This window comes from Citrus sinensis, chromosome 3 (assembly GCF_022201045.2).
Source record: "Citrus sinensis cultivar Valencia sweet orange chromosome 3, DVS_A1.0, whole genome shotgun sequence".
NCBI classification, from domain to species: domain Eukaryota; kingdom Viridiplantae; phylum Streptophyta; class Magnoliopsida; order Sapindales; family Rutaceae; genus Citrus; species Citrus sinensis.
The window spans coordinates 8,264,218-8,404,882 of NC_068558.1; the positions used below are offsets into that span (position 1 = coordinate 8,264,218).

The 140,665-nt window shown below is 33.4% G+C and overlaps 15 protein-coding genes, 1 non-coding gene and 1 pseudogene across 39 annotated transcripts; 6 read left to right on the top strand and 11 right to left on the bottom strand.

Moving 5' to 3' along the window:
- The first annotated feature begins 2,789 nt into the window (after positions 1 to 2,789).
- On the top strand, positions 2,790 to 4,802 carry LOC102628733 (transcription factor TCP17). 3 transcript variants are annotated; one of them, XM_006477621.4, is made up of 2 exons: positions 2,790 to 3,083; positions 3,554 to 4,802. In XM_006477621.4, exons 1-2 carry the CDS (start codon positions 3,064 to 3,066, stop codon positions 4,695 to 4,697), a joined length of 1,164 nt encoding a protein of 387 aa, XP_006477684.2. In that variant the 5' UTR covers positions 2,790 to 3,063; the 3' UTR covers positions 4,698 to 4,802. The 3 variants fall into 3 exon arrangements, with proteins under 3 accessions (XP_006477684.2, XP_052292344.1, XP_006477685.2); XM_052436384.1 differs by having other exon boundaries at positions 2,790 to 2,988; XM_006477622.4 differs by having other exon boundaries at positions 2,791 to 3,010.
- Positions 4,803 to 11,809: 7,007 nt separating this feature from the next.
- Positions 11,810 to 11,881, bottom strand: TRNAT-CGU (transfer RNA threonine (anticodon CGU)). Its single transcript has one exon. It is a non-coding gene; the product is annotated as a tRNA-Thr (tRNA).
- Positions 11,882 to 13,485: 1,604 nt separating this feature from the next.
- On the bottom strand, positions 13,486 to 20,118 carry LOC102629389 (protein LONGIFOLIA 1). Of its 2 annotated transcripts, XM_025098942.2 has the most exons (6): positions 19,507 to 20,118; positions 18,657 to 19,103; positions 17,934 to 18,004; positions 15,384 to 17,525; positions 15,153 to 15,303; positions 13,486 to 14,505 (listed from the first exon to the last, which is right to left on the bottom strand). In XM_025098942.2, exons 2-6 carry the CDS (start codon positions 18,799 to 18,801, stop codon positions 13,670 to 13,672), a joined length of 3,345 nt encoding a protein of 1,114 aa, XP_024954710.2. In that variant the 5' UTR covers positions 18,802 to 19,103; positions 19,507 to 20,118; the 3' UTR covers positions 13,486 to 13,669. The 2 variants fall into 2 exon arrangements, with proteins under 2 accessions (XP_024954710.2, XP_006477687.2); XM_006477624.4 differs by having other exon boundaries at positions 18,657 to 20,118.
- A 5,622-nt stretch (positions 20,119 to 25,740) lies between these two features.
- On the bottom strand, positions 25,741 to 30,367 carry LOC102629674 (uncharacterized). Its single transcript, XM_052438599.1, has 7 exons — positions 30,160 to 30,367; positions 27,581 to 29,548; positions 27,413 to 27,494; positions 27,225 to 27,291; positions 26,867 to 27,052; positions 26,689 to 26,749; positions 25,741 to 26,303 (listed from the first exon to the last, which is right to left on the bottom strand). Exons 2-7 carry the CDS (start codon positions 29,301 to 29,303, stop codon positions 26,047 to 26,049), a joined length of 2,376 nt encoding a protein of 791 aa, XP_052294559.1. The 5' UTR covers positions 29,304 to 29,548; positions 30,160 to 30,367; the 3' UTR covers positions 25,741 to 26,046.
- Positions 30,368 to 31,024: 657 nt separating this feature from the next.
- Positions 31,025 to 38,370, bottom strand: LOC102630541 (zinc finger CCCH domain-containing protein 55). 8 transcript variants are annotated; one of them, XM_025098278.2, is made up of 8 exons: positions 38,119 to 38,370; positions 36,868 to 37,714; positions 36,426 to 36,780; positions 35,566 to 35,733; positions 34,446 to 35,241; positions 33,087 to 34,258; positions 32,020 to 32,999; positions 31,025 to 31,384 (listed from the first exon to the last, which is right to left on the bottom strand). In XM_025098278.2, the coding sequence occupies exons 2-8, from the start codon at positions 37,603 to 37,605 to the stop codon at positions 31,325 to 31,327; spliced, it is 4,269 nt and encodes a 1,422-aa protein (XP_024954046.2). In that variant the 5' UTR covers positions 37,606 to 37,714; positions 38,119 to 38,370; the 3' UTR covers positions 31,025 to 31,324. The 8 variants fall into 8 exon arrangements, with proteins under 8 accessions (XP_024954046.2, XP_015385461.2, XP_052294556.1 ...); XM_015529975.3 differs by adding an exon at positions 31,518 to 31,553 and having other exon boundaries at positions 32,020 to 34,258; XM_052438596.1 differs by having other exon boundaries at positions 32,020 to 34,258; positions 36,868 to 37,616.
- A 9,762-nt stretch (positions 38,371 to 48,132) lies between these two features.
- Positions 48,133 to 50,029, top strand: LOC102631244 (protein SPIRAL1-like 3). Of its 2 annotated transcripts, none has more exons than XM_006477632.4 (3): positions 48,133 to 48,293; positions 49,117 to 49,446; positions 49,691 to 50,029. In XM_006477632.4, the coding sequence occupies exons 2-3, from the start codon at positions 49,156 to 49,158 to the stop codon at positions 49,769 to 49,771; spliced, it is 372 nt and encodes a 123-aa protein (XP_006477695.1). In that variant the 5' UTR covers positions 48,133 to 48,293; positions 49,117 to 49,155; the 3' UTR covers positions 49,772 to 50,029. The 2 variants fall into 2 exon arrangements, with proteins under 2 accessions (XP_006477695.1, XP_006477696.1); XM_006477633.4 differs by having other exon boundaries at positions 48,143 to 48,293; positions 49,112 to 49,446.
- Positions 50,030 to 51,371: 1,342 nt separating this feature from the next.
- On the bottom strand, positions 51,372 to 58,388 carry LOC102606868 (uncharacterized). 3 transcript variants are annotated; one of them, XM_006477634.4, is made up of 11 exons: positions 57,887 to 58,384; positions 57,101 to 57,250; positions 56,683 to 56,850; positions 56,210 to 56,362; positions 55,908 to 56,060; positions 55,529 to 55,693; positions 55,175 to 55,339; positions 53,311 to 53,482; positions 52,969 to 53,179; positions 52,325 to 52,469; positions 51,372 to 52,053 (listed from the first exon to the last, which is right to left on the bottom strand). In XM_006477634.4, the coding sequence occupies exons 1-11, from the start codon at positions 58,086 to 58,088 to the stop codon at positions 52,001 to 52,003; spliced, it is 1,737 nt and encodes a 578-aa protein (XP_006477697.2). In that variant the 5' UTR covers positions 58,089 to 58,384; the 3' UTR covers positions 51,372 to 52,000. The 3 variants fall into 3 exon arrangements, with proteins under 3 accessions (XP_006477697.2, XP_015385475.2, XP_052294282.1); XM_015529989.3 differs by having other exon boundaries at positions 57,101 to 57,261; positions 57,887 to 58,035; XM_052438322.1 differs by lacking the exon at positions 55,175 to 55,339 and having other exon boundaries at positions 57,887 to 58,388.
- A 1,838-nt stretch (positions 58,389 to 60,226) lies between these two features.
- Positions 60,227 to 65,690, bottom strand: LOC102607149 (RHOMBOID-like protein 12, mitochondrial). Of its 4 annotated transcripts, none has more exons than XM_025098693.2 (8): positions 65,204 to 65,689; positions 63,775 to 63,895; positions 63,357 to 63,476; positions 62,074 to 62,184; positions 61,732 to 61,776; positions 60,922 to 61,026; positions 60,795 to 60,836; positions 60,227 to 60,486 (listed from the first exon to the last, which is right to left on the bottom strand). In XM_025098693.2, the coding sequence occupies exons 1-8, from the start codon at positions 65,533 to 65,535 to the stop codon at positions 60,397 to 60,399; spliced, it is 966 nt and encodes a 321-aa protein (XP_024954461.2). In that variant the 5' UTR covers positions 65,536 to 65,689; the 3' UTR covers positions 60,227 to 60,396. The 4 variants fall into 4 exon arrangements, with proteins under 4 accessions (XP_024954461.2, XP_006477698.2, XP_024954462.2 ...); XM_006477635.4 differs by having other exon boundaries at positions 65,195 to 65,688; XM_025098694.2 differs by lacking the exon at positions 60,922 to 61,026 and having other exon boundaries at positions 65,195 to 65,690.
- Positions 65,691 to 67,446: 1,756 nt separating this feature from the next.
- On the top strand, positions 67,447 to 69,660 carry LOC102607736 (transcription termination factor MTERF15, mitochondrial). Its single transcript, XM_006477637.4, has one exon. It carries the CDS (start codon positions 67,455 to 67,457, stop codon positions 68,934 to 68,936), a length of 1,482 nt encoding a protein of 493 aa, XP_006477700.3. The 5' UTR covers positions 67,447 to 67,454; the 3' UTR covers positions 68,937 to 69,660.
- Positions 69,661 to 73,388: 3,728 nt separating this feature from the next.
- On the bottom strand, positions 73,389 to 79,529 carry LOC102608041 (ABC transporter B family member 25). 2 transcript variants are annotated; one of them, XM_006477638.3, is made up of 17 exons: positions 79,271 to 79,529; positions 78,973 to 79,044; positions 78,848 to 78,883; positions 78,697 to 78,771; positions 78,446 to 78,570; positions 77,703 to 77,802; positions 77,437 to 77,608; positions 77,202 to 77,320; positions 76,584 to 76,694; positions 76,367 to 76,511; positions 76,024 to 76,156; positions 75,270 to 75,345; positions 75,105 to 75,170; positions 74,854 to 74,961; positions 74,585 to 74,692; positions 74,304 to 74,501; positions 73,389 to 74,179 (listed from the first exon to the last, which is right to left on the bottom strand). In XM_006477638.3, the coding sequence occupies exons 1-17, from the start codon at positions 79,352 to 79,354 to the stop codon at positions 73,976 to 73,978; spliced, it is 1,932 nt and encodes a 643-aa protein (XP_006477701.2). In that variant the 5' UTR covers positions 79,355 to 79,529; the 3' UTR covers positions 73,389 to 73,975. The 2 variants fall into 2 exon arrangements, with proteins under 2 accessions (XP_006477701.2, XP_015385473.2); XM_015529987.3 differs by lacking the exons at positions 78,973 to 79,044; positions 79,271 to 79,529 and having other exon boundaries at positions 78,446 to 78,623; positions 78,848 to 78,889.
- A 7,613-nt stretch (positions 79,530 to 87,142) lies between these two features.
- Positions 87,143 to 89,449, top strand: LOC102618243 (cytochrome P450 78A5). The gene is made up of 2 exons (XM_006477669.3): positions 87,143 to 88,220; positions 88,548 to 89,449. The coding sequence occupies exons 1-2, from the start codon at positions 87,246 to 87,248 to the stop codon at positions 89,157 to 89,159; spliced, it is 1,587 nt and encodes a 528-aa protein (XP_006477732.3). The 5' UTR covers positions 87,143 to 87,245; the 3' UTR covers positions 89,160 to 89,449.
- Positions 89,450 to 99,195: 9,746 nt separating this feature from the next.
- On the top strand, positions 99,196 to 100,923 carry LOC102608328 (pentatricopeptide repeat-containing protein PNM1, mitochondrial). Its single transcript, XM_006477639.4, has one exon. The coding sequence runs from the start codon at positions 99,235 to 99,237 to the stop codon at positions 100,744 to 100,746; it is 1,512 nt and encodes a 503-aa protein (XP_006477702.2). The 5' UTR covers positions 99,196 to 99,234; the 3' UTR covers positions 100,747 to 100,923.
- Positions 100,924 to 103,570: 2,647 nt separating this feature from the next.
- On the bottom strand, positions 103,571 to 108,031 carry LOC102618357 (cleavage stimulation factor subunit 50). Its single transcript, XM_006485458.4, has 14 exons — positions 107,648 to 108,031; positions 107,478 to 107,561; positions 107,247 to 107,389; positions 106,977 to 107,049; positions 106,808 to 106,891; positions 106,638 to 106,724; positions 106,264 to 106,334; positions 105,971 to 106,022; positions 105,794 to 105,851; positions 105,144 to 105,244; positions 104,887 to 105,041; positions 104,317 to 104,425; positions 104,102 to 104,158; positions 103,571 to 104,024 (listed from the first exon to the last, which is right to left on the bottom strand). The coding sequence occupies exons 1-14, from the start codon at positions 107,765 to 107,767 to the stop codon at positions 103,869 to 103,871; spliced, it is 1,350 nt and encodes a 449-aa protein (XP_006485521.2). The 5' UTR covers positions 107,768 to 108,031; the 3' UTR covers positions 103,571 to 103,868.
- Positions 108,032 to 116,903: 8,872 nt separating this feature from the next.
- Positions 116,904 to 130,458, top strand: LOC102609762 (protein COBRA-like). 7 transcript variants are annotated; one of them, XM_052438747.1, is made up of 7 exons: positions 116,905 to 117,186; positions 117,930 to 118,009; positions 118,279 to 118,735; positions 119,003 to 119,054; positions 129,181 to 129,282; positions 129,432 to 129,706; positions 129,810 to 130,458. In XM_052438747.1, exons 1-7 carry the CDS (start codon positions 117,081 to 117,083, stop codon positions 130,100 to 130,102), a joined length of 1,365 nt encoding a protein of 454 aa, XP_052294707.1. In that variant the 5' UTR covers positions 116,905 to 117,080; the 3' UTR covers positions 130,103 to 130,458. The 7 variants fall into 7 exon arrangements, with proteins under 7 accessions (XP_052294701.1, XP_052294702.1, XP_052294707.1 ...); XM_052438741.1 differs by lacking the exons at positions 118,279 to 118,735; positions 119,003 to 119,054 and adding an exon at positions 128,399 to 128,855 and having other exon boundaries at positions 116,904 to 117,186; positions 129,123 to 129,282; XM_052438742.1 differs by lacking the exons at positions 117,930 to 118,009; positions 118,279 to 118,735; positions 119,003 to 119,054 and adding exons at positions 128,050 to 128,129; positions 128,399 to 128,855 and having other exon boundaries at positions 116,904 to 117,186; positions 129,123 to 129,282.
- A 63-nt stretch (positions 130,459 to 130,521) lies between these two features.
- Positions 130,522 to 133,103, bottom strand: LOC102610075 (COBRA-like protein 4). Its single transcript, XM_006477644.4, has 6 exons — positions 132,829 to 133,103; positions 132,626 to 132,705; positions 131,819 to 132,275; positions 131,566 to 131,713; positions 131,203 to 131,480; positions 130,522 to 131,109 (listed from the first exon to the last, which is right to left on the bottom strand). Exons 1-6 carry the CDS (start codon positions 132,929 to 132,931, stop codon positions 130,826 to 130,828), a joined length of 1,350 nt encoding a protein of 449 aa, XP_006477707.2. The 5' UTR covers positions 132,932 to 133,103; the 3' UTR covers positions 130,522 to 130,825.
- A 1,682-nt stretch (positions 133,104 to 134,785) lies between these two features.
- On the bottom strand, positions 134,786 to 137,486 carry LOC102618802 (COBRA-like protein 4). Its single transcript, XM_015529972.3, has 6 exons — positions 137,126 to 137,486; positions 136,952 to 137,031; positions 136,289 to 136,745; positions 135,833 to 135,980; positions 135,407 to 135,684; positions 134,786 to 135,302 (listed from the first exon to the last, which is right to left on the bottom strand). Exons 1-6 carry the CDS (start codon positions 137,193 to 137,195, stop codon positions 135,019 to 135,021), a joined length of 1,317 nt encoding a protein of 438 aa, XP_015385458.3. The 5' UTR covers positions 137,196 to 137,486; the 3' UTR covers positions 134,786 to 135,018.
- Positions 137,487 to 138,756: 1,270 nt separating this feature from the next.
- Positions 138,757 to 140,665, bottom strand: part of LOC102610391 (COBRA-like protein 4) — a 2,706-nt pseudogene continuing 797 nt past the window's right edge.

The following is a 140,665-nucleotide window of genomic DNA, read 5'->3' on the forward strand; positions in this document are numbered from 1 at the left end:
GTACTTCCTTTCAATTAAAATAATTTAGATGAAGTATCGTGGTTGCTTGTTCAACATAATATAAAAGGATAGAGATATTGTTGGAATTCAAAATATTCTAGTTGTCAAAAACAGTATAGAATTTGGTGTATATATTCGACTCTAAATGGGTAAGTGATTGGATGTGTAAAAATATTGTTCTCTGTTCAACCAATCAACAACCATAATGGGTGAGATTAAAGGTTCGATTGTAACTTTTGTACAAAACAAAATTCTGGCCAGCTAATTAACACTTTCTGACACAATTAAAGGTCAATGTCAGAGGCAAAGGTAATTAGTTGACTAACATTATGTTTCCAATATTAGCAAAACACGGAAACCTAAAATTATTCCTCATATCGTCTATATTTGTACTGCGTATCCTAATTTCAGATGCAACGTTAATTTGATTTTTGTGTCAAACTTTTAAAAATGTGTTGATGCTGATTAAAACTCAACGGTGGTACTCACACTTGACAGAATATTATTAAAAAATAAATACAAAAAAAGATCCATATAAATAATTCTCTGGTTTCAAGCAGATCAAAATCCCTCCAAAAAAAAAAAAAAAGATAAAGAACGATATTCTATGTTTTCCCTTTAATATAGGAGAATACGAGAGTTTAACTCATAGTGAAAAGATTAATGGCTCTCTGAACAAGAAGCAGTACTGAATACTGATACTGCCATACTGCGGCTTGTCTTGGATCTGGGGACCCTTTATTTTTATATCTCCCATTTATGATGATGGTTCCTTAAAAGAAAAAGATAGAGTGCAGCAATGATTTATGCCCACAAAAAATTTTCTGTCTCCCCGCAGTGAGAAAGAGATAACTCAGAGATTGACTAAACAACTATAAAAGAAAAACCCGTTACCGGATCAACAGTACACCGTTTTATCCAAACACTACTCTAATCTCTTTCCAAGTAGAAATTGATTGTTAAAAAAAAAAAAAAGGATTGATTTCCTTATGATTTAAAATAAAATAGAAGTTGTCGTGAGCTTTGATCTACTTGTCTAAAATCATGTTTTTTCATTTCATTTTTGACCTCATTTTGTACAAAAATATGTTTGTAAAATTCTATCTTGCACTTTCATACAAGTCTTCCTTTTATACTCTTTTATGAATACAAGTCTCTGTCTTATTTTAATGTATATAAATATTTTTTTTTTATATTATCTTGTATTATATGACACATTGATGCGAAAATATAATTATTCGTGATGTGATGTGTGTGGGTGTGTGAAAACTTACGACAACACGCCTATAATAGTGTCATTAATCAAATATACTATAAATTTGGACTAATGGTTTTATTATTGTTATTTTTTCTCCCCTTCCCTTAAAATTTAATTAGTTGCCTCTCCTTATTGGTCCACTTTGATAAGTTACTTAACTATAGAAGGCTATTTTTGTTTGAACTAAGTGGGAAAAATCAACTTTACTATTTAGTTCTTATTGCTGGTGGGTAGTTGATTAATTCTCTTCAAACGCTGAGAGTAGCATTAGCAATATTACCAGCTGGAATTAGCTAGCTAGGGTTTCTAGGGTTCATTAAACTTTGTAGGGTTTCCTTTTTCTCGATCTGATAGAGAAATAAAGTAAGCCTCAGCTTTTGACTGAAGCAACTGTCTAAACTGTTTATTAACCCTTCAATTATTTTGGTGAAAGATTCCATTTTCTAGATTGTTAAGGTACCTCAAAACTTAAAAAAAAAATAAAATTGCACTCTCTCAGTTTCAAAATATTATTTTTTTTCGCACTTAACTCTTATACAATTAGTTCCTTTAAAAAAAAAAAAAAACTCTTATACAATTAGTTAATATTTCTTTGGATTTCAGAAGTGATTACTTATAAGCAAAAATAGATAAATAAATAAATAAAGAATTGTTATATATAGCCATACATATGAATTCGTGATTCTTGCGTTCTTCAAATGGGAAGCACAATAGCAGATTTCCTTTAAGGCGACTACTAAACAATAAAGCTTATTTAGGGTTTTCTTGTCACTTGCAGGTACATGAACATTGAACACCAACTGGGGATAATTGAGCTGACAAAAAAATATCAAAAGTTGGCCGAATTTTGAACATTTCACTGTATGCGAACTGCAGTTCACTCTGCCATGTATACCATAATGTAGTTCATTTCAAATTACTGGAAGGTTTTAAACTTCATCATCACTGATGAAATTAATCATCCCTTAGCCTGATCTGCTGCGAAAAATCTCACTGCTGCTGCCATATACAACCATAAGGTGGTCCCTTTCTTTCTTTCTTTCTTTCTTTCTTTCTACAGTGTGCAGATGCTTTAAAGAAGCAATATGTGTACGTTGGTCCCTCCTCTATAACCTAATATTGTAGCTAGCTCTTGTTATTATCTGTCATATAGTCTTCCTGATTGAAACCCTTGTTGCATACACCACAACTTTGAAAGGCACAGATGACTGAGACTACTCTTATCTTATTCATTCATTCATTAATTTTAATCCCTAGCTCTCCTAGCGAGTATTTGACTGATCACAAGTTCTAATTAATCGAGTACTCTTACTGCCAGCCCTTTATCCATTTAAACCTGGCTTAGCTATGAATTGGGAACAAAATTAAGTACGTGCACAAATAATTTATTGTGCAATAAGAACAGATTAATGAGGAACTTACTAGGGCATAATCTAATTGGATGTGTCAACATAAACAATTGCCACATGGATATAGGTACGCCACTCCTTTTTCTTTTTCCCATTATTAGGCAACATGCCACGGTGAAATTCCAGCATCTTTCCCTTTCCCAGAATTGTGCTTTAAAATTTCCAAGAGCAAATTTACTTAAGGGCTTTATAAATTTCATGGTGTACGACTTCCAATTTACTTCTCTAGATAGCTAGCTCCTCTTCTTCCATATCCACCTTAGACGCCGCACAGCTGGCCAATCAAAGAATAAAGAATTACTCATCAGCTGCAAATTGCCGGTAGCTAGCTTTTCTGACTTATGTAAGTTCATATCCTATATATACAAGATCCAAATTCTTGGTTTACTTAGGGCAATGGGGAGTCATATGCGCACGTATGTTAACCATTTCTCACTAGTCTTCGGTTTTATGCAATATGATTTTCTCTGAGTTTAATTATTTCCTAAATTAAGTCAAAATTAAATTGATATATATATATATTTTTTGGCATAAGAATTTCGGGAAAGATTTCACTTCTTTTAGTACTTCTTTGAATCTTTTGTGAAAGCTTTTGAGAATTTAATTTCCTGCATGTATTTGGTGTTTTTTTCGCTTTTTTTTTTATGAGCCTCGGCTTTCTTAGTGAGGGAATTTTACTGAAATTAAATCTCTACTCCATACACGCACACCAAAATTCAACAACGGAGAAATACTTTTAATGAGCTTTTGATTTGTTTACTAGATAATTTTTTGTTAAAAAGAATTATTAATTTCCTTCTTTAATTAGAAGTACCTATTTTTAATAAAATAATGCTTGAGTTAGTACGATTTTGTAAAATCTATTAAAATTTTCTTGTTGTTTCAGAGATATAGAGCTCCTGGATGATGAGAGGAGTAATAATAAGATGATATCAACTTCAAGAGAAAGAGGTTTTCAAGCAAAGCAAGAGGATGACACAAGTGAAAGCAGCAAATTGATCTCCAGGCCACCACCATCAAGTTCAAGGCAATGGTCAGGATTCAGGAACCCAAGAATTGTACGCGTGTCGCGATCATTCGGTGGCAAAGACAGGCACAGCAAAGTGTGCACCATTAGAGGGCTAAGAGACAGACGGATAAGGCTTTCGGTGCCAACAGCAATCCAATTGTATGATCTTCAAGACCGGCTGGGGCTAAGCCAACCAAGCAAGGTTATAGACTGGTTGCTTGATGTCACTAAAAATGATATTGATAAGCTCCCCCCACTTCAGATTCCTCAAGGATTGTTCGGTCATCAATTTCATCCTTCACAAATGATGCTACAATCAAACGCTCCTACTACCTCTCATCATTCTTTGATGACCAACAGTACTAGTGTTGATGATCATGGGGATCAAGATCAATCAAGGTACTCATGGGATTTAGAGGCTGTATCACTGATGAGGGCTAATAAGGGCAAGGAAGTTGAAAGAGATCATGAAGATAAAATTCATCAAGAAGCTTCTTCATTATCAGCCCATCATCATCAGAAATTTTATCCTGGCTTGTTTAATAATACTAGTAACAATAATGCGATGCCATTAAACCCTTACTACCATTGGGAGCCTTCAAATTTATCATTATCTCAGTTTGGATCGGGCCATGATTTTTTGTCTCATCAGCAAGCTGCTGATCAGAATTATGCATTCTACAGCAATGCTGCTGCTGCTGCAGCTTCTTTGTCTCATCATCATCACTTATTTTTCTGCCCACCTGCTGCTTCTGCAACAATGCCATCACTTTTTCCAACATATAATAATGCACCATACGTTTCAAATGCTCAAGAGGGTACCAGCCATGATCAGTCACCTAGACAAATGAACCATTTCCAATTGTTGAGCTCATCATCAAGTTCTTCATCACAGTCTGCACTACATAATAATTTGCTTCTGCCTATTAGTTCTCTTGCAATTACCAGCAACTCATCACAAGTGAAACCCTTTTCATTATTGAATGATGAAAGCAATCCTCATGAAAAGGAAGACTCCTAGATTTAGTACAAAGTTTTGTTTGATCACCGGGCTGTTTCCTCCACAAGCCATATATAGGCGGTCCCCTAAATGCAAGTAAGAAACTGAAACTCTTTTCTTGAACTTTATATACACTTATATTTCTGCAGACGATGTGTTAATATAGGTGAAAGTTTGTAATATGCTAGTATACGTTAACTTTATCGAATTCTTGGGTTTTGAGATTTTATAATTATTGAGCAATGGAATGCTAATTTTGATTAAGATTGATTAAAATTGATTGTTATTAAAAGCTCGGCCAACCCTAAATATGAGCTAACTTTTTGAGTATGAATTAAGCTTTTAAATTTTATATGGTATATTATTAAATTAAACTCATGTACAAATTAGTCTTTACTGCCTTTCTACATTTGACAAGATATATTATTATCACACAGATCTAAGTCATGCACGATTGGAGACTAGGTAAAAAAATCAGCCAACATGTGACAGAGGAACTAAAGACATAATTCCACATCGCCTGAGAATAATTCCTAGGCTAAGCATGTAAACTCAGAGCAAAGTTAACTATGAGCTAGATTTTAAATATGAGTTAGCCCAATAACCTTACGTATCATATGCATATTCAATTGAGGTGAATAAGCTCTTACAATTAACTTTTGCAATGAAATTCCTCTTACAATTACTCTTTCCAATGAAATTATGGTTAGTCTAAACCAATTAGATCCCTTCATATAGGCTTTTAGTTTCACTGACATCATGCTATCACTACAAATTGCTTGAGTGCCATGACATACGTTTAGCTAGAACTTCTCTTAAATTAATCGACTAAGTTTTAAGTAATGACATTAAAAACCTATTTTATGAAATATTTAGTTTCTGGAAAGAAGGATCAACAAAGAGATCTTTAGTTAAAAACTCAAGACAAGTAGAGGAAACAAATCAATAAATGTTGTGGAGAGTAATAAGCATATTAAATAAATGAATTAGTGAAATTAATAATTAAGATTGAAGTTAAGGTCTAGTTTCAATAATAAGAAGCGGCCTTCTTAGTCTCAGATCCTGGGTTTGAACTTCAATGAATACATAAGTCAATTTAAAAAAAAAAGCATTTTTTATATTTGAATTTAACCTTTAAAAAATTTTTAAGTGTACATGTTAATTATACATGTGGTCAAGATTTATTCTTTTATTTATTCATTCACCATAAGTCACAAGCATGTATGTATTTAGGTCGAAACATATATGAAATCAGATAAATGTATTGTCTTATTTTGACTGACTGATAATTAGACAGAGTTATTTAGTCAGTTTATAAATTTATAGGCTCATTCTTTAAGTTTAAGGGGGGTTAAAAAATTGTTTCTGAATCGAAAATAGGTTTTAAAATACAATTTTCAACATTAGCATATATGATTGTTACCATAATGCATGTGAAAACAGTTAATTTCATGATAATAGTCCAAGGGACAACCCAGTTGCTGATTTGTGTATTGCAGTAGAACAAAATAAGTCAAGGTCAGTTCAAATTCTCTCACACAAGTCTCGTAACTTAGGGTGAAGGAAAAAATAATTAGTTTCGTGATTAAAAAAAAAAAACTAACCATTTGACTGACGCCACAATTGAGAGAAACTATCTCTTTAAAAAGGAAAAAAAATAGAGTAAATATTTGAAGTGTAATATCTGCTTTTGGAGTTTCTTTTCTTTTTTCTTTTTAGTTATTTAAAAACATATTGAAATCGATGATTAATAAATTTTTAATTTGACCCTCTATATCTGATAAAGGAAATGGGAAAAAAAATACTAATGCATTATAATTCAGAAGTTCTATTTTTTGGAAAGTTAACTAAGATGTGTTTTTGTATGTAATATTGATAATTTTACGATAAAAAATTTAGTAATATATACACATATTGATAATATTTATGGACATATCTATCCTCTACCCACACTTGTGACCTTTCCTTTAGCGTTTTTTTTTTTTTTTTTTTTTGGGGCATCATTTCGAAGAAGGTAAAACAAATGATAATAATGAAGAATCAATTCTTCATCTCAAGTGTTAAGTGGAATAGTCAACCACTCCTTAGCCTCCTTTGTCGAGTGATCGGCACTTTATCTCTTCAATTTCTTAGATTGAGGGTTTGAGCATTTCCATTGTACAAATGCTACATCAAGGCATGTCCTCACAAATTTCTTGTAAAATAATTATCACTATCAAGGCCTTGTACATGTAATATATATTTAAAAAAAAAACAATGTTAAGGGGAATAAGCATTTACACGCACACACACACACACACACACACCCACCATGGAAGGACAGAACTAACCTTGTTGCAGTACATATGCTCAGGGTTTAAAGAAGCCTGCGTGCTTGCTGGAAAATCATATGGACGAATTGATCTAATGCATACTTTCTGTTTTTCATACCCACTAATGTTAACATTGTTTCATGCGAGGTTTCTCTGAAAATGTTAGAAGTGTTCAATATTACTATTTTCTCGGAAGTTTTAATTTTGCATGAGCTTGGTACATGGCTAGCTCAAGCTCTTTGAGTAATTAATTTTAGTGAAAATTAGCTAGGCTTAACCCTTATTTGCCCTACTTTCTGAGGAACCAAATTGTGTCTTTGACCTAATCAACCTGTAGCCTCCTGTTTGAATCTTAGGATCCATAATTACTTAATAATAACTAGAATAATTCGTCGACCAATTATATAAGCTTAAAGTAACTCTTAACTCACGAGCTATTTTTTTTAAAAAATAATAATAAAAAAACTCAGTTAATTAATTAGCTAATATTTTCTTTTCATTCAGCTTTGTATAAGAATTCAGAATTGTCTGCGCTTGTGCTTGCTGGTATGTGTACATTTGTACGTTTTGGAAGAGAGGCTCCGACAACTGACTCTACAAAAACAACTAGTTTGCTCTCTCTCTATATATTATTGTTGCCGCAGCTCGTACAGTCGACTAGCTAGCTAAGCTCTCATGCACATGCAGAGCCGACCTATACATACATATGGTTGAAGAATGCACGTTTTAGTAACATTATACGAATTAAATCTAACTAGCTAGATTCTATGCCAACGCTAGCTAGCTCTCCATGAAGCATATGTACATATGACAGCACGTTAACAATTAACAATCAAATTTAATAAACACAAGCTTTAAATGATCATCATTCAAAATCTTCAAAAGCAAGAACTTGTACTCCATTTGATCGAATTAGGTGACTAGTATTCTCTTTCAATCTTCATTGTTGCAAAATAATACCCATATTAATTTTTCTTGTAGAGAAGATGTAAATGGTGGAGTAGAAATGAAGAAATGTAAGAATATAATGGGAAATGAAATGTTTATGGTGGGTACTATGAGATGTGAAAAGGAAAGAAGATAATAAACAGGACGACTGACTCTGACAAAGACTGAAATTGAGCTCTGATCGATCATGCATCCATCAACATGTCACTAGATCCAAGGAAAATAAAAAAGAAAAAGCCATTAATTAAAGGACGATATATGATGACTATTGGACATATTGCATAATTGCAAGTTGGGGTTTAAAGGATCCTTTAAAGTGGCTGCTGCATAAAAGCTACCCCATCTTCTATTCGTGGTCCTCTCTTGTCCTCTACAGGATTAATTGCAACTGGGATTTTGAGAATTTATTTTTTTCTTACAAAAAATAAATAAATTAGATCTCTCGCTGTCACATTATTAGAAATTATATCAACCCAACAATGTAATAAATTTCGATTTTAATTATTTCAGAGAAACTTCATTCACCTGCTCGTAAGTTTTACTTAGTATATATAACAAATGAACCTCAATAATCTTATAAAATAAACAATAAGCTTGTCTATTTCTGATTAATTAATTGTTTGAGATTTGATCTGTAATCTCTTCCTTTTTTAACAAAAGAAAAAAAAAAGGCATGGCATGAGTGAAAATATAATCCTCTCCCCCCACTTATATTAGTAGAGTTTGATCCGACATCGTGTAATATACTAAAAATTTTACTAGTCGATTAAAATGATAATTAATTAATTAATTTCTTAAACACATATTTATGATTAAAATAATAATTCATATATACATATAATCCAGTCGTTATTAATATGCTGTTATGCTTCTATTTATTAATTTCGAATTAATTTGGGGGGCGTGGGAGAGGGAATTATATAAAAGAAATTTATTTGTAACCCGTGGGGGTCCCAAGCGCTCGACAGCGCGTGAAAGACAAACAAGCTCCTCCGCATGGGTTACAGTCGGTGCGAACTCTGCTGTAGGCGTGCCGAAAGGTACGAGTGAGGGCTATAAAATTTGGTTGTGGTCCTTCATAGCATGCCAAATATTACAAAGGACCACATTTTATTCATTTGTAATTATCAATAGGGCCCTTCGCTATTTAGTTTTGGTTAAGTTCGCCATTGGATTTTCAAATTAACTCGACAACTGCTCTAATAATAAACAAAAATGGAAACCCTATAGGAGCTATAAAGTCAAATGTCTTAATTTCAAATTCAATGCAGTATGATAGCGGAAGCGAAATAAGTGAGTAGCGGAAACAAAATAACAACACATTTGTCTAAAGAATATTTAATTCTTTCAAATAAAAACGCATTGTGTTCAAACGTATTATATATTTTAAAAGACGTTGAGTCGAATTAACAAGTAAATAAATCATCTTGTTGGAAGACTATATAATGCTCTAGTTCAAACGTTAAGAACAACAAGATTTAACCAAAAATAAAGAGGAAATTATATTCAAAGCATATGAAAAGAATAATACTATGCCTACGTAGTATACTTTTCATTTTTAAATACAACATGACTGGTAACTAAAATCTCTATTTATTCATGTGAGTGAAATTCGAACTCTAAACTTCTTTTACCATCATCCTAAAAACCTTTATTAAATAAACTAATTGGCACCTAAAAAGTGTTTATAACTCATATAGATATATAATTTCTTTAAAAAAGAAAACCCATTTAATTTAAACATTCTATGCTCTTAACTCGTGAAAGTCGTTCTCTACGTAAGCAACAAAAGAACTCTTTGAAGCCTTTGTACTAAAATGAGCCTAAAAACGAGCTAATTATAGTCATAACTCTTGAATGAAAGAATTGAACAGAAGTAAAAGTTCTTTATGAAGCCCAATACTAAAATGAACTGATTGTAGTTATAGATCTTCGATGAATGATTTGAACAGTAACCAAAATGATTTTATGAAATCTAATACTAAAATAAACTTGAGAACAGATTGATTATAATCATTACTCTTCAATGATAAATTTTATCAAACACAAGGAGTTTATTTTAGGTATTATTAATGCTTACTCAATTCCATAGCCTAATAAATATAGGTCGTCGTATGCCGCTACCTCACTTGGGGTTACGACAGTTGTGATTCCACTTGAAATTTGTAACATTCTGCTAACTTATTTATCATATTCTAAAACATGCCTATATAATTTAGTTGTATTTGGACTCCTAATAGGTTTATTATTTTGAGTTCGTTGGCTAATACTTGAACATTTACATCATCTCCCCTAGAGATGGCAGAAAAGCCCGCCCGGACCGGATCCGGACCGGACCCGGCACATCCGGCCCGGGTAAAACCCGGACCAGATACATGAAAAATACGAATTCGGGCATTGATTTTCAATGCCCGGGTGTTTACGGGCACGGGTCCGGTCACAGCACCAAGAACCCGGAACCCGGACCCGTGCCCGCTTTTTTATTAAGTAAAAAAAAAGGGGGAAATATAAAAAGAAAAATTCCATTTGCCTTTGCCCAATTTCCCCCAAACCCAACTAGCCAACCCTAAATCGCGAAATCGGCACCTCCTCCCTCCGTCTCTACACCAACAGCCAGTCAGCCTCAGCCACCACCCATCCTTCACTGATGGCGATGCAGTATTGACAGTTGACCGCGCCTCTCCCTCCACGACCCGCAAAGCACAGTCGTCACTCGTCAGTCTGTCAAACGGTCAAAGAGCTCTTCATTGTTTGGTCAGCTTCTCAGCGGCAGCCACCGCGCGACGGCGTCCGCCACCATAGCTGGTCTCACACTCTCACTCCATTGTTTTTTCAGTTGTCACCATATCAGCTGCAAGCCTGCAACCCACAGCCATGACCCACGAAGTAAATTTTTTTTGGCTGTTTTTTCAAAAAAAAAAATGATGAAATTGCTTTCAATATATGCTTAATTATTTTCTTGGATGCTGGAAGTGTTTACATTGTTAATGCCTGCACAAAACATAATAAGAAAGAGCATTACTGTTAGTCTTTTCCCTTCCTTGTATAAACAGAGCATTACTGTTAGTCTGAAATATTTCAATCTAGTTGTTTCTGTTGAAATATTTTTTCTACTTCATCGTACAAACGCATTGCGGAAAATTCAAATGGTGTTGATTTTTTTTCTTTTTTTCTTTTTTCAATCTTTACCTTTTATATCTTCAGAGGAATATGGCAAACCTTTGTTTAAAACTCCCTACTTAAGCATGACCTGCTGTGAGGTTGCAACGAATGCCGCAATCCAACAAATTTAAATTGAACCTTTTTTTGTCTAAGTAACAGCTCTAGTAGTCAATGTAAAGGAAAATTGTAGAACCTGCATTTGGGTCGCTTCTTTGGATATGGTGTATTCTGCATCTGGAAACTTGGAAGATGAATTTCTGTAAAAGAGGAAGTTAAATAGTTAATTTCGAAGCCATACATATATTATGAGAGTTTGATTTTGACCTCATTTGAATTCATCATCACTCAAATCCGGGTAGAGAAAACCCAGGAAAAAACCCGTGCCCGGCCCGTATAGAAAAATTCCGGGCACGGTGCGGGTCTGGGTAGCTAAGTTTGACATCCGGGTCGGTCCCGGGCAGCCCCAAACCCGGGCCCGACCCGGACTTTTGCCATCTCTAATCTCCCCTCCACTGCTGACTCGTGCCCTCTCCAATGCAGTCATGCAGATATGCTGCGTGGCTCCGGTCTCTCATTGAGGGCCAATAGAAATGATTTGGCCGAATGGGCAAAATGGGAAAAGAACTCAACATTACTATGCAAATTAAAATAGGAAAAAGACGTCACCCAGCGTCCGAGAGTCGCCTGTCAGTCACATCAAAAAGCCGATGAAGCCCCCGGCGAGGATCGAACTCGCGACCTTTCGCTTACGAAGCGAACGCACTACCACTATGCTACGGAGGCGCCAGCTCATTAGTCAAATCCTGGTAAAGATAAAAAGCGTTTTACGAGATTTAAATCACTGCAAAACTTGACCCATTGGTCCTGGTGTTTATAAGGAAAATCATTTCAATCCCTTGGGAATGGGCCAAGACTAGGAAATTGGAAATGGGCCGGTCCAAGGACAGGGGCAAAGAATTTTGTGCCTAAATATTGGATCAGGCCCGTACTTATACAATTTCTAGTTTGCGGCCTTTTGGGGTTTTTATTTTTTATTTTTTATTTTTTGGGGCCGGGCCGCGCCGCGCCGGGGGGTTGGGTTGTGGTTGCTGCCTGATTTTGGATTGCCAAAGGTAATCGACATGCCACAGTCAAGTCAAGTCAGTGTCTAATGCCTAGCCTTTTGAGTTCTTCAGTCACGAGTGTTGTATATGAAATAGATTGAAGAGGGAGAGAAAAAAAAAAAAAAAAAACTTGTGTAAATAAAATTAATAGAAGAGAGAGAGAAAAGTAAAAGTAGGATTAACAATATTTGTATTTGTTCTTAAATGTAATTATAATACAATTAAATTTTTTGAGATTAATAAAACGGTGCCAATAGTCAACTCTTTTCTTTTCTTTTTTGTTTTTTAAGGATAGGGGCTAGGCAAATTGGCCTAAGAGATACTTTAGCCCTACCTCCCTCATAATTAGGGATGATTATGGGGTTCCCATAATCCATGATCTAAATTTATTGATGAGTGGGTTTAAAACGAACTTGGAGTAGATTTGAATCTAAATGAATAGATCCAAAATGTAGAGACATATCCAACTTAGAATTCATATCAAATATCCAATTAAAAGTCTTTTAATATAACCTTTTTTAAAGTATTAAATAATTATCAATGACAATCAAATTAAACTTATACCTACCTTACCAAAATCAAGGTCGCACTTATAAAATACAACATTTATTAATTTTATATGAAATTTAAAGTTTTCTTCTTAATTTTAATTGAGATGCATTATGTATTTCAGTTGATAGCAATGCATTTTTTTTCCTCAAATATTTTCTCTTTTATTTTTTCTTGATAGACTTTAGAGCTTAACCAAAATAAACTATGTTAATATTCTCTTACAATCTATAACAATTTTAAAACAAGCTTTACTAAAAAATTAAAATTGATAAATTCATGACATATTTGGATATGTATTTATTTATTTGTTTTCTGGGATATGGATATGAAGCAAAAATACAGACCCAGAATGGATTTAGAGCAAATACTGTATCTCAGTCTTTTTCACGGATCTAAATAGGGGACAGGATAGATCCAACCCATAATTCCCGCCGCTGCCATCCATACCAATGATTCATTTGCTTGAAAATCAGTCGGGTTTGCTTTGACTCCATCACTTGGAAGAATGTCGGATGTGATGGAAATGCTTCTAAAAGATTATTAGTTTTGTCGAAACTCTAGTGGGTCTCGCTAGCTTTGGTGTTATGTTACATCTTCTGAAAATGTTTTTGCTTTCTTTCATTGACAGTTATTACAGGTATTATTATGTAGAGCAAGACTGTTATTATGCTACACCCATTATCCCTCTTAATCGGAATAACAGAATACTTGATGTGAAATGAACTCAAAAGCAAACTATAAAGTATTGTGTTATAATATCAGAAGGTAATTTCTTTACAATCTAGCACAGAATTGTGATTCTTAAACATGAACTATTATTATGCTTTCAAGGAAGTAAAAATATTAATCAAGAAAGGGAAAACCAAAGGTTAAAGGAGAATTGAGAAAAGAACCAAAGATTCTATTTTGCTTACAGCTACTTTGCAAACAACTGCTTCCTCCTGCCTGGCCTGGCTCTCAGATTACTAGCTTCTCCAATCACAATCTCGTCAACTAAATCCTTAAACAGCAAACGCTCGACATCCAATACTACCACAGATATCTCATTGTTGAAGTCTGTCCAACCACCTGATCGATGTGTCACATCTTCCCACAATATACTCTTCAGATTATCATCCTCATCATCTAGGCTGCATTCTGATTTCTTGGCTTGAAGCTGTTCTACTTCGGAGCATAATTCTTTCAGAAGCTTTTGTGCACTCAGGGTCTTTGAAGCTAGTTTATTGGTCTTTAACCATGGCTCTTGAGAGGCCCCTAACGAAGCTAACTTTCCAACTAGGATCTCATTGACAGCGTCGAATATGAGTTTCCGGTGAATTTTCACGGGGTTTGTCTTTGGATGGGATACTTTTACAGGGGTGCTTTCTTCTCTTGAATGCAATGCATTTGCATTGGTCTGTTCCAAAACAAAGAATAGTTCGGGGTTGATCGGATGGCCTGATGGGTGGAGCTGAAATGTTGTCAAACTGGAGCCAAGGTCTCTGAGGAGGAGCCCAGAAGCTAACAATATCTCAGAGACGTATCTGTGGTCAGGGTTGGTGTTCTCGCAAAGAGATGCAATGTAGTCTGTGCTAGCTTCATCATGACTAGAATTTAGTCGTCTAAGCTTTTGAACTAAATGATCAATGTTTTGTAATTTCTTGCGATTGATCTCCGAGGTAAGACCAGAACACATGCTGTTAGATAAGAATTTGTCCGCTGGATTCCACTGGTCTTCACTGAAACTGTCATTGGAATTTTGAGCAATATCACCTGCAGAAGGTAAAATCAAGTGAGAGTTTGAAGAATGTGGACATCTTTGTGTATTTAAGAAGTAAGAATAATTAATTCTTAATTCTTCATATTTGTTATGCTATACTTAGGTGAGCAAGGGACCAGTTTGACTCAACCTTTAACCATGAGTAAATATGATATAAATGATCCACAGAGCGTCAGTCTTATTGTAAAAGGATTATATAACCAAATCTAGGCAGATAACATGTCCATAGACAAATTTTTGGTGGAAAGAAATTACTGCTGGTATACAAGTGTTTTCTTTGTCTGAAAAACTTTCTGCATGTGTCAAACAAATACATACAAATTGTTGAGATAAACAGCACAACCTTTGTTTCCCAAACTAAGAAAATTGGAAGCTAAATATGAACTTGAATTAAAAATTCAGCCTAAGAAAGCACAGGTTACATATTTCCCCTCAAGGATTCTGTCCTCTATAAAAAAAAATGGGTAGAGAAATATCTTGTAAACCCTGGCAGGTTGACCGTCTGAAAGAAAATAAAAAATGTATCCAGCAATTTTATAAGACCACAGTCTTGTGGTCATTAATCATCAGCCAATCTATCTATAGCAGTTCAGAATGAGCCATATCCAGTTGAAATACATAAAAATAACAGACATTTTACCTTTCAGGGAATCAGATATCTGCTTTACAGGAGATGGATCATCATCTCTTAATACTGAGGCATCAAAAACAGAGACAGGACTAGGATGCTCTGGGGTAATTGTAGCAAGTTCTGTCAACCCTTCATCTTCACTTAATCGTGGAGTTGATTTCTAAAATCAAGAAAAAGAAAATAAAAATTCAGGTAAATGATCAGAATAGTTGAATGTAAAGTAAGAAATAAAACACCTACTTTCTGCAGTGAACCAGAAACCAAGTATTTGGCCACCTTCAAGGATGGACTCTGACTGCCATTGATCTCAATGGACCGTTCACTGCTGGTGGATCCCATATCTAACCTTGAGTCTAGAACAAGATTGCTGTCTGAGTGAACAGATGCATCATCCCCATGCAGACTTGAAGTTCTTGATTCATTACTTATCTGACTCAATTGATCATCACTTGGCTGAGAGTTGTAATATTTGAGTTTAAGTTTACCACTTGGTGAACCTGAATCTGTCAGATGCCTGTTCGATTGCCTTCCGGGTTTATTCAAATCAGATGCAGGTCTGGGTTTATTCAAATCAGATGGAGGGGTAGGTGGACGAGATCTCTTGTCCAGCTCAAGTTTCCTCTGCTGCAATCTAGGACTTACGGAACCGGAGCTCTTTGATGAATTTGTTTTGTTCTCTTTTGGCAAGTGTAGAGACTTTGTGGAAGACTGTCTGGATCTAATATACCTAGCACTGGTTTTCTTATCAGAGGTGCTAACAGCAGAGTCAGTGCGACTGCTTCTGGGAGACAGATCTTTAGCTGCCCGGCTACTTACTGAATCTGAACCCTTTTTACTGTCTTCAAATCCCTTGCCCTGGGGCTTATTGAGACCAGAAATGCTGTCCGTTGGAATTACTGATGAAGCAGGAATATTAGATTTCTGAACGAGTTTAGCTGGTTTCATGATCACTATTGGGGATTCAAATGTCCTTAATGAATCAGAACCACTGGTTGTGGAAGCAATGACATGATTGGTCTGCAGATTTCGGTGGCTTCCAGATTTCAAATTAGGACTGGAAGATTTAGGTTCAGAGACATTCCGAGTTCCAAATTTAGAAGCTTTTTCCTCTTTACTGCTCTCTATGAGCCCCTTCGTTTGCATAGCTTCCAGTATCTGTTTAAGAGCTCTAAGATCCTTTCCAGATCGTTTAAACTCAAGATCATTCAACCGCTTCTCAATCTCAGAATAAACAGAAGGAAAGGAATTTTGTGCCCTTGCTGGAACCTTTATGGGCCCGAAAGCTGTTTTCTGAGAGCCACGACTTGCATCCACCTGCTTCCATGGTGCTGGTTCAATTGGAAACTTTGAACTTGGAATTGGTTTCATGATCAAATCAGGATTTTTCCATCGTGGTGAGGCCGGATCTTTCAGTGAGCTTCTTGGTGATTTGGAAACTTGAATTTGTTTGTTTAGATCATTTAATTTTAAGGATCTTGAGAAGGGATCTTTCTCTTCAACTGGACTAGTCTTAATCAAACCCAACTGGCTATCACCAGCTGAGGAAGATTCCGGCAGAGCATCCAAGCCCATCAACTTTGCCACAACACCTGGGGGCCGTTTCTGAGTTCCCAAAGATTGCGGCAGATTAAGGACTTTGTTTGAGCTTCCATTGTCCTGAGAATTTCTTAAAAGGTAATTTGGTTTTGAATCAGAGTTGGAACCCCGCATTGAAAATTCTCTACTGTCCAGTGAAAGTCTTGGCATCTCTTTTGGCTTTGGTGTGGATTTGATGGTGTCTCGTGATTCGAAAGATAATCGATTTCTCTCTTTCTCATCATAAGAAAACCGAGGAGCGTCCCTTGAAATAGAATGCCAAGATCCATCTTTTGCTTCATTCTGCAGTATTGAATATTCTCTAGCTTCATTATAAAACCAAGGTGGTTCTGGAAGTTTAGCAAGTACTCTAAGGGACTCCTTAATGTCAGCAGGCACATTTTGCTTACCTCTGATCCCAACACCATAAGGTCCATCCACTGATTTTGATAGTTGTACTGGCCGTGGAGAGTCTTTGTGCTTCAAAGATCGGACTGCTGGTTCATCATTGGTTGTAGTTTTGACTGACATCCCTCTAGCTTCTCTATACATAGAGTCCTTAACTACATCACGCAGATCAAGGGAGTGCCGCCCCATATGTGGCGAGGTATTTCCTTGACTCATAACTGGGTCCCTTGAGGGAGTTCCAGGAAAAATTATTCGGTCACATGAAGAGGCTTCTTGATGGGCTGTTTTGCCAAAGTCCATGGAGGATAAGGAAGATGAACAAGAGGACGAGAAAGAGGCTCTTGATGACTCTGTGGAAAGTCTTTGTTTCTCATTTACACTTCGGTTCAAATTTATTCCCTGCAATAAAATGATTTTAAGCTTAGAGTTACCAATAAAATACGTATGTATATTGAACCTATGTACTCATTGAGAAAAGTAAAAGCTCAATAATGATCTTGGGGAAAAAAACTCCTAGGAAATGGAATTGGAAAAATTCTATCTTGAGTACATGTAGACTGTCAAAGGCCAGGTATCAGGATAGAGTCTTGAAAAATAATTTTGACAACAATTTACAGAGAAAAATTAGTGACAATGGTTAAGTCAATGTAACTGCTCCATGCAAGGCAATTCAGAATAAAATGTTTCAAGTGGCAAGGAAAAAGAGTTGACTAATCCCCAATTACACTTAAATTAAAAAAGGTTCCAAAGTTCTTTTGGGTAAAAGGGTAAAGAAATAGACAAAATCATAGAGAAGAAATGACCTACATTTGCTGTCTGTCGATGATTTACATTATTGAACTCCCTTTCCAAACCGCCATTCTGGAAATGGGAAGTACCTAAAAAAGCACAATAGAATTACATGTTGAATTATTCAGCAGTGTCAATGAATTTCCAATGTCTGAGAACTCATTACAACATTCAAAAACATTGAAGATGCTTAGGCTCTTATCAACTCTATAATATCTCGAATAGAATGCAGCTGAAAGATCTGATACAAGGGATAGAAGAGAAACATGCACAAAACACTAAACCAGGCTTGCAATCATAAACAATTACTTCAAACTGATCGGTTAATACATAAAAGCTTCAAACTGATCTGTTAATACATAAAAGTAAAAGAACTTAAATTCTGATCATCACCAAGAGATAAAACATTGTTGGAATTCCAAAACTTTCTTTGAAACTAGATTTGAGAGAATTCTATCTGCACGATAATTTAGGACAAGCAAACGATGCTACCAAGAATGTTAGCACATCATGCGCGTATCACACAGGCATAAATACACCAAATATAAGATTAGCAGAATTCGTGAAAATAATATCCTGCAAAGGCAGAAAGAGATGAGGCCAATGTTCGCCATGAATTTAAACAGAAGAAAGAAAACACTTTATTGATTTCAACACAAGTTGCATATGAATTTATCACAGCCAAGCATTATCAGAGTCAATAGATTCATCTGATTAACTTATACATAAATATTAGATTACCAGGAGGAAGCCTTTTGTGGGTCAGGCGCCTTCCAGTCAAGACATGATGACGATCAAAGAGTTGGAAAATTCCGTTCATGCATCCTATTTGCTTCTGCAAATCTTGATTATCATCTGCCAAAGAATGTAGAAGCTTTGCTGCCATCTCCCCTAACTATTATCAACTAAACACCCACTTCCTAATTCCTATAGCTATATCATCCTTCCTCCAAAGAATAAAATTACAACATTCCAGCTTTAGTCTCCATTAATTTGAATCAATTACTCTTCAACAATGTCTTAACCAGTTTTTGGTAAAGCATAACCGATGAGATGTCTCAGCAATTCTTCACTCACCCAATTGAGGAATCCAAATTTCAGATACTTGGAATCCTTATTTCACTCTAAAACCAAAATCCAAACTCAGGAACAAGAACTTCTGAACCCCTTTAGACCTTCACCTCGTGTCTTTAATAATGAGAAAAAACCAAGGCACAAAATAAGCTTTTAACAAGCAATGAAATGTAGGAGAAAACTGCACTTTCCACATTCATATAATTCCACACTATGCATTTCCATAAAAGGAAAAAATTTTCGTTTTGCAAATTTACAAGTCACCAAAATTCTCTCCTAAATCCAGCTAATCACAGCTCAAAAAGTACAGAATTTTAGGCTCCTATCACTACCCAACAGATAAAAAACTGCCCCCTTTCAATCAAAACCACTATCCTAAAAATTTGCTACCAAAGTTTTCCGTAAATTCTGCTAAATCTCAAACTTCTGCAGCAATCAAAGACAAATTATCCCCAGAAACCCCAAAAGACACTTTAACCAACGTATATATGATTAAAAAAGAAGAAGAAAAAAATACCTTAATGAGTTTTAGAGGACAAAGCAGACAATGCCTTGTGTAAGAACCTTAATAGAGCCAAAAGAACAGGAGGAGGGCCCAATACCCAATACCCATTTTTCAAAAATGCTTGCAGAATAGTCATTGTTATGAGTTTATTATTATCAACAACATCACCTCACTCAAAAAAACCGTTGCCTATAACTTTGAAAAAAGAATTAAAAAAAAAAAAAGAATGCATTAGACAGTAGAAGAAATCTGTGTTTGCAGATCCAAGAAAGAGGTAGATATGTCTGAAACTGAAAGCCTATAGGAACATATGGTAAGAGAGCCAAATGAGATGGGAAGGTTTGTTATATTATACCACCAATTTGTCTTTAAAAAAACAATCTTATGAAAGTTCTTTAAAAAAAAAAATACTGTCAAAAGAGTTGGCACCAAGAAAAGGAAAATGAAAAAACACAATTTCTTTATTTTTTAAAAAATTTATGCTTGTAAGTTTCTGGGGGTCAGGTGTGATGTAGGCTTCAATTTGACACACATCCATGTGGGATGCGTATGTGGGTGGGTCTATGTTTGTCTGGAAGGACATGTGAATTTGTCAGTGTGTTGATGGATTTATTATGTATTGGAAAGTTATAACACTATTTTTATTGTTTTTGTTTATACTACTACCTGCAAAATCCAAGTCCCCTTCTTATGTCACCCGCAATTTTCATTCCCCAAATCGCCCTCACCTTTATCCTTAAATCTAAAATTAAACATCATGTATTCTTCGATTCAGGCTTTTGAAACATAATACTACAGTAGTAATGTTAGGTATTATAATATCTAAGTATTAATTTGAGTTCCGACTAATATGGTATTTATTTATTAAATAGTGATTAAATAATTTTACTTGCTATAAAATTCATCTTCTATTAGACGAATCACAGTCATATATATTATTGAAACTCAAAATATCGAGATCCGTAACATAATTGATAGTACATATACTCCATATCTGCGTCTCTTATTTCTCTTTCTTGCTAAAAACTCTAAATTTTACAACAACAACAAAAAAAAGAAAGAAAATTATGAGTCAATGATGAAAATATGATGATTGTAATAAGAAATTTTTAAATTGACACAAAGAGTAGAGGGGAGACATGTACCCAACGACCACTATCTTTTACAATTTATCCTTCTAAATTTCACATCAAATACAAGAGTTGTTAATTTGTTACATATTCATTCGATATCACGATATTATTCTCATTGTTCATATCTATGTTTTTGTATAATTCCAAAATATGATGTATTAATATCATAAGAAATTTGCTAAGGGTTCCCACTAGTCAAGGGAAGTTGTGGTCGCTAAAATATATTGCATATTGAATATCAAGTTGCACAAGTGGGAGCCAATTGAACTATGGAGTAATAAAAAGGTTGCATATATAATTGGGAAACATCACATATGCTCCCTTTGTAGTATGCTTTGACTACTTCTTTCATTTGATATTCTTTTGTGTGTACGATCATTCTGCATATGCCAGGCAAGAGCTAATCCTTGAATTAGAGTACCCCCAAAAAAAAAAAAAAACTACTGGCCAGAGTAGTCATTAGAGGCCCCAATTAGTGATAATTAAGTAATCATTCCAGAATATACTAATTGTATTCGAAATGCATTTATTTTTAAAAAAGAAAAAGAAAGAAAAACTCAAATACATTGATTGGGAAATTATTGTGAATCCTAATTTGGTGACAACAAGTGGCTGTCATAAAATAATGTGAAATGATTTATTTGCTTTAGTTTTTTGTTCTATATAATTTATTACTTTGTATGAAGTAGTTGAAGGACAATTACATGAATGACAATAAAAACACAACACCAAACGTGGAGGGCATTACGCACGAAATCGACTGGTACTGAGCCATTTTCATATATTATGATTGACAATTCAAGAATCGTTGATTCAAAGAGTGATGAAAAAGATTTTAATGATTTTTCAGATAAGGGTGTTGTGGTAAAGTAAGAAGAAACTCATCGTATTAAGTTCCCCATATTTCCCAAACAAAGTGGCTGCTGTACTTGCAATATGTGCGTTGTATTTTCGAGGGTACCAATGAAAAAAAATAGTAAAAATAGAAAGCAATCACAATTCGGCAACTGGGAATTCTGTGTCAGATTCCTTAACCAAAGGGCTGCCCACTGCCCACTGCCCACCACTCTGCTGCCTTGTCCAACTCCGACTATAAATGCACTGTGCTAATTTAGTGCATCATATTGTTCATCATATGGTGAATCTAAAAAATCCACAGCTTTGGCGATTATTAGTTTACAATAACTTATGATTATGTTTCATGTCCAATTACTCGTTGTATGGTAGAGTAAAGCCGCTCACTTGACCACTTCTGTACATGTATATGTATGTGTATATAGATTACTAACAAGTATAGATTGTTATAAATAATCTTATAATACTCTTTAAGTATTTTGAATTGATAATACTTCGGCGAGATATTACATTTTGGGTCCGGTTATGTTGGAAATATTTTAAGGTAGAGTGCGCCTTCATAATCATCCGATCAAAGTTATAATATATTTTTTTTATTATCAATCAATTTGCGTGTAACTGCCATGTATGATTGTGATTTGTGCTCAACCTTGGAGCAACTCCAAGGTAGATATTGTCTTTTTATGTGTGTGAATAAGTGAAATGGATGTCATTTTAACATGATTGAGGAGTAAATTTTGTAAAATTTTTATTTTACATGAAAATGATTACATATGCGGTCTTATGCACTTGATATGACTGAACAAACATACTTTAGTGAGCTTATTAGGTATATAAATTTGATAACCCTCTGGCTTTTGTAGTCGTAGATTTTGTTATTGTATATAAAAAGGAAATTATCAAACATAATTTCATTATAAATAATGAGAGATAATTTTTATAGATCAAATGGTCAGAAGGTCAACGAAATTTGGCAATCTGAAGGAACCTGAGTGTGCAGTTTATAAAATATGATATTTATGAGGTACCATATTCACAATCATATAATTTATATATTTTCTTAAAGTAATGCATACAAAAAAAATTATTGATTTATATGCAAAGTTGTTTTTATATTTCACATATCAAACTCAGATTGGCCTTATTTATCGGATTGAATGCCTATATGTATGTCTCGCATGAAAAGAAAGACTGAAGCAATAATTTTTTTAAATTGTTCAGAAAAATTGCTTATCAAAGGATGCCGAAACCTTTGTAGTTTCTCAAAAAGCTCTATTTGTAGTTTGTCAGACAATCTTTTTGAGGATAAAATTTGGGTAATTTTTAAAAATTTCTCCTGAGGTTTGGGCTTGTTGTAAGTAGATGGCGATAATTTGTTTATTTGTAAAAAACTCCCTACCGTCAGTTAACTTTAACATTGACCGTTAGTTGACTATGCAAAGACAATATTACCTTTAATAACAGTTTGTAGACAGAAATAATTAAAAAAAAATTAAAATTGTTGGCTATTTTACCCTCTTTAAATTATTGATATTTTCTTAAAGTTCATACAAGAAAGATAAAATTAAAAATTTGAAAAATTCTCTTTAAATTATTGATATTTTCTTAAAGTTCCTACAAAAAAGATAAAATTAAAAACTTGAAAATGAAATAGTTATAATCTTTACCTATGATAGTGTAAATCTTTGGAATTGATAAGGATAAAATTGTCAAAAAAATAGGGTTTGTGCTTTTCGCGCCAACAATTTTATTTTATTTTTTAGTTATTTTTGTCTACAAACTGTTATTAAGGGTAATATTGTCTTTGCACAGTCAACTAACGGTCAATGTTAAAGTTAACTGACGGTAGGAGATTTTTTATAAATAAATAAATTCTCGCCATCTACTTACAATAAATTCAAACTTCAATAAATTCAAACTTCAAGGGAGATTTTTAAAAATTAACCAATAAAATTTTAACCAAAACTTTTTCCCTCAATTAATTTTTGGACTAATTTCTAGGAAGCCATTAGACCAATGTACATCATTCTTTTGCGTGCACATCAATCAAATCACGAACATGCATGAGATGGAAAAGTGATGATGACATATAGAAAAGACATGAGAAAAGGAGAATGATCAATGCTACCCCCCACCCCACAAGCATAAAAGTGAAGAGATAACATGTGGTTTGCTTCAATTCCATTGGACAAGACTAACTAACCCATCCCAACCATCATACCCCATGTTCCAAGAAATCCAGCATTACTCATCCATCTTTGATTATTGGCACATTATACCCTCACTTTTCCTGACCCCATCAAAATCATTATATGTTCCTTGACGCATCAATAACGAGTATGACAGAACTAGCTATAATCGACATGGTGGGATCAAACCCTAGAAAGTTTTTCCAATCAATAATGCATGCTAACTCATGATTAAGATGGAGAGATATAGAGAGACATTTTAGGTTCCCAAAAGTATGTTAAGTTGAGTGAACATGAAACAAAATGAATCTTATTTCTTGCATGTTGAAGCCAAAAGTTTGTGCCTAAATTTTCCTTTCCCAATGAAAGGATCATGTGATTCAGATCAAAGCTTGGGATATAAGAAAAGTGATTGCTGAATTGAAAAGTTAGCTTACTTTTGATAAAAGTTACCAATTTCATGCAATGTAAATGTCAATACTCCATACTTGAACTTTCTTGTTTTTAACATGAATTGGCTTCAGTTTCCTTGATGTCTAGAAGTTATTATCTAATAATGGTATAAATTTGACCTAATGGTGGTCCTAGCTCCTAGCCAACCCATATGATACCAACCAAAATACCTTTAATGGAGATTCCATTAATGGTTCATATTATATGTAACTCATATTATAGCATCTTAGTAATTGTAAATCAAAGCCATATCAGTCATGCTCAAGATACGAGTATTCCAAGAAAAAAATAAATTGTACTAAAGAAATCTACATAAACCGATTTAGTATTATTGAGAAATTAGTACAATATTGGCAAGGGGAGTGGGTTAATTAATTATCCTTCATGTTGGTTGTATGTGCACCAAGAGACTAATTGGGCTGGGCCCATTGCTAATTAAAAGTGCAGGGGAGTAATCTAGACGGGATAAGGGTATAAAGCCAAGTAGCCAATTTGCCAGGTCGTCAAATCTAAATGCATCGAAGGGCACATGCCAAGTTGTTGATGATTAGAAAGACAACAACCCAATCCCTTTCATGAAAGAAGAGTACCTAAAACTTAATGATAGTTATCAAATATATATATATATATATATATACACACACACAGCTTAATTTATGTTTCCTTAATTACTAATCTTAATTAAATGGGCTTTTTCCTAAGCTGTCACTAATGGGCCCTATTGCACCAATGTCTTAATTAAAGCTGCGGGCCAAATAGATAAAAAGAAACAAGTCTTGGGGGCCCCCATGTGCTGTAAGTTTTTAATAACTGGAAGTCATTAAATCATTATCATAACTACTCTCTAAAACAGGGTAGCCACGTGGAATCATGCTATTTAAATAAATAAACAAATATATTAAGGGGCAGAAGCACATGAGAATTGAGATCTTTCTCAAAGAAATATTAGGGTCTTTTTTTTAGCTTCTAACGATGGTGGTTGGCTCACAAAAGTTGATCACAATATACGAAGAAGATGATGGTGACAGTGACCAGGATGGCAAAAGAATATATGGATTTTATGGACCAAATGAGCGTTTTGCTACTTTCTCTTCAATTATTGCCAGCTGACATTTGCACTCGGCATTCTGCAAGAAATAAAATATGAAGAAAGGGAAGATTCAGTAACATCCAAGTAACATCAGAAAGATATTTAGAAAGTATGAATATATTTTTTCTTGTTGTAGATTGTTATATTACATAATCATATAACATACATAATTATGTAGCAGATATTAGATAAAAATCTAACAATTATAAAAATATAAAATAATAAAATTATATTATTTTTATAATAGTTGAATGAAAATCTACCGGCTGCTACATAATCATTTATGATTCGTGATTACGTAGCATTACAAAAGCTTTTCTTGTTACGTGATATGATGTTACCTCCAGTTCTAACCAAGCAATCGTTCCATTGGCAGAATTAGACAGGTGTACGATATCTATCCATCGACATATAAAGCAATATGCACTAATCACAACTACAGAATGACAACTTTTCAGGTCACCTGTCACAATAACAGACTTCATCACCTACAATTTCAGACCCGAAAATGTATTTACACAACATGTCAACATCCAAAAATCTCGTTTATTGTAGCAATTAGTGCCAAATCAATCAAATGATCCCTTTGGAGTGGTTTACAAGAGGTGTCAAAACCTAGTAAATGTGTCAAAAATTCAAGAATCAAGGGCCTATTGCAACAAATACAAAATTTGTTCAACAGCGTGAGGCCTGGAAGGTTATCAATACTACAAGCAATTACAATAAATAAAAACTGCATAATGAATCTAACTAACTATAATGAATCTAACTAACTATAATGAATTTATAGGTATTGTCACTTTGGATAGTAAACAATTTGGGAAAGTGTGTCTCATGGCTGTGGGCGAGTGGAAGAAGTATTTCCACCATCATGAGGTTCAAATGAGTTGGCAGAAGTAGCCTTACTACTACTGTTATCATCATAAGGTGGGGGCTGCAATTTGGTGTAGAAAATCTTACTATAGAAACCCCAAGATGGGTTTCTTTCTGTAATAGCTTCTTGACCAAATGGATTTTGCCGAACATACTCTTGAACATTCTCAGCATCAGCTAGCCCTTCCAGATATACCCGAAGATCACCACCATGGCCTGTTTCGAACCATATTAGAAATAACATTATCAATAACACTCTTGATTAAATCACACAACTAAACATTTAACAAAATAGAAGGCCCAAGATAAGAATTCAAGAGAGTGCAATCCAGGGGGGAGGGGGAAGTTTTGTATTTGAATTAGGTGGCAGGCGAATGGAATAGTGGGCCATCAGCTAATACTGAATATGTTAATAATAAATTGTAACAGGACAAGGTAAGCGTCAGTGTTCAACCTACGAACATATAGGCAACTGCAACCACATCTCCCAATATCCTTCATCACTAGTTTATCAATATGGTTTGCATCCATATTATGCTAATTGTGCACCTTACATTTTGAAAAAAAACATAAAAATATACGAGTTTTGAGAATAGCCCACCTAATGAAGAATCTTCAGCATTTCTGTAATCATATGGATAGGGAAAGATTGCAGTGTGTGCCTGAACAGTTGGTGATGATATAGATGAAGTTAGTATTGTAATTAGCATATAATCTAAAGTTATGAACGAGTCATTTAATGCCAGACGAGGGAAAGAAAAATGATGTTTGGAACTTACTGGATTACACAAGGCTTTGTATGGGGAATCATCCAACAACAAGGTGTTCGTTTCATTATACTCCCCCTTTTTCCATGGAAGATTGGGATCAATCTTCTCCCACAATTTTTTTAACTCCTTCAGAACCAGAGGTTTCCTCTTATTCTCAAGGCTGTGGAGCCCTGTTTCACTACACTGGGAAGCATCCTGCATAGAATCGACATAGAATCGATCATCATCGAATTAAACAATAAAATATACCAGAAATGAATCCTATTCCAAACTACTCCAGCATAAAAACTGTCAGTCAAAATATCGTCCATACTTCTAACATTCAACTAATTGCAAAGAACATGGATAGATTTACAAAAAGGATTACCCAACAAAAGAGCAAATTCTGCCTAGAATCACCCAGAAGAAAGTCGATCACATTGTCCAAATTTTTCCTGCAAGAAAAAAAGCAGCATGATAAAGCTCCCTTAATTTTTCTCCATGAAATAATACAGAGAAAAGAAAAAAAAGGGTAAACAACAGAAAAATTGTAATCAGCTGTAGATTGAAGAATACTTGACCCTCGATGACCAAACTCCAACATTGAATCTCTCAAAGCAAAAACTTAGGAACTCATCACAACATGGCCTTTTGAACACTGAAAAGAATCAAGTTAGAGTTAATTAATGACATAAAATAATATTCAAATATGTCAACTAAAAATAAGTGCTTATTTAATTTTACCTGCTTTATTTGATACCATTTTATCTGGCCTATATCGATGATAAGGAGATGCAACAATGTCTACAAGAAGTCCATTCAGATCAAGTACAAGAAGCTTTTTCTTAGAATGGCCGATACATACATTTCCAGGTGGATATTGCAGTGTTTGTGAATGATTTTCCTCTTCACTAGAGTCATGTAAACCAGTACCAGATTCTACGACACCCAAATGTGATGGAGGAAATCCTTCTGTTGTCTTGGTTTCTACCTCTACATGCTGCTTCTTTGGGAGCTTGCAGCTCCTATCATGGCCAGATATATTATATTCCTTGGGATGAGATGGAATTTCATCAGAAACATCATTCCCATGAGAAGCATCATGCACAGTAATCTGGATCTTATCTAGTTTATCACTGAGTTTCTGCTCAATGTGTCCTTCAGTTAACAAGGACACATTCTTCATTAAACTATCTCCATCCTCCTTAATGCAATCCACATCATTTACCAGCAAATTAGAGCACTTTTTCTTCTTTGTCCAAATGTAGGTTTTCACTCTTTTCTTCCTCTTATATGTAATGATAGTCCTTGTTTCAGAAGAAACAGGATGACTCTCAGGGTGCACATCATCATTCTCCATTAAACTTCTGTTTGCACTATTTGAAGAACTACTTTGCTTTTCAGATATTGGAAAATCTTTCCTCATTGTAGTCAAATCTAAGTCTGCAACTTTAGGAGCACACTTTGCTTCCTTCTTTTCCAACTGCTCACCATTAGCCACGTGCAAATCAATAACTCCATTATTTTCAAAGGCATTATGCCCATTAAGCAAACACACATCTCCATTTGATTGTTTCACCACTAGCTCATTCTGTGAGCATATGTCAACTGACGGCTGCAAAGATGAGTGCTTTTCTTGCAGCATATTGTTTTTTAGAGACTTATCTCCTGCAAGAGCACAATCTTTAGCATCACGTTCAATGACATGGAGACTCTCCTTATATAACTTTCTCCTCAATCTCTTTCTCTTCGATCGACTTAAATTCTTTGGGAAATCCAACTTTGCACTTGTCCCCACTGAAACATTCGTTTCTTTGGGAGCAGCTGCCAATACAGGTTTTAAGCTTGTATCCCCCGAAGCCTCCACTTCAAGGGGATCAGTTTCTGAAACTGCCTTGGTGATCATATCAACTAAAGCCATTCCAAAGGGAGCAGTCATTGTTTTAGAAGTAACTTCTTGAAGATCAGCATCTGTATTATCCGTTTTGGGGGCACTAGACTTCCTCTTCCGCCGACGCCTTTTTCTGTTTTTCTTATTTCCCGAACGCATCAAAGGGGAATTATCACATGCCTCTATCAAACCTGGGTTAGAGCTAACATCAACTGTAGATTCTGTACTATCCATTGTTGGTGCATTATCCCTGTTTTGCTTCTGCTGCCCTTTTACCTTTTTCTTATTTTCCAAATATGCCAAACCAGAATTATATTGTGCCTCTATCAAACTTGAGTTATTGTCAACGGTAGATTCTGGTATCAAATCTGAGTTGGAGCTAATATCAATAGTAGATTCTGCACATGAATTTGTTTTTAGGGGGATATCCTGCATTAAGGAAGCTCCCTCTGGACAATCATGACTACGATCATTATTATTACATAACGCATTAGTTTTCCTATTCCGCTTGTTTCTCTTCCTCTTCGCAGCAGATGAACTTACTTCTGCATTATGCGATTTGATTTCCAAATCCATGTTCAAACTATCAACTAAACAAACACTATTACCATTTGCACTCCAAGCAATACTCTTTATCGACCGAATTTAGCATCGCCAGGTGCTTCAGCATACTAATGCGGGGTATATTCCATTCATTCTCTGCCATTAATAGAATACATCTCCTTTTTTGCAACACCTCCCAAAAGGAGAGGCAAAATATTTTCTATTTTAACCTTTAGGCTTTTCCTCACACTATTGTGTCCCTCTTCTTGGAAACAAACCTGCAAAAGCATCCATACAAACCAAAAGTGAGCTCTCATAGATATTAACTGCTGCGGCACCTACACACAATCAAGCAATACACCAAAAAATCCAACGCAGCAAAAAAGGTGTTGAATAGGATGACTGGGATCACCAGTTACAGTTGTATGGAAAGTTGAGTTCATTCCACCCAACATAAAGCCACGTAAACGAATATATGCATAAAAGCAAAATTTAACTTGTGAATAACTAATCTAGAGTGCCTAAACGTATCAAATAATTAGTATCTCATAACTGACACAAATTAGCGACGAGAATAAAAAGTAATCCTATTGCGATGCTTCCTTGTAATTGACTATCTAATAATAATTTCATCTTATTGTCTTCAAAATCTGCAGAGTTTTGAACGTCAAGTAATTTTTCATCAACAGAGCGGAAGATTTAAAAACCTTACTAAAATCAGCAGGCCAGTAAATTAGGCATCAAGTAGTAGAAATATGCAGAATTTGATAAACAGATAAGTAGAACGGATGAATTTATTCATTTTAAGCTGCAATCGAAATAATACTCAACTAAGTAATTCAGAACAGTATTCGAATCTCGATATAGGATAGAGAGCGGAAAACGAAACCTGAAGCAGCAGAAGAGGATGAAATCCGACGGAGGCTTAAAAAATTAGAATGAGGTTTTGGCTTTTGCTTTTTTGGAAGACTTTTCTATGGAGTGTCTTGACTAATGTGATACATTAACACTACTACTGCCTGCCGCTCGCCGCTCCTCAGGAGCAACCGTTAGTGGTAACCAACCGCAAATCAACTTTTACCTAAATACCAATACCGATACGATTGCGTATTGTCTATTTAATGTGTCCAGACACGGAAGGGGCTTTCCCATTTTTCCTTTTTTTTTTAATTGTTTTTAATTTAGTTTCTTTATTAACTAATGTATTTTATATTAGTATATAATAATTAATTAAATATCATTGAATTTTTTTGGTAAATTTAAAATGTCTTTTGTTGGATTTTTAACTTCAATGAGATTTGTAATAATTTTTTTTTTTTTTCATAAAACAACACAAACTTTTAGGACAATTTTACCATCGAAACTCTATCAAAAACTTTAGTGAGTATGTTCATTAAAATATTCCGCTTTTATTTGCACTCGAACTATAGTGATTTGACAAGAGGTTGTTACTGGTTACCACTGTCAATTATAAACTTTAAAAGAGCTGCTTCAAATGCTAAGAGTTAATATCACGACAGTCCTAAACGGATGAGCGCTCATCATCAATATTCCTTTCGCTGGAAATGGTATGCGTTTCTTGTACAAACAAGTACACAATAAAGCAATTGAATAGCTCACAATAAATTCATAGCTGATAAAAGATGCCGTAAAATCAGCGAAATGCCAGCGGCAAAGGTGTCAGAACACATAGGAAATAAGTGTGAGCCTATAAAAATTGAAGCTGAAACCATTTCTTCCTCAGTCTCAAAATCTGAAATGTATGTATATGCATTTCTCAATCGGGCATCAACCTCTACTTGTGACAAATATTAGCTGGTTAGAGGGAAAGAAAGAAACATCTACCAATCAATGATTCCAGGTACTGTAAATTTACAAAAGATCAAATATATTAAACTCAATAGCTATAATTAAGAAAGACGCAACTTTCATAATCGATATGTTACATACATGTTATGAACTTCCTCAGACTTGGCTGAGGAGAGAAATAATCCTGTTGTAAACTCTATCTTGAAATCTCCTTCAGCTAGCAGTAGCACGTATAAAATTTACAACTAATAAACAACTTTCACCAATGAGCAGATAATTATCACCATCAGTCCATCCTCACGGCACTGAAAGAAAAAATTACGAATCATGGTTACAGCTCCATTGGCATAAGAAAACAGTCAATAAGATGGGAAATTAACTTGAAGCTGTAATAAAATATCAAAATTTTCTATAACTCATAGCTGAGAAATCACTTACCGATGGTCACATTTTCACGTACTTATCAACATAGCCCTGCAAAATTTGGTCAAAGTACTTAGAAACACTTGTTTCCTTTCACTGATTTCTTTCAGTTTGAGGGAAATGAAGTGAATAGTGACTAAGGCATTTGACATGGTATTCTAGGTTCCATAAAGTAAATGAGATTCATCTGTTTACATGAAACAAAATGTTGCTAATGGAATTAGTTAGGACTGTCAAAAATCGCAATCCAACTTTTGGGAGACAAAGTTACCGACACTCCAGTGACTGGTGCCAAGAGACAGCGGGTCCATTGTGTCACAAATCATATTGGAAACTAATAGACCAAGAATGTAATGCTAAGCTCGTTTTGGCCTAATGATAAGACAAAATCTAAAGAAAACTACTGGATGAAGGCATGTACTCCTATATACAATTAGATCAACTTAGAAGGGAGATTATCCTAATTTAGGTTCATATTGTCATACAACAATGAAAATTCTGAAAAAAAAGAATTTACCATAACAAGTTTAGTCAGTTTCCGCTGAGATGAGACAATGTACTGATCTATCTTTGCCTGAGACTTGGGTATCTGATGACTCTTCATAGCTCCAGACACCTTATCAACTGTCTTCTTGACAATGGTCTTAAATGCTTCCTTACTCATATTACCCTCCCGCCAAGACGGTTTCAAAACCTCCTTTACAAAATCAGCAAGGGCAACCTTGAAAAGCTTCATTGATCTGGACTCTTTGTTCTTGCTCTTTGATGGTGACTTTATCGGATCTATCTCGATCTCACCTGAATTCAAGTTGCCTGCACCATTAGGATTGTTTGGGCTCTCATTCTCAACAGCACCCACTTCTGCATCTGCAGACTCGCCATATTCCTCATTAAATGCAGTAATAGTAGCAGCTACTCCTACTACTCCCCCAGTTGCTTTCTTCTTCTTGTTCTCTTCCACATCCAATGGCTTGTTTGAACCACTGTGCCCCAACATGATATCAGAGTCGCTGCTGGGTTCCCACTTGTTAACATTATTGGTTTTATAGGAAAGGTTTGATGATGGCTCAAAGCTGTCAAGAAGTGGATCATACTGGTCACCTCCTGACCTAGGAAAATTCTGCCCAACAGCCTTCGGAGAATTTGGTGAGGAAGTTGCCTGCCTTGACCCAACACTGCCAGTATCTCTCACTTCAACTCGAGCATGGCTCATATCAAAAGGACTAGCATACTTGCCACAGTAGGTTGTGACCTCTTGCCGACAAGCATCAGAACTCAATTTGGAGCTCAGTGACTGCTCAAAAGTAGATGCATGAGGGTAGTAAGTTGAATTTCTTGATCCTTCCAAATTAAGAGGATGAGAAGACTGATTCACTTCCTGAAGATCTGGTGGAAATTTGGAAGAGGAACTAACGGACACGGAGTGGTGCACACTGTAGGGAGGCTGTTGTTGATTCAAGTGAAGATGAATATGAGAAGTTGATTTCAAAAGCTCACCTGGATGCAAATTGTCAGCAGGAGAAGGTTGCAATTTACTAGCAGATAATTCCTGCGAAAAAGTTGTAGGTACAAGTTGATTGTCACCTTGAGGAAAGGAACTTGACGTTCGAAGACCCAGTGTTGGAAGATGGCTCGACTGATCTTCTCTCAAAAGACCCTGGACGGTAAATTGTTGACTCTGTAGGTTGTACGGAGGCAAAGGCTTCGAACTAAAATCCTCTGAACATGAGATAGAACGATTTGGCTCTTGCATTGGATGAAATGATCGCTGCTGAAAATCACCAACCTGCGAAGGAGCTGGCAATTCAGCTGCATATGGTCTTATCTGTGAAGAAACAATGGGTGGTGGAGGTGGTAATGGTGTCCAAGAGGGAATTGGTGGTAAGAAGAAATTAGACTGTTGGCTGGGAATCATATTAGAACGAAACCTTTCCCCAGAAGCTGCTTGAGATGCGAAGGATGCACTCTCTGGGACCAAGTTGTAATCCCCTGGAGGCTGGATCATGTTGTGAGCAGTTACACCTTGTGAACACGGTGGGGGAGGGGGCAGCTGGGCAGAATTATGTCTAAATTCAATTGAATTTGGTAAAGCTTCAGCTACAGGAAGCTTATTTACTGAATTCATGGGTGTTTGTTCTGGAGAAGAATCAGATATGGAAGAGTTATCAGTCTGCTGAGGAAGACACTCAGCATTCTGAAGCAATGGATCATGCAGCTTGGCTTGAGCTGGCATAGTCACAGAATTTTCCCTAGGAAGTATATCTGGAGAAGCATCACCATGTGACTTGAATGTATCAGATTTAACTGTATGAGGATCAACTAATCGACTATCTTGGTCAAAACTACCAGGCATTTCTTGACCTAGTTGCTTTTTTGAACTCTTGACTACATGATGCTGTTGATCTGATTCTTTCTGCAAGTTATGCTTGACCTCTCCTTCAAAATTAGAATCCTTGGGAATAGATGGAACTTCCATAAACTGCTGTTTGCTCCTACGACGCTTTGATCCATCGCCCTTCTCGGAATCATGGTGCAGATAGCGACAAGATGCTCCACGGTAGCACCTGCCTCGACGAAAGTCAAAACATCCAGGAATCTGACTCCTGTCCCGTCTCATACGATCACCACAGAACGAACTCACACGCTTAGAAACAGGAGACCTGCTTCTGCTTCTTCGATTTCTTGGAGATCTGCTCCTGCTGCTTCTTCGATTTCTGGGAGACCTGCTCCTGCTTCTCCGTTTTCTGGGAGACCAGCTAAAAGAAGCAAGAAATTTTGCAGTGAATGAGTATTGATTTACTTGACAAATAATAAGCTCTTAACCATGGTTGTATTATGTCATGATTTACAAAGAATAAGAGGTGAATTAGGACCTATTATTTACTAATGATTGGTTAATAAACCAATTGCATAAACCAATAATGTACATCATGTAGTCCATACCTGCGAGATCGGCTTCGTCTCTCCCTTCTCCTCCATACCCTCCCCTTCCTCCGTCTGCCTAGAGGTGATCTGCTCCGGCTTCTGCCTCTTTTTCCTTGCTTCCCAGTATAGCGTGAATCATCAGAATCACTCTCACTTGCACCTTCCCTGACCAATCGCCCAAATTCGTCTACTTTAAGAGAATTTGAAGGAGACTTTGCACCTTTTTCAGCATATTCCTTCTGAAGGTTACCATTTAAACGAATTTCAACACCAGCATCCTCCAAGGCATTCTTTTTCTGGAAATCCTGAGGAGACTCGGCATGACCAACATATGCTTGATTTTTGTGTTTATGGAGAACATTTTCATCAGTTGTTCCACTAGTAATGGATGCCATAACAATTTCCTCAGGCTCTCTACCTGAAACTTCATGGAAATTCACAGATTTGGGCGAAATGTTCAATCCTATATTCCTATGCGGACTTGAAGCTGCAACTGCAACCGATGATGTGTCTTTTAAAGCACTAGCACCGTGAGGCTCCTTGTCATTATCTGAGATGTCATCAGAAGCATAGTCGTGCAGAAGTCTAAAAGGGCTGCCACCTTCTATAAGCTGAGAAGATTTCTTCTCAGAATACACACCTTGAGCAGCTGCTAAAGCCCCAGAAGAAAATTTGTCATCAACTGAGGTAGTAGCAGATTTCTCTAAATTTCTGTTCAAGGGGCACTCATCGGCTGAACTAATCACTGGGCTACAAACTTTGGCAGCTGGCCTCTCTAATGCTACTAGGTCATGTTTGGAAACAACTCTGTCTACTACATTCAAAAGAAATAATAAAATAATAATAACAATACATTTGAACCCAAATTAAAAGATGTAGCATATGAAGAATTCATCCTGGGGTAATCACTATGTATACGGTAAATAAACATAAACTTTCCAAAAGCAGCGCAATGATACAAAAGTTGGGGAACAATTTGACATTCTAGAGTACTGATTTAATGAACACACAAGCTAATCCCAATGGAGGAAAAAACAAAAACATATCAAAACTAACAGAAAGAAAATGAACAAGGAGAAAGTATTTGCTTTATCTAATCACGAGGGTTATAGAAATAATTCTAAAATAAAGTGCTTACCCTGTTCAAGAATAACTGGAGCAGTGGATGCGGCCCTTTTAGATTCTGTCATTTGCTGTTTATGTGACAGCTCTTTGACATCAAGCTCACTGTAAATCAAATCATACCCACTGGTACCTTCAGTTGAGTGATTCACCCCAGGGTCATTGCCAGGTAGGGTGATATCATCTTCAAGCAACCAATAAAAAGCAGAGAAAAAAATGAGTAATAATGTAACCAAGGCAAAAGCCAAACACTTAATACAACTAAAGCATGTGAAATTTGAGACAATCCAAATCTAACTTCACAACTAATGAATTTGACACAATTTGAGAGCACTAAAGCTCAGCTTAAAAGCAATTCAACAAGCTTGCAACCCATGAACACATTTGGCCATGGAGGACTCTGAATGATTGTTAATAAACGATTGCTAAGATGCACTTTCTACAGTTGCTTTTACCATGAAGATGTTTAGGAATTACAGTTCTTTAGGGGAGGGATGGATGCACATTGTGGGTCAAACCCAGGTTCTTTTAACTGTTCTCTGTAGAGATTTGTTACCACTCCCCTGGAAATTTGTTCTCCTTGTGGACACCCAGTTTGCACCTGTATCTTCTTTCCTTTTCTATTTTTAATGCAATTTTCTCGTAGTATAGCTTGCACAAGTGTTGTAAATTCCATAATAACACATGGATGCACCTACTGACGTGGAACAATAAATACAGGGATCTCATTTGAATTATCACTTCACAAATAAATTACAAACTCCCAGTAGTAAACAACAATCGCACACCACATAATACCACATCTGCGTTACTTGAAAAGATCCAGAGAATTATAAACAATAAGAAGCAGAATCGTATTTAGTTACACGAACCTACCTTCCATCTCCATGTCTGAGTCAGGAGGTGAATAAGTTCTTGATGCAACCTCCAAATGATTGGATTGCAGTGAAGAGTCAGTCCCTGATGTCCTTAAAGGTGATTCACTTCTTTTTTCATTTAATTTACAAGCCAACATACATTTCTTCTTTGTCCACAAGAAATACTCATGCGCAATTTCAGCATCACTTCCTGGATCACCAGCAAACAAAAACTCAAATTCTGGATTTCCAGATTCATTTTGACGAACCATATCTTCATAATCAGGACCATTCTTAGCAATAAGCTGACATAAATCTTCAATCTTCTGAACAACTTTTTCTTCTGTTGGCTTAGGCGGAGATGGGGAACCTTCCTGAATTAAAGACCCATCAAACTGGTGCACATTGTGCCTGACCTGATAGGTGATTACATCTTTATCAAAAAAATCTGAAGTACTTACTTTAGAGCAAAATGGTTTACTGGAACTGGTCAAGTTGGAAGCAACTTCATGGTGTGCAGAAGAGGACGAGGGAGAGGTAGATGGAGGTCGAGAGGATGGAATCGGTGGAGGATTAAAAGGTAGAGGCGGCGGCGGCGGCGGCGGCGGCGGCAGGGACACCAAAGAAGGCATACGAGAGTTTCTACCTGTTGACTGTACAACACTTCCAAATGGATCAGAAGTGAAAGAACTAGAAGTAGGAGGAGGAGGAGGTTGATTCAGCATATATGGAAGATCTTGCTCACCGCCAGGCTGCTGTGACTGTAATTGCACTGAAGCTCTATAAACAGTAGCTGAAGGAGGAGGTAATTCTCTAGGGGGATGAGGAGGCATTGATGCTGGCATATGGTGCACATTTTGGGTCCCTAAATGTGAAGACAGCTGCATCTTCTGTTGATCAGTTGAACACATATGTGGCAATGGGGTGCTTCCATGTGCTGCAGGGTTTGGGGGTACATAAGTTTGGCTACTGTTCGCCCCAGCATCGGGTGAAATTTGACGAACTGCAGGATGTGGGACAGGAGGACTGTGTTGATATATAGGAAGGCCTCGTTGAAATATAGGAGGTGGAGCCAGAGAACCTTGTTGAAAATGAGGGGGAAGAGGAGGCGGACCAGGCGGCTGGTGCCGGTATGGTGGTTGCAGGGGTGGGGGAGGACCCCTCCCAAACTGAGAATTATAACTCCCTTGGCCATACATCTCAATACACGCTATAACTCAAAACAATCATCCAATTACTAATTTCAATACCAATTCAAGCACTTCATTTCATGCATACAATCTTATATTCAAGCCTTCCAAAATCTACCTGTAAAATTACAAGAAACATCTTAAACAAGGGATGTGTACATACAATATGTTAACAATTTGAAAATGCAATCCAAACATATATATACATACATATATAATTATGCTCCTTTTTATCACTTACTAATCAAATTCAATTCAATATTTGCTTCCCGGGAAAATGTAGGAAACGAGACCAGAACAGAGCTCAATTAAAAATCCCTAAACTCCATTATTCTCATTATTAGAAAAACTCAATTGTTCTTTTGTCTATTTCTAATGAATAAGTAAATCAACAACACACGTATTGTTGATGTTTTCAATTTTCTAAAGTCTACTCCTTTCTCGGATTTTCTCAGCAAGCAAACAGAAAAAGATAAAAAAATAAAAAAGAGCATAAACTGAACGAACAAATTCGATACTTACGAATCAAAATAACGGAAGGATCAAGAAATTAAGCCCTAGAAATTGAGAAGTCGAAAATTTGAAGAGGATTGTGTCCTTTAAAAAAAAAATTAACAATTAGTTTCCGGTTAAGAAACTTAGTGGGAGTGTGTAAAGAGCTAAACTTTATAAACCCTATTGCTGTAAGATTTTTTTTTGTTTATTTTATTTTTTTCCTTTTTTTTGTGCGTCTCCTGGTACTTTTTGATTCGTTTATTTTTGCTCAGCGTGAGAATAAAGAAAACTTGATAACTTATAATAACAAAATACGAGATAAAGAAACCGACTTTTGTAGCGAGTAAAAAAATAATAATAACAACAATTATTTTTGATTAATTTCAAAAGTAATCCAAAATCTAGATAAATTTACAAATAAAATTCCTTACTAGTTCTAAATTTCGGAACTATTTCAAATATAATATGGGCTCATTTGGTATACCGGATTGAATTGAATTGGATTGGATCAGATTAGATAAGATAGGATTGGATTTGATAATACTGGATTATATATAATACTATGTTGTGTTTAGTATGCCATGAGATTAGCCAGTAACTAATAATATGTCTTATATATTAATTTATTAAAATCATTGTAAATTTACTTTAAAATGACATGTAATATAATCTAACTTAAATCAATAATTATTGGTAAATTTATAAAAAAAATACAAAATCTTCCTTTAATTTTTTTTAATATTTAACATATTATAGTTTTTAATCCCATGAATAGTAGAGGACAAAGTTTTATCTTAGAAAATGTAATCCCAAAGGTCCCCTTGGGATGAAATTTTACCACTATTGGGATTAAGTGGTGGACCCATTATTGTTATCCTATCTTTACTTTTTTTACACCAAACATGATATAAGGATTGTTTTACACTAAAATTATCCAATCCATTAATATATAACTAAAACCAAACGGCCCTATGTGTTGAGTAAATGGTTGGCTTATACTATTATGTGAAGGACAAAAAAAATCCCCACACCCTGTCTCGCACTATATAAATATAGGTTCTTGGTTTGTAAATTAATTAATGAACAATATTTGTTTCATTATAACTCATTATTTATTATTTATCACTTTGTGTGTGTGTCAGAGATTCGTGCTGCATCGTAACTGAATTCCAACATAGCCATAACCTAAACTTAATAATAAGATCTCTTAAGTATTTTGTTTAGTTTAATTTTTTTTTATTTATAACACGTTATCAACACAATAACGGATTTGACGTGGGCACTTTTAATTTTTATTATTTGTGCTTATTTATGCTTTTTTAATATTTTATCATTATTATATTTTTATATTGTTGGTTTATTATGTTGTTGATTTAATTATTTATTGTTTATAATAATTTTTAATGGCTGGTTTTATAATAACGTCTATATTGTTATTACCTTCGTAATATATTATTATTATGTTAATACAACTTGTTTAACTTATTTATTTATATGTCTGGCTTAATCACCTATCAAGTTAATTTTAATTTCAACGAATTAAGATTTGTTTTTGCATATATTTGTCTTTGAATATTATTATTGTAGCCTGAAGTTTATAACACAAATGAGATGGTGAGAATATGAAGTTCTTACCTCATTAAAATTCAAAACCTAAAGTTCTAAATATATGCATGAAGTCTCTACATATTTTTTTTTTGTCTGTATTTACATGTTTTATATATTATTGTGATTTTTTTCCTTTGATTATTAATAATAAGATTTTTTGAAAAATGACAAATCCCACAAATCTACAAATCCATGCTCTTGAAGTTTCTAGGAAAAAAAAAAAAACTACCTTTCTTAGATGTTAAATACAAAAATGACCTGCAAGCTATGGGCCTGAAAGGCACAATAGCAGAAGAAAACAAAGTATTTTTGTAGGAAAAATTAAAGGCTATGATTTTCCTCTAACACCATTTACATGAAAGTCTAAAAGCTAAATATCTAACGGTGGATCCTCCGTTAACTTTGTTAAATAACCTCAAGGATATATTTAACCACCAGAGAGATATTTTTCTTCAAAAAGCCAAACATGAGAGGTTAAACTTGAGGTTACAAGACTATGCAAGAGTTTATAATTAGAATTGTACTTTGTTCTGCGTCACCTCATAACTGAAATTGTGTGGTGAAGAAATTATTGATAGATATATGTTTGAAAAGACACTTATTAATTTTCATAAATTAAATGTTGACCTATAACAATAATATTAGGAGCATCGATATAGCAAATACCCTGAGTTGATAGCATCTCTTTTTATTGTTGAGCATAACAATAAGCTCCTGATGAAAAATCATGATTTACGTCCAATTGACTCTTAGGCATTCCTAGAAGCGAATGCAATACACATACTAATAGTGGAGATAATCAAAGAGGCAAGCAAGGCCGTAGTTACTTCCATCATGGTGGTCACAGGCATACAGAACAACAAAGCAACAAAATTAGACGCCACTAGTAGTGGAACGTCTATAATAAGCATAGTAAAGAAAATTCTGCAGAAAGAAAAATGTTAGGTATGGTGGTGAAAAAATTTGTTATTCTATGTGGAGAAAAATGTCATTGGTCATGTACCTGCAGTACGGGCAAACATTTGGTAGACGTCTATTAAGCACCCGGGAAAGAGAAAAGAAAATTTTGCACTAATTTAGTCGATTACTCAGATCCTGATAATTTGACTCATCTTGGTGTCTTTGATTTCCTTGAAGATACAAAGGGAAAAAACAATCACTTAATTGGTGATTGAAATATCAATATTTTTTAAGCTCTCGTGATTATGCCATAATTATTAAGTTATTAATATGTTAACTTTTATATTTCTATAGTTTCATCAGATATACTCAATGTTTCTATCTAATCATGATATTTAATTTTGTTTAATATAAGATTATGGATTTTAGAAATAAATTATGTTTTATGGAAACGAAAGCTAGGGATGCACGCTTGGCTGACAGTGCAACCAGACACACTATTCTTCAAGATAAAAAATATTTCTTGGAGATAAATTATTAAGGAAAAATGAACATTATATATGTTCCTATAGACTTGATAGAAGGCTCCGGATGAGTTATACTGTTATTGGCAAGTGGAACAAAATTAATAATGCAAATGTGTTATATTTAATAAGATCCAAAGAATTTGCTAAGCTTTAAAGATATTTGTCAAAATGGATGTCACATTGAGACTTTAAATAAAAATAATGTGGAATATCTCTGCATTACTAAAAATGTCTCAAGAAATAAGTACTTATTAGAAAAGCTCTCAGTATTCTCATCAGAATTGTATTACACAATCATAAATGCAGTTGGAAGCTACACAGTGTTGTGGCATGATCACCTTGGATATCTTAGATCTACAATGATGTATATAATTATTAAAAATTCGCATGGACATCTATTAAAGGATTAGAAGTTTCTATTGTCCAATGAGAATGTTTGTACTGCTTGCTCACAAGAAAAATTTGTTGTTAGACCATCCCTTTCTAAGGTTGGTCATGAATATCTATTATTTTTACAAAGAGCTCAAGCAGATATGTGTAGATCAATCCATCCATCTAGTGGACCATTTCCTTACTTTATGGTTTTGATTGATGCATCTGCATAGTGGTCAAATGTTTGTTTGTTGTCTCCTCGCAATGCTACATTTCCAAAATTGTTTGCCCAAATTATAAGATTAAAAGCACAAATTTCAGATTATCCAATCAAAATCATGCGTTTAGATAATGCTGGTGAATTTACATCTAAGACATTTGATAAATCCTATACATCAGTAGGTATTGATGTTGAGCATCTGGTTCCACATGTATTTACACAAAATGGATTGGTAGAATCATTAATTAAATAGTCACAGATAATTGCAAAACCTTTACCAATATCTATATAGGATCATATTATTTTACATGTTGTTGTTGTGTAAATTTTATTGAACCCACAAGTGCACGAATCTATTTAGAGTAGATTAACGGTGACGAGTGTCGATCCCATGAGGAGGTGAGTTTTAATTATGTGTAGAGTTAATTTTCTAAGTGGGTTGTTAGATTTGTGGTGAAAGTGATTTAAACTATCCTAAAATTTAAATTAGAATAATGGGAATAAATTAAAGTGAAAACTATTGAAATGAAGCGCTTGCATCTCTGAATTTGCACTCAACATGCACCATGAGCTTAATATTCCTTATTAGTGCCAATTAAATTATGAATCTCATTCCAATAAATATGGTGCTAAGTGTTTCTCGTGCCAAATAGTAATAACATTACACTAGGGAAACAATTATACCAGTGTAATATATAGATAAGATTATTATTATCTGTCGACGAAATGTCAAAATATCCACAAATTTTAGAGGGGAAGAGAAAGTAAATTTACCAAATTAAATCCATGGAACATGTTGAGACCTCACCTTCAACCAAAGTTTGAAAGAAAATTAGCTACTCATAATTGAACTGAGTAAAATGAAAATTGATTAAAATACGTAGAAAATACAAGATAGAGAAGAAATTACAGAAAATAGAGGTCAAAAATGGAATTAGGGGTGTCAAATTAGGGGGAGCCCCATATTTATAGATATAATGAGTAAATTATGGTCATTGAATTAAAACAATTTGGACGCTCAGGATCGTGACATGTGACAAGTTCTGATTAGATAGAACACATCATTAGGGTTGTCATTCCGTGTATATGCATGTATCGTACGCACTTTTTTTCGGTCCACTAACATACTGCCACGTCACCAGTCAACGCCACATCAGTATTTTAGTTTAACAGGATTGTGATACATCATTAGTCAAGCCACGTCATCAGTCAACGCCACATAAGCAGTCGATGCCACATTATTCATCCAATCGAATGCTGCCACGTCATTGGTCAATGCCACGTCATCATACCGTATATGTGAACAATATCGTGAACAGTACCGTGTTAACATATATGTTTCCATAATATTGATTTTGATGATAACAAACAAGATTAAGAATGATTAATCTTTTAAGCTCAAATTATTTTTTATACTTTTTAAATAAATAATTATTTTTACATTATAAATGTTTTATATTTAATGGAAAAATGATTTTATGAAATTGATTTTTTTATTCTTTTTAAATAAATCATTATTTTCACATTATAAATGTTTCATATTTAATGGAAAAATGATTTTATGAAATTGGTTATTTTTCAAAGTTTATGATTTAATTGAAAGAATTTTGAAAACTTTGAAATAAACAAGTATTGCTTGAATTTTTGATAAAGGACTTATTTGAAAAGTGTCATAGCATTTTTGGCTATATTATAATTTCAAAAAGTTTTGGGATTAACAAAGCATTACTTAGAAATTCTGAAATTGGACCTATTTGTAAAGTTTTATAACGTTTTGGGTCATACTATAGTTTCATAAAGTTTTGGGGTCAAACTAAAAATTTAGGAAAATTTTCACTGTAGCAGGTTACTGTAGCATCCGGCTTACCGGATATAAAAACCAGAAAACCGAATATTGGGCAAAATGTATCCAGAACGAAAACGGCTTATCGGATTTCGTAATCGGCAAGCCGGTTAGTCAAAATTCAAAATTGTGGCTGTAACGATAACATTAAGCGGCTAACCGGATGTCTATAAACGGCAAGCTGGTTATGACCAAAATGTGCATAACGGCTAGTTTTTGAGTTCAAACTATATAAACTCAAAACCAATTTATTTTTGTAAATCCAAGCAAGCAAGAACAAGTGCACACAACATATATTGAGCTTCAACTTCGTGAATCATCATTCATTAAATCATCTTTGTTCTTCAATTTCTATATCCACTCTTAAAGTGAGATTGATTGTTGTATTTTTCATTTCTCATTAAATTGTGAGAGTACAAGTGTGAGAAACACTTGGAGTGAAGAGATTGGAGAGATAATCTCTTGTTGTAAAGGTTTATTGACACCTTGAAGTCAATTGTAAACGTTTGAAGCCTTGGAAAGGCTTGGATAGTGAAATCCTCAAGCCCGGTGTGCTTGGAGGCGTGGACGTAGCCGGGGATTGCCGAACCACGTAAAAATCTTTGAGTTTGCTTTCTCTTCCCTTACTCATTTATTATTGTGCTTTCATTGAATTTATTGTTTTCGAATTTATTAAGGCATTAGATTGGATTTGTGGTGGTTTGCTTAGCTTAATTTTTAAAATCCCAATTCACCCCCCCTCTTGGATTGCCTAGTTAGTATTTCATACCATATATGTGAACAGTGCCGTTTATCCTTTTATGCTCCTCCTAAGGTTTTCGACTGTCCTGAGTTCAAAATTGATGTTCGTTTTGTTATATGATCTCTCGTTCATTGTGAAATGACCATGATATCCCCTAAAATACATAAAATACTTAATTATAATAAAACACACATAATTAAATCATAAGGGACTTAAATACATAAAAATATGGATGTTAGTGAGATTTGGAGTGTAAAATAACGATCAAAGAGGTAGCCTACATCTCGGTTATGAAATTGAATTTAAGTATTGGATTGATTGAGTGTGTAATGAATTACAATTTAAGATAATTTGCAAATTTAGTTTGATTACGTAAATTTGTGAAGATAAATAAAGAAAACAAATTAAATTTTTTAATTAAGAAAAATAGAGTTTTAAGTGTATTTAATTGAATATCGGTTATAAAAAATAGTATTTTAGTTTATACTTTAAATTGCATGTTAAATATCTAAATTACCATTGTGATATCAACAATTAACATTTTTGTGGAGGGTTGATACAAATTACAAATTTAGAGTGAAAATTTAAACAAAGTTAAATTTTTATAATTTTTTTTATATAATAGAGCAAACTTACGGTGAATGGTTGATAATTTCTCTTTTGTTTTAAAATTTAGGGAAATTATCATCTATATACCCTTAAATGACACTAGTATCAAACGGGCTACAACATTTTTTAAGTATATAACTCTCATACCCTAAGTTGACAAAACACTTCTGCCGTCCATCAATCCGTTAACTGCCGTTTGCAAGCACTGACATCATAAGGGTAATCTAGTTTTTTTTAAAAAAGATATGTCATCCCATTTACCTACTAAAAAATGACATGTCATATGATATATATTGATAAAAATGACATGTTATCCCATTTATTGGATAATTGTTAATAATTGCTATAAAAAAAAGCTATTTTACAACCGAATCTACTCCTATAAAATTTAACCTAAATTTTTGAAGATCTACTCCTCCAAGCTCCAACTGAAATTTTTTATGGTATAAAATATATAATTGAAAATAATATGTTGTTAATAAATTTTTATGGTATAATATGAATATTTTTTACGGATAATTGTTAATAATATGTGTTGAGAGCTAGAAAATGTATATTTATAAAGGAGAAAATCGTCATTTTACACTACAAGTTTTACTAACACCTTTACTTTTATGAATTTAACCTTCTTTTGATTTAATTCTGTGTGTTTTATTTTAATTAAGTATTTTATGTATTTTAGGAGCATCGTAGTCATTTCATAATAAACGAGAGATCAGATGGCAAAACGGACATCACTTTTGAACTCAGGACGGTCGAAAACCTTAGGAGGAGCATAAAAGGAAAAATGGTACTATTCACATGTACGGTACTGTATACGTTACTGTTCACGGCACTGTTCACATAGACGGATCGATGACGTGGCATTGACCGATGATGTGGCATTGACTGATGAGGTGTCACGATCCTGTTGGACTAAAATTCTTATGTACTGTTGATGGTGACGTGGCAGCATATCAGTGGACCAAAAATCTCGCGTACGGTACATGCATCACACAGGATTATTTTCAATCAAACCGTGTCACTGTTCACCCGGGTCAAACCGTGTCACTGTTCATCTGCGTGGTCAAACCGCGTACTGTTCACGCATACTGTTGACTGATGACGTGGTGAAATCCTGAGCGTCCAAACTGTTTTTAATCTGATGGCCACAATTTACTCAATGTATCTATAAAAAAAGGGCCTCCCCCCTTAATTTGATATCTATGAATCCATTTTTGGAATCCATTTTCTGTAATTCCTTCTCCATCTTGTATTTTCTTTGTATTTTAATAAATTTTCATTTTGCCCCTAATCTAATTATGAGTGGCTAATTTTCTTTCAAGCTTGGGTTGAAGGTGAAGTCTCAACATGTGTCATGACCTTTATTTGGTAAATTTATTTTCTCTTCCCCTCTAGTTTTTGTGGATGTTTTGACTTCTCGTCGACAAATAATACTAATCTTGTCTAGTACCGCATTGGTTTTACCGGCTCCCTAGTACAAGATTATTATTATTTGGCACGATAAGCCCTTGGCACCATATTGATTAGAATGTGGTTCATGAGGTGTGGATTCCCCCCTCATGATTTAATTGGTATTAATAAGGAATATTTAGCTCATGATGCATGTTGATACGGATCCAGATACCCAAGTACGTCATTTCAATAGATTTCTCTTCAATTTATTCTTGTCATTTCAATTCCAATTTTAGAATTTATTCTCGCCATTTTAATTTAAGTTTTAGCATATTCCAAATCATTTCCACCACAAATCCAATCACCCATTTACAAAATTAATTCTACACACAATTAAAATCCACTTCCTCGTGGGATCGACACTCGTCACAATTAATCTATATTACAATAGATTCGTGCGCTTGCGAGTTCAATAAAATTTGCACAACAATATGTACCATTAATAATTCATATTTTTTTAATAAAAAATGTATTGTTAATAACAAAATAAAAAAAAATTGTTTATTGAAAATTTACGTTAATTTTTAGTGTAAATTTAGCTTTTTACCGCATTTTGAGTTTCAAGGATAAAATAGTCAATTTGCCACAATTCTGTTAAATTTATAATGGAAGTTAATAGATTGGTGGACGGCATAAATGTTTTCTCAACTTAGGGTATACAAGTAATATACTTAAAAAGTGTTGTAGCACATTTAATACTGGTGTCATTTAAGGCTATTTGGCTGATAATTTCTCTAAAATTTAACATGTTAAATTTTAAATTATCCTTGTGATGTTGTAACTTTTCAACCGAAGCTAACAATTTGGTCAGATGATGCATATTAAAAATTTAAGTTAAATGAATAATATAACTTAAAAATATTATAATATTTTAGGGAAATTATCAGTTATATACCCTTAAATGACACCAGTATCAAACGTGCTACAACACTTTTCGCTTATATCACTCGTATACCCTAAGTTGACAAAAGAGTTCTGGCATCCACTTTTCCATTTACTACCGTTAAGAATTTAACAAAATTTGAGCAAAATGACTATTTTACCCTTTAAACTCAAAATGAGGTAAAAAAATAAATTTACCTTGAAAATTAATGTAAATTTTTAATACATAATTTTTTTTATTTTGTTATTAATAATACATTTTTTTATTAAAAAAATATGAATTATTAATTGTACATATTATTAATAATTATCCATAAAAAATATTCATCTTATACCATAAAAAATTATTAACAATATATTATTTACAATTATACATATTATACCATAAAAAATTTAAGTTTGGGCTTGGAGAAGTAGATCTTCAATAATTTAGGTTAAATTTTGAAGGAGTAGATTCAGTTGTAAAGTAACTTTGTTTTTAGCAATTATTAACAATTATCTGATAAATGGGATGACATGTCATTTTTATCAAAATATATCATATGCCATGTCATTTTACTAGGTAAATGGGATGATATGTCTTTTTTTAAAAAAACTAGATTACCCTTATGACGTCAGCGCTCGCAAACGGCAGTTAACGGATTGGTGGACGGCAGAAGTGTTTTGTCAACTTAGGGTATACGAATGATATACTTGAAAAATATTGTAGCACGTTTGATATTGTTGTTATTTAAGGGTATATGGCTGATAATTTTCTAATATTTTATAATAACAGAGTAATTTAAGAATTGACAGCTGATAATTTACTAATAACTAATTTGAAAATGAAATTAAAAATTTGGCAACTGAAATTTCGAAAAAAAAAAAAAATCAAAAGTGGATGGGCCCGCCAGCGATGTCATACACATAAGGAAACGATCACATATACGTGGGGCCCACATGATTTTGAATGCTCACTACGTTAAAATCCCACTCTCTCCTTCCCTCATTTTGCTTCAGATCTGATCCAAGCAGCACACAGCACTCACGCAGGGCAAGAATCGGGTGAGTGAGCGAGCGAGCAAGCGAGCTAATTCTTTTCTTTTAATTTTTCGTTATATTTTCCCGTCCTTTCTCGGCTACCAAACAGAATTTTAGGTTTTCAGATTTGTTTATTTTACATTTTTTTTCCAAGTTTATCTGATTTGATCTGTTCTCTGGCTGTTTTAAAACCACATTTCATCATTAGGCATACTTCTGTGAGGATAAAAACCTTAGATGTCCATATCAAAAAATAGCATGCTTAATTTAATGTTTTGATGTTGATTTTAAGGCTTGGTTTTGCTTAGATTATCTGATAATGACATTTATTATTATTATTATTATTATTATTATTATTATTATTATTATTATTATTATTATTATTATTATTATTATTATTATTATTATTTGCTATAATTTTATGTTGATTTTAGGTTTACGTTGCTCTTTAAGGCTTAGATTACTTCTGTTTTCTTAAATAAAAATTCATTAAATTAATGCCTCATGTAGATTTTTATTTGATACTTTGGTTGTTTGTGGGGAAACCTTACAAATTCTTATTTGATCTGGCTCTTTTGTATCTTCCGATGCGGCAGGAAAATTTTGGATGTCATTTGCTTTTCATAATTTTGTTGTTTTTCTTGATCTTTTTTGGATCTAGTTTTTGTAAAATTTTACATCAGGGCTAATGATTAGAGGAACTATCTTAAGTTTGAGCCAGGCTGGGTTAGTCTTTGAAGACTTGTTTATGCCCTAATTTCATGTTACATCAACTCTGGAATGTTGGTTGAAATTTGTAGTGGCTAACACTTGCGTTGCATTTACTTCTGTTGCAAAATTAGTGCAGGATCTAGGATTTGTTAGATAAAAGTTCAAGAGAGAGATTATGGGTCGTGGAGTCAGCAGCGGTGGAGGACAAAGTTCTTTGGGGTACCTTTTTGGAACCGGAGAGGCTTCTCCGGCAAAACCCACTCCGAAAACTACCGAAGTTCCTCGGAGCCAAGTTGAGCCTGCAAACACTGGAGCTTCTCAAAATGCTACCACAGCTGCACCAGCAGCAGCACCACCTGCAGAACCACCTGCAGAAGTCAATAAGCAGATTCCAGCTGGAGTTCCAGGGAACAATGCCAACAACTATTTTCGCGCTGATGGGCAGAACTGTGGCAATTTCCTCACTGTATGATCTTAGTTATAACCGTCTTCTGTTACTTGATATGTGTTGTGTATCAAATCATTACTAAACTTCATATTTTTAACCCACTTGCATTTCTTCTACTGGTGCAAGCATGTATCATTTGGCTTATTATTTTAAATAAAGATTAATTTTCATGTAAAGATTAATATCACATTTGCATCTTTCTAATGTATGTTTTCAGACACACGAGTTTCATTTGATGTTTGATATCTTTTCTTTTTGACAGGATCGTCCTACAACTAAGGTGCATGCGGCCCCTGGTGGAGGATCTTCCTTGGATTACCTGTTTGGCGGTAATGAAAAATGAGGCCCCAGGTTGAGGTCGGAACCTTTGCTGACGGATGCTTTAGCGACCTTTGAAGTTCAGGCAAAACAATTTCTGAATCTGTTAGATAATGGGAGATAATTTTATTTGCATCGTGTAATATACTTTTATCTTGGAGGATGTGTTGGGTTCTGCTGAACAGCTTAGACTTTGAAACTTAAAATTTGGCATGTGTGAACAGCTTCACCATCCCATTGGCAATGTAACAAAAGATGATTAATCGTGCATTTCATTTCCATAGTTTCTTCTTATATTAGAGGGGAGCCATACAGTATGATTCTCTCGGTTCCCATAAGAGATGCTCAAATGAGAATTTTCATTTCGTCATGTTTATTTTGATTAAGATCCTAATCCGATACTATATTATATACCGAATAGAAAGAAAGCCGTGGAAATCCTATTTTACTATATTGACGAACCATATGGTTCACCATGACTTTTTTCCTTCTTATTTTTTTTAATATTACCAATTGAACCAACACCAACAATGCCGCCAATGGGGTCGTTGTCAATTAATACGCCCAATAATCTTGAGCACATGAGTTTGAGTCCTAATTAAGTTTATTTGGCTCTCCATTTTAGGAACAGAATAAATTTTTCTCTAATATTAAGAGAGTGTTCTTATTCTGCTCTGTCATAATAAAATCATGAAGGAGAATCTTGATTGCTACTGGTTGTAAATATCAATAAAGTTCTAATCGTAATATATCATTATTTAAAAAAAAACACCAACAATATCGATGAAGATTAGTACAAATATGTTTTTATGACATTTCATAATGTGAAATGAAATCCAGCGATGAAAAATATTCATACAAATAATTGGATAGATGGTTATAAATACTTATAATACAGGCACAAAGTATAAAAAAGAAAAAATAATTCATTTGAAAAATTATCTCTGCAACACCTCTGATTTTTCATATGTATATCTAATTACTATAAATTTTATTTTTAAACTTATATTAATTAACCATTTTGACACTAACAAATAACCATTTATCCCAAAATGAACTAAAAGACCATTTTATTTTACAAAATTTTTAAAAATTATAATTACAAGAATGCCCATAAATTTAATAAAACAAATAAATCTCAAAATTTAAGATGTTAATTTTTATAATTATAAGTTCATTTAAAAATTATCATGTTAATATTTAAAAATTATCATGTTAATTTTTTAGAATTATAATTTTATTTAATTTTACAATTAAATTAAGTATATGAAAGTTTCTTAATTTAATTATAGGAAAATTCATAATAATTATAGGAAGTTTTTCTCTTCATGTTAATTTTTGTAAACTTTCCTATACTTATTTTAACTACAAAAAATTAAATGAAATTATAATATTTAAATAAATTTATAATTATAAAAAATTAACATGTAAATTTTAAAATTTATTTATTTTATTAAATTCATAGATATTTTTATAATTATAACATTATTATTTTTTAAAATTTTGTAGAATAAAGTAATTTTTTAATTCATTTCGGAATAAAATGATCAATTGTTGGTGTCAAAGTTGTTGATTGATACAAGTTCCAAAATAAAAATGGTTCTAAGACCATGGCAAAATTTTGCGGTGGTTAGATGTATATATGATAAAATAAAAATAGGTAAGAGATAATTTCCCTAAACATTTTAAAACCAAGAAGAATCATGACTAGCTCTTCTGAGATGGAAGTTACCATACATTAAGATAATTTCCGCCTGAAGTAACAAAATTCTTTTGAGATAACATTCTTAGGGAACAATATTGCATTAGCTCCACCAGAGAGATGTCAACAAAAACACGCAGTGCCCCCGCATCGGATAAATGGTTAATGTATTTTGCTGGAAAGCAACTGAGTCCTTCCCGGCAATGAAGTGATACCATAACAATCACCAAGTCCGGCCATGCAATTCCTTTTCCCCTCAGTGTATGGAGCAATTGGGGTTGAAGCTAAAACTAACCAAGAGAGATCACCATACAACTAGTCAGTCAGGTTTTCAAATAGCTAACAAATCATCAGAGAAGAGAGAACCAGCTGGTAGAATGGAAAGAAGTGCTAGACGGCAGAAGATAACACCAGTTAGCAGGTCTTTTATCACACAGGTCAAATGATGAGTCTATTACCACCTTGAAGCGTTGAATTTACAATGGCTTGTGGTTAGTATTGTAATTTTGTTCAGTAGTCATCTCAAACAGTTAAAAAGGCCATGTTCTCTTATCAAATTGGTTCTGCTGGATCTGTGACACACTCAGCAACTGGTATCTTGACATCTGCAAACACAAACAGGTCACTTGTTCATCAGAAACACCTCTAGCATTTGAAAAAATATATTCTGAATCTTAAAAATGAACTATACGCACATTAAAATTATCTAAACACTGATGAAAATCAGATTTTGTTTCGCTATAATGCATTTAAAAATCAATTTTTTTTATCCGGCACAATTCAAATGTACAAGCTTGTTTCAGTTAACAACTCCTTCAAAGAAATTAGTCCGGGTCATGTCCAAGCAGAACCACGTGTAGCACAAGACATTCATACCTTTGCTCAGCAACAAAGTGGCAGAGTCCTTATCTGTGGAGCATATAGCCTCTTTAGGGACCTCAGTGGTGGAGCTTGGAGCATTAGTTGTCCTATCATCATTTAAATTCAACTGAGCAATTGATGGTTCTGAATCTACGGGATCCTGCACAAAGATACAACAAGAGTTTGACGAAGCTCAAGAAGTTGACAAGACAAGGTAATCTCGTAAGTGTCATAATGAACAAAGAAAACCAAGCAACAAGTACTTATGCATTTAGCATTGAAGACATGGATCTGTTTAGCCACAAAACTACGGTGTGGTACTGCTGGAGTCACAGATAGAGAAGGAAGGATAACTAATTGAAAGATGTGACTTTCAAAAGCTAACCACTTCCACTTGAATGGTGTAATTTTAATGATTGGTAAAACGCATTCTGACAGTCACCCAACAACTGAAGAAACGTTAAATCCAAAAGAATTTACATAAATCACACAAATCCTTACCAGAATATATACAATTACCATAGATAAGTCAAATTAGTTAATTTGCAGATCTTATGGGTGGCAGCTTTTAACCCAAACAATGCTCTTAATTTAGTATTCCTAACCAAATATCTAGTCTTCAATTACCACACGAATCAAAGATAAAAAGAATGTACAACCTTTACAGGCTGAAAAGCATCAGAATGTGCAGGATTCTTCATATCTGGAGCAGCAGCAGCAGCTCCCTCGTGAGATGTGAATTCCTTTACTTGAACTCCATCAACTTGTTCCTGATCCATTCCATCCTGCCTGAGGGCTTTAAAAGCTTTTGAATTGCTGTTGCAATCACCATTCAACATTGCACCACCAATTTCCCCAACGGCCCGTTTCCTGATGAGAACACAATATAGAAACGTTTCCTGATGAGAATACAATATAGAAAGACATAAACAAAACTAAAAAAATATAGTTGGGGAAAAAGGGAAAAAAAAAGAAGATGGAAATTGTGATTATGTTCATACCTACTAGAATTATGATTAGTTGTGCTGGCAGAGGTTGGTTTGTTAGCAAATAATATACCACGGAGAGGCTTTCCATCTATAGTAGTTTCAATAGTATATCCAAGAGGGAAGCTTTCAGTAACCTTAGCTTGAAATGTCTTCTTCCCTTCATTTAATGGAAAGTTATTTCTTCCTGCAATTAAACACTAATAAATACAGTACACAACAAGCATTCCCTAGGAAGTGAAAAAAGTTTAACCCAACAATAAGACTGTGTTCTTAATTAAGTAGAGAGCAAAATGAATGACAACATATCAGCATCGTGACAAGAATGTGACACACCAAAATGATTTATCAAATATGCAGAAAGCATACCCACAAACCACATCACTGCAAAAGTCATCCAAGCATGAGAGTGCATGCACACATTCTGAGGAAAAGATAACCACGTATCATCAGGAAAAAGTCCTAAGTTCCCATTACCAACCTTGGCTCTTAAGAGGTAACCTAATATATCATCTTATATCTCAAACCAGGCATTCAATGGCCATTGCAATCAATAAGTTGCATGTAGAACACCTAAGGTGTAATAAATGCTTCCAGAGAACAGCTCCAGCAAAGTATTAGTCTTCGTCACTAGGCTTACTCATAAAATTGTTTTCTTTTTAATTTAAAAAGAAAAAAAAAAACTCTGGTCTCTAATCAATTTTAGATTTAAAAGAATCGACCAAAGGAACACCTCTTTTCCAAGGATCATATTTTGGAGTCAATTAGTCCCCAAAGCTCCACAAGATAACATAGGTTCAATATAGTTAACTAAATAAAATGACCTTGGATTTCAGAAAGGAGTCCCAAATGAAACACTTCTTGGGCTAAAGCAACACTAAGCTCATACATTTTCAAAGTCAGCTTATCCGAACGGCGAGCAACCTGCCGCTGCTAAAAAGGCAGCTTAATTCTCACATTTGTTTCTCTTCTGATTGCCAAACAGCAACGGTTGCATTTGGTAGCAGAAGATTATTGATTCCTAGATGACATGGTTATCAGAAATAATTGAAAAAGGATGAGAGATTAATTGAAAATTGAATGCATGTTACGAATTACTAAAGACAGATCCTCATTTTCCAAATTAACTAAAAGCAGGTAGCAAATGTCCAACTAGTACGCTTGGAGTTTCCTACTCCAAAATTGAAGTCTTTCTTTGATAAGAAACAGCAACCGAATAACACCCTCATAAGCGATCATCTGATTTCTATACTTTCCAGTGATTTTATTCTTTCAAAGTAAAGCATGAACCAGCATAGAAGTTAACCTTAACAAACTCTGCTGTGCTTGAAGAAAACAGATAATCTAAGCACTACACCATAAATTTTCTTTCAGTAATAATTCTGCAGTATCCCAATTACACTACCATCCTATTCCACACGTTTTGTGGTTAGGCAGATATTTGGAGTGCATTCTATTAAACTAAATAAATACAAACAAAAAGGAAAAGGTTGAATGTATCATTTTTCCTTTCCAATCAAGACAAATAGAACCATAATCAAAATGCTTTTGCAGAAGGAAGGCAAGGGAATAGGTAAGAACAACAATTCCAGTGTACACACGCCTAAAGTGTTTTTTAATCCAAGCCTTCAATCTATCGTTTCAAAATCCTGTATGACGTGTTAAATGCAGTACTTTTGGAAGCATTAACAATTATAATCAATTATGAACAAAAATATTAGCATAATGACCAAATTACTGAAGCGCTCAAGTCATTCTTAGTATTGGCATAAGGTCAACTCTAACAACAACCAATTCAAATAGTTACTCATAAAGCAGTCATTTCAATATTTGTAGTAGAACCTAAAAAAGATCAAAAGTTGGTAAAAATAATTCTTACTTGGTTCACCATAACTCAATAAAGGTGTAGGTTGGTGCACATCAGAGATCGTGTCAATTCTAACGAGAGCTCTATCATGGACTGGAGTAAAATTTTGTTCTTGGCATTTTAGCTTCAATTGCTTCCTTAGGGACAACTTCTCTAACTTCCTCTCATTTACAAGTCCTAGAATCAGATATTAAACTTAATTAGCAACAAATACATCTTTGTATAAGTAATATACAATATCTCAAAGCTAAAATCCTATAATATACAAGACATCTTACTTAAAAACCAGGAGAAATTCCAGAACCAAATCATCACTTGGAACCAGCTAAAATTTAATTCAGAGTAAATAGAAAAGAGTAGCTGAACCTGTGTACAAGTAATACATGTCATCCAGTGCCTCAAGACTCTTATTGCAACCGCCTATGAACACAAGGACGCCACCCTTCAGGGGATCCAAACAATCCCCAGCCACAGAGAATCTAGCAGAAGGCCCTTCACCCGTAGTAATCACCTTTGTCCATAAACCAGAATCTGCATTGGGAAACAGAAGATATGAATGATAAAAGGTAAATGCATAAAAGTATCAACTATAAGCCTCTGGAATAAAATTTAGTTAAAATTAAAATAATGCACCAATGTGTACAGTTCAATCATTCATCATGGTATGGAACATTTTCAAGACAGGAGAAGAAAATAAATAAATTTGATAGTTGTTAATTGTTATCACTAATTACATCAAACTTACCAACATCAATCATATAGAGATCATCATATAGGTTTTGGGAATCTGTAAATCCACCAAACACAAATAAATTCTTGCCAAATGCAACAGTGGAATGACCAGCTCGAGGTGACAACACCATGCCAGAAGTGTTCAACTCCTTCCAAGTAAGTGTGTCTAATAATATAGAGAATAACACCAACATAAATATTAAAAAGCAGCAATACTATGCAAAATTGAGATATTGCAAACCGGATTAAGCAATTAATATAAGAAGTTTTCTAATAAATAGACAACCAGCCACGTATACAGGAAAAATCTAAAACCTGTATCAAGGATATGGACATCAGACAAATAATAATCATGTCCATCTTCACCACCAATCACAATGATCTTATTCTTCCAAGATGAGCACGTATGACTATCACGTGCAGATGGAGGATTGCCAGATGTTGTAGCACGTTTCCACACAAAGGTTTCTGCAAGAGAGGAAAAAGGATGAAATGAAACATTTCCTTTGCTATATGTATCAATGGGACACCAAATGTGGGTAAACATCCAATGAACTGTTCACTCCAAAGCAATACCACATTACAAATAACAAACTGCCTCACCCCCTGAGTACTTCCACATGTTCTCTCAGGTAACATTCACACAAAATAAGAAATTTAACACTATTATATTCGATATTCACTATCTAGATGCACATGAATGCATTATGACTGCAAATTAGAATCTAAGCGATCAAAACCAACATAGGCTAATTGTTTAGTAACCAACAGAAAATAGACAAATTCACCTGTATTCAATATGTAAAGATCACTGTAATATACTTCATCATTTGTATTAGAGGATTTTCCGCAACCACCAAATATGAAGAGTCGTTTACCAACGAGGGCCGCACTATGACCCTCCCGTGCCTCCGGCCCTTCACCTCTTACACTTGGAGATATCCATGTGTGTGAAGCTACAATTATGACAGACACAATATAAAGAGTCATACATATAAAACATACAACAAAACAAGATTAGGAAACATAACTTACAATAAATCCTCAGACTTAAACAGTTTTCTCTCATCAGTCTACTTTCAGAAAATAATTATTACTCTAGCAAATTGCCAATGTATAAATCAACAAACACGCAGGTAAGATATTGCCATTTGAAACAAAAGACAAATTGAAGGTGAAAAAAGTAAGGCGGCAGACAAGACTTACAAGTGTCTAATATATGCAGATCTCTAAGAGGATTCATTCCATCTGTACCACCAAAAACATAGAGATTTTCCCCAACAGTCGTACAACTGTGGCTGTCCCGCGGAGCGGGCGGGCTGCCCTTTATCACCGGCTGGCTCCACGTCTGATTAACTGCAAAGCAGCTATTTAGAATGTAAGAACATGCAACAACAAAAAAGCTGTCAAATACAAGAAGTGCAGCTTTAGAAAGGAAAAATAAGATGAAGTCCCAGCAAGAGAATAGCAGAAAATGCTATGCACTAACATTCATATGTTGGCACGACTCAAAAATTTGCAACAACCCAAATGGAAATGGATTCCAAATGTGGCACTGACGCTAAACTCACAAGCCACAAGAATTAAAAGACATAACAAAAAAGAACAGTATTCATGCTACAATAGAAAACCCTACATACATAGTTAAAAAGAAAACCTAAAAAATCATTTCTATATCAGACCCACAAAAGCACTAATGCCAATAATCTCTGCAAACCAAGAAGCAATCACAACATTAACTCCCAACAACAAAAACTTATAACTATCCATCAAAATAAACCCAGCATAAACCCTAAAATTACCAACTTTTTTAAAACAAGAATCAATCAAACACTACACCCATTTAGAAAAAAAAATGCAATTTTTGCAACTGCACTAAACAAAATATAAACCAAAATGCAAACTTTAAGAACAGGCACTTATTATAAATATTAAAAGAAGGGGGGGGGGGGGGGGGAAAAAAAAGAATCTGGGAAAATAAAAAGAAGGTACCAGTATCAAAAACGTGAACTTGGTTAGTTTGGCAGTTATCTTTGCCATAGCCACCAAAAACATAAAGAAATCTGCCTCCTTTAATGGCGTTGCAAGTGTGGCCCCATCTCTTGCCTGGACCTGAACTTGATATTTCACTTGAGACTAATTGTTGAGCCACTAATGCTTGTGGGCTCTTCGGCTGGACCTTTTCCCACCTCATTTTTTTCAAAATTTATTTTTCTTTCCGAGAAAAATCTCCAGTTTATCAGAAAGTTCAAAAATTTTCTCGAGAAAGTGGCAGAAGGGAGAAATGGGGGTTTTTTTTTTTTTAATTTATGGTGATTAAGTGGATTTTGAGTTCATGCAGAAAATAAATAAATAGATAAATAAATAAATGAGAGACTAAAAAAGTGTAATAGGAAGAAGAGAAAAATGAGCAAAGAGACCTGAAACTGAAAGGGTGAAATTTTTTCTTAATTTATACTTTTAATTTTGGTTTAGTCAAAAACCTAAGGATTAGAAGCAGATAGGGAGAGAGTGTGTGTCTTCTTAATTCTGATGGGTGAGATGGAAATTAAAAACACGCTGACGGGACACGTGTCGCGTAGAGAATGGCTTGATATAGGGTTCTTTTGTGGGATGGGGCCAGAGGAGCTTGGTACATAAAGCTAACGTGGACCTCAAAGAAGGCTAGAGAGACAGGTGTCAAACTCAGAACGCTTTGACGTGTGACCGTCGTACTTGCTTGTAGATTGATAAATGGATAATTTTTAAAAACCTCCCATGAGGTTTGGACTTGTTGCAAATAAATGGCGAGAATTTATTTATTTGTAAAAAATCTTTTACTGTCAGTTAATTTTAATATTGACCGTTAGTTGACTGTGCAAAGATAATATTACCCTTAACAACAGTTTGTAGATAAAAATAACTAAAAAAAAATTAAAATTATTGGTTATTTTATCCTATTTAAATTATTAATATTTTCTTAAAGTTCCTACAAGAAAGATAAAATTTAAAATTTAAAAAATCCTCTTTAAATTATTGATATTTTTTTAAAGTTCATACAAAAAAGATAAAATTAAAAACTTGAAAATGAAATAGTTATAATCTTTACCTATGATATTGTAAATCTTTGAAATTGACAAGGATAAAATTGTCAAAAAAGAAGGTTTGTACTTTTTGCACCAACAATTTTAATTTTTTTTAGTTATTTCCGTTTACAAACTGTTGTTAAGGGTAATATTGTCTTTGCACGGTCAACTAACGGTCAATGTTAAAGTTAACTGACGGTAGGGGATTTTTTATAAATAAACAAATTCTCGCCATCTACTTGCAACAAGCTCAAACCTCAGGGGAGGTTTTTAAAAATTACCCATTGATAAATGGATTTGCCATAGTATTTAGGGGCCAATCTTGTAATATTATCACGAATTGTCACACTCACCCACACCAAAATCTAATTTTAATAAAAACACCCTGCTATTTACTTGTCTCGTGTTGTTAATTGATTCAATAATGTTTGTATTGTGGTGTTCAATTAGTTTTATTTAGTGTATTACTTAAGTTTAAATTTCAAGAAAAGTGAAGAGTTCAAAAATTTTTCATCCCCTCTCAAAAATCATAGGAAGAAGGAACAACAAACAAACGACAAAGAGTGGCCAAAAGGGATCCTGTTCCTGCCTACGCATGCTCTTCCTCTGTGCATAATTAAGATTCATATGGTTGATGATGGTACGTGCAAACTGGCTATTAATTAATTAAACAGCGGCTGACTTATTATATGCATTTTTCCAGACAGAGCCCTTATCTTAGACCCTGTTCCCTAGAGAGTAGACTCAGCAGCGTATCTCGTAAAGGAAAACTGAAAGGAGTTGATGAATTGCTTTAACAAGCTTCACTGTATAAATGCTGCACTTAATGCCTGGGCTTTTGCATAAGTTCATGCCGACAATTTTGTTTAAAGGAGCCGCTGCTCTGCTCTGCTCTGCTTCTGTTTAAAGAGATACCCAAGTTATGGCTGGCTGGTTTCATATTAAAGTTGCATATCTTTTTATCTGCTTTGTGTCAAATTATTAAGCGACGAGCAAGCATTGTATGTATGTTTAACAGCTAAGGCAAAAACAATTGTCTTTTTCTATATATATATATATATATATTATCAATCACTATTCCCAAGATTCAGAAGCAATTTCAATTTTCTCAACCTAGGTTATGACTAATGATTTTTTCTTTCTTTTTCTTTTTTTGAATTTTTGAAGATGAAATGCAGGTGAACCCAGTTGTTATTCACACTTTTAAGCCTAAGAAGCCATATCAATTTTTTAAACGAATCTAGGGACCATAGGAAAGAAATAAACATACTGCAGAGAAGGCTGTATCAATTTTTAATTTTCACTCTGTATGGTAAATTAAATAATTGGCATATCCACCAGTAATTCAAACCTCTTCTTTTAATTCGACCCAGTACTGTAGCTGCTGCTGCAACAGCTCGTTTACAAGAACTAATAAGAGTTAGCAGATCAACCGATTTAAAATCCTCTCCTTCTGATTCGTGCCCAAGCTAAAGCTGCAACAGCAGCACCCCCCAAATGAGCTGACCCAGAGATGTTACTATTCCCCTGTAATGAAACAATTCTATCCATTAAATTCACATCAATCTTTATTCATGGTATGGCCTATGCATTGAAAGACCTTGATTTAGTGAGGTCACTGTCGAAAAATGTTAGTGCAAGTAAATCTGCATATGCGTATTTATGTTTCACAAATCACAGCTTGGGAAGAAAAGGCATCTTGGTTCTAAAAGTGGAAAATTTTGCACTGCTTTGCAACATACCTCATAGTTGACCATTTTAAATAACATTAAGTTTCATTAATTAAGGAAATATGTTTCATGAACCATAGAGCCAGAGAAAGATAACAAACATACCTCTATTATCCTTAGCATATCCTTCCCAATTAGAAACACCCCCTATAAAACAAAGCAATATAAATAGATGTTAAAATCAACCTCAAACAATCATGTCATTGCTGATGTAAGTTACAAGCGAACTTACCAGTAAAAAGGCAGGAACAGGTATAAAAAAATCAAAATAGAGCGTAGCCTTTGGATTCAGGAATATATCAAGCAGCATGATAGCATTTACAGCCCCGCTTGCCCCCTAAACGACACAAGTAGAACACCTAAGTCAAGTGTATTTTAATCTCAAACTAGTGCTCCATTTATATATCTAGAAGGTGCAAAAACAGAATTACCGATAGGAATCGGTGAAATAACTTAAATTTTTAATGCTTTCCTTCGTCTTCTATCAAACAAACATAACCTCGGAAATGCATTCAACATGGTAAGCAAAGAACGAGGGCAAACACTGCTTTTATTTAGGAGCACCACCAAGATGATCACAGAAAGTCTACTCTTCTAATTGTTATATGATAATAATAGACAAACGAAATATATGAAACAAATATCCAAAATTAAGTGGACAATTAGATAAATTTGTAATAAAGACCAAAAAAAGATATTCAGAAATAATAAAGCTCTTTAGAACGACATAATTTTTTAAAATTCCTCAGAAAATAAAAAGGTGGAAATCTATCGCGTGAAAATCAGTTGTCATTTTCCAAATACATGCAAAAAGAGAAGAACTGGTACCCATAAAAAAAAGGGGGCTGAATTCATGATGAATTCTCACTGATTTCAGAAATATGGTCAGAATGGATTGCAGGAATTATCATTATGAGACAAAGAACACCTTCTAAATTTTTTATTGATTTCAAAAGACAGAACAGGACAAGGCATCACATTCATCCAGTTGCCTACTCTGAATAATTAGAGTGCTTTGTAGTTAAGAAGTCCAAAATCTTACCAATGCTGGAGTCCTGGAAGGGTCCACCACCCACATACCTTGCCGCTGCAAATAGCATAAAATGCGAGTAAGCTAAAGGACAGTGGTTCATCAACAGATCTAAGAAAGTAGCCATAAGTACAACTCCTTATGAAAGTCCACATTTGAATTCCAGGGAACCAAATACAAGATCTTTCCTACTACTGATAAATTAAAAAGGCACTGGACAATCAAGGTCAGATTTTATCCATCAGAGATGTAGCACATTTTATCATACATTAGCTTACACAAACGACTAATCCTATGTTTCAGCATCGCATGGTACCTTAGTGGATATTCAAATCATTTTTGAAACCATTGTACCTTTGATGACATAGCCAAAAATGCATGGTACACTAGATAGAATACTGAACCACCAATTGCCCCCGCCATATACAACTTCAGTAAATATTCAGGTCCAAGGGTTCTTCCAATCTGCCCAATGCAGAACACTTGTATCAAGAAGAGAAAACTCAGCGTTTTACAAACTAGCTCAAGAAAGCTAATTCAAGCTGCCCAAACATGCATTGGAGGTGTAATGAATGTTGATTTGCATGCAAAAGGCAGCAAAGAGTAATATTAGCTGGCTAAATCCTTTAACTGCCTTTCAAATTATAGTTTTTATCCTACTACCATGTATCCACTCACAGTCACTGTTACAATGTCTTACAAAGACATAAATGTTCTTACCAACAAGTAAAATGGCTAATCAACTGAAGATTTAAATTCAAGCAGTTTAGGGAAAATGGAAAGGATAATGATAGTCAAACATACCAGAAATAATTCAATATCATTTCAAAATATAACTTAACATGTTCCATAGGAAACAGACAATATTATGTACTAATTGAAGTCTAACCAGATAATAACAACTGTAACTCTAATGATTTGCATGGTTTTCCTTCTTTCTCAAATTCCCAAATGAGTTTCAGCAATTTATTTTCCTAATTTTTAAGAAAATATGTTTTTTCATGCAACCCAAAAAATTTAAATAAAAAAAAAAGTTAAATGAAGGTTTTATGCGAAGGCTCCAGCATAAAACCTATAATTGAAGCCAAAAAGCTTCCCCATTAAAGTGAATCATGTCCATTTTATAACTTATTTCAATTTAAGAATTCTTGTACTAAATGAAGACTCAGAATCAAATGTCCCTGCCTAGATGCATTGACCGTGGGAATTAACAGATATAAGCCATCATTTTAAATGATTAGATGCAAAGATATCTAACTATCCCAATTCATTGTTTCTAGAGAGTATAAAACCTCGATAAATTATAACCTCAATTAAGTAATAGGTTTTGCAAAATAATATTTCAATTAATTAATATTCGCATAATTAATAATTTTTTCTTGCTTGCAATGCTATTAGTTTATCGAGGTTTTAATGATGGTCTCTGTATATCCTAATAAAGGTGTAAAGACAAAAGATAGCTTCTTGAATTAACTCACTCTTGTAAAATTCATTATCTAGGTGACCTTTATCTAACTGTATGATAAGGTTTGAAACATGAAAAAACCAACTAAACTGAAGGAGCTTTGTCAGTGTTAAATAGGAGAAAGAAATATAAAAGTTGAACCAAATAATAGATTAAAAGATATGCTACATACACTCATCCCGAAGAAGTAAAGTCCAATCATGTTGGACACAATGTGTTCCACATCAATATGACTGAATGCTGAAGTTATCAACGTGTGCAAACGTCCACTCAAAAAGTTGTCTAATGAAATCTGCTTAGAGAAACATCAATAAGTTAGGATAAAATAAAATTGAAAATTCGGAATATTATTATATTAAGACACCGCATTTTCTAAAAGTTCCATTCTGATTGGTATGCCTTCTAAATCCTCAGCCCAGCATCATACACAACTAAAATTGCTATAATTACAATGCTAAAAGAAATTGTCTTAGGTTTGCTTCATGGATCCAGCACCTTAAAAGACAGTGCATCTTGACAATACAAGAGGGGTTCTACAAACAAAAGCTATATTTTTTTATTATTGGGTTAAATCTAACTGAAGGACTTACAGTAAAGTTATTCGCCATAAACTTGGGATCTGCAATACGCCATAACATGAATACAGCAGTATTAGCTATAATCAAGCCATAAACAACTTCACTAGAGCCATACTGTCGCAACCATGATCTCCTGTAAACAGGAAATGAAATAAATTTACACATCAGAAGTATGATGGGTATTCTACTGTATTCAAATGAAAAGCAACATAAAAGAGACTGCTTGCCACTCCCTTAGCTCAATTGAAGAGATGACAAGGGAAGAGAAAATGGCAGATACATGATAAAAGGCCACCACACAAACTACCAGAGTATGAGGGGAAGGAACATATTGCATTACTCATTAACTAAATACATTATCCAAAGTTAAGGAGCTCAGAGCATTAAGTGATCAGAAATTTTAATGTTAATTCAAAGTGTTGAAGGACAACTTATCACAATACGAGATTGAGCCTGTCTTTCTTCAGAAGACCAAGTCTACCAATTAAACTTTAGGATTGTCATTGAATAATTTATTTATTTTTTAACTATCTTATAAAGGAAATTAGTTAACAAGGCTTCAGACAATGTTAACATTATAGCATTAAAGAGTAGCAAGCTAGAATCAGGATTACAGTTGAACAATCCTGACTGACGCTTGATACCAAGAAAAAGATCTAAGAAATGCTAAACACAGTGTGATTCTTTACGCTCATATTCATCGTTCCAACAGAAACACAATTTGCAGTGCATGTCACTCATCGACTCCTCAAAAATAAAAAGGAAAAACAAATTAGAAATTTGAATACAGACAAATAAATACACACATATATCAAGTGCATATAGTGTTTACAATCAGTTCTGAAAGAAGCAATCGTTGTGCCATTACATATATTTCTATTACAAAATGTACAGAAGGATTGTTACATTTGATCATGGTACCAGAATTCAGAAACCAAAAAAGATAGCAGCGCAGCAAACACGCAGCAAAAATCCAAATATAAAGCTCAAGTACACCAGTTATTATCTTAACTTGAACTGCCTATTAATATTCCAAATACAAATTTATTTTGAATATCCAATAGAGAAAAAAGAATTCACAGAGGGAAAGATGAAGTTTTGGAAAAGAAAGCAGAAGCTTTTGGTTAGATGAAGTAAAACAACAATGTCAGTTAACACCTGTTTGTACGATTGTCATATTTCCTAATGGCACGTGCTGTCCTCTTCTAACTTTTCACCGCTTTACTCTCAACACTCAAATAATAATTAAAAATAAACTCAAAATGAATACAATTACTGAATTTGTTTGGCAGCCGAGAAAGCTAGAGGAAAGTAAAAGATTAAAGAAAAAGAAATGATCAATTAGTTAAAATATCAACTTTTGATACACTCCCTCAGACTTTCTCAGTAAAAAACACACCCGCGAGAAAACAAAAGGAGAGTGGCACCTTACCAGCGATACCTAAAAGACGCAAAGCTTCGTTCAGGAAATTGAGCTCTAAAGAACAAAACTTTCCCATCAAAGAAGCTTTTCCTCAGCTGGGAACTCAACAAACTCGTGAAGAACCGCCTTGCAAGTAATGGGTTGAAGAGAAACGCGTGAGTTTTGAGTGAAAGACTCTGCTGAGACCTCCATGAAAAAGTAGGGTGAAATGGGTGTTTAGAGAAAGAGCTCAGAGGGCGTTTTTGGACATTTGGGTGGCAAGTGAAAGGTTTAGAGAAAGTGAAATTGGTGGGATTTTTGAGGAAATTTGATTTTGAGGCAAGTTGCTTGAGAGAGAGAAGCCTCTGCATTTTCTTTTTCTTTTTCTGGTAGTGGAGAAAGAAAATGGTGGATTTTTCAGACTCAGAGAAAGGTTTTGTGTTTGTTTTGGATTTGAGGGAGTATTTTTTGCTTTGCTTGTAGAGGAGGGTACTGGAATCAAAACACAGAAGCAGAGTGATGTTTTACTATTCTGATTAAATATGAATTTGTACTAAATTTTCTGTAAATAAGATCAAATGGTTAAGGTAAATAAATGCTAATTTTGAACATAATTATATTTACATCTATTTAATACTTTTATTGAGGCTGTATAAAGATAAACAAAATGAAACTAAAAAATAAAATAAAATAACCCAACTAAAAATAACAATTTGATACAGTTTTTTAAGTAGAGATTTTATTAATATGGTTTTTATAATTAGAATTTTTATCTAAAAAATTTTAGTTGTTTGGTTGTTAATAAGAACGTTTATTAAAAATTTATGAAATTATTTTAATAAGTAAATTTTTTAAAGTTATATTATGAAAAGAATAAAGTATTTATTTGGTATGATATATTTAATGGTCATGAGTGCTTATTTAATCTCATAAGCTCTTATCATAATTTTTGTTATTATTTAATTATTTTTAATAGAATTTTTGAAACTTAAATAAGTTATTTTACCTTTATTTTTAAATGTCAAAATATCTAAAATATTATTTACTTATTTAATAATCTTATTTATTGTTTACATAATATAACTTTAAAAAACTTACCTATTAAAGTAATTTTATAAATTTTTAATAAAATTTTTTATTGACAATCAAATAACTAAATTTTTTTTAGTAAAAGCTCTACTAACAAAAGCTCTATTTAAATAAGTTCTACTTAAAAATTGTACCAAACAGAGGTAAAATAAGATTGTTAAATAAGTAGAGGATATTTTAGATATTTTAACATTTAAAAATAATTTTTCAACCTTTACACTCAAAAGCCCAAAATTTAAGTTTTAACTAGCAAAGACAAAATAATTTATTTAAGCTCTAAAAACTCTATTAAAAAATAAATAATAACAAAAATTATTATAAGAATTTATATAATTAAATAAATACTTATAAGGATTAAATAAATCATACCAAACAGACACGAGGCAAAATAGATTTCTTTTATGGGGAATTGTCACTTTCTCCCCTACAGTAATTAACATATACCATTTATCCCCTTTTTATTTTCATAATAGCCAAAAACCTCATTGACAGCATAAGTTTACAATATTATCCTTATTTTTAACTACTCTTTTATTTATATTTATTATAAATTAAATAAATTACATAAATAGAAACTAAATAAAAAAAATTAAGTATTAAAAACAAGAAATATATGTTTTGATATGAGCAAAAAAATTAATAATAAAACTTTTTCTTGTAATTATTTATTTTGTGAATATTTTCTTATAATAAATATTTTGTAATATTTTAAAATTAAATGTAAAACGTATAGGCAAAATATTTTATTATTTATCTTATAATAAATTTTTATTTGTCGTTCAAGTTTTCTTATAATAATTTTTTTATCATTTTACTAATAATTTTCTTATATATTTATTATAAAAAAATTTTCACAAAATAAATAAGTATAAAAAATTATTATTAATTTTTTTATTCATATCAAAACATATATTTTTTGTTTTTAATGCTTAATTTTTTATTTAGTTTCTATTCATATGATTTATTTAATTTATAATAAATATAAATAAAAGAGTAGTTAAAAATAAGGATAATATTGTAAACTTATACTATTAAAGGAATTTTTGGCCATTATAAAAATAACAGGGGAGAAAATAATATATGTTGATTACAGTAGAAGAGAAATTGACAATCTCTCTTTCTTTTATAGGACACTTCTATTTCTTTTCACAAAAAGAAAATAATTATAGCAATAATAAATAAATAAATAATTTTTTTTTTCATGAATAATCACTTGTTTGTACTTTGTTCAGAACTTTTGAATTACGAGACCTTCACCGGCCAGTATGCAGTAACAATAGAGCCACCTGTCGATACAAAATCAAACACAGCTCGGAAGTTGCTGCCATCTCCAATGGCCTTCACATTGATAAACAGAACGACTCGTCATCGCGTCTTTGCTAAAAACCGTTTTTTCTTTTCTACAAAACCTTATAATTCCCAAATTCTGAAACTTTCATTTTCCAATGAAAAAACCAATTACAGGATGCAAATTTCCCTTGCAAATCTTCTCCAAAGGTACGGTTTTCCTCCCTCTCAGCTCCACAGTTTCATTTCAAAGAATCAGTTTTTATTGAATTCAAACAATTTGAATGACCTTGACAAGTCTTTGAGCATTCTCTTGTCATTTAAGATTACTCAGAAGTCCCTTGTTTCATTGATCAATGACTGTCCCGGGGTTTTAGATGTTCAATTCTTGAAGAAATGGGAAGTGGGTGTTCTAAAATTTGGGGATTTGGGTTTGACTCCATTAGTGGTTAGGAACTTTTTGGAGCTTTCAAGAAGATTTGAGATAGACCCAGATGGGGTTTTTCATACTATGAAGGTTTTGAAGGGTTTGGGGTTTAGTGAGGGTACTTTAAATAGGGTTTTAGAGGAGTTTCCTAGGGTGATTTTGATGAATGAAGGTGAAGTTTGTAGGAAAATTGAATTCTTTGAGGGAATTGGAATTTCTGGGGAAGGGATTGAACGAATTTTTAGTTTTTTTCCTGCGGTTATAGGATTTGATGTTGAAGATAGGTTAAAACCGTTGCTTGACGAGTTTTGTCATTGGGGTTTTGGTGAAGATATGATTAGGAAAGAGATTGTTAGAGAGCCAAGGGTACTAAGCATGGAGTTAGGGGAGTTTTCTCGGTGTCTAGAGCTGTTAAGGTCTTTGAAATGCAGGGAGCCAATAAAGTGGAAAATTTTTGGGGAGGGAGCATTTAGAGCTGGATTTGAAGTGAAATTGAGAGTTGATTGCTTATGCAAACACGGGTTGATTCGTAGAGAAGCTTTTAAGGTTCTATGGAAAGAGCCGAGAGTGATGACATATAGGATAGAAGACATTGAGAAGAAGATTGAGTTCTTAGTGCACAGAATGAAATTCAATGTTCATTGCTTGGTGGAGGTGCCAGAGTTTTTGGGAGTGAATTTTGACAAACATATTGTTCCTCGATACAATGTGATTGGGTATTTGAGAGGAAAAGGTGGGCTTGGTTCTGAGGTCGGGTTGAAGGATCTGATAAAACCCAGTAGACTCAGATTCTATAATCTATATGTAAAGCCTTATCCCGAGTGTGAAAAATTGTATGGGAGATTTTCAGGAGGTGAAGTTAAGAGCCGACATCCGGTGGGACTGTGGAAGCTTTTTAAACCACCAAGTTACCCAGAGTCAAAAGAAGATGTAAGAAACATGAAGGCTTTCATGGAAACACTGGTTTGATGTAGAGGGGCTTACTTCTGATTATCATTCATTCTTCATTGTCCAAGTTGGAAATTCGAATGGTAGTTTTCCTCTGTTGACATGATGGGGCAACATGTCCATGACATGACAACAGTTCTTCAGGTGCCTGTTAAAGAAATGGCCTTGAATGTGGAAAGTACGTTCTGAAGTCAATGGAATTGATTTTGGAAATTACTTTTCACATTGCTTTGAGAATGGACCGTGAATGGCCTTGGAAACTACAAATTAAATGCCTATTTTCTCCAAATCTAATTATATTGGGGTGAAAGAAGATCAGGTGGTGTTTTCATTCTGGTTAAACACAAAGCCATTATGTGGTTGAGCTGTTAAGGCACTATATGAACCAAGCGAGCTGATTGATGGAACCAATTGGTTCTGACTTATAAGTTTCAAGTGCTCTGGTCTCCTTGCATAAACTGACAAGTTGAAGAAACTGGTTCTGGATTCTCACTGACTAATTTTGCATCACCAACAAGATATTGAGGGTTCGAGACACTAATCCAATAACTTAGTAGATCTCAGCAACCTGAAGAGGTTATAATTTTTTTCTGCCGGATTTAATTTATAATTATATATTAACGTTAACTCATAGGATATGACTTTTCGAACCTGTTCTATACTGCTTTCAAGTCTCGCAAAGCGGCTTGAGTTGTAAATTTGATGACCAATATTCTTATGGCTATTCCTACTTGTTATTTGCATACATTTGATGTCTTTGTTTGTTTATTTTACATCTGCAATAATGTAAAACCACTTGACATGGTTATGCTGGGCATCAGTGCATCTACCCCAAAGGAATGAAAACGCTACAAAAAACTTTGGGAGAATATGTGATCATGGGTAGAACCCAAAAAAAAAAAAGATGAAGTCGGAATATGTTGATGTTATCATTATATCATTATGTAGTGATTATATAATGTTAATTTTAAGAGGGCTACATTTTCTAAAACCAGGACATCATGCTAAAGCCATATTGCTTATGCATTCACTGTGCATTTTTTTACGTCATATTTGGTAGCATTGGAATCTTGGTCGCTGAAGCTACCAAAGGCATAAGCATCTACAGCTTCACAGTCAAAGTTTCAAGTTCAAAAGGATCCCGGAAATTGCTTGCAGCAGCGGCTGGTGAAGGCGAGATGGACGTGGGTGATAATTTATTTTTCTTTTTAACAATATTTAAAATATGTAATAGTTTAAAGTAAAACAAATATTAATAAGTTTGAACTTCATTTTAGTATCTTTCAACATTTTTTTGATAAAAAAAGAAAATAAAAAACCCAAACTTTCCATTTTCACAGCCAACACAACAATTTCTGAATCTGTTTGGCAGCTGAGAAACCGAATGAAAAAAAAAAAAACGTAAACGAAAAGACCAGCTACAAAAAATCGCAACTTTTGATACAATCCTTCGGAGTTCGCAGCAACCAAACATTCCCACATACACAAGAAGAAAGATCCATCTTAGTGGCGGCACCTAAAAATCTCGAAGCTTCGTTCAGGAAACTTTGGCACCATAGAAGCTTTGCCTCAACAGGGTGGTCAACAAACTCTTGAAAAACTGCTCTGCAAGCAATGGGTTGAAGAGAAACGCGTCAGTTCTGAATGCAGGACTCTGCTGACGAGACCTCAATGAAAGAGTAGAGTGAAATGGGTGCTTAAGGAAAGAGCTCAAAGGGGTGTTTTGGACGTTTTCGTAAGGTGGTTGAGCATGAGCCGGTTGGCTAGTGAAAGGATTAGAGAAAGTGAAAATGTTTGTGGGTTTTTTGGAAAAAAATTGAGGCAAGGTGCTCGAAAAAGAGAAGCCTGTGCATTTTTGTTTGTGTTTGTGAAAATGAGAATGAAGATGGTGGGGTTTTGAGTTTTGATTGAGAGGTTTTGTAGTAATTGTTTGGAACTAAGGGAGTGTTTTTTGCTTTGCTTGTAGAGGACGGTAGGGTACTGCCTTGAGTCAAACACGCACAGGTGGGTGAATGTTTTACAATCTTGAGTACTATGAATCTGTTGTGATCAAAACCCCTCTGCCATTTTACTTCTTTTCTTTTCTTTTTACTGCACAAAAAACAAGCATTTTATCTCTTGCCATTTCCTAAATATTACCCAATATTTTAAAAATTATTACACTCATGCCACACATGTTCATTTAAATGTAATTTTATTTTACCAAAAACTCATTGGATATACTTACCTTTTATGAACTTGTTCTTAGCCGCTCTCAAGTCTCAAGAGTGTTAGCTTCAGTTTTCAATTTGGTGCCATATATATTTAGGGCTGTCCCCGCTTGTTGATCCCGTATGTGTTTGTCTCAAATATCATTATATGAAGTTGTTATATCCATAATTTTGTGTAACTTGGCGCTGTTTCATACATCTCATACCGTCCACCTGGTATGACTGTCTTGAATTCTCATAATCCTCCTAGTAGCTTTTCACAATATTAATTCAGTTGATGCAAACTTTTTATCAATGGACAGTAATTAATTTGTATTTTGGACTTTTTTTTAAGTCAAGCTTTTGGGTTTATTCTCTTCTCAAGATAAGGGTATCCTTAAATCAAGTGTTTTCTTATGGTTAATTATTCCATTAAAAAAAAATATCAAGGGGGCCCGCGTGTTGGTGACAATTTTTTCAAGGCTCAAGTCAGTTCATTTTGTTTAATTTCTAAAAAAAAAAATCTAGAGTGGTGGACATATTTTTTGTACTCATTATATATATTCTCTTCAAATGTGGGAGGCTTTTGACCTTTATTTAGACAACTTGAAACATAAGGTGGAGAAATTATCATAACATGTGGCATTGTCACTGTGGCATGTATCCACAAAGCCTATGCATGAAGACACCTATAAATATATGTCGAGACTTGTTCATATCAGGTCTTACTTGGACATTTGTCTTGATTTTGGGCCCTTTAAGCTTAATTTTGGCACTTATATTGGTTTCTCACAAAAAATATTGACTTTGCAACATTTTGCAATAAGCAGATTTTATAAAGTTTTTGACCGTAAGCACTTACTATATTTTCTAAGTAAGTGGCCCTAGTAGAGAATAGACCTAAGGCATTTTTAACAAGATTTACTTTCGAATCATTTGTAAAAATTTGTCTGTAGGCACTTTACGTAAAATATGTGCCTTTTGGCATATTCTGTAGAATGTATGGTAGTTTATAAATTTATTTCATAGAATCTGTTTTTGTCTCGTGGAGCATTACATAAAATGTTTATCGGCCCTAAGAGTTCTTTTATAAAACATATATTTACCCATAGGCACATTACTTTCTACATACCTAAATCATTCTTATAGAGTTACACCTTTAGGCATTTTGTCTATTCTTGCCTTTAAACAATTTATTTATAACTTTCTTAGTACCTAGGTCATTGTTGGAAAAGAATGAACCTAGGTCATTTGTGTAAGACATTTTGTCAATATTTTTTCCTTAGGTAATTTACTTAGTATATTTTTTAACTTTTTAAATACCTAGGTACTTAGTATACTTTTTAAGTACTTGGGTAATTCTTGTAAATAATGGGCTTAGGTTGTTTTTGTAGAATCACGTATTTGGACATTTTGTCAATATTCACCTTTTGGGCATTTTACTTAAAAAATACTTCTTAAGTACCTAGGTCATTTTTGTAGAAACTAAACCTAGGCAATTTTTGTGGAATCACACCATCTAATGTTTTGTTGATATTCACACTTTCGATATTTTACTTAGAAAATAAATAATGTTTTAAGTACGTAGGTTATTCTTTGTAAATAATGGACTCAGTACATTTTTGGTGAAAAATTTTTAGGACGGAGTTATTGGAACCTACCAAATTCCCCCTTACACCCATTTAAAAAAATAAATTCATTATTAAAAATTTTAAATTTTAAGTTCTCAAAATTACCCTTCACTAATAACTTTCTCTCTCTACTTTACAATTGCATATTCTCTATCTACTCTCACATTCTGCAAACTAAACACTAAATTTAATTATCTTTTGAATTATTATTTTTATTTGTCTTAGTGTATCATGATCTATATTTCATAATTTCTATATATAAATTTTTTTCTTAACATTAATTAACTTTTATATTTGGTAAAAATTAATTTCTTTATATTCATCAATTTTCATGACTAATGAAAATTTGTTGATGTTCATTTTTAATTGGTGAATTTTGAACCTCTTAGATAGTGATACCAATTATTTACAGTTAAAAGAATATATCTAAATAAATTAATAAAATTTGTAAAATTAAGTAGAGAAAGAAAAAAATGATTAATTAAGTAAATTTTTAAAATTATTTAGTTAATAAAATTTTTAATTAAAAAAAGGGTATAAAAAAAAAATTTGCGAGTTGAAATAATTCCATTCATGAGCTTTTGGACATTTCGTGATTCGGTCTAATAAATTCTATTCACAAATGGCTTCAAATAACATATACGCATTGGAACTCATACAACTGCCATGATTTTGATCAATAGTTCCATAAACTACAAAAGCAAACGCGGTACCTATTTTGTCCACGGCGATTCAAACGAGATAAAAGTTTCAGATGGTGGTGCAGAAGGAAACATTTGAAATGCCTTATGCATCTTAAAATTTTACAAATTCAACTGCTTTCAAATACAACAGAACCATATATCGATTTCTGATCCCATCACGTGCTTAACATTTCACACAACCTGCATTTACTCATGATAAGGAGCCACCACAGGCTAAGAGCAGGTGGAGTCCATTTCCAATCTTCATGTTCTGCCATCTAACCACTAGCATGGCAAAATGATACATTGGCTAAAAGTTGTGACACGAGCGGGCGGCAGAGACATACGACTCTTGAAGAAAGAAAAGCATGAAAAGTATTTTTAAGAGGTCCTAAATGTAAATGGTGGCTATAGATGGTTAAAGGCTAATACTAGGAGAATTTTTGTGCCACACAGAATGGGATGGATATACATTTGTATATCTAAAAGAGGGCAGTGTATTATTGTCGAATTTGCCATTTCTAGAACTTAGTTATACATAGGTGTTGTGTTTAGAACTAGATTTCAGTTTTGGGTTCCTGTAGTTGTCTCTTCACTAGTGCAGTGTATACACCACCTTTGCTAAGGAGCTCTTCATGAGTGCCACTTTCAACAATTTCACCATCAGAAACAACAGCTACGGTGTCTGCACTTTGGACAGTTGATAGTCGATGGGCTATAACGAGAACAGTCCTTCCCTTCATAAGAGAATCCATGGCGTCCTATGTATGGTTCAATGAATGAGAAATTATACAAGTGCAATAAAAATGACTAGTTTCTTCAGAAAAGGTGAAGTTTAGTTGAGTTTTCAAGAACCAGAAAACAAAGGGTAGTGTGTGAAATTACCTGCACCAGGTACTCGCTTTCAGCATCCAGGGCACTTGTGGCTTCATCCAGGAGGAGAATTCTTGGGTTCATCATCAGGGCTCTGGCAATTGCTACCCTCTGCTTTTGTCCTCCAGAAAGCCTAACCCCACGTTCTCCAACAAAAGTTTGATATTTTTCTGGGAAGTTTGAAATGAAATCGTGTGCGTTGGCCATTTTCTGCAATTCCAGTCATAAAAAATAATTATGTCCCATGTTTGAGGTGAGAAGATGTCTGATTGGGTAGAGGTGTTAAATTTTACCGCTGCATATTCGATGTCAGCACTGCTTGCTTTGCCATCACATCCATACGCTATGTTCTCCTCTATGGAACAATTGAATAGAACTGGCTCTTGGCTCACTATACTGATCTGTATATTAAAGGAAGTAATTCACTGTTTTTTGAAGCTATATGGACATTAAATGCAGCCAATCATGAAGGAATAATAACATTTGGCTTGTACAACAAAACCATAAATATGAAATGTGTAAATCTCTAGCCTGCTGTGAATGCAACATAGATCAGGTTTACCTTTCTGTGCAGATGTTCATGAGATATTTCTACCAAAGGAACCCCATTCAACAGGATTTTTCCCTTAATTGGATCATAAAACCTTTCTATCAAGTTCGCTATTGTGCTCTGCAGCAAAGAAACGTATGAGGAATCATAAGTACTTTGACTCACTCTTCTAACTCTGGTTCTACTCAAGTGGTTTCTCATATAAAATGGAAAATATTTGAACCTAGTCAATATAGAAATATCTTCATAAGAAGAAACATTACTTTTCCCCCACCGCTAGGACCAACAAGAGCAATTTTTGAGCCAGACAGCAGTTTCAGTGTTATGCCCTGAAATTAACAGAACGTATCATATATTTTTATTAGAAAATAAGTGATGGGCATTGTGGTTGGCATAACTTTTGAGAATTATTTGAGCATGACCATTACCTTCAGCACCATATGGTTGGGACGGGATGGATATGCAAACCAGACATCATCTAACTCCACTTCCCCATCTTGATCACTAACATTAAAAGAAAACAATTAGCAAAGTTAGATACACCCCAATATTCATGTACTTCCATAATTTCCCTCGCAGAAAATAAAAAGTAATGACTATCCAGAAATGGACACTATCCGCATAAGGAGTACAAGAATTTAAGTATCCATGAGGAATGAGAAAGTTGGAATTATGGGTGGCATTTTCTCTCTCAAGGAGAATGCTTAAGACCTGTTTTTAACTGCTGTGCTTCAACTTAATTTTGAAAGCACAGATGATAAAGTGTTAAACACCCACTTTTAATCGATAGCTAATGTTTATAACCCACTTACTTATACTTGACAGCTGACTGACTAATCCATGATGCAGTAGCTGAGGATTAAAAGTACCACACCCTAATCCCAAACAGGCACTTAGTCACGTAAACTAAACTCCCAACTTTTGATATGACTGCTTTATTGTTTAGCCAGTTAAGTCTTCAAAAAATAAGGGTATAAACAGTTTTGGAAGACAATGGATAGTGGTTGGCGATCAGAAAACGCTAACATAGTCCTTGAACCAGGTAAGTTGAGCACTTCCAAGGTTGGACATCAAGCATCTGTCTCATACTAAATTGTTGATGAGCATTTAAGTTGCTTGCACCCCATAACAACACTAATAGATACAGAATCAGAGGAAGGAAGGAGGGTTCAATAAACTAACCCTAGTGGACACTGATTTCCTGACTTCGGCATGGAAGAGACACGATCTAAAAGCTGAAAAACCCGTCTGCTGGCTCCTGCAGCTTTCATTGCAACTGTGTATAACGATGACAGTCCAGATACAGAGGACCCAACTGCAAGTGAAAATATTCCATTAGGATCCATGGAATTTTTTTATTATTATTAAATTTTTTCGGCTATACTACATTAATGCATTTAAACTTCATGAACTAGAATTTTAAGACACCGGATACTGATGATATCAAAGTTTATGAAAACAATATATCGAACCCATTACACATCAAATTATACCACTATGCTTGCACTAAACTTAGACAAGTTACCTGTAAGACTATAAAGAATGAAGGATGTAAGAGCTCCCGGGGTCATGGAACCTGTGATTGTTAAATTAGCACCATATATCACTACAACGATCACTGATAGGGTCGATGCTGCATTCAAACCTCCAAAGAAAAGTCCAACCACTTTCTGCAGGAAAAAAGAGCTGAGATAAGAAGCTGCAGCAGAGAGAGAGAGAGAGATCAAACAAAAGAAACTCACAGCTTGTTGAAGTCCAAGCTTCAATGTTTCATCAACTTTCTCAGAGTAGCGTGATATCTCATTCTTTTCCTGAGCAAAAGATCTCACAGTGCGTATAGCGCCAAAAGATTCCTAAGAAAAAATACCATACTGTGATTCTTGTTTTTCAAGCAACCTGCCGTAATACTAATACAGTATGATATGTGGAAGTGTTCTCACTTTTAGTTATAGATATTTTAAACATTGAATTTATAAGCAACATGGTATAAGATTTAAAGAAAAAGATTTCCAGGAATTTAAATGTTCAGATACATTATTGCACATTTAATAGCTGTTCTAAGCATTCTTAGATAATCATTTGCAAAAATATCATTAACTCTAAATTCACATAACTACTCTTTTTTGGGCATCTACCACCCAAGCAGCAAATATTCCTTTATGCATTAGAAGGGATCACTAAGTTATCATTTAGCAGTTCGTCTGAACGACTTTTCAACCTTCTTTGAAGAAATTTCAGAATTCAAAATAAGCACATGACAAGACCCTCCTTTGAAAAAACCCTAGTTAAGGATGTTAGAAATTGAGTTCATGGGATTATCCAAATTTAGTTCACAGGATTATCTAAGTGCAAAGACGTACCTCAGCAATTGAAGCAGCTGTTGCAGCTGCAGCTTGAGTCTTGTGAGAAAGTTCACGAAGGAAACGACCAAATTTACGTACAGCAACGGAAATGGCCGGCACAACAACCAGAGCCAGCACTAAGAATAATTGATTAAAGAAAAATACATATCAGAATGATCACCCTGGACTCTTGATGAAATACATAAAGCTGATACACACTAATCCATTATTATTTCAAAATACATTTGCTTACAAGTTAACTTCCATGATGTTGCAAACATGAAGCCAAGGCCAATAAAAGCAGTTGATAGGTTTCTAAGTGCCTCTGAGAGATTGGTGGTTGCAGCATTTTTTATAATCTGTGTATCTTCAGATAGCCTGCTTAGAAGCTCCCCTGTTCGTGTAACATCATAGAAAGCTATTTCCTGCAAAACTCATTAACCAAGTAAACATTAATTATTAATTCATGAAATCCAAAGATTAATTCATAAAATCCAAAGAATAATAAATGACTTTTACCTGGTTAATAAGGTGACTAAACAAATTCTTTCTCAATCGAGCAACAACCCTTTCACTTGCAGAAGAAAATAACCATGCTCGTAGTGCGGTACAAACTGAACTGAAGAGGAAAAAAATCCCAAAAGATAAATAAATGCCCATGAGATGCTCATCAAAGAGAACAGGACCAATGTAATTCATTTATACGTTTTTGTTAGCAACTTTGGAACAAATACATCTGACTGTTCCGAGTCAGTTATATTGTTAAATAGGATATGCCATATTAACTAATTCATTGTTTGCCATGAGCTCTCTAGTACTACACAAGTGTTTCTGTTTCAACAATGACACAGAGAAGAAGACATGACAATTCTCAAAAATCAATAAACAAAAGCATGGTAATGCATGTGTATGTTTCTACACATTTAATCAAATATGAATTTTAAGATCTAATGGCATGCCACTACTCGTAAAAGAACAGCAAAACGTTAACCAATTATCAAGCTTGCAAGTGTGTAAGAGTTGTATAACAAATTTGAATGTCATTCTCAAAAAGTTGTACATAATTTTGAAAAATAAGCATTGTCCGATAATCTTCCATAAATACAAGTGTGGAGCACAATTGACATGAGTGTCGTTTTTTCAAACAAATTTTCAATATGAGAAATGTAGTAAAATCATAGCCAACTAGGAAACAACTAAATGAAATAATCTTTTCTTTGAAAATCAAGCAAAACTTCGAATTTATCTAGAAAGTATCATACCCGACTATAACAATCAGAAAGATACTGAGGATGGTGCTCCTGACTGCAGCTAAAGCTTCAGCCTTCTGTTCAGGCGTTTCAGTATCTCCTGACACAATGTCTATTATTTTCCCACCAAATTTTGGCTGTATGATTGATCCAAAATTTAGTAAACACGAACCAGCACACATTCAAGAACCTGGTAGATCATTCTAATTCAACTTGAGAGAGAGAGAAGAGAGAGAGCATCGGGACAAGGAAAGAATACATACAATCAATATACTTGACACAGATGCAATCAAGAGAGCAACTGTAGCAATTATCAGTTTCCCTGCATCAGGCTTTGCCTGTAAGGAGATACGATGTCAACAACTTGAACAGTTTCAATTACATCAAAGAAACTACCATGATTCACTGACTTACAAGTGCCAGTACTCTACCAAACCCCACGTTCGCAGCCTGAAAATTTCAAAAACTAGCTATCACCTCGAAATAAGTCCACTTATCCCATATCAATATGAACATAATACAACACAACAACATTTTACCGGAACTGCATCCCCATGCTCAAGGTCGGTCACGTTACCATTTTCCGATGCATCATTTCTCTTCCTCCTCCCCTGTGCATGGAAACGTAATTCAAATACAATCCCTTAAGATAAACACAAACACACTCGTGCAACAACACAAGATTTTCCTGCTGTGATAACAAAAATTTACACAAACAGTAGAAAATGAAAGCGACCCATCAAACAAAAAGCATACAATTCCAACGAAATAAATAAATCATCAGAATGCAACATAGAATGAATGAAATTAAAGGAGGCGAATTGGGAAGACGCTTACACCGTGATCTAACAAAGGGGCTCTTTCACCGCCACCGCCACCACCGCCGCCACCAAAGCCATGCATCCCTGAAAACTTGCCCATCAAAAGCTTATTTCACTTGTGAATCCTCCTACCAAAGTAAAAACACTAAACTATACAAGTTCACGGCTCAAATGAGTACTTATTGGAAGATGTAATGTTTTTGTACAATGTTTAGTTTCAATAAGTTCCAAGAGAACGTGTGCGTGTGTGTGTGTGTGTGTGTGTGTGTGTGAGTGAAGAAACTACTGGTGAAGGTCTGAAGGAGATATTTGTCATATTGTATTATCAATGAGACTCCGAAGTCTGCAGGGGGGGCCTGATCCAGTGCGCTGCACGTCTCCTTGGAGGCGAGCTTCCATTGGGTAGATCTCTGATGGGCCCACCTGCATCCAATGAAAAAATGCCACGACTGCAGTCCATACTGTAAGGCTCTAGATCTGTTTCGGGCTTTTGCCAAACCTGAAAATTGCTTTCGTCACACCATACGTTATCGTATAATTATAATATTATAATTGGCCTCTCTACAGAGTGCGGACCATTGGATTTTAACAAGATGTGTTCTTTTGGCCTTTTGGGGGAAAATGTGTATCCGTATTAATTTTATATATATAGCACGCCACCCTTTGTCCAGACTTCGATATTAGTAATTAGATTATAGGATAATGTATTTTTACAAAAATATATTTGAGACAAATTTTGATGAGAAATTATTTTTTTAATTGGGAGGGAAAATTATAGTGCAACCATCAGTTGGATATCAATGAATCCATTCACCTAAGTGAATTTAATGATTGGATGTAATGGTGATACGGTACCGCTGTTGCACCGTAACTAGACCCGCGAAGAGATTGCTTAATAGTCAACACTTTTGTTAAGGGTTGTGTGGCGTGTCATTTCTGTTTATTTTTTCTTGTAAAATATTTACTAATACAATAACAAACAAATTTATTAATTAAAAAGTTTTTATTGTTTTTCCAATTTGACGTGGACTTTGCAGTGCGCTCCAGCTTCACTACGGTCCACGGTCGGGGCCCGCAGTTCTTGGTCTAGGCTCTGTTTGACTTTAATCAGAAGCTATAGGCGGCAATTACATCATCAACTTGTTCGATCCAGATGGGCCAGTTGGGCCATCGATGGGCCGAGTCTTCCAAGATTGGTGCTACTGCCATTAAGACCCCTATACAATCCTTACCGAAAAACCCCTTGTCTCACTTTTTGTTGCAAACTGCAATTGGTGTTTCAATCTTCATAAACTAAGATTGATTTTCTCTTTTCACAACTAGTTGGGTAGATAATTAGAGTTTAGGACTCTAATTTGATGAAGGATAAATTTGTAATTAAAGAAATAATGAAAATGAGGGGTTTTAAAAGGGGTTTTAACACGTGTTGGTTTAAAACAGGCCTCTATTTCGTTATAGGCCTAATCCATAAATTTAAATAGGCTTTTACCATTGGGCTTTCCATTTTCAGATCCATTTCCATTTTTCTTGGAACTTGGGAAGAAATTTGTGTTGACTAAAATATCACCACCTAAAAATAATCATAACACGATTGATTAATAATTCCTTAAGATGAGTTTATAAACACCTCTTCTTCTAATTCATCAAATTTGCAGTGGTTGTAAAGTTATATTTTCTTGGATTATTTTTATTGGACTTTCATTTTGAGCTTTTAAATTAGAATCAATTATGAATCTATTCGTTGGGCTTCCATATCTCTTTGTGCATACTGCATAGTATTATAATATTTAAATAAATATATAAACCTATAATTTAAAAAGTCATTTGCGTCGTGAATACATCCCACCATTTAAGAGAGAGAGAGACTTATCACATCATTTGAAGCATTGGAGACCAATACTGAATATATCTATTTCAAACTTTCTACTCTTTAAGGCCCTCAACATTATTGGCTCCTACTACCTATATTCAAAGAAATATATTATCTTTATTCTAAGAAAACGAGCCAAATGTGTATGCATATACCGATTAAATTTTTATGCCCAAAGAGACGGGAGTTCTGATATGCTACTTGAAAATATACTCCCCCACTAGTCTGTATTCAAATATAATTATTATGTACCACTTTTAAATTTTGAGTAATCCTAGACTAGCTACTCTTCTCATACACCACCATATACCGTTTATTCTAAACTTCATCTGAAACACGTTTTCTTTGCATTTTTTTTTTTTTCTCTCATTGACTATATGTTGAAGACAATGAATTCATTCCATAAATATGTCACATGTATAGTATATAATTTGTGGGTCAATTTGGTATCGGTTGGTGAGATACCATCAAGCAAAGACAATAACCATTTATTATTATAAGAAAGCATTGTTTGCCTAACTTTTTCACGAAGATTCAAGAGTCCAAGGAACTCTTTGAAATTTATTTGGTTTATTAGGTTTACACTTTGAATCTCCCCTCTAATGATCTGAGTCTGCCAACGTGTTAAATGCATAATTAATTGTAATGATGGAGCAAAAATGAAACAATAGGAAATAAACGGGATTAATTTGGTTCATTAAATTATCAATTCTCTAGTGTTTGTACAAATGTCTTCTATTTATTCTCTTCTATCGACTTTTTCCTTTTTGATTTGAAAAAAAGCAACCCTTTGGCCGAAATATGGGTCTGTTAAAGAAAAACAATCATAATACAATTAATCATCAGCGTGATTTGCATTTCTTATTATCTAACATGCATATGTGGTATAGAGCTGATACTTGTCCACGATACTCTTGAGTCAGTCTGTAGTTTTTTTTCTTCTTTAGTGGGATTCACTGTAACTTTCCCGGGAAAAAAAATTAAAGAGCTCTGAGAGACAAGTATATATCTTTGTAGATTGCTCCCTTATTACTTGAGATAGAAGAAAATGTCAACAAAACTCCCACCAAAATTAGCCGGTACAAGATGTAACATGGACGGTTAGTTTATTTTCTTATAAGTTTGTGAATAAGTTGAATTCTTGTCTCAAGGTTGTCCAGAGAAACACAACACGGATTCAGTGTAAGAAGAACACTTTGGTTGTTGAAATTTTTTAATTATGTCATAAACTTTTAAACCCTAAACATGAGAGCGTAGGTCAGTAGTTTAATTAACCTGTGTTTTTCTAAACGATGTTAATTAAGTGTTAGTGTTATATTCGAGAGAAAAGAGCCAAGTAAACACAGACAAATAGGTGATGAATAATTATTATTTTTCTTTTTCGAGAATTTGACTCGTTTGAAGATTCTTGCGATATTTACAAAACAATTCTCTCGAATTTCGATTAACTGCATGGAAGATATCAGCTACTTTGATTAACTATCTTACTTTGTTGTAAAAATACGAAACATTTTGGTCTCCTCCGAGGAATCCATCCATATAGATTTCACCAATCACCACATGCTTATATTTTTTATGGCTACATATATTAATGAAACATGAAAATTTATCTTGGTACGAACCATGCTTTTGAGTTTTTAAAGTTAAGATTAAAACCCAAACTTAGTGCCGACCACGAACCAACTTCCTTGATTAAGGGCAAATTATCCTTGATTAACCTAACTATATATAGCATTGGCCACATACTTGAAGAAAATATTTAGAATGTTTATTAGAGACCAATCAATTACTTTGAAAAAAGAAAAAGAAAAAGAGTAGAATTATTTAACTCCACATGAGCCCATATCATTCCATCCACCATATTGTCTTTACACAAATCCTATGACATATATCATATAAAGTGTCACAAAAACTTTACAGATTATGAAAATTGTTCAAAATTTGTGTTTGGTAATGTGATTAGTATCATATCTAAAAGTGCAAAGACTCTCCATGCTTGTTAAAGTACTGTTTATGACCACACTAATTAAATATCCATCCTCTAATAATGATTCACTTATTATTATAGGTATTATTTTGGCAGCTATATATACATATATTTTAACTTTTGAGAAAGTTGGAACAATAATTGTACCGATATGAAATATAATAAAAATGGGTTTCAGTTTCACCAATTATGCATATCAAAACCCTATTTTGAAATGGATGAGCCTATACCATGTGGCAGAAATATATAAGCCATTACAAATATTCATGTACTTAATTAATTAATTAATTAATACTCTTCTCGAAATGATAAAAATCCATGCAGGAAAAGGTCACGACATTATGCTTCTACATGACCCAATTTTAATTAAATCCTCTCAATTTGCATTCTTAATCGACTTCAGTTTGTTATCCTACATAAAGTTTAGGAAAATGTACCGTAATGGATCATGCAAGCATCTGTAAAGATAATTATTAATCTTTCTAGCTAATAGATTTTTTTTAAGGGACGCAAGAATAAACCTTCAATTGATTAGAAATTTACATATGCATATATGTTAAAATATACTAAAATTTGTTTCCCACTTTATATATATATATATACACACACATATCCCACTTGAGCACAATGTTTTTATGCTTTGTAGTCAAAGTTTTTACTTTGTCAATGAGATAACAATATTTGAAGCCTTGATCCTAAATGTAAGTATATTATATTAATTACTTGAAACAAAGTAATCATTCTCTTTGAAGTGCTCAATTAATTAATAATTAATAATTGAAATAAAATAATTTTTTGAGTCAATAAGTGTACGCGTTTCAGCAAATATGATTAGATGAGCATGGTGCAAAGGGTAAGGTTATTTGCACTCTAAAAATTACTCTCAACATTCTATTATTATGTACACTCATCTATTGATTTAAAAAAAGATAAATTATACTTTATACACTCTTTAAAATACTAAAAAAGTCCTGACTTAATCCTTATTAATTAAATTAATTATCTTTATTTCTCCACACACTAAAAAAATCTATCCACACTCAAGAAATTATAAATACTATGCCTGTTCATCAAAATAAATTGTGAAATATTTTAAAGTAAATGACCGCTGCCTGTCATCAAAAGAATTCAAACGCCACATAAGACCACAATCCTCGGCTATAAAGAACTAGAAAATCAGAAAACATTAAGAATCAGAAAACATTAAGAATGAGAGACAAATCATTTTTAATCGCAACCAAACATACAGACCATGTAAATCTAAAATTAAAACTTCAGTCCCCATGTAATAGACAAAATTTGTACACAAATAAAAATATTTGAAATTGAGATTTCATACCTCAAGATAATTATTATAATTAACAATCTTTAGCAACCACATGCAGGTTTATAAAACTGTTTATAACCCAAAAAAGACCGGAAAATTAGAAAAGATTTTGAGAATAAGAGACTAAACATTTCAATGGCAACGAAACTTACACCCATTGGAAATCTAAAACTGAAGTACTCGAATGAATGTGCCTCTTCATTCTAAAATTTCATTAAATTAAAGATTATTTGTATTGTAAACTAGAAAATCAAAAGGATCACACATACCTCCTTAAAGTTAAAATCTTTATATATAGAGTTTCTACTGTAAATATTTGTTTAAGGTATTTGAAAGAAAAAAATTTAAGGGTTTAAAATGGTAAAAAAATTAAACATTAATTTTAGTACCCTAAATTAGTATTCAGGGTGTTAATATTATATATGCTCATAATAAAGTGTCCTTAATAATAATTTAAATCATGGGTATTTTTGTAAAAACAATATTTATAAAAATATGGGTGCATATAACCCCACGCCAGTGCATATAAACTTCATAGTAATTTTTAGAGTGCATATAACCCCATACCGGTGCAAAACTAGCTCATATTGTGTTTTTAATTCGCAGTCAAATTCAAATTCATAAAAAGCTTAAAATCTTGTCGCCGACGGTTGTCCTGAAGAACAGCACGAACAATATCGTTTGCTATGTTGTTGTTTCTTTTTAACATTTAATTAAGATAGGCGGAGAGGAGGGAATGTAAGACGAGACTGATTCAAGAGTCTTGGACAGAAGAGAAGGGACGGAGACGGAGCTTCTTGCCTATGTTGTTGTTTCTTTTTAATATTTAATTAAGTAAATAGACAAAGTAAGAGGAGCGTTTTTTTCCCCTCTCTAATGATCAAGATTAATTCCAACTTTAGAAATAAATTAATTACTCATTTAATTCCCAGAAATTAAATGACATTCAACTGCATTAATCGTGGAAACCATGAGATGTCGTCTAACTTAAAAGTTGTCTTCCCAAACAGTATACACCTTAATTTATAAAATTCACAAGTCAAGCTTGCTCTTCTACGGATTTAAATTTTCTGAAACTTTTAAAAATCTTGTGTCATATGTACGCGTATAGTTGTAAATTATTAAAATTGAATTACTTTCGAATACTTATATAATAACCACCAATCACAAACTTTTTTTTTTTCCTTTCCTCATGTAGAGCTTAGATCAACGAACAATTGCATTCGGCTGTTAGATTGATCCACGACTTGTATGTAATATTAGTATGGTGTAGTTTTAGAAATAAAAAAAATATTAAAAAGGTAAGTTGGACCAACTCTAAATTAGCTTTTTTTCAGTCCCAATGATCTCCTTGAGATTCAAACATGTATATATTTCCAATTAAAAAAAAAAAAAAAAACCTGGTCGAAGACACTCAATCAAGCCAGCCCTAGGGGTCCAAAAGAAAACGGAATATATATTTTATTATATTTTAATTATCTGAGTTGAGCAACTTGGATTGTTAATGACTTTGTTTAGTGTTTGTGTTTGATATTATTCATATTCCCGGTTTTAATTAAAGAAGGGCTATTATATTTGTGCAAGTTGATGTGGGTCAACTTGCGCCAGGTCTTTTTATGTTATTTGTGGAATTGACCAAATTTTGATTATTAATATGCGGTTCAAATATTGTGAAAAATCTCTGTGTTCTTGGTTTTTGGGGAGGGTAAGAGATTGGTTATTTACTAGATGTAGATGGATGTCAAGCTAGTAAGAGGTAGATGTATAAGTTTTAAAAAAAAAAAGTAATAATAATAAAAACAAAAATTGCGAGCTTAACTTAAATTTCCACTATATTGAAACATATATAGTAGATTAATCATTTACAAATTATAATTCTTTTCACATGTACTATTTTTAAAATGTTAGAGAAATAATTAACTTTCAATTTTTTTTAAAAAACTAGCTCCTAATGGGAAAAAGAAGGTGGCATCGCAACACCCACTGGGAACTTTGTTTGGTATTGTTTCCAGACATGCATTTTTTGTATTTCAGAAATTAAAAAAAAAAATTGTTTAGTGACATTATTTTTTCAATAGTGTTTGCTTTTTCATTTTTTAAAAATCAATCTTTTTTTTTTCTATGTGCCCTAAACAAAAGTGTAAAACAACTAAAGAAGATTTTACAGTTTTCATTTATTGAACGGATCCCACAGTTTACAAATTAACTTAAGATTATAATTGTTTTTTTTTTATTTTCTTGGCATTGTGGCTGCAGGATCTATATATACACAGACACAATCCATTAATACTCATTCATTATGTTACAAATTTTTTGTTCTTCCTATCTTTTAATTGTGTTGTCTTTATATTTTTAGACAAACAGTATTTCAAAAATAAACTATCAAATGTATTTTTGAATTCACTAAAAACTAACTATATTTGTAATACAAAAAAACAAAAAAACAAAAGGATTTTGCTGTGTTACATTGAATGTACCATACACAACCAACAAGAACCACACAATTATATGGGTCCCATAATTTATGTGGTTCTTGTGGGTTATGTATGGTACATTCAATATAACATAGGGGCTCCCAAAACAAAAACCCTATTTTTGAAAACAAGTAGTAGACACTTTTCCACTATCTTTCTTTAACGCGGTTTGAACTTTTTCTCTCTCATCTCAAATTTCTTCTATATAAATGCTCTTCTCACACTCTTCTTCGGTAGCAGCTGCCTCTCATTTCTCCCTCACAATATCATAAATACCCCTCAGAAAATCACTTATTTGTCTTTAAAAATCATCTTTTTTAATCTTAAGCAAACATGACTGCTGATCAGTATTTTCTTCCCTTTGTTTTTTCAACAGCTGGTTCCTTACCATTTATCTTTGTCTCAATTTTCTGTTTCTTCTTGGCACCCGGTGGCTTGGCTTGGGCTCTTTACAAAAGCCGGTTCAGTACCCAAACCCGAACGGCCATTCCCGGTCCCTCCGGTCTCCCCATTCTTGGCATGGTTCTAGCTTTCACCGGCTCTCTGACTCATAGAGTCCTTGCCAAGCTGGCTGTGTCTTTCCGGGCCAAGCCATTGATGGCTTTCTCCGTTGGGTTCACTCGTTTCGTCATATCAAGCCACCCCGATACAGCCAAAGAGATTCTTAACAGCTCAGCTTTCGCTGATCGCCCCGTTAAGGAATCGGCTTATGAACTTTTGTTTCATAGGGCAATTGGGTTTGCTCCCTTTGGCGAGTACTGGAGGAACCTGAGGAGAATCTCAGGTACGCATTTGTTTAGTCCCAAGAGAATGAGTGTTCTTGGGAAATTTCGCGAGACTGTTGGGCTAAAAATGGTGAAAGAAATTAGGGTTTTGATGGAGAAAAACGGAGCCGTTGAAGTGAGAAAAGTGTTGCATTTTGGGTCACTGAACAGTGTGATGATGAGTGTGTTTGGAAGGAGTTATGAGTTTGGTGAAAAGTGCAATTATCATGATGATGATGGGAGTCATGAACTTGAGGGTTTGGTGAGGGAAGGGTATGAGTTGCTTGGGACCTTTAACTGGAGTGACCATTTTCCTGTTTTGAGTTGGTTTGATTTACAAGGTGTGAGAAAAAGATGTAGAAAATTGGTGGGTAAAGTCAACAGCTTTGTTAGCAAGATCATTGAGGAGCATAAGGTGAAAAGGATTAACAAGAATATTAATGGAGGTTGCTGTGATGTTGACGAGGGTGATTTTGTTGATGTGTTGCTTGGACTGGACGGAGAAAACAGGCTCACTGACTCTGATATGATTGCTGTTCTGTGGGTATGTTTTATCAAATTTACGGGGGCTTTATTTTTATTCTTCACTAAAACTAAAGTATTTCTGTTGATGTTATGCAGATGCTTTTTGTTCTCATTTTGGGTTTTCAAAGAAGTTGGGAATCTGAATATTTCTTCCTTTCCTCTTGACAGACAAACACTGACTTTTATTCTACTTTCTTGTCTTATTCCTTGCTTTTAGTATGGATCGATCAGAAACAAATCCAGATCTCAATCAACATATCTAATTATCTTATTAACTAATCAATTCCCTAGGTGTATGAGTCTTAATGACTTTTGTTTCTTTTTCTTTTTTTTTCTTTTATTACAGGAAATGATCTTTCGAGGCACTGATACGGTGGCAATTCTTCTTGAGTGGATTCTTGCAAGAATGGTTCTGCACCCAGATATCCAGGCTAAGGCTCAAATCGAAATCGATAACGCGGTCGGCACCGCCCGACTCGTATCCGATGCCGATCTCCCCAACCTCCCCTACCTCCATGCCATTGTGAAAGAAACCCTAAGAATGCATCCACCAGGTCCACTTCTCTCATGGGCTAGGCTTGCCATTCATGACACACAAGTAGGCCAACACTTAGTCCCGGCCGGCACCACTGCCATGGTGAACATGTGGTCTATAACACATGATGAAGAGGTCTGGCCCGAGGCCAATGAATTCAAACCGGAGAGGTTTTTGTATGAAGATGTGAACATTATGGGGTCTAATCTTAGGTTGGCTCCTTTTGGCTCAGGCAGAAGAGTGTGTCCAGGCAAGGCCTTGGGGTTAGCTACAGTTGAGCTTTGGCTTGCTCAGTTGCTTCAAAGCTTCAAATGGGTGCCGTCCGATGCCGGCGGTGTTGATTTATCTGAGTGTTTGAAGCTTTCTTTGGAGATGAAGAACTCCTTGGTGTGCAAAGCTGTTCCGAGGTTTTTTCTTGAGTGATGAAGAACTTAGGTTTTGCCAACTATTAAAACTAAATAGTAAAGTTTGTGTCTTTTAAGAATAAGCTTATTAGAAGATGTGTTTGGGTTGCAAGAAATTAACGAAAAAGATCAAGAAAAAAAAATGTGCATACGAACATTTACTTCAATATGTACTCAACATGAAGCATTACAAAGTCATAGTTTGTTATTTTGTACGAATTAATTATTTGCTTGGGTGTGGATTCAGTTTGAAGAAGGTTTATGATAATGGAGAGTTATATGGTTTCCATACATTTTTGTTCCCACTTGTTATACATTTCTTGCGATGATTAAATTTCTGTAATTTGCTGCAATATCGGAAAACTCTTCCTCTATTGTACTAGCTTTCTAGTATGTATATATAGGCATGCTTTTTTCATGTGATATAGTCATGTTTATTGTCATTCATGTTACAATCAGAAAGCACGTTAAGCAAAAGCAGATAGTACATGCAAGAGGCCTGAGGGTGGCTGCTTTTGCCATTTCCAACCATCAGTATGACATGCAATTAGCAAATTTGCTTTCTGCATTTATGATTCATACTTAGCTTGTTATTCCAAGCGTTAATTGCGTGAAACATTTACATTTAAAGTAACCTATTGGCTGCATGTTAAATTACTCTCATTTCTCACACATACGAATCGCAGTTTTAAGTTTCTTTGTGCATTGTGAAGGAAGGTTCTCTTCCCATTATATGTCTTGTTTGATCCACTTATTTGGTCTTTCATCATTGGAGAGTATTCATGGATTCAGTACTGAGCTGCACATTTTATAATATGTGATTGGTAATTATTAGAGAAGAAATAATATGTAATTAAATCTTAAGTATTATAAATCCACGCATAGCAAAAGACTGTAAAAAGTTTAATATAACTCAGCTCAGTAGTAAATTCAAATTCTATTAAAAAGCTATCACAGTAGGTCAAGATATATATGTAATTGTTAATATATATAGATCGATATTATGTAATGAGCATTAATTAACATTGCAATATTATTTCAGGAAATTAATAATTACCTGTATATTCATGCGCACATGTATAATAAGGATTAATTATTATTGCAATATTATTACAGGACATTAATAATTACCTATATATTCATGCGCATGCAAATATGGTGACGATGGAGATGGTAATTATTGTATTATGATCCCTGTGTTCTTAAACTTAGCACACGACAATGCAAATGGAAATTAATGAAAAAATACAAATGAGTTAACAAAGAGTAAAAGTAGTGATCAGTCTCAATCATTACTTTAACTAATTAATTAAGTTTTTTTTTTCCTTAAATTCATTTTTTTTTTTTTTTGCCACAGAAGTGCATGTGGTCCAGTTGAAGAAAAAAGAACTGAAAAAAGCTTCAGGTTATATTATTAAAAAAAATTCCCACTTTTTCTTTTTATTTTGAGAGGAATTAAGTTCCCACTTAAATCACCTAAACTGATTTTTTTTAGCAGTGCTTCATGTGGGGTTTTTAATCAACATATATTTATAAGCCTCGATTAAAAGAAATTAATTAGTATATGAATAATTATTATTATCCTCCCAATTATCTTTAAAGAGTTGTTTAGTTGGTTAACTTTTTGCAATGAAAGCGAGAGGTAATAATTCAAGCCATATTATTAACTTAATTTTGTAGGGTTTAAAATCATTTATTGGACAACCATTTCTTGACTTAGTGGAGTAAACTGAGCTGCAATTGCGAGGTTCAAGTCTTCTTTTGTGTATTATAGAAATGAATTTTCTCTTTGTTTGAGAATTAGAGCTTCAATTAAGCTGCATTAAGACACGTCTCGACATACAGCTGATCATCAACTTTGTAATTATTGAAGATATTTCAGGTGGCAAAAATTGCATGCATGGTGGCCCAAGAAGCTATTCTTTTAGGAATCATATTATTTTACGTACTACAGATGTTTACACGTTGTAATTATCAACTTGAATCAATTTTTTTCATATTCTTCTTTCACTCACCATCTCATTCATTGGGTAACATCATATTTATTTACCTCCTCTTTAACTTTATTCGTTCGTGTTTTTAGTGCATCTTTATCCCTTGAATATAGCCTTTTTGAATGAAAATTTTAATTAAAGAAAGAAAAAAGATTCCTTAATTAAGGCTGTAATTAATGAATCATAAACAAAGAAATTTTGTTCCCTCTTTTGATTTGATCACCACTGTGTAGAATCTTTAAAATGATTGAGGAATAAGAACCCAAACCAAACAATGATATGGCTTACCTCTTTTGCAGGAATGCAAATCCTTCTTAAGAATATATATATATATTTTTTTTTTCCGAAGCTGTTCTTGGCTTCTTGCATAAAAGCTTTGATCCTTTTTAGCTACCACCTGTAAAAGATCAAAAGATGTATTAGGGATTTGAATATCCAAATTAATTAACATTATTTTTCCTCATATTATCCAAAGCAATGCAATGTATGCAACTTGGCCTTGGGGGTCCTCTTTTCCTACTTTAGCTTTCTTCGTCACACCCATTTCTCTCATATATTCCTTTCCTCTCTCTCTCAAGTCTCACCGTCAATTTATGAACATAATATATGCAAGAATATGTGAACAAAAAGCAAATAATTTCTGTTCTGCAAAGCGCATGTCCGTACACACTGTTTAACATATTGTATATATGCGGTTGTATGATAGAACACCAATTAATTGATTGGGAGAGTATTGATACTTTTGGATATTTTGCCATGTCTACCTCTCACCAATTATTTAATAAACATATGTATGACAAGAATTTAAAGATGAGTATAACTAAGAGTACCCAAAATTTTTTCTTAATTAATAATTTTTTAAAATAGATGTCAGAACCAAATTAGGGCATTTGGCATTAATATTTGCCAATCATGCTTCCAAAGCAAAGTATTTAGTAACAATTGCAACTTTATTTTGAGAGCCAAGTTGATGATATCCCACAAAACTGCTTAAATTTAACTACCCTTACCTAACTTTATAAGCTACAATTACCAAGTAATGTATATATATCCACTTACATTTAATATTCAGTGCTTCATTTCACAACAACGTGACTTTAAAAGTACAATATCACAATCAAGCTAAATCGAATGGAATGTATTTATATGTTTAGCAGTTTGCATTCCATTGTATATAACATTACATTAAAACATTGTTCCTATGATAATCCAGGTTTGGCTACAATTTCTGATTGCATTACACTACATTAGAAAGGTGACAAATAGAATGAAAGGTCTATAAAATAAATCCATGGGGGATAAGGTTTAAGTTGTATTGCATTAAAATGTCGTTCATATATATATATATATATATATAATATAATATTGTTTTACATAACACAATCCATACTACACGAAACATAGTATTGCATTACAACTTATGGTGTGTTTATTTTATGGAATGGGAATGAGATGGAATGAGAATTGGCTGAGAATTAGAATCAGGAATAGAAATGAGATTCCAATGTTTACTTGGCAAAAATAAATGGGAATGAAAATGTGCTGAAATGTCATTGATGTGTTTACTTGGTAAAATAAATGTGAATGAGGAATGGAAACGAAAATCAATTTACCAAAATACCCATAGTATTAAATAATGTAATTTTATTAAATAGATACATGTATAAATATTATTATAAAAATAATATTAATTAAAAAAATAAAATTAATAATAAAAATAATAAATGTTAATAATGATAATATTAATAAAAATAACAATAATTAATAATAATTAAAATAATAAAGTTAATAAAAATTAATAATAATAATAATGACATTTAAAATAATAAAATTAATTGTGATTTGAACGAAGGTAATTCGGAAAATATGAAAAAAAAATTAGAGGAATATAAAAGTAAACATGGGTTTCATTTTCATTCATTCATTTACATTCCCAACCGTCCATGAGAATGGAGTTTCCATTCCTTATTCCCAAATTGTGTGAGACCCACACATTTTATTCCTATTCCCATATTACATTTTGCCAAGTAAACATTGGTTTCATTCCTATTCTTTCGTTCCTATTCCCTAAACCCTCAAGTAAGCACACTATTAATATAATGCACCTTAATGTAATATATTATAATACAATATAATGCAACACATTTTACCAAACACAAACCCAATTAATTATTGGTACACTTTCTCTCGTAGTTTCCTTCAACATTTGATGCTTATTCTTGGTCCTAGCTTAGTATGTGTATGGCTGTGATGTCATGAGTAAATCTTATAGGAGAAACTTTATTCATGGAATTGTATCTAAGATTTAATAATTAGTGCAGAAGATTTGATGAAGAATTAACTATAAATTAATCAATAAAGCATATATAGGTAAATATATATACCGTACCTCTAATTGGCGGGTTAGAAAGGAAATTGATTATGCTGCATTCTTTTAGTTCAATAAAGTGATAAAAAATCAAATAATAATAATTAATTAGTCAATAAATAAAGTGATCAAAAATAAAAGTGGGATCGTATTAATTCCTTTGACCACCAATAGACTAGCTTTGCTCTGAAATTGCCAATTCCTTCACTGCCTCTGTTCTTAGCTTTTCTCATTTGGGGTGAAAATGCGTTATACACATAAACCATTTTTAGCATATATATTAGATCTGTATTTGGTGTGAACACTATAATTTTTTAAAAAATATACACGGAATTGAGCTAGTTACAACTTACAAGCATAAGCAGCTGTAACTAATGTTTAAATACAAAAGTTCATCAATTTCTAATGCACGAAAAACACAAAAACATTGCATTAGAGTTCACATTTTATTATTATAATTTTTTTGTATAACTAGTTACTGATATATTAGCTCATATTTGTATTTTACAGGTGTCAATGTCTGTACTTAATAATTTTTACTAAAATATTGGAGACAATAAGGTTTTTTTATTATTTAAATTATTGACTTATGTACGTAAGTTTGAGGGGAAAAAAAGTTTCCTAAAATGAGGATAGTTCTTTTGTTCAAAAATTAAGAAGTATGATTATTTAGTCCTTATAAATATTTTTTTCAAATTTTGAGAGAGTTGTGAGTCACCCACTTCTAGAAAATAATTACAATAAGTTCACAATATTTTTAAAAAATATAAATTAATAAAAGTTTAATACAGTTAATTAATTAAATCATTCCATTAATTTTTTATTAGGTTCTTTGACCATCTTTAATCATAAATTTTAATATAAGCTTTATTTTACTATTTTATTATTATGATGTAAAAATAAAACATGAGTTATTGTGTCTAATAATTTAGATATTTAATTTTGCGACTTATAATCTAATATTTTTAAATGAAACCTAATTATTATTTCACTACTCTTATGTGTAAATGACATAAATTTGACAGCCTACTGATTTACATGAGAATTGTGCCATAAAGACACTATGTTAGTTTAATTAAAAAATAATAATCATACTAATAAATTAGTATTAGAAACAACAAGTTTGGTACAAATTAGAAAAAGATTGAAGTTAAAGTAAATTCTTGATAATTTTACAAAGCAATCTTTGTATTCAAATATATTAAAAAAATCTAAGTCACAAAAAAGTGAATTAAGATAGATTTAATTAATTAATTCTTCAAAACTCTTCTTGATTTTAAAATTTTAAAGATAATGTGTAATTTTTTTAATTATTTTTTGAAAATACAGTGAATTCACAAAAAATGTGGAGCGGAGATATCATCACTCTTTTTTTTTTCCTTCAAAAAAATATGTACGGACGGTTTTGCTTATAATTTTTTTTTTGTGGATATTGAACCCAAAACAAATCTATTCATAATGAATTATTCAGGTGATGAATACTGGCCTTGCGATTCGATTGCTTCTTATAAATTAAGGTATTAGAACATATCCTTCTGTCTCTTTCCCCCTACCCACCCATCCAATTTACACACAATGAATATATAAAAGCCAAAAAAAAAAAAAAAAAACCAAAAGGTGTCTGTGAGAATCCCATAACATGAAACTAACCCTAATGAAGATAGAGGAAAGTGTATAATATTTTTCCGGATGCCTCTAGCATGCTAGCTAGCACATGAGGCCCACCATGGCCTTCATGCTTGCCCTCGAGGAAGCCATGATTTAGGGCGAAATAAACAATTACAAAAAGCAGTGTTGCATTACTATTCAACTTGATTACAAAAGGGAACCAAAAGGAAAACCCTAGAAGAATTAAGCATTTGAGCAAATCATCACTCACCACCATAACCCTCGTTACCTAGATATACCTCCATTTAAAATTCGAATATTAAAATATCTTGTACTAGCTGGGATTATTAAAAAATTTAAAAAAAAAAAACTTTTTTCAGGTTAAATGTAATGCCTACACATATAGTGGATGATTTGGTAAAACCATCATCATAATATTCTCTTGTTCGATGCTTCTCCAGCGTACACATGTGGCTTTAACATAAAAGTACCTATCTGCTCCTAACGGGCTACTATTAAAATTGATGAAGTGCTTAATTAGTTAATTAGATTAATCATGTACTCAAAGGGATGCTGATTGAGCAATCAACGAACGATTATGCTGGGGATTATAAGACCAACCTTCTTCACAGGGTGCAAATTAGAAAATTTCTACGAAAAAATTGTTTGGCGGCGTCAAAGGATTCATACCGTAGGCTAATAATTAATTTATATAGTGGATCCCTTTCTTGATCATCAAATTATCCCATCTTATGCTTTTTTTTCATATCCTAATTTCCTTTATTTTTCATTTTATATGTAGGTCCATGCGAATTGGGTATGTTCTTTATTTATGCTCTATGTCAATGAATTGAATGGGATCCAGAGTTCATACCTAAGTTCCTAATTATGCATCTTCTTTATCATCTCTACCGTTATGTGATTGCAACGATGACAATGACAATTAAAATCACAGTAATACTAAGAAAGAGGGGTAAAAACTTGTTTAATCCCTATATTATGAGGTTAGTGTCCATTTAGTCTTTGTATTTTTAAAAACACCTCAAAACGTCCCTGCTACTAAATATTGACACTTATGCCATTATTTTTTATTATTTTTAACTTGCTTTTACACTATTACATTTTTACAATAATGTTTCTTTTTTGGATATTAATAAAAAATTAAATTATCAAATTAAACTCAAAAATAAAATAAAAACAAAAAAGGTATATATTAATTTTTGTGGAAGCTCACGTATGTCTAAAAAATTAATATCGTAAAAAATTACATTATCAATTTTTTTAGAAAAATTAATATTTTAACTCAAGAGTGTGTTCCACAAAAATTAATATATATTTTTATTTTATTTTATTTTTTGGTGTTAAACTGGCAATTTATTTTTTTCTTTTTAATAATGTCTAAAAAAATTATTATAATAGGGTTATTTTTTTCTTTTTAATAATGTCTAAAAAATTATTATAATAGGGCAATATTATAAAAATAAGTTAAAAGGAACAAAAGATAATGGCAAAAGTGTCAATAATTTAATGGTAGGGATGATTTGAGATATTTTTAAAAATATAGGGACTAAACGGGCACTAACTTCAAAATATAGGGACTAAACGAGCTTTTACCCTAAGAAAGAGCATAATCAAGTTTCTTAAACATTTGTATTAGTGCCATGTCGGATGAGCAAGATATGCGGAAGATGGGGGGGCTTGCCTCTCCCTTCCCTTTTACCTATGCCATGATGCTCATGGGCAGCCTTTCTTCGGGTTCGTAGAGTCGGGGTCATAATCAAGTTTCTTAAACATTTGTATTAGTTTTGAGTGTGAATATTTTCCTATTACAGTTCAAGGCAAAGCAATACAATCGAAACCTTTGATTTTGACTAGTTTCATCAATTTTAGTGCAAATTGATTGGTAGTTATTCCTCTTAAAATGTTTGCTATCTTTCTATTAGTTATGGCGAATGAGATGGGACAAACTTGATTAATCATATGCAATTTTCCGCAACACATGAATTTGTATTGCTCAGAACTTTGTATAAATATAGTTAATTAGTAAAAGATAATAAATACGTAAAACCTGGCAGAAATTATATTCCAATATGATGGCCAAGACCATAGTATTATCAATGATGAGTTGCATTTAAATCGTTTTAATTGTTATGCAGATTAAATTCAATTGGCGTTCAATTGATGTGAACTCTATTAATGTTTTTCACATTTGATCTATTATATATTCAAACAATTCCTAGATCAACAACTACTTAATTTCCTTACTTACAGTTTTCTTTGATCTTTTGCTTCCATTTTTTCACAATAATTAATTCGAAGCAAATGCCACTTGATATTGTATTTATGAAACATTTTTGCAGTCAATGATGAAGGGATTAGATTTTTTGTCATGCATATATACCTATAAACTAGGTCGAATATTCTTATAATTACATGGCTTCTAAATCCAGGAAATGCTTCCAAAGATTGTCTATTCCAATCTTGTTCAAGGCATTTCCATTTTAATAAAAGAATACCATTTTCCACATGCATCCTCGATTGTATACGTTTCAACTCAAAAAGGTTAGTTCTCATGTCACTATATTCAAAGATTTGTTAGGTTGAATTTAATGTGATTTCCCACGAAGATCACATTACAGTAGTAGGTTTTTTATTAGATATGGCATCCCATAATTAATTAAAAACAGGCAATTTTGACCATAGAAACAACACAAGCTTCTGAACAATAATTACAAAGTTCCAAAGACTTAGATTAATCAATTAACGAATGTATAGAGTCAGCATTTTCGTGTATCTCTGTGTGCGCGTCTGTGTGTGTATATATTGGATATTGATTATTAACTTGTTGTAGGAGATAGTTCTATTTATGGGTTAGTTCTATTAATGGATTATATAATTACCAAGATCTTGAAGTCGACCTCTACCATTTGGGTTCACTTTCCCTCAAATGCAATGTTGGGTAGAAATTTCTCAGTAGTCAGTAACTTGGGAATTGACATGGCGTCCTCACTGATTCCAAATAAATAAATAAATAAGACTTGGTTCGAACAGTGTTAAAATCTCGACAAACAGTTGATTACATATTCTAATGTAATTTGGGTTCTGTGATAAGCTAATGGATTATAATCTCTCAAGCTCCAACAATTAAAACACTTACATGCCAATGTCGTATTGGATATTACGATCGTTTCTTGTTATTAAGTCTTACTATTTTAGGTTGATCATGATCAAAGATACAATAACACAATTCAATTATAGCTAATTCAAACCTCAATCTTAAAAGTTAAAAAACACTAGCTAGCTCGAATTCATTGTTTCTTAAACACCGAACTTAGAATGACCTCACCTGTTTTTATAATTATTAAGAATTAGTCTCATACCCCATGTCTTTTGTATACTTATATACGTAATTAAAGTATTATGTCAGTTTTACAACAATCCAATAACTACTTGTCATATGTGAATTTACATTAAAAATGGATAAACAAAGTAATTCAAAATTACATTTGTCTTTTTATCAATTGTTAGTTGTATAACTTGCAATATCAATTGTTGTTGTCATCTTTTATATGTATGAATTTTCATTTTTTTCCCAGGCTTACAGACAGAATAATAGTGTAGCAGACACTTTAGCCAATCACGTGTTGGCTATCATGAATTTATTTCCCCAACTATAAGAAAACCATTTTAAGCCCATCTAATTATTAATCATCAAAATAAGGGTAAAATGTGCATGAATTGCTGCACAAATTTACAATGCAAAAGAAGCAAAAGCTTTGTTGACTCTTATATTATTTAAAGAATTAAAGGTGGTGGTGATAAATTCATCATCATAAGGTCACACCTTAGGCTTTCTTTCAGCCATATTTTTTGGTGCTTCCTTAATAGAGCCTACCCACATTTTATAAGACTGAAAATGGATAACTAAGCCTAAGTATCATTAGGACATGCTATGTGCTCACTTAGCACCCTTACCCAAACAAAACTCATTTGGGCCCTACGCTCTTGGGTTGGGCAGCCTAATTGGACCAATGTTATGGCCCAAAACCCAATTTTGTAGCTTCTCAATTGCTCCCATCTCAGCGTTTTACTCGACTACCCCCCTTGATTCTGCCTCTGCGAAAATGCCTCCTTCGACCTCTCTGCTACTCGGCAGACTTCTCCTTCAACAGCGCCCCCACCGCTTCATTTCTCCACAATCCACTTATTTTTCCCGTTTTTCCCCCACTCGTTACCTCAATTTCCTCTCTAAACCCTTTTCCTCTAAACCCACCTCAAACCCTAAAACCATAGATGACCCAGATCAAGTAATCGCCCGCTCTCTCTCCGGAGAGTTACTCGAGAATCTTGAGGCTGACCCATTACCCATTTCTCAGAGACTCCATCTCATCTTCTCTCACGTAACGCCCACGCCTTCGCTGGTCCAATCCACACTCAATTTTTCGCCTGAAGCCGGCCGTGCGATTCTAGGGTTTAACCACTGGCTTACTCAAAATGCAAATTTTTCACACACTGATGAAACGCTGTCCTTTTTCACTGACTATTTCGGTCGCAGAAAGGATTTCAAAGCCATCCATGATTTTCTTGTTGACAATAAGGAAGTTTTGGGACCTAAAACCTTAGCATCTTGCATTGATAGATTGGTTAGGGCGGGTAGGCCTACTCAGGTTTTAGGGTTTTTTGAGAGAATGGAGAGAGATTATGGGTTTAAAAGGGATAAAGATTCTCTTAGATTGGTTGTAGAGAAGTTATGTGAAAATGGGTATGCAAGTTATGCGGAGAAATTGGTGAAAGACACTGCTAATGAGATATTCCCCGATGATAAGATATGTGATTTGTTGATTAAAGGTTGGTGTGTTGATGGGAAGCTTGATGAAGCAAAAAGATTAGCTGGGGAGATGTACAGAGGGGGCTTTGAGCTTGGTACAGTCGCTTACAACTGTATTCTTGATTGTGTTTCTAAGCTTTGTAGGAAAAAAGACCCGTTTAGGCTTGATTCTGAGGCTGAGAAGGTGTTGTTGGATATGGAGTATAATGGGGTTCCAAGAAATGTGGAGACATTCAATGTGTTGATTAGTAACTTGTGCAAGATTAGGAGAACTGAGGATGCAGTTAAGTTGTTTTATAGGATGGGAGAATGGGGCTGTCATCCGAATGAGACTACATTCCTTGTTTTGATTAAGAGTTTGTATCAGGCTGCAAGGGTTGGAGAAGGTGATGAAATGATTGATAGAATGAAAAGTGCTGGTTATGCAATTGGTAAGAAGGATTATTATGAGTTCTTGACGAGACTGTGTGGGATTGAGAGGATCGAACAGGCGATGAGTGTGTTTGAGAAGATGAAGACAGATGGGCACAATCCTGATTCCGAGACATATGATTTGTTGATGACGAAATGGTGTGCTCATAATCGAGTTGATAAGGCTAATGCATTGTTCGATGAGGCAGTGAGAAATGGGGTGGAGGTTAAGCCAAAGGAGTATAGGGTGGATCCAAGGTACTTGAAGAAACCGATTGCAGTGAAAAAAGGGAAGAAGAGGGAGACATTACCTGAGAAAATGGCAAGAAAGAGGAGACGCCTGAAGCAAATCCGATTAAGTTTTGTGAAGAAGCCAAAACGAATGATGATGCGATGAAACTTTTGGTGTTCACTTAATTTTTTTTTGCAATGTGGAATTACCAAGGGCCAAGGTCCTATTCTGAAATTTGCTAATTTGTTTTTGAGGTTCAGTGTTGTTTTTAATGTTCTTGTTGTTATCCTTTCAGTAATTGCAACATTAGAAAAATAAACTTTTGTTTACTCTTGATTTGAAGTATACTCTCTTCATTTTTTCATGAGCATCGATTGTTTAGTCTAGTGAACCCTTTGATGTCTCAAATTATTCTTTGTACTAATAGAACCTGTGAATTTTTTGCTTCGCTTGCTTGTAATCTTTATCAATTTTGTTTATTTGATAGATGTAAAATATTTGATCTGTTTATGTGATCTACATTTTATTCTATTTTTGTTCGAGAAATGTGTAGTAAAATAATTAAGATAAAATCATAAATAAGTTGCGGTGGAAAATAGAATATGGTTATAAATAAAACAAATAAAAGTCAGGGCGTGCTGTGCACGGTCTTTAAGACTACATTTGCCCCTCAAAATAATATTTTGATGCAAATAGGTTATTCATATATAATTTTCAGGATACACACTCAATACAATAATTTGGAACACTAGAGAAAATATACAATATGATTAAAGATGGTCAACGAACATGCCGTCAAATTTTGGTCCACTAGGGTCCATGGGCTGACATGGTATAACCCATCAAGTTGGTGGGTTATGCCTAAATTTTTTTTATAAGGGCCCGGCACGGCGCACGGCTCACGGCATGAGCCCACTCGTGCCGTTCCCAAAAAAGACTCATCAATTTTTTTTTCTTCAAACCCACATGTCAAGCGTGCTCCCACGTGCCTGACATACTTTATTCAAGCTCACGTGTTTGGAGTACTTTTTTAAGCCGATCAACAACAACAACAACAATTTTTATTAAGAGAACAATTAACATTTTATTATTAGTTTATCATAATTTTACAATTATATATTTAATTTCACAATAACTAATCATAACATAACAATATATAAATTTAATTCCATAAATCATAGTAATAATTAATGAAAATTAAAATTACAATCCTAGAATAACGATTACAAGATGTCACAACTACAAGATATCAATTATAACAAATCACAAGTCACAACCTACAAATATTTCGTTCATAATTTTTTTTGTGTATAAATACGTAAAATATTAATGTCGTAAAAATGAACTAGGCTATGATTTCAAAAATGAAATATTAATGTTGTAAAAAATTTATTTATCATTTATAAAATCATTATATTTATAATTTTATTTATTAAAATCATTATATTTATTAAAATCATTATATTTATTTATTCATTTAATAAATTATAAACACAAAACAGTTATAATATTTATTTAAACTAAGACTTAAATTAATTTTTAAAAACTTATGCTAAAAAATATATTAAAAAATTTAATTTTAAGATATTTATAAAATCATAACATTTTATATTTACTTTTCATTAAAATTTTTTATTTTGATATACTTTGGCCCATGTGCTATTGATGACTCACGGGCCGCGTGTTATCCCATCAATCAAGTGTGTTTATTACGTGTCTTTTCGCGTGCCGTGCTTTGGTCTATCTCTAATCGTGTCGTACTTTTAAGATCCGCGTGCCTAAAATTCTAGAACCGGCCCAACTCACGTGCACGTCGAACCTTGACGCGTGCCCTATCGAAACGCTCTCATGCTGTGTTGTGCCGCATGTTGCCCGGCTCATTGGCCATCTTTAAACATGATGATTTATGTTGTAGTGTTTGGAATGTGGAAGAAGTAGAGTTGAAGAAGAAGTATTAGAAGAAAAATGTACAATACGTTGATTTATATTGTAGTGTTTGGAATATAGAAGTAGAGTTGAAGAAGTAGTAAAAAGAAAATTCGATATTTTACCGTAATCTGTAGACTCCTATTTATAGAATAACGGCATTTATTCCAAATATCTCTTGGAATAGTCGCCATTTAATTTAATTCTCTTTTAACTACTTTCAACCTTTTTTTAACCTTATTTTCGTAAGTACCATAACTTCCACAGAAACGTTTAAATTTGAACTCTTGTAGTTTGATTCAAATTCAATCATGCAGGATTCAGTATTTTGAAATGCGCTCGCATGCTCACAACAAAATGAATATTCAGATTATGGTCATTTTCAAATGGTTAATCTTTGGGATCAGGCTTTTATGTTCGGGTTTATTAATATCTGATTGTATCATTTTTATCAAACCAGAAGGATGAGAAGTTTTACTGTTTTTCCTCTGGGGTCCTTTTTGAACGTACTTTTATGCATTTGGCGTAGATAAAAATGTGGTTTCCTTACTAATCTGGATGCTTTGTATTTGTTTGGATTCCAGTAAGATGAATTTACAAGGCGGCAAATAAATGATGTTATAATTGATGGTACTTAAATGCAAACTCAACAGATGTTAGAGACTGCTTAACATCTTTGAAGTTGTATGTTTGTGAATAAAGAAAAATTTTAATCTTTGAAGCTGTATATTTGTGAATAAAGAAAGATCTGAGATGTGGCTGCGAAGGGCGTTTTCACAAAATGAAAATGGTAGCTTCAATTATGCATTGCGGGAAGATACGTGTGATTAATTTTCAAGTCATCGTTTGCTGCAAGGAGCTCAATACAACATGATTGATCGTCAGTACCATTTGACATGTATTGCATGGCGTAACGACGATCTAAAAATTCATTCGCTGAGAATTGTGGATGATCTGTAGATTCGAGGATGCTTGTTCGTAAGAAATTTCATTGTCATTTGCCCTTGGGCTCATTACATACTTTCATGAAATAGCGGAAGAGACAAGCACGTACAAATATTAGTAACAGTTAAAAAGGATGCAACTTTTATCTTAGTTTTTTTACCAATGAAGGCAACGCACAAGTATTACACTTTCGATGTAATTGGTACCACTTAACTGTACAAAATGTTCTAAGATTAATAATAGCGGTAAAAGCACTCAAAATTGGACTTAAAAGGGGAATTTGCTTTAGCATTTCAAGATTCGTTGTGCTCGCGCAAAAATGTTGTAGTCAATTCTCAATCGCTTTTGAGTCTTCATCAGACAAACACATGAGATGCTTTGAGTTGAGAAGGCCATTCCAAAGCTCTTCCATGTCCCTACAGAATCTCTTTCCAGAACCGGACTGACCTGTCAGTCCCACAGGTAATGAAGGCAGCCTCTGCTGGAGAATGCTCAATCCAACGAGGTGCGCCAATATGATTCGACGACCACTTTGCCACCTTTTCAGCTGTTAAAGCATCCCAGATAACAATCTGCAAACATCCAGATTTATATGTAAAACACAAATGAATGACGGGACAATATTGCTTAACTTATTAGCTCAACAAACCTCATTGCTAGGTTCGTCAATGGACAGTACAAACTCTTCAGTGTCGTTAAAAACAGCCTGCAGATATTATTCATAAAATAGTGGTGAGATAGAAACAGTATCATTTGCTAAGGGCATTTGGATGTACATGGAATTTTTGAAAGAGGTTAATTAAAATTCAAGGCAAAAGAACAAATACACAGTTAATTCCAAAACGAAGCCATTTTTCAATGTACCTGGAATCGTAGTTGTGTATGCGTGGCTCCAAGATATTGTTTGACCAATCTTCCACTACTAACTTCCCAAAGCTTCACAGTTGAATCCTTCCCACAGGAAAGAACAAACCTAGAAAGTCACCACTTCAGCCATACTGCTAAACCATTTGCAAAGACTTACCATTTGAAGCAGCAATGTTCCATCTACATTACCAATTGTTGAAAGAAATGAAATATACTACTTCACAAGAAATCTGTGCTGTAACCATTTTCTGCTCTGGAAAATAAACTCTAATTCATCCCCATAAACTAATTACTTTGCTTTGCTACTTGTTGCAATTAAGATTCAGAAAAAGAGAGTGCTAGTTGACAATAAAGATTAGCATGGAAATTTATTTCAACCCTTGACAAATAAGTGCACAAGAACTTCTAAGAAACCTACAGCCACATATTCCTCCAAATCATGTTCCTAGATCATTAATCATTTTACTCATCCATAATTCATGAAATAGCTTGCTTGACCTAACATGATTTTACACATGTAGCAACCAACAATATGCGGTGTTTCTGTACATATTCTGTTAAGCATACCTTTGATCCTTCGTAAAGTTTGCGCTGGTGGCCTCCGCAGTTCCATGTGCACCGACTATGGAGCGCACACAATTGGCACTTACCCCATCCCACAAACGAATAGCACCATCTTTGGATGCCGTAACATACATACCGCCTGTGGATGAATACCTCACCTTCATAACCGAAGAGATCAAATTGATTATCTCCATGAACTCAACCTAATATATAAATATGGATAACATGTCAAACTGAGAAAAATAGGTCTTTGACCATACCTGATTTATGGCTCCATTAACACTGATCTCTGGAACATTTGCAGATAGGTAACACTGAAAAGTATTAACATCATACAAGTGCGCAATTGGATGATCAGTTCCTGTGTTGTTTTTCCATATCAATCTTGTGAGTGGCCATATGCCATTACAGATTAAGATTAATATAAGATATAGTATTAATACAGAACTTCCATTACAACCTTCCAAGGACAAAAGGTTCATGCAATAACACATCACTGACATACTAATCACTGGTGAAGCAGTAAGTAACATATTCATATATCCACGAGGAAGATAAATGTTTTTACAAAAAGATCCTGCTGGCATTCTAATCATCTAGAATTTATGGTCAATACAGTAAGACATAAAATTAATAACAGTACTTCTATTTTAACCTTCAAAATAAACAAAGTTGACGCAATAACACATTACTTACTAATTGGAGGAACAGTCAGGAATATATTTATACAACCGCCAGGAAGACAGATGAAACTACCAAAAGAAATTTCCAGCTTTCTAATCATCTGGGAAATTATCGATTCCTCTGTAAGGTATTAGAGAAAAAGATCCCACTGACTACCTAGATACTTTTTTGGCTGTTAGTCAGCATACCTATAGGGTTTAGTGGAGAACGCAAAGGAAATAGCTACCTGCAAGAAGGAAATCCCCAGAAGGATGAAATGATACGGAACGCACATTGTGAGTATCCTGTCTCATTACAAACACAAAAATTCATTAAAACAAGTCTATATATGCCTGAGTCATAAAATCTACAGTTCAACACCATGAATCCATGATTAAATCTACATCAAGATAACAAGAAAAACCTGGATAACTCTGAATGCTCTTTTTGCAGTAGCTTTCGAAAAATCGAAGAACCTGAAAGTAGTTAATAAGCACCATAAGAAAAAAGTGAGCTCAATATCAATTTCTTAAACACCAAAATAAGACCATTGGTCTTATAAGACATTTAAAAGTGGATTAGAAACAATTAGGTGTACCATAATTGGCAAAACATTATACAATTTTGAAAAATACACTAAAATAGGAACGTAGTTAAAGATTAGGCTGAACATAAATTAATGAAGACACCTATTTTTCACAGTAGAATAAACCATACTTTATTGTGTGATCCTTGCCCCCAGATATCAGGACAGTGTTTTGAGGATGGAAATCCAAATCATTTATAGGCTGCAGATGCATCGGCAAAACAAAAGTCAACAAGAGATAGATCTTAAGACATTCACATCAGAAGGGAGTACATCAGTGTTTTGAACAGGGTATAAAAGAATGGAAGAATTACTAAGTGGTAGATTGGTAAAAAGAAAATTGAAAAAAGAACTTGGAAACTTGAGGCGAATAAAGCACAACTAGTCAGTTTTCTAAACTAAAAATGGAAATGCAAGAAACTAGACTCCACAGAACAGTTTAATGTAGTAGAGACTTTTAGAGCAGTTGGCACACAGCAATAGCCAGAAAATAAGGTGGGTTTACTTGTATATGGTCATAAAAAGTCCGTATGACTGGCCGCACAGGACCATCCGTTGAATCTGGCAGCATCATTTGCTTGATTTTTGCGACCTGAAAGAGAATATAAGAACTTTGGAGTTAGACACAGACACCCAGAAGAAAAAAGGTCAGGATAAGATTATAAATATCAAAACCTCAAAGAGCTTGATCGATGTGTCTGCACTTCCAGTCGCAATAAATCTTCCATCAGGACTAAATCTTGCACATCTGGCAATGTTCTAGAAAACGAGACCCATCAGTCCATAAACAGAAAACTAACACGAATTGTAGAAGCCACATTTATTTTCCCCTACAATGGCATACCTTGTGCTCAGAAAGATGCCGTGTCTCATGCTTAGGAAAACTCTTCGACGAGCCTTTTGTGTCTTGTACAGCACTGATTTTACAGTAGGCATGCAATATTAGTCTTTTTTGTTTCCATAACAAGTTAACTAATAACTTCTAACAGAGAACAGATTTGGGTATGAAATCCAGACACCAGCAGTAGTCATTTCACCGAAATACTAGTCCTTGAACACAATATTACATAATAAGGAAACAATTAAAGCAAGTGTTTTTGCAGAAATGCATTGCCTGAAATCAACAACAGCAGCAGCACGGGGAGCCGGGATTGAGCCGTATGCTGCAGTAGCAGTAGCAGGTATCAATGTGCTGGTGTCATACAATGAATTAGACGGAACCCCTCTTAATATCTCATCTTTCTCCACTGCAAGACCCTGTTATTGCCTTAGAACCAATGTCCAAAAGTGATCCAATAGAATTTTCTCCATTAATTTTTTCAATTTTAAAATAAAAACCAATAACCTTGGCAACCAGTTCAGTGAGCCTGTTTTGGGGAGCTTCAGCATTTAAAGGCGTCATTGTGGCTGAAGCAACAGCATTTGCAGCCTACAAAAAATTATCAATTTTTATTTTTCAGTGTGCGTGTGTGTGTGTATACTAAAGATTTTGATAAAACGAGAAAAGGGGGTTGCCTGAGAGAGATTGTGGTCGCGAAGATGAGCCACAATCAGGGAATTGACTTGACGAAACAGCTTCCCGTCCCGCAATGTCTTCTCTAAGATGCTGCAGCTGTTGTTATTGTTGCTATCCATTTTTGGTTTGCTTAAACCCTATAAACAAAAAATAATAATTCTGAATTTTGCTTCACTTCTATTGCCTTAAACCCTAACTTTTCACTTCAGCGACTTGGGCCATCCAGATTTTCCACTTCTTCATCTAATTTAGACTAGTCACGTAAATTTCTGCCAGTACTTCATTCAATTTTAATGCTTGAAATCTTTTGTTCTCTCCTTCGGTACAAGAAATTTGCAGGAATTAGTCCCGGCCATACCTATTTTTAAAAAATAGGGTATTTAGCTAAATACATGTATTGTTTATAGTTATGTAATTGGATTTTATAAGCAATTAGTCATTTACTACCTGTTTATTCAAATATTTTTAAAAATACACAAACGCCTGTGCCGCTTGAAATTAATATTTTATTACACTCATCTACTTTCATCTTATATTAATTAATAAATTTAATCGAATATTAATTAAATAACCTTTTTTATTTTATGTGTAAAATTGTTATTTTACCTAGAATAATGTTGGTGGTATATATGTATTGGGAATGACAAATGTAGAGAATTACAGTAATAATGGTAAAATTTTATTGTGTTAAAATAATGTGTTTACAACTATATGTGTAGGAATAAAATAATATTAATAGGTAAACTGTAAAAAAATAATATGTACTTCAAAGCATGTTATAAATATCATTTTTCTTAAGATGTTATTTGTCCCTATAAATTGAGTGATGCACATGGGTTAAGCAAATACATTTTCATGATACAATGAATTACTTATTTATTTGTTTGCATTGTGCATCGACGAAAGCAAACCATAATATTCTTAAATATTACAAGTCTGTCAAGAATCAATATATTATTCGTACATAAAACAATCTATTGGATATTTAAGGCACAAAAAAATATATGATTTATGATTAAATTCATTTTAAAAAAGAGGACTGAGAAAAAAGTGGTGTGAGATTATTATTTTCAATTTCATATCTAAATAGCCTAAACATGTCCCCTATATATAGATAAACTTGTGTCTCTCTATTTTGGTTGTCACCTTTTATGATATATCTCTTCATTCAAGCCATTGGATCAAGATTTGATATTAATCAATGGTTCAAATTGAATCATTACCATTTCAAATCAAATGCTACCATGAATGGATGTATCTTTGAGTAAAAAGATATCTCTTTTGTAAGACGCAATTAATTAGATATGTCTTTAAATTCAAATACCATTTATTTTGAAAAATGTTCCAACAAATAAATGCCCGAAAAATAGCAATTGCAATTTCTAATGGAGTGGTAGTTCTTTAATTAAATATATTAGAACCTTAGAAAGCTCGGCATAAATAAAGGTAATTTATACCGACTTTAACCATTATTTATTTCTTTATTTCAAAAAGTCACAAAATAAGGAAGGGGAAAAAAAAAAAAAAAAAAGGCTACAGCGAAACTATTTGTAAGCCTTAGAAGAGCGGGGGCTACCTCCAAAATAAGAAATAATGCACGTTGCGAAATTATCAATGTTGGCCCCACGACAATCTTAGACGCACGTACGCACGTATGACAATTTACTTCATCAGATAACAAAAAAGCTCGCGAGATCGCAAAATTCTGATTTTTTTTTTTTTCAATTTCCCTCGAGATAGGTATGTGATTGAAGTGATGCAATATTGTCGTATTTTTTCATAAGATTTTACTATTTTACATGTAATATAAGGTACAATCTCTCACAAGACTGCAGATCCAAGTGAGATCCATAATGCAGCTCTCTTTTTTATATATTAAAGATTTGAATAATATAAATTTTTTTATTTTTGCTGCAATATTCTTTTTTACATATTAATATTTTTAAGCTAAACTTTAAATTTATCCGATGAATATAATTCTAATCAAACATTTAAACAAGTACACTTTGTCCCATCAAACTGAAATTTTATTTTCCCTTTCGCCACTACTACGGTACTATTCGATGGATCTACTGCAGCTTATGGCTTGTGAGTCATAGCTGTGACATCAAATATGCAATGCCTCATAGTTGGGCACTATCAAGCATCAAGTAGTGAGAAAGTTATTAGAAGTCAAATAAGACATGATCATTTGTGAAATATCTTACTTCGGGTTATTTTAGTCATGGGCTACTTTTATTGATTTTATGGTAAATGCCGCCCAAAATATTTTTTAAAAATATTAAAAATATATTGTTATTTGGATTCAATTATGTTGTAACTGTACCAATAGGCCTTTGGCCCAGTGAGAGAACCCTTACACTTATAATGTTGAGTTATAATGTTGAATATAAGGGTTCGAGCTTCCATAAAAGCATTATGGGGTTTAATTTTAATCCTCATTCAATTATCAAATAATTGAGTGGAACCAATTTATTCATCACGAAATGTGAGTGGAGGGTTTAAATAATCTGTTGTATAATCTATTTGTAAATAATAATTATCTGGGTCGCGCTTCAGAGGAGTACATGTTACGAAGAAAGTCTCAGTTTGTATAATCTGTTTGTAAATAATAATATCTGATGTAATATCAGTAATAGTTATGTATAGCAGTATTTAAAAAAAAAAACTATATTGTAACTATGATACAAAGAAAAAAATTTGTAATTTTGAAAATTGACCACATCCTCCTCCGAAGTCAACAATGGCGCAGTGGGAGCTTTATCAATAACTCCACAATCTCGCAACACCTCTTAGCCTCAATTGCTCACTTTCACTCCCTTCTATTGTATCTCCCTCAATTCCTATGTGTACTGCGGCCATGGCGACAAGAAAATAGCCAAAAGAAAGCGTTTCAATCACTCCTTCGAGAACCCGAGGTAGTGTGCCAAAGAAGAAAGGTAGAGGACCACCCAGAGTGATGGCACCTACTACCCGCCGAGGGGAGACTGGTTTGTGTCTATGAGAAATTGGGTATATTTTTAAGCCTATTTCGTTGATGAAAATGGATGGAAATTGGAGATAAATTGGCTAAGTCTAAGCGTCATCAGGCAACAGAGTTAAACACGAAGGTGGTTGATGGAAACTAGAGAAAAATGGTGTTTGTTGCTCGCCTCAGTTAGAAATAGTATCGTATTTGTTTTATTTTTCTTTTTCAGTTGAGTTAAACGACATTAATTTTTCTTTTTTTCCCACAAATCACGTTATACGATGTAGTTTTCACATGTAGTTTTCACTGTACGAATGAAATGACCATTTACCCCCCCAATGTCAGCAACATTCTAACAGCATCAAGACGGAAATAAACGAGTGCATAAAATGCTAACTTCAAGTGGCGCATTGAAAAAAAAAATATTTGTGTACTTCTGAAAATGTCCGAAAAATAAGTGGTTAATAGATAATTATCCAAATTTTACTGATAGAATTTGTCATAACCAAGTCACTGTTTGATTTAGCTTATTTGATAGTTTTATTTAATTTCGTAATTTTAATAGAATTTTTAAAGATTAAATAGGTTGTTTTATTTTTATTAGAAAAATTTTAAATTTTAAGATTTTGAAAATAGATATTAAAAAGTTTTCTCAAAATGTTAACATATTTAAAATAACTTTTATTTATTTAACAATCTTATCTCATTTCTTTCGTAACATAACTTTAAAAAATTTATCTGTTAAAATAATTTTATAAATTTTAATAAAAATCTCATTGATAATTAAACAACTAATATTTTTTTTTTGTAAATACTCTATTTAAAAAATTATATTAAATGAAGAATTTTAAGTGTTATCTTATGCACAAGTGTGAACGTATTTTATATTTGTGAGCGTACTATTGGCCAATATTAATCTTTTGAGTGAAAAACATATTTATCCTTTAAAACATTTGAATGATATGTTAAAGAAAACTGAGATTATTTTAACTATTTTTTAATTTATGAAGTAACATGAAAAAAAAAAGATCATACACATAAATAAATTATGATCCTAGATAAAAAATGTCTAAGTTATAATTTACCTTGGAGATTCAAGTTTATAAAATCTACATGAGGATAGCGCGTTACGCATTTTTCACTTGTGGTAGATTGAATTCAAGTGGAAGTGGTGTTTCGCATATAAGAGATTGAAACACTCTTAATATTCGTGAGTTTTCATGTGACTAAGGGCTTGTTTCTTTGTGATTGCTTTTAAAAGGTCAAAAGTGATTTTTTTTAGGATAAAAATTTATTTAATTATTATATTTTGAAGTTAATACCTGTTTAGTCTTTATATTTTTTAAAATATCTCAAAACATTCCTGCCGTTAAATTATTGACATCTCTATTGTTACTCTTTTTTTCTTTGGGCTTGCTTTTACATTTACCTTCCTACAATAACGTTCTTTTGTTTTTACACATTAATAAAAAGAAAAAAAAATTACATTACCAATTTAACCTCAAAAAATAAAATAGAACAAAAGAATATACATTGATTTTTGTGGAATACTCTACTAAGGAGTTAATATATTAATTTATTTATTAATATCCAAAAAAATTGATAATTTAATTTTTTGACAATATTAATTTTGTTGGACATACATGAGATTTCACCAAAATTAATATATATAGTTTTTATTTTATTTTTGGGATTAAATTTGTAATTTAATTTTTTATTAAAGTCCAACAAAAAGAAATATTATTATAAGAGAGTAATATTATAAAAGTAAGATAAAAGGAACAAAATGTAACAACAATGGCATCAATGATATAACGACATAGATGTTTTGAGATATTTTTTTAAAAAAGAGCACTAACCTTAAAATATAGTGACTAAACAATTTTTTATCCTTTTTTTTTATAAATTACTTTTAGTAAATTAACTCATCCTACAGTAGATTTTGAAAAGAAAGAAAAGAATAACATTTCAAATTTTAATTTTGAAAATAAGTTTTATACATAATACAATTTCATACACATGTAAAATATATTATAAAAATCTAAAATTATCCTTAATTCAATCAAGAAATAAAACGATCAAATTCAAAGAGATTACTATTATTACCAATTATATTGAGATAACAAAATAAAAAGTACAATTAATAAAATAAAAATATTTATTTTAGTTATCAATTATTATATATACATATAAAATTTTATATATATATATATATATATATATGTTTGTGTGTGTGTGTGTGTGTATGTATGTATGTATTTATAAATATATAGATAAATTTTATTTAACATTATGTTCATTTCAATCATTTACATTTTTACAATATTTTATTGGTGAAATTTACCAAATATATACGGTTATTTTTAAAACTCACAGCATTTCTAAAAATAAATTTCACCAAATAGTTAATGGTAATTATTTCTCTTCACAACTAATTATTTCTATAATATAATTAACAGTAATTATTTTAAAAACTACAATATTATCAAATTGGCACGAAGAATATCATATCAATGTAAATAAATGAAAAAAATAGAAAAAAAAAAACAGATTTACTATACTATATAATTTAACACAATGCTTTTGCAAGTATTTTACAATCTCACAAGTCAATTCACATAAAATAACAACCATTCAAGAGTGAAAATGACCCATAGAGACTAGTGATTATATTATTGATTATTTGGAAGAGACAACAGTACGTTGAACATTGAGCAAATCAGGTATCATGTTTCCATCAATCTTAGGGTAACATGCATCAACGACAGCTATTATACATTAGGCTTCATTGCATGCCCAATATTTTATTTGATAAGCAATAATTAAAATATTCATGCTATTAATGTGCAAAAGAGTATCATGCATAACATACGTTATGTGAATAGTAAAGTTACATATAATATAATTTACATCAGAAATTATAATCTAAAAGTGATACTCAGTAATTTATAAAAATTGATTATTAAAATTGCATTTGAATTTTTTGTTTTTAGTGTTAGTTTAGTTTGATGTAACTTAAAAAGTTGTACATTTGATTGATATTTTTCTTATTTTTCTGTCGGCACAAATCCAATTTCGGGTGGTTGTTTATTACAAAAATCTTAATTTAGACTACAATTTTTTTTTGTGGTAATTTAGCATAATATATAATCGATAGTCCACAATTTTGTTGAAGAAATGTAGGGCACAAATAATTAGCTTTACAAGTTTCTTAGAATAAAAACAAAATCTAATATATATATATATGAGGAAGAAGCAGCTTAGGATAAGGATTTTGAACTTTGCTAGAAGTTGTGGACTATCGATTATATAAAAAATTTGCTATAAAAAAATTTGTAAAAAGATACCAGAAGGAAATAGGATCGAAGGATGGATGTGTTTTCGAAATAATTCTTTATTGATTGCTTTAGAAAAAACAAATTGGATCGCGGTTGTTCAAATTTTAAATTCAGTTACCAACTTTAGATTAAGTAGATTTGCTTTGGATCGTGGTTGGTCAGGTTTTATATTTATTAAATTAGTACGTGGCGTTGTTAAACCAGATCGATGCAGAAAGGAATCTGCCTTTGGACCCAGATCTGACTTAGAAAAGATCAATAGCCCGCACGTTCGGGTTTCCAGCCGATATACCAACTTAATTTTGCTTTATCAAATAATAATTAAGTTCTTTAAACGCGGTTGTCAGATTTTAAACAATTTACCAAATCTTTATTAAATTCTTTAGCAAGCCTAGCAACACATACATCTAAAGGCTTTGGTACAAACACAGTACCAGATCCGGTTCCCGGAAATGGTGCTCTGAAGGAATGGAGGGAGAAGAGAAGATTTACAACTGAGGATCGAGATCTGGTCTCTTTGCCTCAGAGGAACGTACAATTTATATGGCAGATCTGATACAGATCAGTCTGCAGAGCATGCATAGAAAGCTTTAAAAGACTGAAATTTAAATGCTTTAAATGTAAATTGCGGAAATTTAAATGTTACATAAAATTAAATTACAGAAATTTAAATTGCTGAAATTTAAAGTGCGGAAATTAAATTACTTTAAATAAAATTACAAATGCTTTAATAAAACTGGAATGAAATGCTTACATCGGTTGGTTTTCTTTGTAGAGAAGAAAGGAAAATAATGGGAAATTAATCTGAAGACAGGAGAAATTCCTTATATATATATATGTATAATTTGTTGGGTTAGGAGAAGATTAAAGATTCAGACAATCAACTGAAACATCTCAAGACTTGAGTCATCGATTTTTTTTTGGGTAATTTTTAAAAACCTCCCCTGAGGTTTAAGGCTGTTGCAAGTAGATGGTGAAAATTATTTTATTTGTAAAAGACCCCCTACCGTTAGTTAAAATTTTTATTGACTAACTGTTCACTTTAAAAAGACAATATTACCCCCAATAATAGTTTACGTCAGTTAAAATTTCCTTAAAATCTTAAAAAAAAAATTACAAACTTAAAAAAATTATATTTTATATCAAATAATTAAAATTTGTAATTTTATTACAAACTTTAAAAAATTACATTTTTATATCAAATAATTAAGATTTGTAATTTTATTACAAACTTAAAAAAAAAAGTTTACGTCAGTTAAAATTTCCTTAAAATCTTAAAAAAAATTAAAATTACAAACTTAAAAAAAATTATATTTTTATATCAAATAATTAAGATTTGTAATTTTATTACAAACTTTAAAAAATTATATTTTTATATCAAATAATTAAGATTTGTAATTTTATTACAAACTTAAAAAAATTATTTTAAGATTTGTAATTTTATTTTTTTAAGATTTTAAGGAAATATCAATAACTTGATCATGGTGAAAATAATTGTTTTAATTACTTATGAAATTGTAAATATTTAGAATTGTAAATATTAGGGGTAATATTATCTTTTCAAAATCAACAGTTAGTCAATAAAAATTTTAACTAACGATAGGGAACCTTTTACAAATAAAATAATTTTCACCATCTATTTGCAACAGCCTCAAACATCTGCAGAGGTTTTTAAAAATTACTCTTTTTTTTTTTTTTTCTTTCCTGCACCGACAGAGAGCGATTAGAAAAATTCAAGCCAAGGCCTACATGGCCCACATTCCTAGCTGGCTTGTGTTTCCCGAGTCTTTTTACACCGTTAGATTTTTTTTTAATTATTTTTTTCCTTTTGACACTTCTACTGCCTACGCGCCCCGCGAACTACCGAAATTACTAAAATATCCCTACTGAGTTTTTATACGTAGGTTTATTTTATGAATTTATAGAGAAGTTATAATTTTACCTAAGCAAATTTTAGTTTGATTTGTGTTTTCTTATATATTCATATTACATAAAATTTTCATTTAAAAAAGAACAAAGAATTTTCATGGAGTTTTGCTTGTATTGGTACAAAGCAAAATTATACAAAGTGGTCTAATGAATTTTGTTAATTATTAGTATTATGTCTCAACTAACACTTTTTTTAAAGAATAAAATGAGCATGAATCATTCTTATTAAATAAAGATATAACATTTTTCATTACCATAATTTAATAATAGAGTTTCTTTTATTTGATTGTGTTATTACAAAAATACTCTAAATTGTTCATCATTCTGTGAATTGAATGCCCAGAATCAAGAATTTAAGAAGATTGATGTATTCAAGCTGACCATGAGTAGATATAGTAATGATAATACATGTATGAGAAGTTTTACAAAAGTAAATTTTTTATCTTGATAAAGGAAGGAACAAATAAAAAAATAAAATAAAACACTAATGCATTGTATTTTGTTTTGTACTATATTGAATTTTTTTTTTATCTTTTAGTTTGTCTAACCGTTTTGATATTAAGTTTAAAACGCTATAAACTTTCTTTTTCGCACTACAATGAATTGTATTTCATAAATTTTGACAAAAATATGTTTGCTAAAATTTTTAAAAGTTGCTTATTATAAGCACCCCATTAAATAAGCCATATATATATATATATATAATATTTGTTTTATGTTAATAATTTTAGTAGATATATTATATTTGCACAAATATATTTTTTAAATAATAGCATACAAATATGAGTAATTTTATAATAAGAGAATTCTCATAATCAAACACATCAATTACATCAATGATAACGATATTCTTTAATAACAAGTTTGCTAAGAAAAATAACGATTTTCATTAAATTACGATGAAATTATAATAATAATTTGTTAACTCCCACAAGGGTATTATAGTAACATGACTCAGCACGCACGTGAATGTGATTACAGTTAACCTTGAGCTAATTCGTATATAAGTCAGTCCCGTAGCTATGTGAATGAGAAAAGAAGTCTTCTTTACTGCTCTCTCTCTCTCTCTCTCTCTCTCTCTCTCTCTCTCTCTCTCTCTCTCTCTCTCTCTCTCTGTGTTTCATTTCACTTTGAAGCAGATCTTGAGTTTGGAGTCATTGATCATTCGTTCCTTAGGAAACCTCTATTTCAAGGAAAATGGAATCTTTAAGGGGTTCGGTCACTGGATCCATTACCAGCAAGCTCAGTGGCTTCACCATTCTGCTTCTGTTTTTGCTTTCTTGCTCCACTTTTACTTCCACAGGTCAGTCTCTCTCCGGCCTGTGTACAAGTTCCTAAAGATCCTTTTTTGTGGCTTTAAGTGTTTCTCTTGTTTTCTGAACCTGGGTATCGGTTATCTTCTTTAGAAGTGTAACATTTTGCATGAATTTGGACGTTTAATGGGAAATTTAGTACTTTACTGAATTTTTTGTTGCCAACTTTGATTTGTTAATTTCTTTATATCGTGTATGTCTTGAGATTTAAGAATGGGATAGGTGGCTAGTGATATGCAGGAGAATAGAAAGATTTAATCTTTCACTGAGTTAGTGAGTCAGAACTCAGAATTTTTTTGATCTGGTTAAGTCACAAGTTAAAAAAGAGCGTGTTTCTCATTCAGTGCAATAATTTGGTTTATTTGTTTCCAAGTCAAGTGATTCAACCTGAAATGATTTATATTTTCGCAATAAATTATGTTGTGGTCTTGTAATGATTTCTACCTATGATTTGGGGTTTAAACGTTTCAGTTAGCATATGCTCGGAGAGTTGAAGAGAAACAGGATTGATCCTATAATCATATTCTATATAGTGAAAATTTCTGGTTGTCTTTGTCAATGTAGGCCGAAAACCAAAATATGCAAATAATTTTACGTACTGTGTATTGCTGTTTGCCGGTGTATTTTCTTTACTTCTTTTCAAGTTCTTTTCAAGTTTTTCATCTTGAACCTTAATTATGTTTTTGCAATATTCAGAACTAACGTTTATTTTTCTCTATGGATGTCTATGCAGAAGCCTATGATGCACTTGATCCAAATGGGAATATCACAATAAAATGGGATATAATGTCCTGGACTCCAGATGGCTATGTTGTAAGTATTAGTTAATGATAGATTCTTCAATTATGTAAGGTACATGCAAAAGTTACCTTGGAATCAGAATGAACACTTGCATTAGATTATAATTCAAGCTAACATAGCAACATTTGATAATGTTCCTGCGGCTGCCTTCTAGTTGTCCTCTTAATGTTCTTTTGCATCAACTCAAGTATGAGAAATTTGGAGAATTCATCTAGCTCTGAATCATGATATCTATTTACTTGAATTTTAATGTAAAATATCTCTCTTATTGGTTTTGGCAGGCTGTTGTTACGATTTTCAACTTCCAACAATATCGCCATATTCAAGCACCAGGTTGGACATTGGGGTGGACATGGGCAAAAAAGGAAGTCATCTGGAGCATGATGGGAGGACAAACCACAGAACAAGGAGATTGTTCAAAATATAAAGGGAACATCCCACATTGCTGCAAGAAGGATCCAACAGTTGTAGATTTGTTGCCGGGGACTCCATATAACCAGCAGATTGAAAATTGTTGCAAAGGGGGAGTAATAAGCTCCTGGGCACAGGACCCAACTACTGCATTAAGCTCATTCCAGCTCAGTGTTGGTGCTGCAGGAACAACTAACAAAACTGTCAGAGTACCCAAAAATTTCACACTTAAAGCCCCAGGGCCTGGATATACTTGTGGACCTGCAAAAGTTGGTAAACCAACTAAATTCATTACGTCAGATAAGAGGAGAGTCACACAAGCTATGAGTAAGTTTCTTGTTAAAATCTTTTTGAGTAATGTAGAGGTGACTGCTTATATGTTATTATTGTATTTTCATCCATATAGTTTAGAAGTATAATAACACTGAAGTCCTCTATGTTGTTGTGGGAAAACGTATGCTCTGTGAAATGGTCTAAAGGTTGAAGTAAGATGTAATAACAGCAGTTGGTTTTTGCTCATGATAATGAGTACTACAAAACATTCAATGCCTTGTAACAGTGTTTTAAGTGAACCTTGCCTGTATCTTATTGCAGTGACCTGGAATGTCACATGCACATATTCACAGTTCTTGGCTCAAAAGACACCCACCTGTTGTGTTTCTCTCTCTTCCTTCAACAATGAAACAACAGTAAGCTGCCCAACGTGTGCTTGTGGCTGTCAAAACAATGGAACAGAATCTGGGAGTTGCATAAAGTAAGTTCTTTCATTTATCTTTCGTTTCACAATTTACCTTTTTTTTTTATAACACATTAAAATAAGACCATTGGTCTTATAAGACATTTAAAAGTGGATTAGAAACAATTAGGTTTACCATAATTGGCAAAACGTTATACAATTTTGAAAAATACAGTAAAATAGGAACGTAGTTAAAGATTAGGCTGAACATAAATTAATGAAGGCACCTATTTTTCACAGAAGAATAAACCATACTTTATTGTGTGATCCTTGCCCCCAGATATCAGAACAGTGTTTTGAGGATGGAAATCCAAATCATTTATAGGCTGCATTTGCATCGGCAAAACAAAAGTCAACAAGAGATAGATCTTAAGACATTCACATCAGAAGGGAGTACATTAGTGTTTTGAACAGGGTATAAAAGAATGGAAGAATTACTAAGTGGTAGATTGGTAAAAAGAAAATTGAAAAAAGCACAACTAGTCAGTTTTCTAAACTAAAAATGGAAATGCAAGAAACTAGACTCCACAGAACAGTTTAATGTAGTAGAGACTTTTAGAGCAGTTGGCACTCAGCAATAGCCAGAAAATAAGGTGGGTTTACTTGTATATGATCATAAAAAGTCCGTATGACTGGCCGCACAGGACCATCCGTTGAATCTGGCAGCATCATTTGCTTCATTTTTGCGACCTGAAAAAGAATATAAGAACTTTGGAGTTAGACACAGACACCCAGAAGAAAAAAGGTCACGATAAGATTACAAATATCAAAACCTCAAAGAGCTTGATTGGTGTGTCTGCACTTCCAGTCACAATAAATCTTCCATCAGGACTAAATCTCGCACATCTGGCAATGTTCTAGAAAACGAGACCCATCAGTCCATAAACAGAAAACTAACACGAATTGTAGAAGCCACATTTATTTTCCCCTACAATGGCATACCTTGTGCTCAGAAAGATGCCGTGTCTCATGCTTAGGAAAACTCTTCGACGAGCCTTTTGTGTCTTGTACAGCACTGATTTTACAGTAGGCATGCAATATTAGTCTTTTTTGTTTCCATAACAAGTTAACTAATAACTTCTAACAGAGAACAGATTTGGGTATGAAATCCAGACACCAGCAGTAGTCATTTCACCGAAATATTAGTCCTTGAACACAGTATTACATAATGAGGAAACAATTAAAGCAAGTGTTTTTGCAGAAATGCATTGCCTGAAATCAACAACAGCAGCAGCACGGGGAGCCGGGATTGAGCCGTATGCTGCAGTAGCAGTAGCAGTAGCAGGTATCAATGTGCTGGTGTCATACAATGAATTAGACGGAACCCCTCTTAATATCTCATCTTTCTCCACTGCAAGACCCTGTTATTGCCTTAGAACCAATGTCCAAAAGTGATCCAATAGAATTTTCTCCATTAATTTTTTTAATTTTAAAATAAAACCAATAACCTTGGCAACCAGTTCAGTGAGCCTGTTTGGGGGAGCTTCAGCATTTAAAGGCGTCATTGTGGCTGAAGCAACAGCATTTGCAGCCTACAAAAAATTATCAATTTTGTTTTTCAGTGTGTGTGTGTATACTAAAGATTTCGATAAAAGGAGACAAGGGGGTTGCCTGAGAGATTATATTGTTTATAGTTATGTAATTGGATTTTATAAGCAATTATTCATTTACTACCTGTTTATTCAAATATTTTTAAAAATACACAAACACATGTGCCGGTTGAAATTAATATTTTATTACACTCATCTACTTTCATCTTGTATTAATTAATAAATTTAATAGAATATTAATCAAATGACCTTTTTATTCCATATGTAAAATTGTTATTTTACCTAAAATAATATTGGTGGTATGTATTTATTGGGAATGACAAATGTAGAGAATTACGGTAATAATGGTAAAATTTTATTTTGTTAAAATAATGTGTTTACAACTCTATATATAGGAAGAAAATAATATTAATAGGTAAACTGTAAAAAAAAAATATGTACTTCAAAGCATGTTATAAATGTCATTTTTTTTAAGACGTTATTTGCCCTTACAAATTGAGTAATGCACATGGGTTAAGCAAATACATCTCCAAGATACAATGACTTATTTGTTTGTTTGCATTGTGCATTTACTAAAACAAACCATAATACTCTTAAATGTTGCAAGCCTGCCAAGAATCAATATATTATTCCTACAGAAAACAATAAATTGAATATTTAAGGCACAAAAAATATATGATTTATGATGAAATTCATTTTAAAAAAGAGGACTGAGAAAAGAGTAGTGTAAGATTATTATTTTCATATCTAAATAGCCTAAACATGTCCCTTATATATAGATAAACTTGTGCTCCTCTATTTTGGTTGTCACCTTTTATGATATATCTCTTCATTCATGGCCATTGGATCAAGATTTGATATTAATCAATGGTTCAAATTGAACCATTACCATTTCAAATGAAATGCTACCATGAATAAATGTATCTTTGAGTAAAAAGATATCTCTTTTATAAGGCGTAATTAATTAGATATGTCTTTACATTCAAATACCATATATTTTGAAAAATGTTCCAACAAATAAATGCCAGAAAAATAGCAATTGCAATTTCTAATGGGGTGGCAGTTCTTTAATTAAATATATTAGAACTTTAGAAGGCAAGGCATAAATAAAGGTAATTTATACCGACTTTAACCATTATTTAAGTCACAAAATAAGGAAAAGCATTATAGGGGAGGAAAAAAAAGGCAACAGCAAGTCAACAATGGCGCAGTGGGAGCTTTATCAATAACTCCACAATCTCGCAACACCTATTAGCCTCAATTGCTCACTTTCACTCCCTTCTACTGTATCTCCCTCAATTCCCTATGTGTACTGTGGCCATGGCGACAAGAAAATAGCCAAAAGAAAGCGTTTCAATCACTCCTTCGAGAACCCGAGGCAGTGTGACAAAGAAGAAAGGTAGAGGACCACCCAGAGTGATGGCACCTACTACCCGCCGAGGGGAGATTGGTTTGTGACTATGAGAAATTGGGTAGATTTTTAAGCCTATTTCGTTGATGAAAATGGATGGAAATTGGAGATAAATTGGCTAAGTCTAAGCGTCATCAGGCAACAGAGTTAAACACGAAGGTGGTTGATGGAAACTAGAGAAAAATGGTGTTTGTTGCTCGCCTCAGTTAGAAATAGTATCGTATTTGTTTTATTTTTCTTTTTCAATTGAGCTAAACGACATTGATTTTTCTTTTTTTTCCCACAAATCACGTTATACGATGTAGTTTTCACTATACGAATAAAATGACCATTTACCCCTACAATGTCAGCAACATTCTAACAGCATCAAGAGGGAAATAAACGAATGCATAAAATGCTAACTTCAAGTGGCGCATTGAAAAAAAAAATATTTGTGTACGTCTGAAAATGTCCCAAAAATAAGTGGTCAGTAGATAATTATCCGAATTTTACCGATAGAATTTGTCGTAACCAAGTCACTGTTTGATTTAGCTTATTTGATAGTTTTATTTAATTTCGTAATTTTAATAGAATTTTTAAAGATTAAATAGGTTGTTTTATTTTTATTAGAAAAATTTTAAATTTTAAGATTTTGAAATAGATATTAAAAAGTTTTCTCAAAATGTTAACATATTTAAAATAACTTTTATTTATTTAACAATCTTATCTCATTTCTTTCGTAACATAACTTTAAAAAATTTATCTGTTAAAATAATTTTATAAATTTTAATAAAAAATCTCATTGATAATTAAACAACTAATTTTTTTTTTTGTAAAAACTCTATTTAAAAAATTATAGTAAACGAAGAATCTTAAGTGTTATCTTATGTACAAGTGTGAACGTATTTTATATTTGTGCGCGTACTATTGGCCAATATTAATCTTTTGAGTGAAAAACATATTTATCCTTTAAAACATTTGAATGATATGTTAAAGAAAACTGAGAATATTTTAACTATTTTTTAATTTATGAAGTAACATGAAAAAAAAAAAGATCATACACATAAATAAATTATGATCTTAGATAAAAAAAAATGTCTAAGTTATAATTTACCTTGAAGATTCAAGTATATAAAATCCACGTGAGGATGGCGCGTTACACATTTTTCACTTGCGGAAGATTGAATTTAAGTGGAAGTGGTTTTTCGCATATAAGAGATTGAAACACTCTTAATATACGTGAGTTTTCATGTGACTAAGGGCTTGTTTCTTTGTGATTGTTTTTAAAAGGTCAAAAGTGATTTTTTTAAGGATAAAAATGTGTTTAATTCTTATATTTTGAAGTTAATGCATGTTTAGTCTTTATATTTTTTAAAATATATCAAAACATCCCTGCCGTTAAATTATTGACATCCCTATCGTTACCTTTTTTTTTGGGGCTTGCTTTTACATTTACCTTCCTACAATAACGTTCCTTTGTTTTTAGACATTAATAAAAAGAAAAAAAATTAAATTACCAATTTAACCCCAAAATTTAAAATAGAACAAAAGAATATACATTGATTTTTGTGGAATACTCTACTAAGGAGTTAATATATTAATTTATTTATTAATATCCAAAAAAATTGATAATTTAATTTTTTTAGACATACATGAGATTCCACCAAAATTAATATATATTTGTTTTAATTTTATTTTTGGGATTAAATTTGTAATTTAATTTTTTATTAAAGTCCAACAAAAAGAAATATTATTATAAGAGAGTAATATTATAAAAGCAAGATAAAAGAAACAAAATGTAACAACAGTGGCATCAATGATATAACGACATAGATGTTTTGAGATATTTTTTTAAAAAATAGCACTAACCTTAAAATATAGTGACTAAATAATTTTTTATCCTTTTTTTTATAAATTACTTTTAGTAAACTAACTCATCATACAGTAGATTTTGAAAAGAAAGAAAAGAATAACATTTCAAATTTTAATTTTGAAAATAAGTTTTATACATAATACAATTTCATACACATGTAAAATATATTATAAAAATCTAAAATTATCCTCAATTCAATCAAGAAATAAAACGATCAAATTCAAAGCGATTACTATTATTACCAATTATATTGAGATAACAAAATAAAAAGTACAATTAATAAAATAAAAATATTTATTTTAGTTATCAATTATTATATATACATATAAAATAATATATATATATATATATATATATATCTCTCTCTCTCTCTCTCTCTCTCTCTCTGTGTATGTATGTATGTATTTATAAATATATAGATAAGTTTTATTTAACATTATGTTCATTTCAATCATTTACATTCTTACAATATTTTAGCGGTGAAATTTACTAAACATATACGGTTATTTTTAAAATTCACAGCATTTTTAAAAATAAATTTCACCAAACGGTTAATAGTAACTATTTCTCTTCACAACTAATTATTTCTATAATTTAATTAACAGTAATTATTTTAAAAACTATAATATTATCAAATTGGCACGAAGAATATCATAATAATGTAAATAAATGAGAAAAATAGAAAAAAAAAAAAACAGATTTACTATACTATATAATTTAACACAATGCTTTTGCAAGTATTTTACAATCTCACAAGTCAATTCACATAAAATAACAACCATTCAAGAGTGAAAATGACCCATAGAGACTAGTGATTATATTATTGATTATTTGGAAGAGACAACAGTAGGTTGAACATTGAGCAAATTAGGTATCATGTTTCCATCAATCTTAGGGTAACATGCATCAACGACAGCTATTATACATTAGGCTTCATTGCATGTCCAATATTTTATTTGATAAGCAATAATTAAAATATTCATACTATTAATGTGCAAAAGAGTATCATGCATAACATACGTTATGTGAATAGTAAAGTTACATATAATATAATTTACATTAGAAATTACAATCTAAAAGTAATACTCAGTAATTTATAAAAATTGACTATTAAAGTTGCATTTGAATTTTTTTTTAGTGTTAGTTTAGTTTGATGTAACTTAAAAAAGTTGTACATTTGATTGATATATTTCTTATTTTTCTGTCGGCACAAATCCAATTTCGGGTGGTTGTTTATTACAAAAATCTTAATTTAGACTACAATTATTATTATTTTTTTTTTTTGGTACTTTAACATAATATGTAATCGATATTCCACAATTTTGTTGAAGAAATGTAGGGCACAAATAATTAGCTTTACAAGTTTCTTTAGAATAAAAACAAAATCTAATACACGTACACACATATATATTAATAACAAATTGAAACAATTTGCTGGTGTAGAAGAAGATTCAGACAATCAACAGAAACATCTCTTGAGTCATCGGGTTTTTTCTCTCCACCGACAGAATTCGATTATAAAAATTCAAGCCAAGGCCTACATGGCCCACGTTCCTAGCTGGCTGTGTTTACCGAGTCTTTTTACACCGTTAGATTTTTTTTTTCCCCGTTTTGACACTTCTACTGTCTACGCGCCCCGCGAACTACCGAAATTACTACAATATCCCTGCTGATGTTTTTTATACATTGGTTTATTTTATGAATTTATAGAGAAGTTACAATTTTACCTAAGTAAATTTTAGTTTGATTTGTGTTTTCTTATCTATTCATATGTATTATAATTTTACCTAAGCAAACTTTAGTTTGATTTGTGTTTTCTTATCTATTCATATTACATAAAATTTTCATTAAAAAAAAAAAAGAACAAAGAATTTCATGGAACTTTGCTTGTATTGGTATGAAGCAAAATTATACGAACCATAAAGTGGTCCAATGAACTCTGTTAATCATTAGTATTATGTCTCAGCTAACACTTTTTTAAGGAATAAAATGAGTATGAATCATTCTTATTGAATAAAGATATAACATTTTTCATTACCATAATTTATTAATGGAGTTTTTTTTTTTGTATGTGTTATTACGAAAATACTCTGAATTGTTTCATCATTTTGTTACTTGAATGCCCAGGATCAGAATTTAAGAAGATTGATGTATTCAAGTTGACCATGAGCATATATAATAATGATAATACATGTATGAGAAGTTTTACAAAAGAATTTTTTTTACCTTAATAAAGTGAGGAACAAGTTAAAAGATAAAATAAATCACTAATGCAATGTATTTTATTCTGTACTATATTGAATTTTTTTTTCTTTTAGTTTGTCTTACGGCTTTGATATTGAGTTTAAAACGCTATAAACTTTCTTTTTCGAACTGCAATGAATTGTATTTCATAAATTTTGGCAAAAAAAATGTTTGCTAAATTTTTTAAAAGTTGCTTATTATAACCACCTCATTAAATAAGCTACATACTTTTTTTAAAGTTCTTAGTATAATCTTAATATTTAAATATATATTAAACTTATTTATATTTTACCCATTAAAATAATAAACATGACATTTTCGTAATAAAATTTACTAATGCATATATTATATTTTTTAAATTCATAGCAACTGCAACAATACAATTTACCTAACAACAAGATTTTTTTAATTAATAACTTATTTAATGCACATTGCTGAAGCAGCTTTTTAAAAATAAAGAATTCTCTTATTATAAAATTACTCATATTTGTATACTATTATTTTAAAAAAAATTTGTACAAATATAATATATCTACTAAAACTATTAACATAAAACAAATATTATATATATATATGGCGTACGGCCTACCCCACTCCCAAGATAATCACAATTATTGGCTATAACTAACCACTTCCGCAAAAAGAGAGTAATCTCATAATCAAACACATCAATTACATCAATGATAACGATATTCTTCAATAACAAGTTTGTTAAGAAAAATAAACGATTTTCATTAAATTACACTGAAATTATAATAATAATTTGTTAACTCCCACAAGGGTATTATAGTAATATGACTCAGCACGCACGTGAATGTGATTACAGTTAACCTTGAGCTAATTCGTATATAAGTCGGACCCTCAGCTATGTGAATGAGAAAAGAAGTCTTCTTTACTGCTCTCTCTCTCTCTCTCTGTTTCATTTCACTTTGAAGCAGATCTTGAGTTTTGAGTCATTGATCATTCGTTCCTTAGGAAACCTCTACATCAAGGAAAATGGAATCTTTAAGGGGTTCAGTCACTGGATCCATTGCCAACAAGCTCAGTGGCTTCACCATTATGCTTCTGTTTTTGCTTTCTTGCTCCACTTTTACTTCCACAGGTCAGTCTCTCTCCGGCCTGTGTACAAGTTCCTAAAGATCATTTTTTGTGCTTTCTTTAAGTGTTTCTCTTGTTTTCTGAACCTGGGTATCGGTTATCTTCTTTAGAAGTGTAACATTTTGCATGAATTTGGACGTTTAATGGGAAATTTAGTACTTTACTGAATTTTTTGTTGCCAACTTTGATTTGTTAATTTCTTTATATCGTGTATGTCTTGAGATTTAAGAATGGGATAGGTGGCTAGTGATATGCAGGAGAATAGAAAGATTTAATCTTTCACTGAGTTAGTGAGTCAGAACTCAGAATTTTTTTGATCTGGTTAAGTCACAAGTTAAAAAAGAGCGTGTTTCTCATTCAGTGCAATAATTTGGTTTATTTGTTTCCAAGTCAAGTGATTCAACCTGAAATGATTTATATTTTCGCAATAAATTATGTTGTGGTCTTGTAATGATTTCTACCTACGATTTGGGGTTTAAACTTTTCAGTTAGCATATGCTCGGAGAGTTGAAGAGAAACAGGATTGATCCTATAATCATATTCTATATAGTGAAAATTTCTGGTTGTCTTTGTCAATGTAGGCCGAAAACCAAAATATGCAAATCATTTTACGTACTGTGTATTGCTGTTTGCCGGTGTATTTTCTTTACTTCTTTTCAAGTTCTTTTCAAGTTTTTCATCTTGAACCTTAATTATGTTTTTGCAATATTGAGAACTAACGTTTATTTTTCTCTATGAATGTCTATGCAGAAGCCTATGATGCACTTGATCCAAATGGGAATATCACAATAAAATGGGATATAATGACCTGGAATCCAGATGGCTATGTTGTAAGTATTAGTTAATGATAGATTCTTCAATTATGTAAGGTACATGCAAAAGTTACCTTGGAATCAGAATGAACACTTGCATTAGATTATGATTCAAGCTAACATAGCAACATTTGATAATGTTCCTGCGGCTGCCTTCTAGTTGTCCTCTTAATGTTCTTTTGCATCAACTCAAGTATGAGAAATTTGGAGAATTCATCTAGCTCTGAATCGTGATATCTATTTACTTGAATTTTAATGTAAAATATCTCTCTTATTGGTTTTGGCAGGCTGTTGTTACGATTTTCAACTTCCAACAATATCGCCATATTCAAGCACCAGGTTGGACATTGGGGTGGACATGGGCAAAAAAGGAAGTCATCTGGAGCATGATGGGAGGACTAACAACAGAGCAAGGAGATTGTTCAAAATATAAAGGGAACATCCCACATTGCTGCAAGAAGGATCCAACAGTTGTAGATTTGTTGCCGGGGACTCCATATAACCAGCAGATTGCAAATTGTTGCAAAGGGGGAGTAATAAGCTCCTGGGCACAGGACCCAACTACTGCATTAAGCTCATTCCAGCTCAGTGTTGGTGCTGCAGGAACAACTAACAAAACTGTCAGAGTACCCAAAAATTTCACACTTAAAGCCCCAGGGCCTGGATATACTTGTGGACCTGCAAAAGTTGGTAAACCAACTAAATTCATTACGTCAGATAAGAGGAGAGTCACACAAGCTATGAGTAAGTTTCTTGTTAAAATCTTTTTGAGTAATGTAGAGGCGACTGCTTATATGTTATTATTGTATTTTCATCCATATAGTTTAGAAGTATAATAACACTGAAGTCCTCTATGTTGTTGTTGGAAAACGTATGCTCTGTGAAATGGTCTAAAGGTTGAAGTAAGATGTAATAACAGCAGTTGGTTCTTGCTCATGATAATGAGTACTACAAAACATTCAATGCCTTGTAACAGTGTTTTAAGTGAACCTTGCCTGTATCTTATTGCAGTGACCTGGAATGTCACATGCACATATTCACAGTTCTTGGCTCAAAAGACACCCACCTGTTGTGTTTCTCTCTCTTCCTTCTACAATGAAACAATAGTAAGCTGCCCAACGTGTGCTTGTGGCTGTCAAAACAATGGAACGGAATCTGGGAGTTGCATAAAGTAAGTTCTTTCATTTATCTTTCGTTTCACAATTTACCTTTATTTTTTTCCTTATCCTCTTGAGATGCTCCTCAACACATATCTCCATGCATTTTGGCGGGTTTTCTGAAGCTGCTTCTTATATTTTCACTTTCATCATGTCATAACAGTCCAAAGACTCCACATTTGGCATCAGTTGTGAATACTCCAGGAAAACCCAACAGACCAATGGTCCAGTGTACCAGCCATATGTGTCCCATCCGAGTTCATTGGCATGTCAAGCTCAATTATAAGGAGTACTGGCGTGTGAAGATCACAATCACTAATTTTAATTACGCAATGAATTACTCACTGTGGAATCTAGTCGTGCAACACCCCAACTTTGATAATCTCACACAGCTTTTCAGCTTTTATTACAAGTCATTAACTCCTTATGAAGGCTTAAGTAAGTTAACTCCTGCCAAAGATTAATCCATGTTCCTGTTAAAGATCTGCTTAACTCTATGTTATATTCCTAACATATTGTTGGCAATATCAAAATTTTGCAGATGATACAGCCATGCTGTGGGGAATAAAGTTTTACAATGATTTTCTCTCTGAAGCAGGCTCTAATGGGAACGTGCAGTCAGAGCTGCTGTTTCGAAAAGACGCATCAACATTTACTTTTGAGAAGGGTTGGGCTTTCCCTAGAAGGATTTATTTTAATGGAGATAACTGTGTGATGCCACCTCCAGATGCCTACCCGTGGTTGCCAAACGCAAGTTCCCGGCCTGTTATTTCTCTACTTCGTTCAGCCATAATAATCTTGGCATCTTGGGTATTGTTATTGGCTTGTGTGTGATGAATTATATCTGAGGCCAAAAGGCTAACTTCTAGAACGTTCTTGACGTGCTATCTGGTCTGATATGTGCTGAAGCATATGTAATCCTGGTGCTCGGGTTCAATGTGCAAGTGCTGCAACTTGTACACAGCATAAAGAGGGTTCAGATGCATTACAGCCTGCTGCTGTACATGCTTTTCATCTAATTATGTATTGGGAATCAGAAGTTTTTGCCATATTTTTTTGAGTTATTTGTTGTGTTGTATGTTTATCTATACATACACTTGATAAAAAAATTGTTTGTAGGATATCCCACAAGAAAAGTATTTGTAATAAGGAACTCCATGAAGAAATTATAGTTGATATCTTGTTCTGTTCGTTATTAGCATTTAACGTCTGTCAAAAACTTTCTGTTCTGAATACCTAATTGAAGATTTGGAGAAAAGAAACTGGACACTGATTAACTTCAGGTTTAAGTTGCCTAGTGCAGACAGAAAGTGAAATAAGTTGCTCTCTGGACACAGCACGACACTTATGGAACATTGTGTATTTATGCGTTGAGGCTTTTTTGTTTCTTCGCCGGCAAAAGATTTCTACATCTGAAGGACAGCACACTTACCATGTTATTTGGTAAACAGATAGAAGCTGTGATGGTGTAAAACTGTCAGTCACAGACAGTTCATCCCTCAAAATCATCCTGCTCTTCCTGTATCTGAAAATCTTGTCTTCCTAATAGTAAAACAGTCACCAAATCGACATTACCGCCAATAAAACTGAGGCTGCCATTGTTAAAGATGTAATTGGATTTGCATTTGCAGAGTTTGGCAGAAATGGGTAGGTATCAGGTGGGGGCAGCATGCATTCATCTCCATTGAAGTAAACTTTTCGAGGAAATGCCCATCCCTGCTTGAAGGTGAATGTGTCCTTGTTCTTCTGAAGAAGCAACTCAGATTGAACATTTCCTTGCGGTCCAGCTTCCATTAAGAGGTCATTGTAGAATTTCATGCCATAGAACATACCAGTGTCATCTGTAAATACAAGTAAAAACTAATCAATCAATGTGTTTGATGTGGGGTTATGCAACTGGACTTGAAAATTCGATTAGATTTCCAGGCACTAACTTATCGATTCATAAGGGACGAGAGGTTTGTAATCGAAGCTGAAAACTTGCGTGACATTGTTGAGATTGGGGTGCTGTGCAACGAGAGTCCACTGAGTATAGTTCATCCGATAGTTGAAATTAGTGATGGCTATCTTCACACGCCAATATTCTTTATAGTTCACCTTCACATGCCAGTGCACCCGAATAGGGCACATATGATGTGTGCATTGCAGCAATGGTGTATTGTCTTTCTTTGGAGTGTTTATTCCTGTTCTGTGAGCTGCTTTCGAGTTACTCCTGCACAATCACAGCCAACACCAAAATTGGCTACTCCCATATTTAAAGAAATCAGACATCAGTGAAAATTGAATGGGAGGCTTACATAATGCAGTTGTTTTTGTTGTGGCAGCCGCAAGCACAAGATGGGCAAGGAGTGATTGTTTCATTGTAAAAGCTTGAGAAGGAAACACAACAGCTTGGGTTCTTTGAAGCAAGAAACTGCGAATAGGTGCACGTAACATTCCATGTCACTGCAGGCAAAGACATTCAGATAACGGAAGACATAAGATCGTCAATTATCAACATGATGAATATTTATTTATACGATAGAAAGATTTTGACAGAGATAAGCTTACTAAGTGCTTGAGTTTTCCTCCTGCGATCGGATGTGAGATAAACTGTTGATGGCACAACTTTTGCAGGGCCACAAGTGTACCCTGGTCCTGGACCTTGCAGAGTGAAATTCTTCGGCAGTTTCACGGTCTTATTTGAAGTACCGGCAAGTCCAACACTTACCTGAAAGGCTGAGACTGCACTTGCCGGATCCTGTCCCCATGCTGATAGAACCCCGCCCTTGCAGCAATTTGCGAACTGCTGGTTGTAAGGAACCCCGGGTAGCAAGTCCACAACAATGGGAATTCTTTTGCAGCAGTGTGGTATGTTTGCTTTGAACTTGGAACAGTCTCCTTGCTCTGTGGTTTGTGCCCCCACCATTGTCCAGATTACTTCCTTCTTCGCCCATTGCCATCCCAGAGTCCATCCAGGAGCCCCAATATGGCGATACATTTGAAAATTGTTGATTGTCACCGCAGCCTGGTAGAATACAATTAGCCATGATTAAAATGATGATAATTACCATAAAAGATAGGGCCACCAGGCTGTCTCTTGCCTGGCCATGGATTCAGCGGATAGATAACAAGCATGCTTGATTGTGCTTGTTAATAATTTGATGTTATAGCTAGAATATCTATTATGTTTGCGCGTAATCATTTAATCAGAAAGGTTAACTTGATGCCATGATAAATAGTTCGGCATCTCAAAGCTTGAAATTTGGATGCATCAAGCAGATTTGATTAACATTCATGTATCTTCATCTTGCAATTGCACACCGTGCTCATCAGCAATGAAACAGAAATAAACTATTCATAGATGATGACACTCACCACATAGCCATCTGGTGTCCAAGACATCACGTCCCATTTGATCGTTACGTTGCCAGTCGGATCTAATGGATCGTATGCCTCTACAATCACGAAAGCAGAATCCATTATTAATGAACTAGCGAAAAAAGCTAGGCAGCTAACTGATGATTAAAATTTTTAACTCTTCAGTCTCGTTAGTTGTTAGATGTAGAGCAAACAATTACCTGCATGCGAGAGCATGAAGAATGCAATTGCCAACAATGCGAACTTCAGTTCAAGGAATGAGTGGCACCGCCTCCTTTGGCAGAAGACATTTTTGTGTTCCATGGCCTGAAGTTCACTGGATCACAAACTCTCCGGGATGAATCAAAGTAGAGACTGGCATTTCATTGGGCTACCAATGTGTTAAAAAGGGAAAAGGATGCTTGGAAGGCGTCTCACCAACTGGTTGTTAGGTAATTTTGTAAGATATTTTCATCACCCCTGTCACGCACACCTAATTTGATTTTATTTGTCAGCTTAAGTTTCTGCATCTTGAAGCAAAGCTTTGATGGGAATGATGGAAAAGCTGGCGGGAGACTTTTGAGAGGCTTGAACTCAACGGCTCAACTGTCATTCCCATTCACATTGGTAGTCACATTCACATACTCAAACGTGCTCAAACTCATTTGAGCCTCTCAAGGGATGTGTCAGTGTTTACGGGACCAGCTTTAAGAACAAGTTTCTTCTCTTAACATTTTAAGTCAATCCAGTTCAGGCTGTTCAGCCTCGTGCTTTTGCTCAGTCCTAAATGAGCATTCTGAATCATCACTCTACTGACTTCTCTAGAAGCATATTCATGTTATCAAATATGTTCAAGAATCGTGTGTTTTTTTTTTTTTTTGGGTTATGGAAAAATGCTTGCTGATTACCATCAAGTGTGCTCATAAAAGATGATTACATTTAAAACTTTGATTATGGTAAGCTTTTCAGTAATGATACATCGAAATTTTTGAAGTTCTGCCTAGCTCAGTTATAGCAACAGTTGCATGAAAGAGCAAAGTGAACTTAACCAAAACCCCCACTCTTGTTCGTTAAAACGAATTATATTTTTCCTCGTGTTGTAAATAACCTATACAGTTTTTGGAGACCCATATTAGTCCTCTTTTAGTAGATTAATTTGCCAGTTGAAAAATGGATAGACTTTAACATTAAATTTGAAGCTAAAAAGTTCAAATTTTAAGGGAAGAGTATTGACGTCGAGGGGTTTTAGACTTTTAGTGGATTTCAAACAAAAAGGAAAAATGATTAATTTTCCTAAACAAAAGAATCTCCGCTCCTTTTCCCAAGCAAAAAGCATAATTAATTAGTTCATATCAAATTTTACATTATATCTCTTGTCACGACTTAAGCAAGTGATCATTCTAATCTTAGTAGTCTTTTTTCTTCTCTTTAAGCACTAATTAAGGGAAAAGCATGTAATCATGTATCTATAAATAGTTTGGTATTAGTGGGTCTGTTGATGGTTTTGGTTGGTTTAATAGCATCAGATCTTTAATTCAACATAATGATGTATCAAATCTTAATGTCAAAGTATATTGATGTGGGAGATCAAAATTGGGTCTAATTTTTCTATCACTTACGACAAGAAGATGGTTAGATCAGTGGTCTCTCCCCATCAGATAACGACATATCGTCTGCCTATTAAGTCTTCAAATATGTGTTTAGATTGAAAAAATAATAATAATCTGTTTCTTCTGTCAAATGCCATAATAGCCCATAGGTAACCTTTGGACACAATTAAATCTAGAATTTGATGGAGTATTCATAATTTGATATGGGCAAAATCATTTTAAGTTTTAACCCCCATGAGTAAGTAATACATTTGCAACATCAACAAACTAAAATTATTAGACTTTTTAAGATAATAATGATATGGTGGTCAGACCTTAAAGATATGGTGGTCAGGCTGGGACATTGTTCTAGAATTTTTAATAATCTTTAACCAAACATTAATTGTTTTTTTTTCTTATCCATTTTATGCTCCAAGTCCAAGTAATCGGATAACTTCTGGGATTAAATGATTTGGCCGTGCACGTAATAGACAAAGATGGCTTATCCACTAATATGATATTAAATTATTTAAAGGTTAATAAAAAAAATTATGGTGAGGGTGAATTTTCATTTCAAATCATTCTATCTATAAAGAACTACTCCAGAAAACAAGTTGGAACTCAGTTTATCAGTTTGTATTGAACTGATCAAAACTCTATTAACATTTTAATAGCTCAGCAGTTTGCACACTCATTAAAATTAATATTTTTAACATTGTATGTCTGTGAGTATATATATATATTTCTGATTTGCACAAGATTGTAATAAACGTCTCCTTGTTGATTTAAAGTTTCAAGACACTTATCTCTAATGAAGTTTGATCACCAAAAGGTTAGCAATACCAAGAGCAGAAGAGCAGCTAACGCAGATGAGGCAATTGCTTTTGCGTGGGCAGAATTTGGCAGGTATGGATAGTCTTCGGGAAGCGGCATGCTGCATTCATCCCCATTGAAGTAGATTTTCCGAGGAAATGCCCAACCCTGCTTGTATGTAAATGTGTTCATATCCTTTTGAAGAATCAACTCCGACTGGACATTTCCCTCCGGCCCGGATTGCAATAGTATGTCGTTAAAGAATTTTATACCGTAGAACATGCCTGTGTCATCTGCACATTCGAAACGTTCAATCAAGAATCAGCCTCGGAAGCCATCATAGGAAATGGTGCATTTATGCATCATTTCAACATTCATCCCATGTGCATGGACTTACTTGTGGAGTCATAAGGGATCAGCGGCTTATAGTTGAAGCTGAAAACTTCAGTGACATTGTTGAGATTTGGATGTTGAACGACAAGCGTCCACTCTGTGTAATTAACTTGGTAGTTGAAATTAGTAATGGACATCTTTACACGCCAATACTTCTTGTAGTTGAGCTTCACATGCCAATGCACCCGGATGGGGCACATGTGTTGCGTGCAGTGTAGCAATGGTGCGACGCTTGTTGTTGTGTTCATCATTCCCACAACACTCCGAATATCTGAATCACTCCTGCATGATGCCATAGGCGAGCAAGTTCAAGTAGAAGTGGTGCTCCGTGTGCCACATATTTTGTAAGATATCTAGAGAAAATGTATGTGGAAGTGTCTACATTGGTTTAGCTTTAAAGTGAATTCAAAGATTCAGAAACAAGGCTTACTTGACACAATTGTTCTTGTTCTGGCAGCCGCAGGAGCAGCTTGGACAAGGGGTAATTGTGGAGTTGTAGAAAGATGACATTGAGACACAACAGGTTGGATTCTTAGACGCCAAAATCTGTGAGTACGTACATGTCACGTTCCATGTCACTGTAAATAGCAAACTGAAGATTAAAGAGAAGAACATAACCATTGACCAGGACAGCTAAAAATGTACAAGGCACCATAGATTAACAGTTCAATCGATCGGTTACTTCAAGAAAATGTACTCTGTTGGTGACAAATTGTTAGGTTGTCTAAAAAGTGATGAAATTTTTTTGGAAAAGTAAGCTTGTGTCTTGCAACTAAAAGAAATAGACATACAACTAGGATTCCATAGGTGAGATTATCGTGTTTCCAAACGATAATTGACAGGGCAAAAGACAATTACTGACGACTGTAACAAGAACAACACTTACTCATAGCTTGAGTTCTTCGACGCCCATCAGCCGAGATGAAAGCCGTGGGCAGCACATTTTTGGCTTGGCTGCATGTGTAGCCTCTTCCAGGACCGAGCAAAGTGAAATTCTTGGGTAGTCTCACTGTTTTATTTGAGGAACCAGAACGCCCAACGCTCAGTTGAAAGGAAGAAACTGCAGCTGAAGGGTCTTGTCCCCACGATCCCACAACGCCGCCTTTGCAACAATTGGCAATTTGTTGGTTGTAAGGGACTCCAGGGAGCAAGTCAACTACTGTGGGATTTTTCATACAACTGTGAGGGATGTTTATTTTGAACTTGGAACAGTCTCCTTGCTCTGTAGCTTGAGCTCCCACCATTGACCAGATCACTTCTTTCTTTGCCCATGTCCATCCTAGTGTCCAGCCAGGCTCCATGATGTGCCGATACATTTGGAAGTTGGTCATCGTTACCAGTGCCTGCACATTTATCATCTTAAGCTTCCATCTCTAATGACTACAATGTAACAACTGATATTTAGTGAGAGATATCCAAACATGATTATCATTTCCATATTGTCTTCTCTGTAACTATGAATGAAATAACAAGGATCCTTTTCATTGAATACTTCCCTTATTAATAAAAGAAACGAGTACATAAGATGTCAAATTCAATTCATACTAACCACATAACCATCTGGAGTCCAAGACACAACATCCCATTTGATTGTTATGTTCCCAGTCGGATCCAATGTGTCGTACGCCACTAAATTTACAACACGGAACAAGCAGGGAAGTGTTAAGTAAAGAACATAAATGAGATCAAACTTTCCAATGGAATTTCATGAATTGGAACTCACCTGCATGAGAAAAAATCATAGCGACAACAAAAGTTAACACAAAAAGACATGCATATCTTTTTGAAACCATGCTTAAAGTACACAAATGCCAGAGAAACTCTGCTAAACAAGAGGTGCAAAATGCAGATGGCTAAATTTTTTAAGTCAAATACAAGGCAGCAGAAAAGAGTTATTCAGAGGCGGCTTAACTAATGATTTTGTTAGGTAGTTCGTATCATTAGCTTGCTGTCATTTTCTCATCCATTTTATTTAGTTTTTGTGCATGTGCCAGTTCAAGCCTCTGAACAAATCCTAGTTAAGGTATGATTTAGAACAAGCAGGATATTTTAAAACTGTTTTGGCCATAAATCCCCAACAGACAAAATTCATTATGCAAAAATCCAAATGGCTATATTCGCTAGATACAGCATTTTTGTTATTGAAAGAATGATCCACCAAACAAATGAGTTGACCTACCTCTAAATAAAACAGGAATCACCTAGATACCATAATTCTATTGGAATTGATTGTTAATATCATAATTCAATTGGAATTGATTGTTAACTCCAGTTGGGACTTCGGCACAAGTAGACTTGTTACAGCAAAGAGCTGGATCTAATAGTCAACTCCAGTTGGGAATGATTATGACTTATTAACAGCTTAGACAATCACAGAATTTTTTTCAAATTTTTCAGTCAGCAATACCCAGATGGTGCATTCTAAAAAGGTTAAAAATGAATTAACTGGTTTGACGTTTTCTTCTCCCTCTATTTTTATATCTTTTTTTTAAGAGACAATACAGGTTTGACAAATTGATACAGGGATTGTTCAACCTCCGAGGTTTCTTTATTTAATGGAATTATTTTTTTATTGGATGAATCATCTGAAGCATATCGAGTCATTTTCAACTCAATCTTGGTTCTAGATGACAATCTGGCCATTTTAATCGCTGCAGAACAGACAATTGCCTGTTGATGTTACACAAATAGACACATGCAATATGTTACATGTATGTTATAAAAGCATAATATTTGTTTGGAGTCATGCAGAATTTGATATTTCTAGCTCAAGAAAATTCATCCTAGCTCTGGGTTCATTGTTCATCTCAACAGTCAAACTTCAACCATCTAATATTCACAAACATCTAATTCCATCACATTATGCCATTTAGTAGTAGCGATGTACCTATTTCGGATTTTATCATGTCAACTTGTTTTGTGATGGATAAACAGCAATTTACTATTGGTGAAGACTCAAAACAAAAACCATCAAATTTGTGGTGCTTGAGCACAAGTAGATTTTCCAGCATCCGTCGGAAAGTCACGGTGCAGACTGCTGCTGCCTTCTGAAATAAATCACTATTTACTCCCAGAAAAGCTTGGGCGGTCATATTCTTACAGTCTGTTGTTCAAAGTTCTTTTACGTGTATACATTTTCGTTTCAGAGTTCAGTAGAAATTTCTGTTCAGCATCTAATCTATCTTACATGACCGATAAAACACTTCTATTCGTTAAAATGACCCTTCCAGTTCCTATCATAAGCATCCACACTGATGTAATATTGAGAATGACGGAACTTAGATTTGCGAATTATTCTAGATAATTCCTTGTTAGAATGGAAAGAATTATCCTCCAATTTCTTTCTATGAGAAATCACCAAAATGCTAGCAATATCATAAGCAGAACAGCAGCCAGTGCAGAAGATGCAATAGGGCCAGCATCAGCAGAATTCGGAAGGGATGGATAAGAATCAGGAGGCAGCATCATGCATTCATCTCCATCGGCGTAAACTTTCGAAGGGAAAGCCCGTCCTTTCTCCAATGTGAATGTGTTCTTGTCCTTTCCAAGGATCAATTCTGACTGCAAATAACCATATGGCCCAGCTTCCATCAACAGGTCATTGTAATTCTTTATGCCATAAAACATGCCTGTATCATCTGCGTTTGAAGAAAATAAGTTAGAAGAAGCATTCTGCACTTGCAATTGTATTAATTAGTAGCACAAAAATTTAATGATCATTATGTGGACTTACTCAAGGGTTGGTAAAATTTGAGTGGTTTATAGAGAAAGCGATAAACTTTAGTGACATTTTTGAGATTTGGATGTTGAAAAACGAGAGTCCACTGTGTGAAATCCCTCTGGTTGTTGAAATTGGTTATGGTAATCTTTGCAAGCCAATGCTTCTTGTAGTTAGCCTTCACATGCCAGTGCACCCGGATCGGGCACGTGTTGTGTGCACTGCAGAAGTGGCACATTGTAACTTATTGGTGAGTCCGATCTTGCCATACTTGAAAGTTTAGGATCATTCCTGCATCATACCCAGTTTCATGGCTCATACACTTTTCCGAGAAAGAACAATTTAGAGGGTTAATACATATGGCCTGAGATTTTTCAAAATTTTGAAAACTCTCCTGCAAACATTATGAAAACTCTTCTTCCAAACATAGTTTTCAAATTTCTTTCAGTGGCTCCATTTTGATTACAGTTTTCAGAATAATACAAATTGGCAAAGCCACCACTAAGCCAGGGAAAGGAGAGAATTTGATATTGGAAACCAAATAGGCTACTTACATTACACAGCTATTTTCATTCCCACAACCACAAGAACAAGAAGGACATGGAGTGATCATAGGATTGTAAAAAGATGACAAGGAAACACAACATTTTGGGTTCTTGGATGCGAGTGTCTGTGAGTAAGTGCAAGTCACTGTCCAAGTCACTGCAGATAAGAAACAAAGATTAAAGACAAAAGATCATTGGAGAGGAACTTCAAAAAACAGAATAAATCAAATCAGATGGCCTAATCTATGTACTGTGGACCATTTATCATGTGCCATGCATGAATGCTAATTTTTCTTGGATTTACTTGGAAAATTTTTGAGTTTTTGACTCAAAATATTAACAAGCCTGCAGTTATTTAGGACGAGCTTGTGCAGTGTTACGCATGTTACGAAGAACATATGCCAATTGTTTAGCTTAAATGAGAAGCTACTTGTAAGCTGTTTGAACAAAGAATTTAAATCCCAAACACTATAATAGGTATGTATGTATATAATCATTCTCATGTGTGGGTACCCTTAATTTCTTTAATATTGACACGCATTTAAACTATGAGTTAAAAAGAGTTATTTTTGAATGAATTATAAAAGCATGCAATTTAAGAGAATTAAAAACTAACTTTCATAAATTTTATGGTTTAAAAGCATATCCGTATAAAAAAAAAAAATGAGGGTGTCCAACATTAGTGAAGGACTGTGTGTGTGTGTGTGTCTGTAAAGAACAACAGTAACTCACTCATAGCATAAGTTTTTCTTCGACCATTAGATGAGAAGAATGATGTGGGCACCATGATGGTCGCAGCACCGCATGTGTAGCCAGGTCCTGGACCAAAAATATAAAAATTCTTGGGAAGTCTCACTGTTTTATTTGAGGTACCAGAAAGTCCAACACGTAGCTGAAATGAAGAAACAGCTGAGGCAGGGTCTTGGCCCCAAGAGGCGAGTTCACCACTTTTGCAACAATGTATATAAATTGTTGATTCATCGGGACTCCAGGGAGCAAG

Excerpts from the sequence above, each read along its gene's own strand:
- LOC102628733 (XM_006477621.4), top strand. The coding sequence starts at position 3,064 with ATGGGGAGTCATATGCGCAC. Across the intron at positions 3,084-3,553 it reads ATGGGGAGTCATATGCGCAC|AGATATAGAGCTCCTGGATG; the intron begins GTATGTTAACCA and ends TTGTTGTTTCAG.
- LOC102629389 (XM_025098942.2), bottom strand. The coding sequence starts at position 18,801 with ATGGCAGCAAAGCTTCTACATTCTTTGGCAGATGATAATCAAGATTTG. Across the intron at positions 17,526-17,933 it reads ATCATCGACAGACAGCAAAT|GGAATAAATTTGAACCGAAG; the intron begins GTAGGTCATTTC and ends ATTTTATTGCAG. Across the intron at positions 15,304-15,383 it reads TTTCTGGTTCACTGCAGAAA|AAATCAACTCCACGATTAAG; the intron begins GTAGGTGTTTTA and ends TCTTGATTTTAG.
- LOC102629674 (XM_052438599.1), bottom strand. The coding sequence starts at position 29,303 with ATGGATTTGGAAATCAAATCGCATAATGCAGAAGTAAGTTCATCTGCT. Across the intron at positions 27,053-27,224 it reads AGAATTTGCTCTTTTGTTGG|GATGCTTCCCAGTGTAGTGA; the intron begins GTAATCCTTTTT and ends GATTCTATGCAG. Across the intron at positions 26,304-26,688 it reads TGCTGAAGATTCTTCATTAG|GCCATGGTGGTGATCTTCGG; the intron begins GTGGGCTATTCT and ends GGTTCGAAACAG.
- LOC102630541 (XM_052438596.1), bottom strand. The coding sequence starts at position 37,605 with ATGTATGGCCAAGGGAGTTATAATTCTCAGTTTGGGAGGGGTCCTCCC. Across the intron at positions 35,242-35,565 it reads TCCAGTTATTCTTGAACAGG|TAGACAGAGTTGTTTCCAAA; the intron begins GTAAGCACTTTA and ends TTTTGAATGTAG. Across the intron at positions 31,385-32,019 it reads AACTGACTAAACTTGTTATG|TGCCGTGAGGATGGACTGAT; the intron begins GTAAATTCTTTT and ends TTTTTCTTTCAG.
- LOC102631244 (XM_006477632.4), top strand. The coding sequence starts at position 49,156 with ATGGGTCGTGGAGTCAGCAGCGGTGGAGGACAAAGTTCTTTGGGGTAC. Across the intron at positions 49,447-49,690 it reads ACTGTGGCAATTTCCTCACT|GATCGTCCTACAACTAAGGT; the intron begins GTATGATCTTAG and ends TCTTTTTGACAG.
- LOC102606868 (XM_006477634.4), bottom strand. The coding sequence starts at position 58,088 with ATGAGGTGGGAAAAGGTCCAGCCGAAGAGCCCACAAGCATTAGTGGCT. Across the intron at positions 56,363-56,682 it reads TCTTTACATATTGAATACAG|AAACCTTTGTGTGGAAACGT; the intron begins GTGAATTTGTCT and ends CCTCTCTTGCAG. Across the intron at positions 53,180-53,310 it reads ACTAATCATAATTCTAGTAG|GAAACGGGCCGTTGGGGAAA; the intron begins GTATGAACATAA and ends TGTTCTCATCAG.
- LOC102607149 (XM_006477635.4), bottom strand. The coding sequence starts at position 65,535 with ATGCAGAGGCTTCTCTCTCTCAAGCAACTTGCCTCAAAATCAAATTTC. Across the intron at positions 63,896-65,194 it reads GCGTCTTTTAGGTATCGCTG|GAGATCATGGTTGCGACAGT; the intron begins GTAAGGTGCCAC and ends TCCTGTTTACAG. Across the intron at positions 61,777-62,073 it reads TTTTGGCTATGTCATCAAAG|CGGCAAGGTATGTGGGTGGT; the intron begins GTACAATGGTTT and ends TGCTATTTGCAG.
- LOC102607736 (XM_006477637.4), top strand. The coding sequence starts at position 67,455 with ATGAATAATCACTTGTTTGTACTTTGTTCAGAACTTTTGAATTACGAG.
- LOC102608041 (XM_006477638.3), bottom strand. The coding sequence starts at position 79,354 with ATGGGCAAGTTTTCAGGGATGCATGGCTTTGGTGGCGGCGGTGGTGGC. Across the intron at positions 79,045-79,270 it reads CCCCTTTGTTAGATCACGGT|GGGAGGAGGAAGAGAAATGA; the intron begins GTAAGCGTCTTC and ends TTCCATGCACAG. Across the intron at positions 77,321-77,436 it reads AACATCATGGAAGTTAACTT|TGCTGGCTCTGGTTGTTGTG; the intron begins GTAAGCAAATGT and ends AATTATTCTTAG.
- LOC102618243 (XM_006477669.3), top strand. The coding sequence starts at position 87,246 with ATGACTGCTGATCAGTATTTTCTTCCCTTTGTTTTTTCAACAGCTGGT. Across the intron at positions 88,221-88,547 it reads ATATGATTGCTGTTCTGTGG|GAAATGATCTTTCGAGGCAC; the intron begins GTATGTTTTATC and ends CTTTTATTACAG.
- LOC102608328 (XM_006477639.4), top strand. The coding sequence starts at position 99,235 with ATGCCTCCTTCGACCTCTCTGCTACTCGGCAGACTTCTCCTTCAACAG.
- LOC102618357 (XM_006485458.4), bottom strand. The coding sequence starts at position 107,767 with ATGGATAGCAACAATAACAACAGCTGCAGCATCTTAGAGAAGACATTG. Across the intron at positions 107,390-107,477 it reads TCACTGAACTGGTTGCCAAG|GGTCTTGCAGTGGAGAAAGA; the intron begins GTTATTGGTTTT and ends AGGCAATAACAG. Across the intron at positions 105,852-105,970 it reads GAGCATTCAGAGTTATCCAG|GATACTCACAATGTGCGTTC; the intron begins GTTTTTCTTGTT and ends GTAATGAGACAG.
- LOC102609762 (XM_052438741.1), top strand. The coding sequence starts at position 117,081 with ATGGAATCTTTAAGGGGTTCGGTCACTGGATCCATTACCAGCAAGCTC. Across the intron at positions 118,010-128,398 it reads GGACTCCAGATGGCTATGTT|GCTGTTGTTACGATTTTCAA; the intron begins GTAAGTATTAGT and ends TGGTTTTGGCAG. Across the intron at positions 129,707-129,809 it reads AACTCCTTATGAAGGCTTAA|ATGATACAGCCATGCTGTGG; the intron begins GTAAGTTAACTC and ends AAAATTTTGCAG.
- LOC102610075 (XM_006477644.4), bottom strand. The coding sequence starts at position 132,931 with ATGGAACACAAAAATGTCTTCTGCCAAAGGAGGCGGTGCCACTCATTC. Across the intron at positions 131,481-131,565 it reads AACAAAAACAACTGCATTAT|GAGTAACTCGAAAGCAGCTC; the intron begins GTAAGCCTCCCA and ends GTGATTGTGCAG. Across the intron at positions 131,110-131,202 it reads CGTCCCTTATGAATCGATAA|ATGACACTGGTATGTTCTAT; the intron begins GTTAGTGCCTGG and ends TTGTATTTACAG.
- LOC102618802 (XM_015529972.3), bottom strand. The coding sequence starts at position 137,195 with ATGGTTTCAAAAAGATATGCATGTCTTTTTGTGTTAACTTTTGTTGTC. Across the intron at positions 136,746-136,951 it reads GGACTCCAGATGGTTATGTG|GCACTGGTAACGATGACCAA; the intron begins GTTAGTATGAAT and ends ATAAATGTGCAG. Across the intron at positions 135,981-136,288 it reads TCGAAGAACTCAAGCTATGA|TGACATGGAACGTGACATGT; the intron begins GTAAGTGTTGTT and ends TGCTATTTACAG.